The following is a 107,266-nucleotide window of genomic DNA, read 5'->3' as shown; positions in this document are numbered from 1 at the left end:
AAATAAACCATACAGAGAAAGACAGATACCATATGGTTTCACTCTTATGTGGATCCTGAGAAACTTAACAGAAACCCATGGGGGAGGGGAAGGAAAAAAAAAACAAACAAAAAAAGAGGTTAGAGTGGAAGAGAGCCAAAGCATAAGAGACTCTTAAAAACTGAGAACAAACTGAGGGTTGCTGGGGGGTGGGAGGGAGGGGAGGGTGGGTGATGGGTATTGAGGAGGGCACCTGTTGGGATGAGCACTGGGTGTTGTATGGAAACCAATTTGACAATAAACTTCATATATTGAAAAAAAATAAAATAAAAAAATAAAATTTAAATGAATACAATATAGTTATAAAGATTTTGGGGTGGAGTCAGACCTCCATTCATTCCCTGATAATGATTGTTTTTAAAACTATTTTCAGATTTTTCTTTTTAAAAAATCTTTGTGTAAAGAAAAAAGAAAATGTCAAAACTTTAATTCACTTGATTAAAAAAATGTCTGTAGCTAAATGGTGTACAGTAGAGGTGTGTTGGCATAATTGTGACCTGAGAGACTGCTATTCACGAGAGTTCCATTCTAGGGCACTTAAAATAGAGAAAATAGAAATGTCCAACTGTATGTGTAAGTAAGTTTTTTTCTTTTTTAGTCTGTAGCTTATTTGTTGCATTATAATTAGCTTTTTTTGGGTGCTATGGCTAAAGACAGGAGTTGACATGGAATTCATCCAGTTTCTTAGTGTGAAGTACTAGAGTACTATAACAAAATGTATTCTGTTAAAGAATGAATCTCCACAATATCTGACCCTTAATCCATGAACCGTTACTGCACTAATGTTTTCTAGTCTAGGTCCTACGCGAAGAGTTCTGTAGTGCCCATCACCACGTGACTTGGTCATAGAGGGAGCACATTTTCCATCAGGGACTCTGCTCAAAGAAACACGTTATCCAGTTACGTGTAAACTTGTGAATATCGGTTTGACACCATCCCTTTGTTTTCCACTTCTCCATTCCCATTTCTGATTCAGGTTGCCATTGTTGCTGTTGTTTATTATTGTTGTTGTAAAAAATAGACTTAATATTACTGATCTTACTTCAAACACTTGAATCTCTAGTGACATGACCTCATCATTCTGTAGAAAATGATATATTTATGCATGCGTACAAATGGTTTGTATCTATGATAAAATCAGTCATGGTCATTGCAGCTTCATGGAAAACACAGTAGGAAAGAAACCACCAGTGCTTCTAAGACAAAAGGCAAAGTGGTCACATACTAGGGGCAAGTTAAAAAAAAATATCAAGGCCTATCATATCTGTGTAACATAAGGTACCACTTACTTTCTCTCAAGGGATTCATCTAGAGCAAGAGTCAGATTTATTGCTATGAGAAAGCTACTTCTTTGCCCCTGTAAGTAGGCAAGTCATTTTTAAAAAGGCTATTAGAGAATTATAGAGTAGAAATAATTTCTTTATCATTATTCTCCAATCATATATTTTTAACTACAAAAAATCCTAAAAGAATCCTAAAATTTTAGAAAGGGAAGAGAGTTTACAATTTGAGCTCTCTGAGGTTTTCCAAATGTACCGTATTTGAATTCATTTTCCACCTGGACACAAAACTAGTTTGCTTTTTTTTTTTTTTAAATGTAAGGCTAACAATGTGTTTTGTAATGAGTCGCATAATAAAGGCATATTATTAATGGTAACTGAACTATCTAACAGATGGAGTTTACGTGATCTTGTTAAATAACTATATTTTGTGAGACCTAACAGTTACATAAGGCAGGTTTCATCCAGGTAACAAGAAAAAAACAAATGACAAACTAAGCTAAGTTCTCAACAACATTTTTACCACCATCCTGTAGCACCTGTGTGCGGGCACAGAGACATCCTAAAGATATTGGCTCACTCTGAATTTCTTGTATCTGGTTCCTCCACTCTACACCTATGGGAACTCAGCAGGGTTCTCTCTTGAACTCCACGAATGATTGGAAAACCAGAATTTTTGGTAGTGATGAAGAAAGACACGTTGTTTTCTGGTGAGGCACAATGTGAAATGGGAGGCATGAGCTGAAGCAACTGTAAATTGTTGAAAGTCTCACAAGCTGTTTTGTGATTTATTCCCTCAGATGCTTATGTGAATCTCTTTAGAATTAAAGGTTATTTTCTTTCATTTCTCATAATGATGCAAGCTGAAAAGCACCCACGATTTACTAGAGAATAGGTTTAATTTAGATGGTGTTAAACATTTTTAAAAACTTGAGTCCGGAAATGGAGAGGATTTACTGCTAATTGTGGAAATTTAAAAATCAAAGTAAATGGAGTATGGCAAATGTTTCTGTAAATAACAATTTTCAATAGAAGCAATGGCAAAATTGTATATTTTTAATGTGGCATTTTTATAATTGTATTATGTATTTATTTACCTAATCTAGATTTTTTTGCATATTTTTTAGAGGAGGAGATAATAAAATGAAATGGACAAAATGGTGAATATCCATCAGTAGTTACAGAATTAGAAGAAAAAACGTCTACTACCTCCTTCTCAGTCTAATGGCTGCTTACTTAATTGATTTTGTTACGGGCCCTTGTTCCACTAGAGAACTAGATTAGGAAAACAAATAGTTTCAAAAAAATAACTAAAAACTATTTACAAGCATAACATGTAATTGCCCTAACCCTATAAAAACAATAAATCTTTATTTAGGTTGAGGGATAAACGCAAACTAGTTGACTATAATGGATATTGACTGGTTTACTGTCATAAAGAACTTGAGGCAGAAAAATAAACTGAGCACATATATCCTTTCATATCAAGATGTGGGTGTCAATGTTTTAAAAAGTACCGTGCATTTAGGTATATTTACAAAGGATGTTCAGGAGCTCCTAAAAAATGACCTTAACCATAATATTAGATTTCATGGACTCTTAGAAAGAATCTATTCTGAAACATCTTTACTTTACAAATAAGATCAATGAAGTATAGATACATTCACTGCTTTCCCAAAAATGACTCAGCTAGTTAATAGCAGAGAGGAAATCAAAACAGATTTTTGGTTTTAGACCGAGAGTAGCTTGCTTCAGGCCTGACTCTGTTCATGCAATGGATACTTTAAAAGACTCACAGTTTTCCCAGAAATGGTCAGAGCCTATAATATTGGAGGATTTCTTGGAAGCTAAGAGAATGTATACCTTTTAAAGGTGGTAGTAAGAATTATGGTGTCACCGAAAGCAGTTTAGGAGAAATTTAATCACTAATAAGTTAAAAACTATGTCCCTATATTTTATAAGTAAAAGCTTTGAAAACATAGTAGGTACACCAAAACTTCTTATTCTCTTTTTCTCTTTTTCCACATGCAGTTATCAATTTGTGGGGGAAAAGGAACAATTTAGAAATCTGGTTCTAGAAGTTGACAATAGCCAAAGGCTACTGCTTATATCTAATCCAGGTGTACTGAGGAACACTATTCAACCTATTGACTGAACCTACTGACCAAGCAACATTTCTTCAAGCAATGAGCATGCTTCTCTTTGCATTTTACCAGAAGAAAAAGAATGAAAAGAAAAAGAGGCTGCGCTGAAAACAATCTACAAAAACTACTTAATAAATGCTTTACTAGTTAAAAATGGTAGTTGTAGCAAAGCACCCATAAAAATGTAGATCTACTAAATTAGACACTGTTAGTGAAATCATAAAGATGGGGGAAATCAGTCAATCAAGTACAAAATAGCAAATATTTAAAACAATTAATTTGGTATTCAAGCAAAGAAATGGATTGTACATATAGGCTAAGTGTACTCACTTATCTATCAGTAACCATTTATTCAATATTTATATGCCTAGACCTGTGCCAGGTACATCAGGGGATATAAAATAAGCATGAGATATACTTTTGTCACCAAGAAACTTACAATCTGGTAAGAGGCAAGACTAAAATAAATTATGTGATTTGAGAACAATTAAAGGTTAAGCTAATGGGGCCTGACTGCTGATGTTTGAAAGGATTGAAAGAAAGAATCATCTGGGTGGCAGCAGTATATTGTTGGATCAGATTTAGACAGATGAAAGAAAGGGAAGAAGAATGGGATGAACCAGGCAAAAAGAGGGCGATTTTTGTGGGTATGATAAATATGGCCACTCTCGGGAAATCTGTTTTGTGGAGAAATAGGAAATTCTCTATTATAGGTAGAATTATAGAGCTTTGAAAGTCAAATGAAGTTTGGGCTTGATAGAGTAGGCAAGGTGGTCATTTAGGTTTCTGAGCAGATCAGAGCCTTCAAAATAATAATAGTTTAGGAAAATTAGCTTAGAGTGATATGCAGGATGGGTTAGAAAGGACTGGGAGGCACTAGGACCAGAAGAATGGTGAAGGGGCTGTTGCAATGTTAGCCCTGAAACAAATAGGATGTGGACCGAGTTCAGAATGGAGAGAATAAGGCAACCTCAGGAGACACTTTGAAAAAAGGAAATAACAGCATCTGTTTAGATGTAATGGACGAAGGACTATGAATAGTTTAAAATGATTCTAAAGATTCTATCTCAAGAAAGTTAAACAATTATAGTATCACTAACAGCAATTGATTAGTTAAAAAAGGGAATCATTTGATGGAAGGGAAAAGTAATCAGTATAATTGTGTGTGTTGGTGGGAGATGATAAAGCAATGGTGCATCCCTGGTGGAAATATTCTTAGACACCTGGAGGTACATGCAAATCAGACCTGGAGGGTGAAAGATTGGGAAGACACAACACAGAAGAACACAGAGCAAGTGAATGAACCAAGAAAAGATCAGAGACTTGAGGATACCAAAAATTAGGGTATGACAGAGAAACTGGAAATACTAAGAGGAAACCTGGAAGAAATTAGAGTAGAGGATTCGAAAAACCAGAAAGAAAATTTCAAAAGGAAGGCAGTTTAGTATAAATGTCACAGAAAATCAAGGGTGATGAGTACAGTGAGATTGACCTAGAGGTCATTGTTGGCCTTTTTAAGAGAAGTTTCAACAGAATGTTGATATAGGCTAGAATGCAGGAGTCTAAGCATGAAAAGGACGAACAGGAAGCAAAGGTAATGGCGATAAGCCATATAGTCTATGGCTTCTTACTCTATAGGTACTTCTCTATGGTAATAACACATTATATTATGAATGGTAGCAGCAATAAGAGATACCTATGGAAGTTTTACTATGTGCCAGGCACTTCCAAGTGTATAATATGTATTTAGCCATTTACTTCTCATAACAACCCTTGAGGGAGGTATTACTACTATCCTTTTTTTTTATAGACAAGGAAACTGAAGCACAGAGAAGTGAAATAACTTGTCCAAGGTCATGAACTTAGTAAGCAAGAGATTTTCAGCCAGGTAGTTCTGACTCCAGGGCCACATGACTCTTAATTGCTTTGCTATACTTGCTTTCCAAGCAAGGGAGACAAAGATTGACAAAATGAACAGAAGGTTTAAACCAGATAACACTAAAGCGTATCTGAAGGCAGAAGGGAAAGAAAAGGAAAGATAAAAAAATGCTGAGAAATAAAGAGGATACACTGGGACAGGGAGAAGGAGATGGGCTCAGGAGATCAGGAAAAAGGTGTGCTTTGAGCAGTGGAGCCCTCTGGGATGCCAGGGTGGGGGTGGAAGCTGATATTACACACATTACATGGGTGATCATCAGTGTCACTGTGCCAGGGCAGGGAGCAGTCACTTGCCTGCAAGGCTTCGTGGAGGTTGCCATTGTAGTCTATGATCTCAGTGGCTCCTTGATCTCCCTTTTGACCAGGTGGACCCTATGAAGAAAACCAACCAAGGGAAAATCAAGGAAGTTAGGCTAGGTTGTACAAAGGACTGTGGCAAAAACATAAATAGCAACATAGAGCCCTCTCTGACCATCAATTCCTCTGTATGGCCCAATTGCACTTTAGAAAAATCATGTTCAAATTTTGTCCTTATTTCAAAGGAGGCAAATGCTTTTAACTTCCTATAGATGGTAGATTAAAGATATGAAATCTGATTTTAAAAGAAGAGATAGGATTCAATCTCTAAAGCTGTCTTCTGAAAATTATAAAATGTAGGCTAATCTAATTCAATTTGCAACATTTTGATGGCTTTAACAGTATTTATTAAAGCAGTCCCTAATCTCTTTCTACTCATCTACATCTCATAGATTGTTTCCTTATTCTTTAAGAAGATAGAACACTGTTCTGTAGGAAAGGCTTGTCTTTCTCAATAGGAATACAATTCCATTAAAATTTAACCAAATAGGGAACAAATATAAGGCATCTACCCTACTCATCAACTCTGCCCTGAATTTCTATTAGTCATGTCCTAATTCCCTGCCTGTCTTTAAAAAAGACTTTGAAAATATGGGGTATTGCTTTTATTTATAATTGAAAAATGGATAATTCTATTAAATGGATGGTTATGGGCTTGGTCTTGCTCTCTTAGTAGAGAGAAAGTGGAAGGAGTTTTTTAGATCTTCTTGTGGAGCTTATTTTATGTGTTAGAATCTACACACTCATTGGTCCGGTGAGTACAGTAAAAAATAAGAAAAAAAGGGGAAGCAGCAGAAATAATTCAAGTCCACCTCCAGTGCTATTATTGGATATTATTAGTCTAGGTGCTATGTGAAAGGCATATGGACACATGAGTCAAATCTAGGCTTGTAGGGGGCCAAAAGGTTAGATGAGAGATGTACTCACCCTTGGTCCCAGGGCTCCAGAGTCCCCTTTCTCTCCACGATCACCCTTTCCACAGAAAAGACAAAAAAAAAGCTGAATTACTAGTGGGGCCAACAGCCAGAAATACCTCAAATCTAAGGATGTATTTAATACCATGCAGCAGCACCTTTGATATGAACTTCTCAAGTAGAAATAACAATTAGAAGAACAATTACCACTGACACAGCAAATGCTTAAGATGCACCTTAAGTGAGTTAAAATTCTCCTTTCAGATGACAGAGTATCTTGGAACAAAAATATATACAGCAACTCTCTTACTAGGGATCTTCAAAAGCAAAGCAAATGGTTTCTATGATACTCAAAGAAGCTTTTACCTCTCAGATTGAGCCATATTCTTTTTTTTATAAGAAGAGATTTGGGACAAAGAGCCAATCAATTGGGCTGTCTGTTTTCTAAGAAAAAAAATCTAGATAATCTGGACAGGGAAGGAACAGAAAGCTCATTCTAGAGGGGTTTAGAAGGGAAAGGTCACCAGTGAGGCCTCTCTTTGATGATAATGAAGATCTAAGGAAAAGTTTCTCCAGAGGTATAGGCCTTTTAACACTCAGAAGGTGCTGAAGTGGACAGCAGCTGGCTAGAACAGGTTGGCAGGGCTGAAGGTCACGGGTAGGGCAAAGCCAGCTTTGTTTTTCCAAAGCAATATGAAAAATCACTAAAGTCCCATTCATGGTGTTATTACCCAACCTGGAGAGAAACCAGGAACAGTCCAAGCATCAAACCACACATACATCACTCTGAGAGCACTCAAAATTCTTAAAAGTCTAAACAGATTTTGGAGAAGAGATTTGAACTTAGGTAGATTTGAAAGTTCTTTAAGACAGCCTTAAATTTATAGCATCCTTTTCCTAAGTGGAATTCAAAGCATTTTAATGTGTCTTTCTACATATTTCATAAAATGGACAGGGACCAATGAAGGTAAGCAGGAAAAGAGATTTTAATTTTTTTTCCACTCACATTATGCTGATAACATTGACCATAGTAATCAAATTTGCTCTGAATAGAGAATTAATAATTTCTGCTTCCTGTTTTCTTCATTTTTCATCCACTTTTTCATGTTATTAGCTGAAAACATCTTAACATGGTTCTGCTAAGTATGTAGATTATTTCAGATATTATAAAGAGCACGATAAAGGAAAGAATTTCAATTGGTGGTGAAATTTTAATGCCATGGAGGGAGTCAACTAACTTAAAACAAAGTACAATTTGAACGTTTACCACAAAGACAGTCAGGAAATAAAAAATAAGATTATACCCTACATAATGTAAATTAAATAGAGCATTTTTTTTCCCAAAGAAGTTCATCTTGTGTAATAGGAAATACAACTTCTCTTAAAGAATAATCTGAAGCAAAAGAACACACAAAAACAAACAAGATGAAACAAACCAATTGTTTTGAGATATTAGGATGGAAATAATGCAATCCCACTGTCAGTTTAAAATGTGAATCTCTGTGGAAGAAGCAAAAGCCACAACTCTTGAAGGCCTCCTGTGATATTAAAATGGTTACTTGGTTACTGACCTTTGACCCCTTTGGGCCTCTAGTTCCTGATTCACCTTGTTTCCCCTATTATAGGAGAATATGAAGATGGAAAAGAGAAATGACAGAGGAGATAAGAACAGAAAGAAGAAATTAGCAGTGACTCAGAATAATGAAGAAAAATGGAAACACTTTATTTTAACTGCCTAAATATATGGTTCTATATAATGTTGACTATTATAACAACTAAGCATAAGTAGTTAACACCATATCATTAGTTCCTTCCCTGGTCTCTCCACCGCCTTCATTCCATTATAATTCTGAAGACTGCCCACCCACCAGTGGATGGGAAGTGCTCTGTGAATAATCCTCATTAGTCTCAACAGTGTTGGCATACATTTCTTTTTCATCAAAGAGTGATGTGTCTCTGGGATGGGTTATTAGAATAAAGTGTTGCCATATTAGTTTGTAGGAAGTGTAGAGGCATAAAGACTGAACCGTCAAATAAATCCTTAGCTCTGATATTTTCAGGGTGTTACACACCTTCAAGTTACCACAGAAACTAACACAGCATGTATCAACATTTTTCTCAGTAAGCTTTAATACACATTGAGTGATAACATGCTAATACAATAGTACCTCCCCTTTACTTTTGGATGTGTTACTAAATTTGTTCACCGGACAGAACAGAGAAAACTGGAAAAGTTGAATTGTAAAATTCCCTTTGAGAAGAACCAATCAGTGCGCATTTCAATATATTGTGATTTTTGCTGTTTTAGTATCTTTTGAGGAACTGTATTTTAGTTTCATGTTCTAAAGTAAGTAGTGGGGCACCTGGGTGGCTCCATCAGTTGAGTGTCCAACTTGGGATCAGGTCATGATCTCACGGTTTGTGAGTTGGAGCCCCACATTTGGCTCGCTGCTGTCAGCACAGAGCCCCCTTTGGATCCTCTGTCCCTCTCTCTTTCTGCCCCTCCCCGACTTTTCTCTCTATCTCAAAATTAAATAAAACATTAAAAAAAAATAAAGTAAGTAGGACACATTTCCAAACCAAAGAAAGCTATGTTCCAACGCAAGAATAACTGACCTTTGGTCCAGGGGCTCCAGGCTCCCCTCGCTCACCTCTTCCAGGAGGCCCTGCCTCCCCACGTTCACCCTATCACAAAATACAAAACAAGTAAATGGCAATCTCCCTCACACTCAGGCTTGTCCCTGTAGATTAATAAATGAATTGAATTAAATCAAGGAAAGCACAGAGGTACCATTTATTTACTATGTATCCTGCAATGTATTAATCTCAACATAGATTATCTCATTTAATAATCAAAACAATTATTCAGTGTTTGTATTATCATTTCTATTTTATAGACAAGGAAATGGTTTGGTAATGCCTGTCTGATACCTACGTTGGCAAACAGAAGACCTTTAAAGGGAATTGATAAGGGCCATCATCGTATCTCAACACAGACATGGACACAGTTTTCATTCTGTAGCTACTTTTTAAGATCTGCCAGGAAGAAGCACGGCAAAGTGGTTGAGTGCCAGGTAGTATAATCAAACATCCTGGGTCTTAATCCTGGTTTTGTTATCTACCAGTTCCGTGTTTTGGGACAAATTAGTTAAGTTCTGAAAGCCTCAGTTTTCTCTGAAATATGAAGACAATTTGTTGTCCTGATCTGACAACTTATAAATGCAAAATACTTAAAAATTAAAGAGTGATATAAGGCTATATATGAGAGAAGAGGAAATCCCATAGGGTTTTGAATGGTCCAGACTGGATCCCTGGAGGTGAGACTTCAGTCGTGTCCTAAGGATGGGTAGGGTGTATTTTATAATTGTTGTTTATGACGTCCTGTTGTTGATGAATGCAGCAACTGCATAAAACACTTCACATGCATTATCTTATTTAATCCCTGGGACAAATGAGAAAGGTATTAGTTCCCATAATTTACAGATGAGGAAGCTGAAGTTCAGAGAGGTTAAGGAACTTGGCTAAAGTCACAAAGCTTTTAAAGTGGGAGACCTAAGATTTAAAACCGATTGTATTTCAGCAGCAATCCTTAGTTAGCTGGAAGGGAGGTGGGTTGGGGGATGGGCTAAATGGGGGATGGGCATTGAGAAGAGCACTTGTTGGGATGAGCACTGGGTGTTATATGTAAGTTTCAGGGTTCTACTCTTAAAACCAATACTACATGGTATGTTAACTAACTTGAATTTAAATACATAAATCTTAAAAAATAAATAAAACTGTATTCAGTCTTCAGTTTTTACATAAATGTTTGTGTATGTAAATCTTTTGCACATATCTGGTCACTTTCTTAGGTTAAATTCTTAGTTGGGGAATTGCTGGGTCAAAAAGTATGAACATTTGAAAAGCTTGCCAAATTGTTCTCCAGGAAGACCCTGTCGTTTTACATTCCTGAACAGAGTAGAGAGTGTCGGCTTCCTGTATGATGGGTAGAATTTCAATAATCAAACAGGTTTGGAATTCAGGACTGGTGATGGCATGTTTATGGGTGGAAAGGCACCCTCCTCACTGAAGGAACTGGTTCATCTTAGAAAGGAGAACTGAATAGCATTGGATTGATCATGGGTAATGTTGGGCTCTAAATTTCAAGTACTTGTCCGTATCATACCAACTCTGGGAAGTCTTTGGGGTTTTGCAGGGGAGGCGGGATAGATTAGGGCAAGGATTAAAGAAGGTTCTTCAGCATGAACTGAGAAGAGTGTGAACATGGAGAGGCTGGGAGGAAGGCAAGGGACTCGTCTGGATGGAAGAGATGTTCCAGAAGGGATTTTCCAGGGACTAGAGACGGAAGGGCCTCTGTTGGTACATGAAATTTTAGTTTTTAAATAATGTACCCTATTTGGTCTTTCTTTTAATATTTCACAGAAGAATTCCAAAATAGTAACTATAAGCCTATTTTAGAGAAAAGCCCGAGAAAATCAATTTACATATAGTATACTACAGGAATGGAGCCTATATATCTTTACCTAGAATCACATTTTGTCACAATGCCCTTAATCAGCTGCTTATCACTCTATGGAATTATACTATTCATGTGTTTATTTCTTTCATTCTTTCCACCCCTGTCTCACACATACTGGAATGTAAGTGTTAGGAGTGTAGAAACTGTTTTCGTTGTATTTACTCTTCATTCTCAAATATTAGAAAAATATCTGGCAAAAAAATGTGTTGAATTAATGAGTAAACATTTTATTCAAAGTATTCTGAATTATTTGTAATAAAACCCCGTTTCTTTAGACTAATATAGGTCTCTCCCAAACACTGATATAGCAGTACATAAAGCAGATTTTTAGATGCCATCATACATCTTCCTTCCTTACTATCTCTTTTCACTGTGTTAGGGGTAAAATATGCAGGGTTTAATTTTTTAAATCTGAAGTTAGTGGTACAAATCCAGACTTGTTTACACAACTGGAAAAAAGGTCAATGTTCAGCTGAAAGAGATTTGTAAATAAACGTGATTTTTCCATTATGATACCAAATTCATGTTAGACAAGCAATTCAACTAAAAATTGATAATATTGTTAATATAACTGTTAAAATATTATTAACAAAACAAATTTCCTATCCACATTCCTTCATGTGGAAATACAAAACAAATATAGTGCATTCTTTAATTTTATTGCAAGTTCAGAGTAGTATCTATTATAAAAGTATCTGGTCTATAAAATCAGACTGGGTATTTCATGAACAGTAATTAATGTTGATTTTGTGGGTTTACATCAGGAGTTTTTTTTTTCTTTTTAATTTTAAGCTACAGAGTAGTTTAAAGATTTTATTTTTAAGTAATCTCTATACCCAACATGGGGCTCGAACTTACAACCCTGAGATCAAGAGTCTCATGCTCTACTGAGTAAGCCAGCCAAGTGTGCCCCAAAATTGCAAAGTAGTTTTAAATCAGTGAACTGAAGAAAAGATATTTACGGATGAAATCCACTCCCTACTACCTGTTTCTTCTAATCCCCCCCCTTTTTTTAAGCAAACAAAATGCCACAAATATTTAAAGATCTACTTCATGCCTGGTTCTCTCTGGCAGTGACCAAGTTTTCTATTCCTTTGTGCTGATCTATGAGGCTGCCTTCTTTCTTTACCTGGCTCTGAGGCTGCAAGCCTGAATAAATACAACAATTCTCATATGAATACTGAATCCTCATTATTCTCTTGCTTTCTGTCTCTTTATTCCAGAAAGTGCATTTCTTATGTGAATCTGTTCAGGCTAAAACAGGCATTCTTCATATTTTGTTAATAAGCCTGACAGCTCATTATGTGAAAAAGAAATTGCTTGAGAAAACAGTAATTTTGCATAAAATCTACTGAGCTTCAGTCCCCCTTAGGCCACACATAGTTTCCATTTACTAGGATTAGAGTTATTTTCTCTTGATCAGAGGAAATGAAGACCCCTCTGTCAAAACAGACCACGAACATATTTCTCTAGCTCTTAGAAATCATCCTGGCTTATTTCTGGTGAATGCAATACACATTGAGGCAAAGCTTTCTATAGTTTAAAAATAAAAGAATGTAGTTTGATCTAATTTTGCCCCTTTGATTCATGAGTCTGTCATGAGTAAAGTTCCATCCTCAGAGCTGTACCTTTTTATGTCTTACTGGGTAGATAAAAAGAGAACTATGGGTCTGACTATATCCACAGCAACATAATTTTTTATATGGTGGCATATAGATTTTGCTTTTAGGGCCCTCTTTAGGGTTGCCAAGTGGAAGATCATGAAATGGTTTTCATTACAGAATCTTTCTGTAGACATTATTCAGGATAGATCCTTTTGAGATGAGGCACTTAGGAATCTATATGACATCAGCACTTGTCTTTGAAATCTAGGGAGTGAGCGGAGAATAGTAGTAATGCTTGATTTACAAGTATGTCCTAAAATTGGCAATAAGGAGCAGAAGCTAATGAGTTCTATCTCTCTGCCCCAGAATTCTCCCACTTTTTCACATGGTCAGGAGGCAAACTGCATCATATCAATTTAGGAACCATTGGGGGGAAACTGGAGCAACTAATATATTTCACTATCATGCTGTCTTACCTGAGACTTTCTGGAATGAACTTCCTATTACTCTATTTAATATGGCATTCCCATTAAAAGTGTTAGTAATAAATGATAGGTTGTTTTAGTTCTCTCTTAGGAAAAAATATCTGGTCACCTAGACAATAAAGTCACCTCAAACTTCTTTCAACATAATGGACTAAAAATATATGATATAATATTTCAGAAATAAAAGAAGGAAAAAACTCCACTTACCTTTGTTCCTGGTAACCCTGGTAAGCCTGGTTCTCCTTGAGGACCAATGAAACCTGGTTCTCCCTTTAAAAAAGATAGGCACATGAAATTGTTATTCATTTGGCAGTGAATAGGTAAAGTTAAACTGATTTACTTTTACTGGGATTTTACTCCTTTTATTATACACGGCTTTCCTGCTGAGATCCAGCTATTTACTATAAAATTAATCAGAACTGGTTTTGATCAGTGAAAATACTCTGAGCAAAGCTTTGGGGAAACTTTAGAAAGTAAAAGTGATAAAGAAACCAGAGAGATGTCTTTAAAACTTTCTTTCTCATCTGTTTGGCATTTCTTATCATTTACCGTATTAAGATCCACTATGTTAGGATGGATGTGGTAGGTGGCCTCTAAGATAAGCCTCAATGATCCCACCTCCTACGTATTCATGCCCTTGTGTAATCCTCTGCTTTACTGACTCCTATCTAATGAATAGGATGTATTGGCAGAAGTAATGGGATATCACTTCTGAGACTAAATTATAAAAAGACCACGGCTTCCGTCTTGGGGGCCCTTTCTTATTCTCTCTCACTTGGGTCACTTGCTTTGGGGAAATCAAGCTGCCATGCTGTGAGCAGCCTTATGGAGAGGTCCACATGGTGAGGGCCAACTTCTGCCAACAACCACATGTGTGAGCTTGGGAGCAGATGTTCCACCCCAGTAGAGTCTTCAGATGGAGCCACAGCCCTGGATTACAGCTTGACTGCAACCTCATGGGAGACACTGAGCCAGAGACATCCATCTGAGTTGTGCTCAAATTCCTATTCTTCCAAAACTGTGAGGTAATTGTTTGTTTTCAGTTTTGAAGGTAAAATGGTAGGCAGCAATAGATGACTGATACAGTAGGTGTGGCTAGGAAAGAGATTCAGGCATGTTCAGCATGAAGGGAAAATATCTCTCCTTGCTATACCTCCATAACGTCTTCCCCACTACCTGGAGGAAACCAGTTGTGATACAATAAAAAATATATTTGGTCTTGTTCCTGGTTCCTTGCAGAGAACTCCTAAAACCCTTGGAATTTCCTGAGTGATAGAGCATAATAGGAGTATCTTTTGTTATTCATAACAAACCCCTTTCAAACATACCTGAGTTTACGCTAATGAGGTGACTTGTGGGTTCCTAGATAGCTCAGGGGGGCTGATGGGGGCTATGATAAGTTGGAACTTTCAGTTCTTCTCCTCCTCTCACTATCTCCAGAGATGGCAGAGGGACTGGAGATTGAATTCAATCACCAATTGCCAATGATTTAATCAATCGTGTCCATGTAATGGAAACTCTATAAAAATCTTTAAACAGCGGGATTGAAGAGCCTCCAAGTTGGTGAACACTTCAGTGTGCTGGCAGGATGGTACATCTCGACTCCACGGGGACAGAGGCTCCTGTGCTTGAGACTCTTCTGACTTCACCCTATGTATCTCCTCATTTTAATCTTTTATAATAGACTGTAATAGTTGGGCATTTTTCTGAGTTCTGTGAGTTGTGGTGGCAAACTATTAAACTTGAGTGGGGATAAAAGTGGGTTGGTTGTTAAATCCTCAAATTTGTAGCCAAGTCAGAAGGGCAGGTAACCAGGGGACCTCGTATTTGTGATTGGGGTTTCAAGTGATGGCAGCCTTGTGGGAGCCTTGAGGGACTAGGCCCTTGAAACCTGTGGAGTCTTTACGGAGCCTGGGTGGCTCAGTCGGTTGAGTGGCCGACTTCGGCTCAGGTCACGATCTTGCAGTCCGTGAGTTCGAGCCCCGTGTCGGGCTCTGTGCTGACAGCTCGGAGCCTGGAGCCTGTTTCGGATTCTGTGTCTCCCTCCCTCTCTGACCCTCCCCCGTTCATACTCTGTCTCTCTCTGTTTCAAAAATAAATAAACGTTAAAAAAAAAATTAAAAAAAAAAAAAACCCTGTGGAGTCTGATGCTAACCCTAAGTAGTTGGTGTCACAATAGGATGGAATTGTAGGACCCCTGGTTGGTGTCAGAGGATCAGAGAGTTGGAGAACTGGTGTTGGAAAAGACACCACATGTTTGGTGTCAGAAAACACTTGAGACCAGTGTTCACATTTTCTTCAATATCCATAAAGTTTTATTTTCTTTTTAACAATGTGAGCTCAAATGTAAGAGTGTAACTTCCTGATATTTATAAAGAAGTTTTATTTTTTTTTTTTTTTTTTTTTTTTTTTTTTTTAATTTTTTTTTTTCAACGTTTATTTATTTTTTGGGACAGAGAGAGACAGAGCATGAACGGGGGAGGGGCAGAGAGAGAGAGACACAGAATCGGAAACAGGCTCCAGGCTCTGAGCCATCAGCCCAGAGCCCGACGCGGGGCTCGAACTCATGGACCGCGAGATCGTGACCTGGCTGAAGTCGGACGCTTAACCGACTGCGCCACCCAGGCGCCCCTATAAAGAAGTTTTAAAGCAAAAAATGTAATGGCTCTGTTCCATACTTACTGTTTTTCCCCCCATTATTTCTGGAGCAGTTGCTAATGCTATTTAATATATTTGATTTTTTCTAATGTAGCAATATTTCAACATTTGTTTTTTTGATACTTAGGAAGATACAGACAGGATATTTTATAAGAAATGGTAAAACGTCATCAAATATTTTTGAAACAAGTGAGTTTTAAAAGTATGCTATATAAAACCTTGGGTACCAGGTGGGGAACAAAAGGATATCACTACCATAAAATGTATCACATTGATACATAACTCAAATATATTTATCTCTAGCTCTGATGCTCATGGTTCTGGTTTAAGAAAAAAAAAAAAAGGTGGAGGGGAAGTAATGCTTTAAGTTTATTGTTTGTAAATTTTCTGCAACTCTGTTCTACCTATTCCCACACTCTTACACATAATGGAAAGGAGAATCTAAACAAATAATTTTGGATATCTCTTAATGGTCTAAAATGAAAACCCACTATATTCAGAGAAACCAACAATGACCATTCTATTTCTTTAAAAAGAGTTTAACTTGTTATTTTAAATGAAAAAAAATCACATGGAATACATTTATTTACAAGTAACATATTTCTCCCAATAAAATTTTATAGACAAATACAGAAATATTCTCTCGCCACCCTCAGGAAAAAAGTTGTGGTAAAGTCAATGTGTATCATTAGTAATGACTTACTGTCATGAAAATATAATGCAAGTTAATAGGTTGAAAATTCATAGGTAGAAAAGACTCTTACATATCCTCAAGCAGAAATAAACTGACTTCACTATTTAGCAAAGAAAATACAAGCACCAAGAAAGCATACTAATAGAAGAAAAAAAGAGTGAATGTTGAAAACACTTATTTCTGATTCAGGTTAGTGTTTAGTTTATAAAAAGATGAAGCATGCAGTTTCAAAATTCACAAATAAATAAATAAGGCTTTGTGATCTCAGTGGTCAGTGAAAGTGATTTTTCTTCCTTAAAAACAAACAAACAAACAAACAAACAATATATGTTAAGTTCTCCTGAGGAAAGTATAGAAAGTTCCTTTAAATAGAATGTTCAGGGGGAAATTTTTTATTTCAAGATATAAAATTAGCAATGCATTTGACAGTTCAATAATTTTAGCACTACTAATATTGGCTAATTTCCGGACTTTGAGTATGATTAGTTTACCTTATTTCAGTCTAAGAAAGCATCTATCACACTGATGTATTCATTTCTTATTTCAATTTATTTAAGGGGAAAATAGCATACTTAACTTTAAAATCACAATTTTATATTTATTTAATTCCAGAGCTCCCAGCCACTTTGGAGACATTATTTCCATTCTCTCTATATCTTGGCAGTATGAGGAGGAAATAATCATTGATTGGTCTCTTTTCTGTCTCAGGCTTGAAGGACAATTGTTGAAGTAAATGATGCATGAATATGTCTACTCATGGTCTTGAGCTGCTTGGGTTGTTTCTTAACTTCCTAAGCTTATATCAGAGGTTCTCAAAGTGCCTTTTCACTTAACCTTTATTAGTGTACAGAGTAGGAAAATTTCACTGATACAGTTGGGTAGTATCAAAGAAGAATATCCACAATTTTATGAAAAGGCTATTAAAAATAATCTTTCCTTGTCCAATTAGTGAGGCTGTTTTTCTTCATATACTTCAACTAAAACAAACTGCAACAGATTGAATGCGTAAGCAGATATGACAATCCAGCTACCTTCTGTTAAGCCAGACATTAAAGAGATTTGCCAAAAAATAAAAATAAAAAAAGTATAACAATGCACTCTTCTTGCTAATTTTTTGTTTTGTTTTGGAAAATTCAGTTATATTTCATTAAAAATGTTATTTGATTAACACATAATGGGTTTTTTAAATTTCTCAGTTTTAATTTCTAATACATGTAACCTACATAGATGAAAATTCTTTCAATCCTAGTTTTTAAGTGTATAAAGGAGTTCTGAGACCAAAATTTTTGAGAACTGTTGGTACACAGGTACAGAATTGAGTTAAATGCTGGCTTTTCATATTGGAATCCTGAGGTGCCCAATGATGGAAGACTCCGGTGTTGTTAAGGGGTGACTTAATCAAGATTTAATAGATAATGCAAGCAAAGCATTTAGTACTGTCTCTAGAATAAAGTAAGTGAACAGTAAATGTTAGTTATTATTGTTGCCCTTATCTTACAGTCTCAAAAATGCTAGTTATCATCATCATTATTATTGTTAGTAGTAGTATTACAACATCTGTAACTTATTGGTGATATACAAGGTGATTTCTTGTTTCTTTATAACCTGTATGGGGCTATACTCAATACCTCTTCAACTTCTTTCAATAAGTAACCCTAAATTTTCATGTGAATATATCATTTCATGAGACAATATCCATCTGCCAGAGGCTTCAGGACTGCAAAAGCAAACGTGTGTACGGTAGAGAAGTGACAGGTTTACTAAGAATGAGTTTTCTTCTTGTAAGGAAGGAAAAGGAGAAAATGGCCATAACTACTGAATTTCTCTAAGTAAATGTAATCCTTTAAAAAAAAATCTTGCCTCTTTGACAAGGACTGATTAAAGGTTATAATCTCCTAAAATATCTAGGAGAAAGGCCATGACAACCTATGGTTCTGTGACAAAAAAAAAAAAAAAAAAAAAAAAAAAGGCAATTGGTTATTCTAATACTCACAATTGTAGTTAACCAGGATAGAGGAAGGACACTGGGTTAGGGGAAGGTAAGGAAAAGCAGCTGAAATATCCAAACACAGAACATTTCTGGGAAAAAAAATCTTTGGAGAAAATCAAACTATACAGAAATGAAGCTATGTAAGTTTTCAGGGCACTAAACAGGAGAAATAACTCTTTTTATTGGACCATATAATAGTTCTCAGAGCTGTTTTTTTGTTTTTTTTGTTTTTTTTTTTTTTTACACATCTGATCTTATTTAATCACTGGGAAATAAGCCTGCTAAATTGGAAATTATTCACACATATTTGTCTGAGTACACAAGGTGGAGGAGAGATACAATAGAGGAAATTAGAATTATAGTTCAATTACGTTCGTACATTACTTTTAATGAAGAGGCAATTAAATTTAGACTTTAAAAAAATTTTTATTGGGCAATTACTTGAATTAGAAAATCCAAATTATAATTCCTATGAGGCATTTTAGGAATAACATGAAAACATAAGGTGGAGGATCTTTTGAAAAGGGCAGATGCTGACCATCATAATCAAGGAAACATATTTGCACAGGTATGCAGCAAGTAAAAAAGCTCCTCCATTGAAATGAAAACAATACAATATGATAATTTGTAAAAAAAATGCTAATCTTTTCAGTTTACGATGTATTACTGCAAAATATCTAAGAAAAATGGGGGAAAGGCAGAGCTTTAAACATTGGTTTGGGGGTATCTGGGTGGCTCAGTCCATTGAGCGACCAACTCTTTGATTTCAGATCAGGTCATGATCTCAGGGTCCCGGGATTGAGCCCTGCATTGTGCTCTACACTGACAGGATGGAGCCTGCTTAGGATTCTCTCTCTCTCCTTCTCTCTGGAACCCCTTCCCCTCCACTCAACACTCTCTCTCACTCTCTAAATAAATAAATAAATAAATAAATACTAAAAAAATAAACATTGGTTTGTCATGAACACCAATGAATAGCACCAATGAACAGCATAAATATGAGTTAAGAAGATAACTTCAGAGCCTCTTTAATCTGTTCTTCTCTCAAGTTTCATATATATATTTAAATTCTCCTCCACCTCTCTACCTATTCACTCACCATCTCAAGTGAGATAGCATTTTAGGTTTTTGCTTTTGTTCCTGTTGAGAACAAGATTACAAAGTCAATTGGGCGTCCACTCCTTCTGGCGTTGCTGATCCTGTGTGGAAGGGAATCAAAAGAATGAAGGCAACCAACTGGCAGATCTTAAAATGTCATTGCTTGTAAAGTTAGCGCCCAAATATAGGAAAGAGACAAGTAAAAAGAAGAAAGAGGAGGAGGAAAAGGAATCATGGAAGAAAGTAGGGAGAGAACAGGGGAAAAGATGGAAGAAGACAAGAGAGGAGAAGAAGAATGGGGAACAACAAGCATCCTAAAATTTTCTGTTCCTCTACTATGACTGTAACTGTTAAATCCAGGTTTCATCTGTCATTTTTCAGGTTGCATTTTCACTGGTCCTGGAAACATCCAACTAGATCTATGCCTCAGACACAGGAAACTAAAACACTTAAAATAAATAACAGAGCTCTGATTTAACCAAAGCCTGGAGATAAAAAAAAAAAAAAAATACAGGACTATTTAGCAGAACACTAACACAATCCAACATTTTAACTGCTGAAACACAATTAATAGCTGGCACCATATTCTGCTACCCAAGCCACATGCTAGCTGGTGATTAAATGGTTGTCACAGAAACAGAAATCTCAGCTTCGTTAGTGCTACTGTAATGTGGCACTAATGTAGCATCAAATTCCACAATGAAGAAAAATTTGTTAATCTTCTGGTCTTGTCTTAGATGTTGCATATGATCTCCTCCTGAGTTGTTTCATGAATTTTGTCCTTTGTTTATTCTTAAATTAATTAGCTCACAACCAATGAGCTTAAAAATCAAGTCTCAATACGACTGTAATGCATTTCCCTGTGTTAAGCTGGTAGAAAAAAACTGAATAGAGTAGCTGTGGTTTTGGCAACTACGCTGGGATTTGGGTTGGGCAGAAGAAATGCCATTCATTCAGGGTAAAGCACAGGGTAGGTCTAGCAGTAAGAAGACCCATCTGAAAATCTGACACAAGATGCTGATTTGAATGAAAGTTTTAAGTGGCCAGGGCACATAAAGATGCAGAACCAAGTCTATAGAGAATAGCTGTTGCTGAGATCAAAGGTGTATCTTCACATGACCAATTTCAGAGGGCCTAACGGTTTCACATTGATCTTTCCAACTGTAGCTAACCATTTCAGCAGCCACAACTTTGATCCTGTAGTATTAAGGTCAATGAAAATAAGTCACAGTAGCTAATAAGTACTATATTTGAACAATTACCCTGTTTTTGCACCAGACAAAAAGTTCCCTTGCTGATGAGGTCAGCATTAGAGCTCTCTTTCTTCTTCTCCACCCAGCTTTCTTTCATAAATTGGCAATATGTACACAAGCAAGAAGATTTAGCTATAGGTAGGTGGGATCTATTCACTCTATAAGATTTAAAAAAATACAACAAAGATAAGATTTTTGACTGAAGCCATTTTTGCTCAACTCATTTGCTGTTACTTTTAAAAAAATTAGGGGCGCCTGGGTGGCGCAGTCGGTTAAGCGTCCGACTTCAACCAGGTCACGATCTCGCGGTCCGTGAGTTCGAGCCCCGCGTCGGGCTCTGGGCTGATGGCTCAGAGCCTGGAGCCTGTTTCCGATTCTGTGTCTCCCTCTCTCTCTGCCCCTCCCCTGTTCATGCTCTGTCTCTCTCTGTCCCAAAAATAAATAAACGTTGAAAAAAAAAATTAAAAAAAAAAAATTAGTCGACTAAGATAGCTTAGATTCTGTGTATTCTGGCAAAAAAAAAAAGCCACAAAAAACAAAACACCCTAAAATAAAACAAAATACTCTAAAACAATGCAAACAATTACTGTATTCACCAACAAAGAGGACAACAAAAACTGGCCTTCTATATTACAAAAAGGCAAAGGAAAGCTAGAAAATTCCCTAAGAAGATGACCTTTCTGAAATCTTACAATAACCATCAAAAGTCTCATTAGGTTTTAGAATTCCATTACAAAATCTGGATTGATTTGATTTTTCTTCAAGCCCACACTTAATACAGAGCAAGTAAGTATTTGAGATGACCTTCCTTTATCTTCTAAATGGCTATTGGGACAGTTCACTTAACAATCTTTTGTCAAAGTTACATAAAAGCTGTCCTTCATATGGGTGACAAGAGTCAACAAATACATAGATGGGATTACTGGTCAAGGTAAGAAAGGAAGAGACAGCTTCATTCACACTGAAATAGCTCCCCAGGTGTTTCCCTATAAACTTCCAGAATTTACCATCTGTTAAATGGAATGGTGGCCAGAAAGTCCAAACTGATTAGCTTTTACTCACAGAAAAGTCTCTGGTTTTCCATTTATTACCATTTGTTTTATTTTTATAAGTCATTATCAATTAAAGCAGTAAAAGATATTATTTTTTTAACCTGTCTCAAAATCCTCTAACATACCAGCTTAAACCAAGTCATGTTTTCCATGATATTTATTACCCCCAAGCAGATACAATTTTCATTGCCCAAAAAATGGTACAACAGGGCTTGGAAAATATGTGCTGATTTGCCTGGGTGCTAAAGCATCACCAATAATTTTGATTAATGTGTCTTGACACTGAATGCATTAGCCATACAAGATTTGTCTTGCTTAAAGGCTAATTAGAATTCAAGTCAGCATGATACCTGCTTCTGAGGATTATAGCAAGAACATTTGTTGTAATAAGAACCTCTAGGCAGCTAGTTTTTGTAATGATTGATTTGTAAAATTATTGAGGGGAAAAAAAAAGAATGAGAAAGTAGAGTCTGTCTCAAAAACACTATTTCCCTTAAGGATAAAATTTGAGTATAAATTAAAACATCTTGGTGATATGATGAAAATGAACTACAATAGCAGGTTTATTTAAAACTCAGAAAACGTAACTTTCAGCTTTTTTTTTTTTTTTTTGTTAACAGGATTACATCATGAAAGCACATTCAGTATGTTTATTGGAGATTTCGTTATGGCTGCTAAAAATCTCTGATTTCTGGTTGTATGAGTTTCCTAATTGGATTCTAAAATTACTCAACTGCTCAGACACAGTTTGTACAAGCAGGAAATAATTACAAGTAACAATAATAGAATCTTATCCTTTTAACCACTATTTCTTCCTTTTCTTTTTTCTTTTAGGAATGCATTTCATATCCTATGTTACTTTCAAACCTTCCTCTGCTATTTTAAAATGTAATTTGATCTTTCTGAGGAAGGAACCTCATCTCTAGTAGACTTAGATGGTAAATTTCTATAGATTATTGAACATTGTAATTAATCCTAAGAATGCCAAAGTAAATGTTCCTGCCACCTGTAATATTTAGTCTTTATATGATTTAGTGTCAAGGATGATTCCATATAATGAGGTATAAAGAATTAGTTACTGTCTCATAACTCTCCCAATCTTCAAATTCTTAATCTGAATGTCAAATCTTTACTAATGTGGAAGCCAGAACAAAAATATCAAGCTTGAGAGAAAATAGTGTAAATTTTTTTCCATCTAAATGACTTTTTTCATTTGATGTAATTTTAACTGTATTATATTTCCCTACTCTATTAATTTTATTATGTAAAGTTTTCCCAATTTACTTTCTGAATATGATGAGGTAAACTGGTGGTGTCTGTGGAAAGCTGAAAAGCAGACATTGAAAAATCCTTATTTGTAAGAAATGTCTTAGTCTGGGCAACACTATGCCTGGGGGCTAGAGAATTTCCTCCATTACATGTCCAGTTTTTCTTTTGAATAGTGTAGGAAGGAGAATTTTGATAGTACCGTGTCTTATGCCCAGAATGTTGTGTTCCCTCATCCTTTATCCCTGGAATATATTTGAGTTATAGGAAAAGGGAAATAGTGTGATGTTTCAAGAGAAAGTAGGTTACCTTACTGCTCTTAAAGGTGATATTCATCCGTCACTGCAAAGGAGTTTCCAGAATTTATGTCTATTAACCTACAGAATGTAAATGGCTTTACGTTCTCCAAGTTAAAATCACTCATGTTAAGAAACGCTATATGGAATAGGTGCCTAACCAATGCTTCCAATATTCTGAGCTCTGAGAGAAAAAAAGAGTAATAGCTAAAATTTATATAAGATTTACTATATGCTTGGCAACACTTTAGAGTTGCACATATATTAACTAATTTAATCTATACAACAACTCTCTGAGGTATGCACAACAATGATTTTATGAGGAAACCCGAGGACAGGAAGATTATTGTAACTTGCCCAATGTCATGATACAGCTTCATTAACTGGTGGAGGTGGAACCAGGACGCATACACGGGTGGTCTGGTTCTAAAGCTGGGGCTCTTGATCACTGGTCTATACTGCTTCACTACTAGGGCAATACAATCATAAAAGGGGTAAGTAATGTATTTACATTTTTCAAAATACGTGTGGAGAGAAAAATATTATAAAAATGGTAACTTTAAATCTTATCCTTTTATGTGGTATCAGAAAAGCTAGTTAAAATAAGTTTTACCCATGAAAAACATATTAGAAGCCTTGTTTATAAAAATCATTTTCTGAGCTCAAATCTTATTCCAGAAGATCAATGTCAATGCATGGTACATTGTGCATAATTTAATTTTCCCAGTTGAACATCTTGACACTATATGAACCATGAATGCATGAAATAGGAATTCCAAATGTCTTCCACATGGTGAGACAACTTTCCAATACTTGTGCAGGAAGCCTAAGAGTAGTTTGAAATTAAGATATGCCTGTTCTTGGTGACTTTTATTATGTATGCCCAAGGTATTAGCACTTGTCTCTGAGTGGGACTCTGAAGTGATAGATAGATGAGTCTGCTGTCTGTATTTAGGCACTTTGCTCATTTCCTGAGAGCTGTGTGGAAGGCATTTGGGTGCTCATTAAGTTCCCCACCATTCCCCGAGAGCAACAGGTGGCGAATCAAAGCTTCCCTGGTATTTCATGGCTGGTTTCCTCAATGTCTTGGAAATAACGGATGGCATTTGCATGCTTTCTGTAGTACCAGCAGATAAGAAGGGGATGGATAGCAACAGGAAGAAGTATTTCCAAAGCATAAACTAACACACAAGTTCTTGCTACCACACATTCTAAATCCATACATGTGGTTTCATCTTTTAAATATTGTTACTCATTCAAACTATGAAATCATAATTAACTATCCTGTGGTTAGCAACCTAGCAGAAGCAAGGTACAGTAAAGGAATAAAGAACATCTCAAGTTAATGAAGCTATATCATAAAGTTATAAATTTGTAACTCTACATTTATAAATATCCAATGACTACTAATGACTATGTGTTCTTAAATTGTCTCCTTCAGAACATGACTTTATTTTTTAATGTTTTATTTATTTTTTGAAGGAGAGAGAGAGAGAGAGACAGAGCATGAGCAGGGGAGGAGCAGAGAGAGAGGGAAACACAGAATTTGAAGCAGGCTCCAGGCTCTATGCTTTGAGCACAGAGCCCAGTGTGGAGCTTGAACCCATGAACCGTGAGATCATGACCTGAGCCGAAGTTGGACGCTCAACCGACTGAGCCACCCAGGAGCCCCAGAACATGACTTCTTTATACTGAGCACCTACTACCTACATTATAAAGAAAGAATACTGCCCACATCCTGAACTAGAGCAAGAAGTCAAAGCTATTAAACCAAAGCCAGAATCTGTGATTTAAATCAAACAGTGGGTAGTTCCCCAGCAGTACTTGATAATTAAAGAGAAAAGTATCTCTAGTGGAGGATAAAAAGATTTTATCAATTGGTAACTAATTCAGGCTTTAAAACAAAGGAAAATATCAGCTATACAATCTCAATGGCATACATCTGGCAATGTCCTAGGACCCTAGGAATAAAAGCATTTACTGGAGGTGGCAAATCACCAACACTCTTCCCAATCTGAAAAAATTCAAAACATCTGGACTAGTTCACATACGACTAGGGAAATGCCATGGGATGTTTTTCATGGTGGAAGACAGAAAATGAGTAAGAGGTAATGATAACAATAGTGGTAACTAAAATAGTTTTCTGATTATTTTAGGGGGTAAAGCCCCAGTACCTTTACCCTTACATACTCTTTTCTCTCTATGACAGTGCCTCATACTCCGGAGAAGGGACAGCTGGATTTTGGTGCAGCGCTGAGGTTCCTGCCACGTGAGCTGACATTGACAGCACAGCCCTGCTAACTTAGGAGCCAGTGCTGCAGAAAACCCTGCCCCAGACCTTCCCCAATGCCCCTCCTTTCCAACGCCTTTCCCCTTATTTATAACGCAACCAGGTTCTTTTAAACTAATATTGAGTATAGTTTTCTTAAATTTGTTTAAAAATCTATGACCTTCTGATCATTTGTAAAAAGATTTTTTTTTAATGCATAGGAATTACTAAGTAACTGCCATAAATTAACTCTACAGCAGGAAATCACATATTTAATGAAGTTATTTTGCTAAATACACGCTAATCTGAAAAACACAGTTTTCGAGTCTGTTACTTATACCAAATATACTCATAAAATATATGTGATACCATATGATATCTGGGAACTCAATAATTTAACATGTTTATTCTAAAGCCATATTATCTCATGTACCATACTTCAAACACAACCTTCATCAAACAGTATACATGACCCCCACACTGAAACTAGGATTATTAATTTTAGAATGGTCTAATGCACGCTAAAGATTGATTCAAAATCTGTGAAAACAACGTAAGGAAAAATCTTACTTGCATCATGTTACTCTATCAAATGCTTCTAGAATTTAAAAAATACCTAAAACTTTTAATCTTTATTTATGTAATTATGATTATGATTATAATTATGATTATTTTACTTTTAAGCTTTAAAAAGCAGATATTAAAGGAGTAACTACTGCTAAGGCAGTAGAAGTTTAAGCCTTGCCAGTTGCCATGTGAAAAATTTTAAATAATTTAAAAAAATGTATGTTTCTTGACCTTTTTAAGTAGTTTTAAAACATGTAAAACTATGCTTTCAAATTAAGCTTTAAGCAATTATTTCAAAAGATATGTACAAAGTTCATGGAAATAGTATATGGGTCAGAATAGTTTAGTAATCGGATTTGTACTTTGCAGTGAGAGTTATTGACAGGAAGTGGAAGCAGAAAACATATTAAAGTGATTATTATAATGAGTGAATTACAAAAACAGCTGCCTCCATGTTCGATTGATGGGGATGTTAAGACTCTGATTCTAGTCAAAATCTGATAGGGTGTTAAAAATAAAATTAAAATGTGAAAGTAGACATTCTAGACTTAAAAGAATTCCTATTGGCACTTACATTTTTCTAGGGGCGTAGTAGGTTCAACAGTAGAATATACTGTCCAGACATGTTTGCCATATGTCCAGCAATGGCAAATGTTAGCAATACCTGTGTTTAGTTCTCAATTTAAAAAAATTAAGTGAGATGGCTGGAGAGTGTTTAAAGAGAGGCATTATATTTTTAGTTTTCATTTTTTCCTATTTTCCTTTGATTTTTGTGGCTTTCTTAATTACATTTCTATGAAGCTGAGACTGTCAGTGCAGTATTTACCTTTATCCCCGGAAGTCCAGGAAGCCCAGGAAGCCCTGGTTCACCCTACATAGGAAAATCACATAGCATTATAGAACAATAGTCACTCAGTCACAGTATGTGGAGAAAAACATGGTAAATGTTCCTAGCTGAATACTTGCTGCATATATATACATACATAAATGCTGTCTAGTTTCAAGGACTTTGGTGAGATTACAGTTCAGTCAACTCTTGATTCAGGGATTGGTTGACTATTTTGTAGATTTTTCTGGATTTTTCTCTCTTCCTGCCATCTCACTGCTCATTGGCATTTCTACCAGAAGGCAAGCAAGAGAAGTAGAAGGAAAAGGCATTCCTACGTTTTATTATTCCCTGGTAAATGATTTCTTGCGGAAGCTGAGGCTCTTTGCTTAAATGAGGATTATGTACGCATTTGAATAATGCATCCTATTCCAGGGCTCTCTTACCTCAGATAATCAAGAGTTGGCTGTGTGAACAGATGGTCACACCAAAACAATATACATTAAGTCTTGCTCACTTAAAAGTATAGTAAGATTTCTTTTCCATTCCTGAATGATGAGAAGATAAATGCGTGGTTAAGATTATACTTAACTCCAGCCTGTATCTCTAACCATTGTTGAGTCTGGGTAACCCTGCTTAGCAATTTTGGGCTAATGGTACCCTGTGTGCAGCTGTTCCTGAATTCAGGTTTGAGATTAAGTGATACATTTTGTGTGAGCGCACTGGAGTCAAACTAAATCTCATTTTCACAGAATTGTCTACATTATTTTAAGTACAAAGTACAGTGACAAGAGGTTACATTGCTTAGAAAATCTCCTGAATTCCATTAAAGAAGCATAAAGGAAATGCTGGGGAAAATGAAAGTCCATCCTGTATTGGACTGAGATGACTATTATTTGTGGAAACAATATTTGAGGGTAAAAGGCACACACTGTTTCATAATGGTCAGTCAGTGGGATAGACAAAAATACCCAAAGAGATTAGGGCATCAAACTAAGTAAAAGTCGTAAAGAGAGGTACTGCTTTTAATCTAAATGCTTTGACAACCCCATTCCATGGAAAATCTACTAAGAATAACCAGATATTTCATCTTTAACAGTAGTATTTTCATATTACGAAAAGCCATAATGTGCTCTGGTATTATAAAAAAAAATGGCTCCACACACTGTTTATTAAGCTGTATGGTTAGACATAGAGGGGACAATGACTTTCCTGATGGTTTAGTTCACGGGAGCTTCAGGAATGCAAAAGAAAAACTACGCCGTTTGAAACTATATAACTGAAATTTTGCACTGTGAACAGTAAGACTAAGATGAGGTTAAGCCAGAGAAGAAAGAATGGTCATTAAGAATTTGATATTCCATTCAAAGAATACTTGTCCAAGTAGATTAAACTATACACAGAAACATTATACATTGGATTTTCTTTTTCCTTTCCCTTTTGCCTTTCAATCAATAAATTTAAGAAGCTTTAATAAATAGGGCTTGCATCCATATTTTACTGAAGATTCTCTTTTACTTAAAAAAAAAGTACAAGGCCTTTGAATGCACAGTAAACTGCAGTAGAATATACAACCAATAAAAGTAAACATATTGGTGATAAATCTATAGTTTTGTATTGTTTTAGAAAAGTCCCCTCAAACTCAGGACATCCTATTTGAACCATCTGTGAAAATATATAGTTCCTATCACTGTTTCTATACAAGAGAAATGTCCTCTCCACACACTTCCCTTCCACCATATTAAAAGGATTGTATGTTTACTTAAAAAAAGAGTTTTATATACACATGCATACATAGACACACATCTATGTTTTCTAACAGTGAGAAATGTGTATAAGACATTATGGGATATTTTGTAACGTAGATTGAATACTTACAGAGACTCTGAGCATTTAGCTATTCCCTACATCACATGTGTATGTATGTATATATATATATACATATATATATATATATATACTTATATTAGATTATTAAATGAACTTTGTAAAGGACAGATATTTCATGAATTCATATTTCATAGTATTGTATTTTTGTAAATTTGACCTTTCCAAATTTATGTTTATTTAATGTAGCAGTCGACACAATGAAAGATTATAAAATATTTAATGTTGCCCTTTGTGGAACATCTCAACATTTTCAGAAAGACTTCTCTTCCTATATGAGTTCCATGAAGGCTTGTCTTCCAGTTAAGACAATTTTTTGTTACCTTCACTCTTGCCTGCTTCTTAGCTCAGGAGCTTCTCTGGGGTGAGGTCTTGGGCATGCACAGCCCAAGGTCAGATGTGGGTCCTAATTAAGAATTGGTTTGTTCTTCCATTTGAAGAATACTTGTCCGAGTAGATTAAAATTTACCCATTATATTTTGGGTTCTTTTTCTTTCTTTTCTTTTGACTCTTTACCCTCCATTAAAAGAGACCCTTGTCTGCTGTTAAATTTGACTCTGCTTTTGCCCCACATTTCTGTTACAGTATATATTTCTAGATATACATTATATATTTCTAGATATACTTCAACTGGGAGGGTCCCTTCCAATGGGGAATCAAGTATTTTTATCCCTTTAAAGTTAAAAAATATATTTTAAAGAGATGCAGAGAAGGTAGAAAAGTAAGAACTATGTGATGAAACACAATACCTATTTTTATAAATCTACACATTCACTTTACAAATAGAAATACACACTCAACTCATGTATCAATCACACATTTTACTGTTGAATCTCGAAAAGAAAAAAAAAACTATAATGAAACCATTTCTACATTACGAATGTGGATGTAAATAACAAATTTTCATACCGGACAACACCAGACAGTGGAAAGCGAATCAATGGGCTTTTCCTTCTGTCCAGAAACCCTACATTTCTGGGAATGTCCCTAATGCAGGAGGCTAAGTACTGAATCCACAGCACAGTTCTGTACTGATGAGGGAAATGCTATGGAAGATCTCTTGAATTGATTCTGTACTCAGTTCTGTTTGTCATTTTCTAATCTAAGTAAGCAGCAAGCATGGGAATACTCTACTTTTAAAGCAATGTTGGGGTAAGTACTGCCAAATCCTGATATTAGACAAAGGAAGTCATAAATATTGTGGGCAAGTGAGATTGCGTCAAAGGGTAGAATCTGGCTTAAATATTGATGAAAAAGATGCTGTGCATTTCAGGGCACATACTCATTCAAATAGGTTGTAAGCTTTTAATGAATCCACCCCTTCTCTTGATATAATTTAAAGCAGATTTTTAATGAAATACGAAGGAAATCCAATGTTTCCATATGTAAGCCTATAAACTTCCAGGAATGAATCTAAACCTGTATTTCTAAATAATCATGAGAAGGCAATATTTTATTAAAAAATTGAAAATCATTTTAGATCTTCCACTCTGAAAACAGTGGGACCTATACAAGATTATAGCAGATTTGTTTCAGTTTTTGTTAAAAAGACATAATAGTCTTGTAGGCATTTCTTTTAGTATATCAGATTTAGAGAGTAATTTAAATTTAGCCTTTAAATTTTAAATACTAAGGAGTCTAAAATTAGATCATCTGAGAAGATTATTTGCTTTTTCAAACCAAAGCAGACCATAGATTTCTGATGATAGCACTAATTTCAAATTTCTTACATAAAGAATCAGTAGGAAATCTTAGGGATTAAATAGAAAATTTCGCAGAGTTCTGCTGGGCCCTTTGAAAAAGTCTGAACTGTGCTTGAAACTGGGCCTGAGGAATCATTGCTCTTAGAGCCTGTGTTTCAAAGAAAACTCTATTTTTAAAAATTTTAAAAGAACATGAAAGACCTTCTCAAAAATTACTTTCATCGTTAAGTCTTTAAAGCAAAGCAATGATCTTCTTCTCAATGACTTCAAAAGTGTGGGGACATTATTTTTTTCATGTCTTAAGGTTCCAAACTCTTATAATGAGATTTATTCTCTGTTTTCCTTTATACCAATGAGGTAAATTCTATGTCTCTAATCACATTTTTTCTACAACATCAGCTATTGCTAGATAAAGGCAGAGTCGTGATCGTAAGAGCTTTAACCTAATGTGGAATTCACATTTACTTGTTTGCTACAATACATCTGTTATCTAAAATCTAACCACATTGGGCACTGATATCCAGATGCTCAGACAATAAACTGCTAAGAGTTGTTTCCTGCCTCAGACCCAAATGAGAATATGAATGCAAAAAATAATCACTGCATATCCTCTAATTGATCACTGAAGTGAAGCACAAATGATTAAAAAAAAATCACGTATGTATCTGTAGATTGGTTAAAGTACTTGGCTAGTGTCTCCAATTACAATTTAGTTTATTAACAAATCTGGTTTGTATCACATAACATTCATTGCATAGGTAGATATGATTCACATAAAAAATTATCAGTAAGAAAGTATTTGAAATGAAAAGAAAAGGAATATAAGAAACTATCATTCCCTACTGAAACAGTTTAGTAAATATTCATTTCTTCTCATGAATGATAGAAACATGCAGAGTATCTTTAAACATGCAAGATAAGTTGTTGGCATTCCAACCCAACTGATCTTTGTTAGCCTCAAACAGCTGACAATATGTAGACGTTAGTTAATAAAGCATCTTTTTACATGTACACAGTGTTTCATATTTGGCTATGGTCAGCATCAGTCCTTTTAAAATGCAGAACAATCAATAACACTCTGCATGCAAAGCATGAAAATTGTATCATTTTGCAATAATTGCTTTCATTTTACACAGTAGGTAGTAGATATAAAATGGCAAATATGAGACAAAGAACACACTAGAATAAAGATGTTACCTTTTGCCCTGGACGACCAGATTCTCCAGGTTCCCCCTGACCAAAGAAAACCAAAGATGAAAAAAAAAAAACAGTCTTAAGACAATTTTCCAAAACCTCAGGCCTCTGGACACTTTCACAGAGACAGCCTAGTCTCCTTGATCATATGTGTTTCATTCACTTTATTCTATTACTCTATATCTCACTAGAGACAGGAACTTTTTTTTTTCTTTTTTTTTTCTTTTTTTTTCTTTTTTTTTTTTTGCTGCGGACATAACTAAAGCTCACATATGAATCCACATTTCCATAAAAACCAATCACAGAGACAAGTGAAGGCAAGACCTCTTATTTAAGCCTTTACCAGATTTCTAGCAGATACTCCCTGTTGTGTTTGGAAGCTGATTATTGAAGAAGAATAAAAACAGTTATAACCATCAAACTTGGAACAAAAGAAGAGAAAGCAGAGACTTATAAAATTCAACACTGTAACTCCTGGGGTATAAACACTCACAAGGCTATAGTTACCTTAATTCCTGCCGCAGATGATCCAGGGTCACCCTAAAACAAAACCCGTGGGAGATTATTCCACAAGTTATGAGAATAGGAAACATACAAACACACAGAAAACCATCTCGACATGGCACTCAAAGGGAGCCCCATGACTAACGGGCCTGACTATGCTCCATAAAATGATATCAACATATCAGCTGTTAAGATGTAAACAATTTCCAAGGTAAACAATACACTTTCTAAAAACATGGGTTTATTTTGAAAGCAAAATACTTAACGACTATATTCCTTAAAGTAAATATAAATATACAAATATGTATCTCTTCCCTTGATACAGTGCTAAAAGTGTGTTCTAAAGTAGTAAATTATAATTTGGAGACCTGGAACTTTGGTTTTCTCTATTTCTGGAATCTATTAATGTCACGGGCTATCAGTTACTGGGAGTTCCTTGACCCTCTGGGTCTTCAGAAAGTCAGGGTTCAACAGATGAAGTCAAAGGGTTAATGATGTCGAGCTGGAAAAAGCCACGTAGCAGGTCAGTTTGTTTTCCTCATGAAGCATGGTCACAGTTATGACCGGCACATTTTCTCTAGCTTTACATTTATTTCATTGTGATGCAGTCACCAGAAAATTACAGGATGATGGATGACTCATGGGTGGCAGGGACACATGTACGATCTGAGAGAAAATCTTGAGATAGAATCTGGTTTTCTAAAAGGCGATGTATTCCTTTGGGAATTCACAGAGGGTGACTGTGACTACATTTTCAAAGCAAATATGCTATAAAATAAGCAGAGAGATTAGTAGAAAAGAATAGGGAGGTTAGTTAAGAATGTTGCTTATTTCTGAAATGAAGCCAGCAATGGGCCTAGATTTTTAAGCTCCTTCTAGCCCCTTGTCCCTGAACATGCTACAAGGCAAAACAGGGAGAAAACTTAGCCATTTGAGACTGTCAAGAAGATAGGAACAGCCATAAGGAGGAAGGCACATACTTGGATTTCCTCAGCTGTCACATCTGTGCAAGTGCTCAAGGAACTCCAGGGGTCTAGTTCCTTGTTCTGGATTTAGGAAGCTCCTCATCGCTCTCTTTCAGAGACAGAGATGAGGCCTCAGGCCTCTGTGCCTGGAGCACTTGTCCCCCTCTCTGAATCCCTTCCCCCTCTCCAGGCTGGCATCTTCTCTCTCTTGAGGTCTTGCCTTAAGTGGCTCTGCCTCAAAGAACCCTTCACCAACCAAGTTAAGATTTATGCCCCTTACATCCACATCTTACTGTTCACACTGACTCTGTTCATGTCCTGCATAGCTCACTCCATAATTACGTACTTATTGTCTGTCCCTTCATTAGACAATCAGCCACATGGGGGCAGATTCAGTGTCAATTTTTATTCAGTGCCTAGCCCATAGTATATGCTCAATACATATATGATGAATAAATGAACAAATCCCAAAGAGAATGTTTTAAATAAGTCAGCAGTCAAGGATCAAAATGAAAAAGTGGCGCCTGGGTGGCTCAGTAGGTTGAGTGTCCAACTCATGGTCTGTGAGATTAAGCCCTGTGCGGGGCTCTGTGCTGAGTGTGGAGCCTGCTTGGGATTCTTTCTCTCCCTCTCTCTCTGCCCCTCCCCTGCTTGTGCTCTTTATCTCTCTCAAAAAAATAAATAAACAAAAAAAAATGAAAAAAATTTAGGAAGGAAAACAAGCTTAGGAAAAAGAAGGGAATAATAAATTAGCTTACTGAGGAAACTGATATATATGTGATCCTCTGTGATGTCTGTAATTGTTTTAACCCAAGGAAAAATTAAAACATGACAAAACATAAGAAAAGGACCTTAAATACTATATTATACTGATTTCTCTTTCTAATCATTAACATTCGATTGAGTTCCAAATGGGAAGTGAAATAAATGTGGCTAATAAAATAATACTTACTTCTATTTCTACTAAATCAAATCTGAAAGCCATCAACACCAATGAATCAGGTTTGTAATAGTTTGCACAATAAGACCTTTGTATTCCTAAAGGCAATTTTGACTTTGCTAAGTCCCTTCCCTCATCTCATTTATACCTCATAAAACTCTGATGAGATAGGGCAGATATTACTATTTTCATATAATAGATAAGGACATTGAAGCAACAAGAGGATAAGTGAATTTTGGACTTCCTATATTCCATTGCCATGTTCTTTTTATTAGAATAAGAATTATTGGTTTATTTCATTTTGACAACAGGGCATAAAGGTTCCAGTAAACTTGTAAATAAAAGGAAGCTGCTTGTATTAACTGCAGTTTAAAACCTTTTATTTTTCGTGTCTTAGTGGAAAGTGGCTGGATAATCCACAAATGAGAATAAGGACTAGATTTAGTTCTCATAGGAAGTAGATGGAAAGAAAAGGACAGTTTCCTAAAAGGCTGATTTATTTGTGGAAATTGGAGCAGTTTCATTTGATGGGGGACTATGAGTGATATTTTAATTTTCTTTTTAAAAACTTAGACTGTGAAATCTTGAGGAATTTTTCTAACTTTTAAGTGGCAAGACAACTGCTGAAAGCCAGATATAAGTTAAACATTTTAAAGGATAATGCTGCAGGGAGTGGAAATAAAACAGTCAGTGTTCATAATCCTCATTTCTGCAAAAGTGAGAGCAAATGCAGAATTACAGTAGGAAAACCCAACTATGTCTTTTTTTTTCAATATATGAAGTTTATTGTCAAATTGGTTTCCATACAACACCCAGTGCTCATCCCAAAAGGTGCCCTCCGCAATACCCTCCCACCCCCCTCAGTTTGTTCTCAGTTTTTAAGAGTCTCTTATGCTTTGGCTCTCTTCCACTCCCAACTATGTCTTAAGTAGACTCTTAGCTTCATAAGTCAGCTGGTCTGGAAACCCAAGTTTTAACAGGGTAAGTCACAAATGGGAAAATTCTTTGAGGAGACACTTGAGATAAATAGATTGGGCTTTACCATTGATCATTCAAACACAAAGAGCTTCTGGTTTTGGTCATGCTAATTTTCAAATACAATAGTTGGTATATAACTTTATGCATGTGTTAATAAAGTCTATGTGGATAAATGAAGTGAATATGGTGACATTTCTGTCATTCATTAATTCATTCTGTAAATGTTTGTTGAGCACCCATTATGTGCCAGCTGTTTGCAGGGATGCGAGGAGCTGGGTTAGAATAGGAAGCAATGCAGTTACAATCCCTGCCCTTGACCTGTGCTCATGATAATCACATACTAATATATGTACACAAAAATGTTATTGGTTGAAAGCATGAAAAATACTTTCCTTTTTTTTCTTTTTTTTTTAATCTGGGGTAGGAAGAGATTCTCATGTTTAGGATATTCTGTGCCCCTTATATGCCAGAAGACATGATAAACAAATGCTTGTCACAGGAAAGAGATCTACCATTCCACAAAAATAAAAAACAGTTGAAAGGAAAAAAAAATTTTAAAGGTTGTTTATTCAATAAATATTTATTATCTTACAACTATATGCCAGGAACATGGATTGATGCTGGGAATAATTTGGCATCATATAGTTTTTTGTTTATTTGTTTTTCCTTCTCCAATAAGCCGGATGTCCAATGAAAAAGGAATTGTAATAAATCCCAATAACAGTTATGAAAGGTACTTTAAAGAGTGCTATGGGAGCACAGAGTAGGTAGCCTAACCAATCTGGGGGAGACCGAAAGGCTGCCTTAGGGAAATGACTTATAAATTAAGGTCTCAGTGGACTGAAGAATAGAACATGGAGGAGGGAGTGGACAGAGAGTGTTGTAAGGTGAGAGAACCATATGTGCCAAGTTAGAGAGGGCCCTGCATTGACCCAGGATGGTGCAATGTGGAGGTGAGTGGGGATGGGGGCCCTCTGAGACAGGCCTTCACACATGATTTTAAGAAAAGACAATTTGATTGGTAGCTCCAAATATGGGCATGGATTCTGGAAAGGCTCAGAGGATGCAAATCAAAGATGCTATGTGGGCATAAACTAAGAAGACAGTGTGTTTACAGGAATGGAGACTGAGGGAGCAGTGAAAATGAAGGCACAGAGAGGCTGTTGCTAGACAGTGAAGGTAGAGCTTCTGAATCTGCAGACTGAATTGTGAGTAATAGAGTGGCATGGTCAAACCATTCAGCGTGCTGCACAAACACCTACTTTCAAGTTGACCAAAAGAGATAACAAATCCATTTCTGCATTTGTTGGGTGGCATTAACACTCCAAAGAGCAGAACATAACCTTTGCATAGTCACTCCACACATGACTGAAATCATTCTTTGGCATGACACTCTCAAGCCTAGAGTGCACGGCAGTTGCTGGCCACGGACAAAACCCAGCCTAGTGGTTTTTACAGTTCCACAGCATTTCCAGATGACCAGTCTGGAAAGGTTTAGATTGCTTTACCATCCAAAGGCACTGAGTTGGATCAAAAGGAAAAAAAAAAAAAATCCTATTAAAATGAATCAATGACGTAATTTACTACATCAATGGCAAAAAAAAAAAAAAAAAGGCATTTTTTGATTTTACATCTAGAACTTGGTACATGATGAATGAGTTTCACATACTGAACCCAAAGGCCATGAGAAGACTGTTTCCAACATACTGGAAACAAATCATATAACAGAAGCAGGAAATGTTTTAAAAAAACACATCAAAAATTATATTCCAATTACGGCATTCTCGGGATGAATGCTACAGGTCAGATTACATATTATACGTTACACATTCCTATTTACAATCCCCTGTTTAGACCTATTGAAAGTTTATAGAAATGATTTCCGTTTCAACTGAAGGATTTCTTGTACTTAATTTCAGTTGACTAGTAAAACTTCTTGATAAAAAAGAAAACAACCAGTCTAGTTGATTTCAATTTCCATGTGGTAAGAAAGCTAACATTTATTGAGAGTTTACTATGTGTGAGTCAATATGGTAAATGATTTGCATTAATATAAAACAGTATTCCTTTGAGATGAACTTGGAATTTTCAAAGAAAAAGGTTACTTTACTACTGGAAAATTAAATGTTAAAAATGTGTGATTAAAGAAACAATTATTGGTCTACATTCTAAAAATGAAGCTTTAAATGCAACTTCTAAAAGCATAAAATTCTCTACATAAATCCACATAGGTATTGTTCAGACTTGGCATAAACTTTTTTCACTCAAAAAAACTGCTCTCTGTTTAGAAGATTTCCTTTCTTTAAGCAGAGACTCGTAACGAAGGCCTGTGGGCCAGTTCCAGTTTTGTGTGGCCCATGTGCTAAGAATGGTTTTTACATTTTTACATGGTTAAGAAAAAAATGAAAAGAACAATATTTCATGACACATGAAAATTACATGAAATTAAAATTTCAGTGTCCAGAAATAAAGTTTTATGGGAACACAGCCATACTCATTTGTGTACATATTGTTTATGCTTGCTGTCACACTGTAAGGACAGAGTTAAGTAGTTGTGACAGAGACCACAAGGCCCAGAAAACCTAAAATATTTATATTCTGGCCCTTTACAGGAAAGGCTTGATGACCTCTGGTTTTGAGTATAAACAAAAAAGTTAAATATAATATCCAGGTTTATATTTCTGGGGGTTGAAACGCTGACTTTGAGAGTCATCAAGGTATATCATTGGTCTTATTAAGTATTAAACATATTCATGCCATATTTTATTGCCGCATGATAATTAAATTTGACAGGTATATAAAAGGGGTCTATAGCAGTGCTTCTCAACTAGAAGTGATTTTGTCCCTCAGGGGACATTTGGCAATGTCTAGAGATAGGTTTGGTTGCCACAACTACTGGTATCTAGTGGGCACAGGCCAGGAATGCTGTTAAATATCTAACGGCCCCCACGAGAAAGAATTATCTAGCCCAATATGTCAATAATGCTGAAGGTGAGAAACCTTGGTCTATAAGAAACTGAGGGTCGACTCTAATTTCTGGACTGCTCCTTGAACACAAACATAATTGCTACTTGGTGACATTAATTCATTCCTACCATCATCCATGCCATATTTATATTAATATTTATAAGAATGAGAAAGATAAATTTCTCTTTATTTTATGAGTATGTTTTTATGACTAACCATTAACCATCTGCACTGTAATAATTTTCAAAGTGAAATATTTTTATTCTCCAATGTGAGCCTAAATGAATAAATCTTTTTTTAATCATTCAATTACTTTGCTTGATTTTAATTAAAATCTGACCATTTTATTTTCAGTTTCTTAAAAGTTCTTTTCTTAATTCTTAGCATACAGCACAAGTGAAATAAAAGGCCCTTCCTATGTCAGAGATGTCTATAAAGTATGAATCCAAACAAAAGGTATAATGATAGATGGGGAGAGCAGTATGAAAAGAGGATGGAAGATGAACCACAAGACCACTGTAATATAAACACTAATAATGGTTTAAAAGATGAAAAAAGTGAATGAGAAGGCTGACAAAATATCTGAATTTAGTAGATTTCAAGTTGAGGCAAATTTTCAAGACTGCATTAGAGGCTGTAATCAAATGACATTTACTTTCATACTTTTAAATCTCATCCCAATCCTGTGACATGTTCTCTAACCAAATTGCAACAAATGGAATCACTTTAGAAACTTTATTTTATTTAAAAACATTTTTTTTAACGTTTATTTATTATTAAGAAACAGAGACACGGAGCATGAGCATGGGAGGGACAGAGAGAAGGGGAGACACAAAATCCAAAGCAGGCTCCAGGCTCTGAGCTGTCAGCACAGAGCCTGACATGGGGCTCGAACTCACAAACCTTGAGATCATGACCTGAGACAAAGTCAGATGCTTAACCAACTGAGCCACCCAGGCGCCCCTAGAAACTGTATTTTTATATCTCTGAGTATCAAGGGAGTAGTGCCCCATTTACACATGAATAAATGGTTTTATTCCATGGAAGCCATGTTACTAGAAACCTAGCTATACATTATCTAGAATTTGTGACATCCCATTTTATTTTAAAAATATTTATGGGGTGCCTGGGTGACTCAGTCGGTTAAGCATCCGACTTTGGCTCAGGTCATGATCTCAGAGTTTGTGGGTTTGAGCCCCGCATCGGGCTATGGGCTGACAGCTCAGAGCCTGGAGCCTGCTTCCGATTTCATCTCTCCCTCTCTCGCTGCCCCTCCCCTGCTTGCAGTCTGCCTCTCTCTCTTTCTCAAACATAAATAAATATTAAAAAAAATTTTTTTTAATATTTAAATTTGTAGCTAAGAGCTTGTGGAATGATCATCTTTATAAATTGGATATTTAAATGTTTTCCAAACTCATAGAATTATCTCTCATCTTACCATATTAAGCTATCAGTCTCTTTCCTCACTCAAAATCTTCTGTTTTCACATACATGGAATAGATTTCTTGCTCATACACATACCCTTTCATATTTCACAAACTGTACCTTTTCGCCTGTGTCACCTTTGGGGCCACTCTCTCCAGCATCTCCCTAAGGGGGGAAAACGGGATTACACACAGAATAGTTTTCATTATTTTAAGCTTGCTTTCATATGCACTATATATTAAAAGCTCTTGAGGATATTCTGTAGAACTGACACATTTTGACTTAAGCAGTTGCCTGATACCAACTGGCCCACATAAAATTTATTGCAATGAACACAGCTGAACTGTTTCCAACTACTCTATGATATCAACAGAAAGCAGTACTTTCTCTGACTTCTAATAGCTCATGCTGGTACTTAAAGCCTCCTTCACTCTATCTCTTTTCTCCTCTACTCAAAGAGCCACTGTAAGAAAGCCTTTTTCCTGACCATTCCCTCAATATGCCACATGCCTTACCACCTCTGTCTCCTTCCTCCTGCCATTCCTGCCACCTGGGTTCCTGCCCTCCCCTTTCCCTTCTCTCTGTGTAAATCCTACTCTGTCTTCAGGTTCAGCTCAAGTCAAATCTCCAAAGCTTCAAAATGCATGACACAGCCCTCAAGACCTGTGGACAGAAGATTATTTTATCTGCACTTCTGTGTTTTGCATTTGTGAAATGAATGTTTTCGATTTTATTTGAAAACTCTCTCTTTTATAATTACAATAAAATAAATTGGAGACTTTATGTTTTCTTGCTTATTTTTGAGATTTCCTGTGCTTCCTCCCTCACTGACATCTCCTTTCCGCCACAAAGCAATGCATTAGGGAAAAAAAAAAGTCCTTCACTCATTATCCATGCTTTGATTCCTTCAATGCCGAATTCTTTAATTTAAGTCTTACAGCATGTTATAGTGGAAACATCATGGACGTTGGCGCCAGAAAGACTGAGCCCAGCTCCAGCACCTACCGGGCAAATGAAATTCTCCCTACATCACGTTTCACATGTGTAACGTAAGGGCAAGAATGCTTTATGGGATTAGAAGAAATAAACAATATGCTGTGTGTAAAGCAACTAGGACAGTAGGGGACACACCATGAGCTGCTAATGATAGCCGTTAGCAATAACAATGCATTATTGTTGCTAGATTCCACAGGCTGGAATGCCCTTTTGTTTAGCTTCATATTAGGTCACGTTTCCATCATTTAAAAGTTTCCTTTAAGTGAGAGGTAGGTATTGATGATGGTTTCCAAGGGAGAGGGAAGAGATGTAGGGAAGAGAGACTTTTACTTTTTTCTCTCCATTTTCTTTTCTTGTTTCAAATATGTATGAAGCTAACTGCTCAGGCATTTGTCTGTGGTGCCAGACACCCCACACGGGCCCTTGAGCCGGAACCCCTCTATCTGATGAATCCCTGGAACGGCGCTGGCTCTCCTTTTCCCTCCTTAATTTCTACACAACAGAGTCATCTGATGATTAATTAATTTCAAGTTAATTACAATAAACTGGTTGGATGCCAAATAAATGTACTGATAATCTATTATGAGAGACCTTTGATAGTCAGCCTACTAGCATACTTTTAAAAAGATTGCATGGCAATCCCTTTATTAAAAAGCAAAACAGACACAACAAACTTTCTTATTAGGAAGAATGGCTCCAAGTGGTCACGAAATGAAGGGGTCGAGTGAGTTCTCCCCTCTGGTTTGCTCTCCTTCCATTTAAATAAATGTCTTTTTAATTTTTGTTTTACAGTGCCAAATAATACAGTTATAGTCAAGAAGTTTGTTGGATCTTTAGATGTACTAACTACTTTGGTGATTAGAGGTGATAGTATTAATTTGTCAGAAATATCGGATCAGATGTAGTATCTTGGTAGCTTCCTACGCAGACAGCACATTTCTCAAACACTATTAAAGTAAATAGCATGAAAACCAGGAAAATTAGCACCACAATATGCATGGGGAGTCTAAAAATAATCAGGACGCCCGCAAAAGTAGTCAGGAAGGACGACTGTGAGAAATTTAACATATGGCATTCTTCTCCTTTTGTTTCTCTTTTTTATTTTTTATAGGAATTCTTTGTGGGGCAATTCCCAGTATATTTGTTGCAGGTAAACATCTGTATCCCCTTAACTTAGTGACCTAAGAAGCAGTAGGGAGAGATGTGGATGCTTAGAAAAGTATTGGAGTGGTGTTAGCAAGTAGGCAAAACAAATTTTGCAGGCCTAGGGATTTTTGAAAACCATTTAAAAGCTTGACATAGAATGTTTAAATTTGCTCCCTTTCCTTCCATTTCTTTAAACGATTTTACCCAAATCTCTGTCCAAACATAAGAACTACACTATTCTCTCCTTCTACTAATTAACAGTTTGACAAGAACAGTGGTTGTTATGTCTATCTTTATCTATGTATCTATATCTATTGCTATCTAGCCATCCATACTTAAATAAGTTCGGTTTAGTCTCTCTTTAGGGAGGAAAAAAGATAATTACAGGCAGAATCATTCTTACCTTTTCTCCTCGATCTCCAGGTTCTCCCTGAGCAAAAGAACAAAGATTGAGTGACACATTAAATTATAAAACACCCAATTAAACAACACCAAACAAATTGAGATATTGAATATACTAAGCAAATTATATGTGACATTTTCTATTTTGGCAATATAGAATTGCTGTATTGAAAACAAATAGTAAGATGAGTTTCTTGAAGAATTGGGCATGGATATCAATATCAAATGTAATCTTAATTCTTTGTTTTTAAAGGACTAAAGAAAGATATTTAAGATTATCTTCCAGAAGCCAGCTTTGGGGGCATTAAGACCAGTGTGGTGGCAATTTAATGTCTTGAGCGGCTTCTTCGTTTTCAAGTTTTAACCTGCCCAAACTCAGAATCAATAAGGGGAGCCAACACATCCTTTCGTGGTCTTCTGCTCAAAGGAGCCCCCAGTGTCTGGATTATTGCAGGGGTCTAGGGTCTGTGTAGTTCCCCAATCTATCTTCTTCAAACATGATCATAAACACAGTCCTAAACTTGGACCTCCTCACGGTGTCATGAACTCCCTTCAACCTGCTGGTAACTAGCATGATCCAAATCAGGAGTATTTTAGGAGGAGTTGGTACCTTCAGGAAAAATACTAGAATGGAGCAGAGTTGAAGTGAGTTCAGGAGAATGTCTTTATTCAAAATTATTTCCTGGACAGTATGAGGACTAAAATGCTAAATTGTGCTTTGAAGAGAATCCTTATTTTTACTTTACCCAGGAAGGCATAGGTGATGGAGTGGGAAAATTCTAAAATAAATCATACACATTATGATAATATTCCTCTTATGAAAAAAGCATCAGTAAATTTTGCCATCAGATAAAACTGCATTAAAAAATGGTTTCAGGTGATTATTGTGTATTTTCTAAACTAAAAGCCACTCAAAATCAATTTAGAGGCAAGACTCTTCTCATTTGCTGGGACTCAGCCTGACCCTTTGGCTTTCCAGATTTCTGGCCACCTTTCACTGCTCAACATCCATCCTGATGGTTGCTAGGCAACAGAAGAACAGTACTGAGAACGTGCATTAAGCATTAACTCTTATCATTTGGCTTTTTAGTATGAAGCAAGAAAGAGGAGAAGACAGGAGAATGGCTGTAGTCCCAGAAGGAATATTTGCTGCAAGACAAAGGACAGGTCTATAAATTTTAGGTCTGTCCTAGGCGCCTGTCAATAGCAATGTGATCTGTAAAATCAGCTGACAGGCATCTGTGGGTATGGATACACACCAGCACAGCTGACGGGATTAGACATTAGTTATGTACTTCAAGGGATGCTCACTCATCAAAGGATTTGGGATTTGTCTGCCTGTTTGGTTTAAACTGAACTGTCACCAATCGTTTTATATTTAACAGATTCATTTGTTCTTCAAAAAACAAAGAAAATTTTCAACCCCCCAAAATCCTCATTACATTTTTTCCCCATTTAGTAATTCAGACTGCATCCATTTTAAAATTTCAAACGTGTCACATCGTGGGGTGCCTGGCTGGCTCAGTCAGTGGAGCGTGTGACTCTTGATCTCAGGATTGTTGAGTTTGAGCCCCATGTCGGGTGTAGAGATTACTTAAAAAAAAATAAAAATCTCAAAAAACTCTCACACATGCCACATCTTTATTCTACTTTTTGTTTGATTAACTGGTTATGTTGTGTAAGTGTTGGAGATGACCAAATATTGAAGAAAGGCCACAGTATCACTGTGAAATCATCTTTAGTAAGCCTTGTAAATATTATACACACTTTAGGCAGTATGGACATGGCCTACATTTTAATATGCTCACTAAATAGCAAAATGACAACAGGCATATTTGAAACACGGGCTTCTTCTCATGTTATTGACGTATCTCAGAATAAAGATTCTGACAATCTTATTCTATTTGTTTTTCTGCATTTTTAATGGTAATGAGAGTCACAAACATAATTTAGTCACTAGTCACAAAGTTCTATACTGCAGCATATTTTACTATTGACAAATATTCCATCCAAGTAAAATCAGTGGGATATTAAAAAAAAAAGTTCCAGTTTACAGTTGAATGAAAACTCATGTCTCAAATGATTCTGCTTGGTTTTATTTGTACTAACCTTTGGCCCTGGTATTCCGTTTTGTCCTACTGTTCCAGGCAACCCAGGCTCACCCTCATAATAAAAAATAGATACTATTAAATAAAATAGACAAAATCCATACATTATATAGATCAGTAAAGGATATAGCTATCCAGCAGTGCTCTAGAAGTAGGAAGAAAAAAAAGTGACTACTAATGTAAATACAAGTTAGCTCATTTGGTCCAAAATTCTCTGTGCTCAGGACCAAGAATAAAACATGTTAATTTCCTTGGTTCAGTCTTTTCTTCATTAAGAAAGCTGAAGCAACCTACCAACGGAAATGAGTATCTAGCATGATGTTGGGTACCTTGTAGGCAATAAATAAACATTTGTGGAATGAGTTAAAGATATATGAAAACATAATCTCTCCTGATGGAGAACTTTTAAGTGGTTCATCAGCTCAGAAACATAAAAACGAAATTATTATGAGACTTAATCAGTCTAAAGCTGAATGCACACACACATCTTTGAACACCTGCAAAATTAGACACATTTGACACAGAGTGAAAAGTAAAAATGGTTTTGGTTTCTCAATTTCACTGTAAAAAATAATTAGAATAAAACATTTAGAACTGTGGTTCTCATTGTCATCTTGAGTAATAAATAGGCATTTGGGAAAAAGATGGTGGTTACTAGGTCAGAAAAGTTTCCCCTTTTAGAAAGAAGAGGTTGTAGGGGTGCCTGCATGGCTCAGTTGGTTGAGCATTTGACTTTGGCTCAGGTCGTGATCTTGGCAGTTTGTGAGTTCAAGCCCTGCATCAGGCTCCACACTGTCAGCTGACAGTGCGAAGCCTGCTTGGGATTCTCTTCCTCTCTCCAAATAAATAAACAAACTTAAAAGAAATTTTTTTAAATAAAAAAAAGAAAAAGAAAGAAGAGGTTGTCTACCAGTTTCATAGGCTCTGAACCAGCAACTGCTTTCTAAAGAGGACAAGTCCATAAAGTGCCCAGAAGCAAAGGTAAGATACTCTGGCTCTCAATGCTTCCATGTGGCTCAAAGTAAGATCAACTAGAATTTCATTTTCACTTACAAACATTCCCAAAGCTCTTTACTGTGTGCGCCAACAATGGGATAGCTTTCTTCTTTCCACTGAAGGTAGTAAAGTTGTTACTTGATTTAAAAACAACAACAACAACACTATTTTTAGAGCAGTTTTAGGTTCCCTGCAGACTTAGTTGATTTTTAAGTGAGTTTTCTATGACACCTGGAGAGCAGAATTTGTGCCATTTTTGTATTTGTGCTCTCAGCTTCACAAACATGTACATTAGTAATAATAGTACCATTTTAAGTGCCAGGAATTTTACATTTATCAACTTATTCTCACAAATTTCTATGAGGTAAGTACTACCTTATCTCTATGAAACAGATGAAGAAACTAAGGCACAGAGAGGTTAAGTAACTTCTAGATTTACACGACTGCAGCCAAGATTTGAACTCTCATGATCTAGCTTAAGAGGTTGTGCTCTTAATACGATGCATTCCTGAATGAATGAAAGTATTTAGAAATTGGGAGAGGATGCAAAGGAGTATTTCTATCCTCATGATCATTGGTTTATATTCCTCAGTTATAAATGTTCTTACAGAATGTATAGAAACCTGACTTAACTATAACTTCTATAAAGATGAGTTGTGTAAACCTCCCAGATAAACTAATAATAGGAAGCCTATTTATCCTTTTAGAAGAGAAAAAAATATTTTACTAAAGTCATAACTTCCTGGAAGAACTTCTGCTTTGTATATAAAGTTACAGTATAATTGTAACTCTTGCACTTTCCTTGGATAAATGGCAAAAATGTTGACAGAAGAGCAATGACCATTATAGGAAAATCTTGACTGGTTATTTGTATGTGGCAAAGAGTAAGAACTTGGAAATAAAATACACCCTGAAAGAGGACTATCATTTACTATGTAACAGAAGATGAGTTATCAAGTCTGCTTTCTTCAAAGAATTGACAACAGGATGCACTAATATCATAACTCATGGTTTAATGCAAATAAGAGAAGCTGCCAGGAAACAATATGAACTTTGTTTAGCCTTTCAAAGAATAACCATGGTAGCCAGAATAATAATAAAAAAAAGTAGTTAAGCCCCTGGAACTGAACAAAACACATGCTGAGATTTTTGAAGCAAGGAAGAGAGACGTTGCTTAGGTATCTGCTTAACATCCTCCTTAACATATGAACACTGAGGGACTAAAACTTGATCTCTTTTTAAAAATTTTATATATTGTTAAAATAATAATGCACCTATAATTCCATCACCCTATGCACCCAATTCTATCAAAATTGTTTTCATTTTGTCCTGTTTCCTTCCAGTCTTTTTTATTTATGCTTACATATTTTCAAGCATTTGTAAGCTTATTACATGGTTTGATGTTCTTATTTTTTTTTATTATTTAATACCACATATTTGTTTTCACATAGTAGTCATGATTGTCTTATGAACAGTTTATCATCCATCAAAGTCAGGTGCGATCATATGTTTGATCTGTCCCAAATAGTTGAATACTTAGGTTGTTTCTAATTTTCGCCATTAAAGATAAACTAAAACAAACACCTCTATAAATATGTCTGAGCTGTCAGCAAAGAGCTGGATGTGAGGCTCGAGCCCGCAAACCATGAGATCATGACTGGAGCTGAAGTCAGACAATTAACCGACTGAGCCACCTAGGCACCCCTGTATCTCTCTATTTCTGAATGCATTTCACAAATACTGAAGGACATTCCAAAGAGAGTAATAACAAAAACCAGAAGCTAACATCTTAACTTCAGGTAGAATGATAAAGTTTTCTCTATTATATTTTAAATTCTAAAGCTATTCCCAATGTATTACTCCCAAATGACAACATGTGTATTTGAGCTAAAAGTTGGGTTCAACTTTTATGAAAGTTTTATAAAACTTTTATGAAAGCTGCCTTGCTACTTTTTCTTTCTTTCTTCCTTCCTTCCCTTCTCTCTCTCACTCTCTCTCAAACCAATGCTCTTTATAACCCTAATGTAAGACATCACTCAAGACTCCTACGATTATTTCAGGTGCTGCTAATCAGGGTCAACTTGAAAGAATACTGAAAGAAAGGAATGCAGTTGTCTTACGAGACTGAGTGTTAAAGGGAAGTAGGTCATTTAGTGATAATATTGCTTACCTGATGGCAATTGTTTTCTATTCTGGCAATGGGAATTTACAATGAGCTGTAGCTTAAAATTTTCAGCATAATAAAATTTTACATTCACTTGTCAAAACTGATTTTAAGTACTGCATTTTCAAAAAGAACTCATCCAAACAGGAGAGGAAAATAACTACAAGGAATGTGGACCAGTAATGGGTGGAAAGAATTATTCTGATCAGAACATGGCATTGGTCTTTTTTTTTTCCCCCCCCTCTGGGATTTTTAGCTCTTCCTCAGGTTTATTTTTTTTATTTATTTTTTGACTTTTTTATTTGAATACAGTCAACACACAACATCATATTAGTTTCAGATGTACAACATAGTCATTCAACTTCTCTATAGGTCATGCTATGCTCACATAAGTGTAGCTACGATCTGTCAGCATACAACAGTCACAGTGATATAATATCACTGACTCTCCTTATGCTGCGAACATAGCATCAGTCTTAAGGCCGTTCTCCTACTTCTGAGGTTGGGGTGTTGGTGTGCACAGGCAGTAAAATAAAGACTAATGGTCACTGATAACCCATATGAAACACTGATGTGTACTGGACCTTTTTTCTTGACTGTCACAGTGCATAGAGAGATCTCAAAGGCTTGAGGAGTGAGCAGAACAGACATTTAGTCCCCTTCTGCAGGCAGTCATGGTGCGAAGTGGCTGTCCCTTATATAAGGCTTCAGGGTCTCAATGGCTTTGGCAGCAATTGGGTACATAGCACTCGGTAGAGGAGGATTCTTTGAAAGTAGTGAGACACCCAACAGGGACTTTTAGATACAACTGTTTGGGGAAGGGGTGCCTGGGTGGCGCAGTCCATTAAGTGTCCAACTCTTGATCTCAGCTCAGGTCATGATGTCATGGTTCAGGAGTTTGAGCCCCACATCGGGCTCTGCACTGATAGTGCAGAGCACCTTTGGGTTCTGTCTCTCAGTCTCTCTGCCCTCCCCTGCTTGTGCTCTCTCTCTTTCTTTCAAAGTAAATAAATTTAGATATAACCGTTTGGGGAAAAGTCAAGAAAATGGGGTTTCTGCTCTCCACTCCTATTTTTTTTTAATTTTTTAAAAATGTTTTTATTTATTTTTGAGACAGAGCATGAGCAGGGGAGGGGCAGAGAGAGAGGGAGACACAGAATCTGAAGCAGGCTGCAGGCTCTGAGCTGTCAGCACAGAGCCCGACGTGGGGCTCAAACTCACAAACTGCGAGATCATGACCTGAGCTGAAGTCAGGTGCTTACCCGACTGAGCCACCCAGGCGCCCCTCTCCACTCCTATTTTTTTCTCTCTAGTTTACTCTAGTTTAGATTTCTACTCTAGTTTCCTAATGACAAATGAGTATGAACACCAACTTGGGCGAAGGTGGATACAAAATGACCTACAGATTTTGAAATTTATAGAAATGTAGCATTTTACAGCACGATACTATAGCATAAAAGTTCTAGCCCCGATCTTTAAATGTTTTTAATGTTCTAGAAAAGTCATGTGTCATTCTGTACACCTGTCACGTCCTTCAGCCTCGCCTCAAATATCTCCCATCACAGGGGTTGCCTGGATACCTCAACACCATGGCACCACCGCTTCCTAGGCCCACTGTCTGACTTTATTCTCTTTGTTGCAGTAATTATCACACCAGGTATACTCGTTCGGTTTCAAATCTGTCTCCCCTACTAGGAATGCCGCGTTTCAGAAAGAAAATACAGGACGTCTACTCAAATTTCAATTTCAGATAAACACCACAATTTTCAAGTTATGCATATTCCAAACACCGAACGGGACATAGTCATATTAGAAATTAGGGGTTGTTTATCTGAAAGTCAAATTTAACTGGGCATCCTGTATACTATTCGGTGACCCTATTTCCTGCCCCACCCCCTCACCACCCTAAAATATGAACTTGCTCTATTTTGTTCATTCCTCTTTCTACACTGCTTGGAAATGGTACCTTAAACATAATAATTGTTCAGTACATATATGTTGGAGAAAGGAATGAATACAGGAGAAGCAAACTCATTAAGCCCACATTAAGATGTGCAGCTTATAGGCCTGGGGAGAGAGTGAGACAGCAAGACTTCTCTTCTAGGAAACTGGAAAAACCTGTAAGCATGGTGGCAAGACATGGCTCTTTGTCTCAGCTACAGCAAGGCAGGCAATGGTGGGAAAAGAGAAGGGGGCCCAGGAAAAAGATGGGAGAGATGTTAACCCAACAGTGACCTCTCCAGTCACGTAGGTTAGTCTGAAACATCAGAATTGAAGGGCAAAGGAACAGCTTGGGGTAAGTGAAGGGTGGGGTGCATTGGCGGAAGGAGTCCTGTGAGGGGCAGGATGCCTTGAATGAGCAGAACTTTCACGGCTTCCAAGGGGCTCATGCTCCTGAGCTCTTCCAGTACTCTGTCAGAGGAAAGGTGCCTAGAGCACCAAAGGCTGCCACAGTTCTGCCTGTGGGTACAGAGACTGGCCCTTCTATGTATTTCCATATATTCTTCTCTCTGCTCCTTCGTGCACCCCTGTGCCTCAAATGGAGGGTGAGCAGTAGCTGGTGCAGTGCTGGTTCCATGAATTATCATGTCGTCCAAAGTTCCCACGAGACTCTTTCGGAGCTTGTATGTGTGGTCATTTACCTCTGGTAAACGAGGTACCTCATTTACTTAGAAAATTTTCTTGGGGCGCCTGGGTGGCTCAGTCGGTTAAGCGTCCGACTTCGGCTCAGGTCGTGATCTCGCAGTCCGTGAGTTCGAGCCCCATGTCGGGCTCTGTGCTGACAGCTCAGAGCCTGGAGCCTGTTTCAGATTCTGTGTCTCCCTCTCTCTGACCCTCCCCCATTCATGCTCTGTCTCCCTCTGTCTCAAAAATAAATAAAGGTTAAAAAATTTAAAAAAAAAAAAAGAAAATTTTCTTGAAATCATGATACCCACATATTATTATTATTATTATTATTTGTTGTTGTTGTTGGACTACAGATGTCACCTAGTGATTCCTTATTCCACAGACGCCTGATTAAACTTTGCTCCAGGCCCGATTTCACAGATGGAGGAAGTCGTGATATGCTCCCCATGACCCTTCTGCTGGGGTTCATCTCTGTTTTGCCCCAGACCAGTTCAGATGGATTTAGTCAGTTTTCCTCACCAGTTCCCTCCAGAACCCTACTCTCCCCAGGCCTTTTGTGAGTTCAGGATTGAATATCTGGTGTTCCTGGGAAGGTGTCACATCACAGAGCAGGTGGTTTTCCTCATCTGGCTGGCTTCTTCATCTCCCCTTTCCATCTCACCTTCCTCCTTCCTTTCCTCCTTCCTAGACCACCCTGTGCATTCAGCTTCACTCTCTCTAATGTAAAATGATTTAGAAGTTTCTAAAAGGCTTCTGCTTGCATGCTCAATCTCTAATTCTTTTCCTCCTTCTTGCGTAAAGGCAGAGGAAGCTTTGTAACTTGGTCAAAGAACACCCAGAAAATCTGGGTGGGTTTGGTTATATGTCCTGTAGAGGGCTCTGTCTTGTTTATCTAATCAGCAAAATCACTTCCTAAAATTAGAATCTGTCTTGTCCACATTGGTAATACGAATACTAATGAGTAGTAAGTTGACAGGTCTATCAGCTAGCAGCTTAATAAAAACATTCTATTTCAGAAAATTTCCTGAAATGGGTCTTAAAGTGATTAAAGTCATAACTAAACTAAACCTAGTAACCAAACATCCACTATGCTTTTTAAAAATAGTACAGATGTCTATGGGGCACCTGGGTGGCTTAGTCCATTAAGCATCTGACTCTTGATTTTGGCTCAGGTCATGATCTCAGGGTTCTGGGGATGGAGCCCCACGTTGGGCTGTGTGCTGACAGTGTGGAGCCTGCTTGGGATTCTCTCTCTCCCTCTCTCTCTCTGCCCCTCCTCTGTTTGTGTTTTCTCTCTCTCTCTCTCTCTCTCAAAATAAGTAAATAAACGTTATTAAAAAATAAATAAATACAAATGTCTAAAGCTGTAAAATAAGTAAACATGGCAATTGTATCAATAATATTATGGTATGGACTATTTCAGAAATAAGTCTGCTAGTGAAGACTTTTTAGTTTTTGTACTGCTAATGTAGACATAAACGTACAAAATACAATTTGAACAGAGAAATTTGGATGCAAAGAGATAGCTAAGAATTAAGTGCTCACAGAACACAGCTAAGTTGTGTTATTTTGGGTGAAATTTACATAAATGAAAATCATGTGCCTTGAGCACACCCCTAAGATTTGAAGGTCAGGTTTGGGCAGAAGTACACATGGATGACCCCACAGGGCTAATATCCTCCCTTCTTTTCTCAACCCTATTCCTATTATTCACCAGCAAGGGCCTGGGGGGTTGTGTGTGAATATCACAGCCTGCAAGCTTTGCCCACAGCTCCCTATCGATAGCTGCTCCAAGGTCACACACAGGTTCAGGTGTGCACATGCCAGTTTGTGGTTACTCATGGGAATATGGACCTGGAGAAGAGACCAATACAGGCATTGAAAGTAGAATCAGGACAGTTGGGGCAGGAATTCCTAGGTCGTAGGTGCCTAGGACAGGATTCAGAAGTGGGGAGATTGGGCTTTGAGTAGGCATGCCTCCTTGGCCCTCTGGACTCCTCACACTGTGGGGAGGGTCACACAGGAAGAACAGAGCAGGCAAGATGAGAATCACTGCTTGCCTGGGTCTAAAGGAAACACTATCCAGCATTTCATTTTGAAATAACTTATAAAAGGTACCAAAATGAGCAAACACCAGCCAGAGAGCACGGTGCCACATAGGGTTGTCTTTTCCATATATATAAAATTATTCACCGTGTGTATTTTCATGGGGACAAAAAAGATTAAGAACAAAGTCTTCTGTTGGGGGAAGAAATAATCAAAATAGGATAAAGGGGGTTGTGTGAAGTGGAAGAGTTTCTTAGCACTGGGATAAATCAGATATAGTATAGCTGTTCCGCTTCCTTGTGTTAACACAAATCTCTTCTAGCTTAGAAAATTAGTGACAATTCTTGCAACTTCCCATGGAACTGGGACGGCTAGAAAAGAAATCGCAGTGGTAGTAGCTAATCAGCGTCTGGCATTTTCATAGGCAGGGAAGGAGGGAGAGGCCATGACCTCTGTGTGCCCACTTACACAGAAACTCCAAAGTTTTGTGGGATGTTTGGGGGAAAACACTCATTCACGCTCTGCATGTTGGTAGGAAAGAATGAATCCCCAGGCGTGACTAGCAGCCACCCAGCAACCAAGGGGAGAGCAGGCGCTAGGGTGAAGGCCGCAGCCAGGAGGCCGGGGCGAAGACAGGAAAGAATCTGGATTCTCAGTGATAAGGTTTAGTTGCCAGAGCAAAGCAAAGCTGAATCCCTCATCAGTGCCAGACTCTCAAGTTCTCTGACCAAGGAACACCTTTATTTTTCAAAAGTAGTTCTGTTAAGTATTCTAGGACTTGCAACATAATGTGCCTTCAATGATATATCCGTTTTTTAAAGTTTTAAAACCCAGCTAATTTCTTCTTTCCTAAAGCATAGTTCTTAATGATCTATGTATAGTTTGAGTGATAAGTTCCCTTTTTTTCTTGGGAAGAGAATGTGTCTAATTATTAATAGAAATATTAAGTGGTTATGTCCAACTGGAAAAATTCTAAAGACCTTTGAAGAGTCGTAGAAAGAAATAATAGTTCTTACTAACATTTGCTTATACACCCAAGAGACTTCTGAGTCATGGAGTTATTAATGCCCCTAAAACAGAGAAGAACATAGTCTGTCCTTATTTAATATTTTATTTAAAAATATTTAACATATTTTAAAAAGTTACATTGATTACTTTTTTTTCTGATTAAATTTTGAGGTAAATATTATAATCTTCATTTGATAAACGAAGACACTAAGGTTCAGAGAAGGTAGGTAACTTGCCCAAGGTCATACAAATACTGAATGGCAGAGCTGAGATATTCTGAATTTAAGATCCTCATTCTCAATGGTGGAACCAGAGTCTTGTGCAGTCAGATCAGACTGTCTGGTTTTGATGCTGAACTCCATCACAAACACCTTGGTAACTCTGGACAAAATATTTATCCTTTCTGTGCTCCCATTTACTCATTAATAAAGAGTAGAAAATGCTAGTTCTCCCTTCATAGTATTGCTTTGAGGAATAAGTGAGCTATTCTGCACACAACACCAGGGACAGTGCCTGACAGTAAATGCTGAATACATGTTAGTATTTACTATAAACTGCACGCATGTGTTGTCTGCATTAGGCGAGAAGGCAGAGAAGGGAATCCTGAAAGAAATTCGGTTTCTCATAAATTAATCCCACTGATGCTATCTCACAGTTGGAAAATGGTTACTATCCATTTCACAATGTGGGCTTGTATCAAATAGATGGAATTGGGTAGATGCTAACCTGTTAGGATTGTCACAATACGTTATTTCATTGCAGCCTTATTCTTAATACAAGTTTCCAAAATCCAGAGTATCATTTAGAGGTCAGAGCTTATGACACAAGAACAGGCTTTGTGGCTTACATTGATTTAATATTTTAAAGGTCATAAGCTTGGAGAGAAGGTAGACCATGATGAACACAAAAGCCCCACAGTAGTTGATCATACAGTGTTTTAGAAACCAAATTCTAAGACCAAGGTGGTCTGCAATTTAATTTGTAAGTACTGCACCATAGAGGTAGTTTCTCTCCCCTTGCCAAACGCCGCTCACCTGTTAGGTCTCACTTATAGTCACTTACCTATTCAGAGAAGCATTAGTTGGCCCTATGCACTAGGCCGGGCTGCCCTATGTTACTATGCCACATTCATACTGCAATGTAACCGTTTTTTAGTATAACTGTTCATTCAATGTCCCCATCCCCAGTTAGGTGCAAATTCCATGATGGCAGAGACAGCTTTAATGTCAGTGCTCAGATGGTGCCTGGCACTTAGGAGTAAGGGCTGAACGGATGATTGAAAAAATCAGCAAGTGAATCTGTAGATACATTTATGGGAAGTTTAAAAAAAAAAAAAGCTTTCCCAGATTATGTATGCAAGTGAATCAGATCTAGTAAATCAGCATTTTTGTGATCCTTTCTACAAAACATACTCTTTTCAATTAAAATGGAAAATAAGTGGACTTGATGATATCATAATTCAAACACGTTTGCTTTATTGTTTGTTTTGCAACAGCCTGTGAGCAGCTTGCCTTCCCTTACACCCCTTTTCCTAGGAATCCCATCCCTCACGTTTTGTTCCTCCCCTCTCCCAATATTTTAGTGGAATAACAGAATTTAGTAGAATGATAATTATTATCAAATTCTAAAGTAACATGCCGAAAAGAAGTCAGGGGGAAAGTAGTTTTAAAAAATCTTTACTACACTTGATTATTTCAAGTCAACATTAAACTACCTCTTATAACTAACTTATCACTCCTCTTTAAAGGAACTCAAAGTTAATTACATAAAGAATAGAAACACTGTTTGTTCCACTTAACAAGTAAAATTGAATGAAAAGTCTCTTTAAGAGTAAGCTTATATATAAAAATGCCTGAGAATGTACGAACCATATTCAGGGATGAAGTGATTTGACTACTTGGGATGTCCTGTAATAGGAAAATGATGATATTTCTTTAAGAAGAAAGGATGCATCCTATTGTTATAATTACTAGAGACAAAAGTCATGCGTTCTTAGAATTCTAAGGTACATAATTGCTAACTGTAGGAAATAGAAAAATTAATAAAAATAATTTGTCTCAACTTTAACCTGCAACATGATTGAATTGCTGTAAGATACTTTCCCTGAATTATTCATTAATCTGGAATCAGAAATCACTTATTTCATTTACTCTGAATATCTTTTCTTAAAGTCTAAATTGGAAAGTCACAACTGTATTGGATAATGGATAACTGAGTAAATTCTGTGATAGAAAAATCTTAAGCTAACCAACCAGAAAACAAACAGAACATAATATATTCAAATTCTTCAGGAATTTAATTCAGACTATTTAATGTTAGATCCAAGGCAACCAAAGAAAAGAGTGTATTTAGTTGTTAAAGTAAGTGAATCAAGAATAAAAAATACTGAGTTCATTGAATAGCCCACTTAATAGACTTGAATAAATGACTTGACCTTTGGAAGTCTGAGAGCTTCAATTTATCTGCTCTCTAAATATACTTACAATAAAAATGCCATTAGAAGTATGCTGTGAGGATTAATGTCAGTGAAGAACTGTGAGACCCATGGATAAGAGATGAAAAGGAACTCTAAATACCATAACTATAAACTAATTAAAATTTAATGTTCCTTAAAAATCACATAGCTATCTGAGATAGATTCATAGATGATACGCTAACATCATTTTTTATTTATATTATGTTTTGAAGTTTCAAAAATAATAAATTCTAGAAAATATTTGAAAAATACGTGAACAAGATCTTCTGATGTTTGTCTTTTGTTTTGGAAACAATCTCTAGGAATCTGGGGCCTGAGAAAAATTCTAGCTTGCTTAAACAAAACCATTGGTTTTTAATCCTGAAAATCTTTATCATTATTTTCATAGTAACAAACAGACAAGGGTGTTAACTGCACCAATTAGACTTTTAAAGTACTCTGTCTTTGTCTCTAGATCTCCTCTTTGATGGCATTTGCACAGTGCTGGGCACTGATTGTTATGCAAGTAAACTGTCATTATGATGATTTATTTTTATGAGTGCCAATTAATGTGAAAATATGGAAAGGGTAAAAAATATAGGGTTATAATAACACCTAATAAAAGCTGAGATTTAAAAAGTTCTGATACACACACACATATATATACAAAAATTATAGACAGCAATTTATTTTGTCAAAGGATTCTTCAGTTTAAAAGACAGTTCTACCACCAAATTATTTTTAAAATCTCCCACTCCTCCAGTATATCTGAGGAGTAGGGTTTAATTTGGAAATGTTCAGATATACATGTCTTCATATATGCATGTGGGTGTGTGTATGTATGAGAGAGAGAGAGACAGAGACAGAGAGACAGGGATAATGAATATTGGACCACAAACAAAATGTTAATTATACCTTTAAACCAACAAGATCTATTCTTGAGAATTACAAAATTTTTGTGTCCAATACGATTAGCTGAGAAGAAGAGGATAACATTTCATGTTTTTAGGTGAGACTTAGTATTAACTGTGCCCCAACTACTTTGGCTGCTGGCAACAAATCTAAATTATGGAAACAACAGCTTGCAGAATTGGGAACAGAGAACGCTAGAAGCTGGTTGAATTGGAAATGAGACACGGGTGACTTTATCTCTTAGAGACTTAGAAACAAATTAGTACAGCTCTCATTTTACAAATGAAACTGCCTTGAGCCCCGACAGGAAAAGGGTCTTTCAAGGCTGCACATGAGGTGAACGCACAGGGCACCCTGCTGCCAGGACAGCGCTCCTGGGCAGGTGAGTGGAGAGAGAGCCGGGGGACAGAGGAAGATTTTACCTTCCTGGGTCTGTTTGCATATTCATATTCTTGCTATCATGATTCAGCTGGCTTCTGCTCCCTGCTGGAGGATAAACCTAGGACTCATTTGCTGAAATTCTTATAGCACAATCCTACTCCTACTACTGCTACTGCTACTATAGATACTTGATAACATGCACTGAGCATCTATAACATCACGTTCACTTTAGGGACATTATCTGGTTAATACTGCAAGGTCTGTGTTTACATTTTACATCCAAGCCTTAGAAACATTATGTAACTTGTCCAAATGAGGATGAGGATCTGAAGCATTCTCTCTCTGACTACAGAGTCCACACTTTTTCCTACCACACATTTCACAGAAGGATACTTGGGAGCCCTTTGTGGATTGTGATGCCAGAAAGAGCTAGATTAGGGTTTAATGCCATGTTCCTGCTTATGTAATTCCTTTCTTCTAATACAATCTGAATAACTGGAAGACATTACAAAAATAGGAAATATTTAGATTAGCAGTTACAGTGCCAATATTTGAAGGAAAATAGTGTAAAAAAAAAAAAAAAACTCACTACCAAGTTTATTGGCCAAAGCCAATCACCAGTTTTGTCAATCTGAATGGATGGAAAACAAACAAAATATATTCTTAAAACAGTTACTTTTCTTTCTTTTCTATAAGGAAAAAATCTTTCTATCTTATAGTTGTTATTTGTTGTATTTCTGATGGCTTAGAAATCAGATCTTCATTAATCATCTGAAAACTATTTTCTGAGCAACAAAAGTACTTCTTTGGAAAAGTGAAATTGTGATGTAGGAAAAAATATTTTCTTAAGACAGTTTGAGAACATTTAGGTGCTTTAAAAAATTATATCATTGTAAGCTCTTTTCTTGGAAAAACAAATTATAGAGATCCAAAACACATTTCATATGCTTAAGTACAGAATTATTACTCTATTTCCAGCTTTTTTTTTACTGTCTCAATGATCTGCTATTTCAGTGAAAGGGGCTCATAGTTTTTGCACTTTATTTTCCTAAAGATGATATAGCAAATATTAGATAATGACTAGCATTAACAGAAATTTCATTCGCAAAGTTTTAGGTTAAATCCCATGGAGTAAGAAAAAACAATCTTAAGCTACATTTTGCTAATACCTTAATAAAAGTGTGAAATTATTTAACTTCCCTAGGCCTTATAGAAAACACTTTAAAATGCCACAAAGATGTATAACAAGACATAAAACTGCAAATATTAACTGTCTATTTCCTTGAAATATAATTTAAACTTGGTGACTAGGACAAGAAAATGTCACATTCCTTTCTCTTGCTAAGGAAATTGCATATTTCCTCTGCAAAAATAAAGAATACGTGGTCTTCATAAACATATATGTGACAGTTTTAAAGTTGTTTTGTTTCAGGTTAAAGGTTTCTATAAATTTTCATGATTGCCTCAAAGTTGAAAAAAAAGAAAAGCAGAGAAAGCAAAACATTAGGTGTACAAGCTTTGTTTTTTAAAATTTAAAATACATTTCTGTTATATCTATATTTTGTCCTCTGTAAATATTATCTTGACTTAAGTAATTTTAAAATCCATCTGAGAGTGAATATACTTTCAAATTTTTATGTTTCCTTCCATGATCTGCAATGTTCTAAATAGAAAGTTAATCTTTGCTCTTCACCAGGATTTGTGAAGCAAACAGACATACATTTTATTAAGTGGAAAATAGAGCAGTGAACTGGGCAGTTCAGTGCTGATAGCTGCACAGTGCTTGGCTGTGGACTAAAGGATACCATAAGCTTTGTTTGAGGACATTAATTTCACTAGGAACTGAGTAATTCTGGAAGCAGCAAGCCTCTTTTAAGACACAGGTCAGTCAAATTTCCAGGATTTCGTTAAAATAAAATGAAGGAAAAGTTTAATTATAAAATCAAACACTGTCATAAGGGTTTCATGTCTACTTACCATTTAATCCTCATATTGACCCTAAGAGGTAGAAACTGTTATTGTCTCCCTTTTATAGATGAGGAAACTGAGGCCAAAGAATTCAAGGACTTGGCCAAAATTCATGTGGCCTCTACGTGGCAGACTCATGCCTTTTGCTAGCCACTCAATAGGTTTTAAATAGTGATTGTTAATGTCTTATTAGAGAAGAAAAGATGGACAAAATGGGAAAGGTCACTAATAGGACTATTCTGTCTGTAAGGATTGGGCTCACTATGTTTTCAGAATTTAATCCGGAGTGCATGGATTTAAAATTCTCTGTTGAACACAGCTTATGGGTCATAAGATTTCACAGGGCCAGTGCAAAAACTCTGAGGGAGGCAAGAAAGTCCCTAGTTCAGCTCCCTGGCTCCTGGTAGACTGGCTTTGTTAGTCGCCATTATGGCTTTCCTGGTCTCTGTAGAGATTTTAGATTGAAAAGCCAGTCAGAACTGTTGGGGAGCAAGACCCACCTGTGGGATGATGCTAGATGCTCTCTGTCCAACCGGTAAGTATGTTGCAGGAATAGATACACACACACACACACACACACACACACACACACACACACACGTCTATGTAGAGTTGCAGGGTTTTCTTATTTTATTTTCCCCTCATTATTAACAGAACAATAAAAGTGTACTACCAGAGCTTGGCAAATCTATTTAAATCCTAATTTTTCTTAACAGTAAAAAGAGGTTGCTCCGAGATTCAGAATATTCCAATAGGCTCCTTCTGTAAGAATAACTTTTGTTAATGAAGGAAATAATACATGTTACTTTTGTCATGAGAAGAATAACCTGGGCATATTTTATCACAATTAATGTTAAACAAAAAGTTTTTCCTATTCCATGTATATTTATAAGAGAGACATAGTTGTATCTCCTACAAAACTTATCAAAGTAAAATGGAAAATTTTCTAAGACTTTCTATTTACTGTATCATTAGAAATTAAATTAGTTTGATCTTTTGCACCATAACGTCCCCATATTTCAAAAGCATATGTCATGTTTTTATAAGTATGTAAACTTTTTACTAACATTACAGACTAGAATAATTCTGTGATTTGAATCCCCCTAAAATCATCAAAAATATTCTATAGAACTTACCTTTTGACCATTTACCCCTGGAATTCCAGGCATTCCAACAGAACCCTAAGAAGAGACATGATTGAATTAAGTAGATGTAATCACAAAATATTTCAAGTCTAAATTTATATTCTATTAGTTATGTCAGCCATAACTTTACCTTGCTAAAACATGTGTGGGAGGCTAAGTTTTTCAGATCTTATCCACTGTATTCAAATATATAATGTAAGCAGACTATCAAGCATACATTCCCAGAAAGTATGCAGTTAAATTTAACCATGTTTCCAAATATCCACTTAACCCTAATATGATTTTAAAGAAATTCACATCACAAATTGAGATCTACAGTGATCAGAAGGACATCTGGCTCTAAATTTGGGTGCATTTAAGAAACAGATTGGTTTAGTTCCATCTGGAAAAACCTAGCAGTAACAGTAACTCTTGAATTTCATGAGTTTAAATACCATAACACAAAAGGTAATTAAAATAATAATCACTTGTTCCATAATTAGTCAAAAAGGAGATCCATACTGTAAACTCAAGTTTGTTGTATTTGAAGCATTTTCTCCCGGACTTTCAGGGAGTACATTTAAGCCATGTGAGTGTGAATATGTCGCCTAAATACTAGAAAAGGTGTTACAAATGTTAAACAGGGAGTAGGAATAACACAACAGTACATCAAATATTGTTAAGTGTGTGTATGTGCATGCCCACTGGGACATGGACGCACATGTGTATGGATGATTATGAATGGTTGGACATAGGTGGGATGAACTGAGGATAAGAAACCTAATGTCACCTGAAAAAATCTATGACGTTTACCTGGATATAGAAACATTAACAAATGTTTTTATTTTTATTTTTTACTTTATTTTTAAAGTTTATTTATTTTGAGAGAGAGTGCATGCACAGGGAGGGGCAGACAGAGAGGGAGAGAATCTCAAGCAGGTTCTGCACTGTCAGCTCAAAGCTCGATGTGGGGCTCAATCCCACGAACCATGAGATCGTGACCTGAGCCAAAACCAAAATTTGGATGCTTAATCAACTAAGCCACTCAGGCGCCCCAACAAGTGTTTTAAAATAGTGATGTCATTTCCCTTTCAGGCTCTGGAGAAACCATTTTTAAATAAAATGTGTTTATTCTTTGTCTCACACTAGATTTTCCTAAGTTGATGTACAATATTAAATTTCTTTAGTAATAATGGGAAAAGTTTTTTTTTTTAAAAAAGAGTAAATATAAACCTGAAACTGCTCTGAGAGAGAAAGTCTATTAAAAACATAGTCATGAAAAAATATGTATAGTTATTATTTGCAAAACAAATTGAGATAGCAAGTTCCTTAGTGCTTTTGGTAATTATATCGAGTGGGTCATTAAAAGACTTCCTGAAGCCTCAGGCAGTAATTTTATCCTGGTTGCATGTGGATTAGGGTAGCTTTACAATTTCACACCATGCTTAATAGAGACATTACTGCGCAGGACAAAGTGTTCTTATACACAAGTTGTCTCACAACTCATTGGCTTTTACTTGGTTTGTAGGATTATGTTTCAACAGATGCCACATGCCCAGCACTTGGGGGATAAGAAGTCTCTATCTTTGATGGATTCCAAAGATAAAGAATAATCACTTTTCCACCTGTTGTAACACAATTGTTTTCTTTAGTTTTCTGCAGGTTAAATATCCCTGTTCCCCCCATTGTGAGGTGGGAGTTGTAACAGGGAATGGAGACTTAGCGATATTTTGTTGGCAGCGGGCCATCTACCTGCTATTGATATATTTACTACTGTAGTACTGATGTTATTTTAGAAGCACTAGACCCTTTCCATCAGAATGTAATGGTGAATTCTGATGACTGAGAAATGACAATCAGGAAGTCACCTAAGCAAAGGAAAACACTAGTGGGCCAATCGAATACAGTCACCAAACGAGTAAATCTTTTGTTCTGGTCAGTGCTAACGTCATTTGGTAATAATATATTTGAGCAGGACGATGCATTCAATCTGCAATGTCATTTGACCCTTCAAATTCTAAGTTTTGTCACAATGCTTTACCACTATTTTAATTAAAAGTTCAATAACCTACAAAATCGGGGCAGACAGCTTAAAAAGAATTTACTCTGGATATATTGGATTTTCTATAATGGAGTTGATTAGAAATCTAATGGCTCACATTATATGATTGTATTTTTAGAAAGCAAAATGCACAAACCAGATTGCTTCGGCATGGCTTACAGTAGCTAATTCTATTCACCTCTCATGCTAGCCATTAGGCAATGTGAACATAATTACTTCCCCAGTACTGTTTATACTCTACCTTTTGTCCTGGAGGCCCCAGAGGACCCTAAAAAAAGAAAAACTATTCAATTAACATAATAATGTAACCATTTAAACTTAAACGACCAATTAAAACTGTCGTAGTCTGCAAAGGATCCCTTTGCTGTGCAGAAATATGCTGATGTTTTGTACATTGAGGAAAACGAAAATTATTGGTTGGAAGTACACAATAGGTCTTTTCTTCTCTCTTGTTCTCTTTTGAAGAACATTAAACATATGCAATAAGATTCTGATTTTTCCTTTAAAAAAAAGAACCTTTGCTGTTACAAGCATCTGTTTCTTCAAATACCTGAAAATCTATCACATCAATCTCATTTAGAAGGCTGGAGATGTAGCTGCCAGAAGCAGTTAAAATGCAGTGCGGTTCCCCAACAAACAGGCACGTTGTTTGACTTCTGCATCTGCAAAACTTCGGTAAGCAGATTTGCAAAGGAAATAATTGAATAGCATCACAAAGAAACATGTTTTACTCCATTCTTCCTCTTATGAAATGTGGCCAATTGACCTACACAAAAACTGGTTTACAAACTAGGGGATGCCAAGATCAATTGTAGCACCTAGGGTGTACCAGAAAAGGAACAAAAGATGTGGTCAGCTGTTGATAACCTACGATACAGGGGGTTGAGGGGGGGGGGTGGAGAATATGATATTTAGGAAGATGAATGGGGAAATTTACATACAAACTGAAAATATGGCAGTTCTCAGATTTGGCAGTTTTTCAACCACAAAGTCAGCATTGGAATCCTTTTCACTTAATGTAGAACAAGGCACAATTTTGGGATGGTGGAAAAGAGCACAAAGATACACAGTTATAACTCTATTTATGTCTATTTTTAAATAAAAAAAATATTAAGCATTTTTCTAATTCTTTCAAAAACACTTTTAATTTTAGTATACTTTAACAGTTATACTTTTTATAATGCTAGCTTACTCTATCATTTCATGTTAACAAGCTCTGTATTCCATTATACCTTACCAATTACTAGCCTATTTTCAATGTGTGACATTTCAGACAATCAGCATCTTAAGTCATATTCTGTAACATTAAAGAAAGCACGAGAGTGCACATTAGAGGGAGAATTAGTCATTCATAAGTTTTTATGAAAAATACACAATGTTTAGGAACATTCAGAGAATCTGTTCCTCATAAATTATTTCGTAATCCTCACAGGAAGAATAAGAATTTCCTCATAAAATCAGCTGTAGGTTATTGAAAGTGCACTGTGCAATATCACCTTTGTATGTTCCTTTTTTATTTACTCAACCAACCAGCCTCTTAATGAGCTTGTTATCCGGCATATCTGTGCGGTCAGACATACTCCTTCCCTATCTCACTCCTTGTATTTAAAACTTTCCCTGTTTCAGATTTTGCAGAGAAAACAGAGGCTATCAGGTGTAAATTCCCTCAACATCATGTCTCTCATCAATCCAAACCCACGTGGACCTGCTTCCTATGTCAGAGGGAAAAGAGACACTCCTCTGCGGGAAGATTCATCCAGTAGACTCTGGAATCCATCCTTGCCTCTGTCCTAGGGGATCTTTCTCCATCAATTATCCCTGCATCTGTATCAGGGCCTCCTGCTTCAAACCAGTTCCTTCCCCTTAGTACATAAACAGGTTTAATCATCCCTCACTTGGGTAAATTGTTTGGGAAGTGAATGCTAATGCTAAGTAAAGGCAGAATTTGGAAGTTGTAGTGATGGGAGATGTGACAGTCGAAGACGATTTGGGTTTTATCATGGTCTATGATTCCATTTTCCCAAGCGTCTCCAGGGCATTTCACTTCTTAAAATGTTGACGTTAGAAAGGAAATCATATAACAAAAGGTGCATTAATTCAGTGTTTAGACTGAGAATGTATATGTTCAATTCAAAAAGGTTTGTTTCCCATTTAAACTTAACTTTGCCACTTGAAAAAATATTGTTCAGTACAGCTGACAATTTGGTACATTGACGGACAACCCAGGAAAGGAAATCAGAGCAATTCCGAAATCAAGTGTTTTAACTAGAGACTAACATATCTGGTATTTTCGCATATTGTCTCTGTTGCATGATCACATTAAATCAAAGATTTAGAAAGACTACCCATAACTGTGAAATCCATAAAATTAAATTGTCTATTTCAACACAGTATTTCATGAAAATCAAAGGATAGCTATAGAGAAAATAAATAAAAACTTTTTCTTCACAGTTAGGAAATTATTTCTATTTTTGCTAAACTCTAAAAAAAAAAGCAGTTTTAAAAATGTAACATTGACTTTGAATTGTGAATACATGTCTTGTGGATTATTCATAACTACGTTGCCAAGGGTATACTCTCAGCTACCAAAAATGTGCATATATTCCTTTGAATTCACTGGCAGGAAAAATGGTAGCAAGCCAAGGAGAGTGTCATCTGTTACTAGCAGGGGAGTGGGAATAAAGTGGAACTGGATATAACGCACAGACGTACATTTGAGTAAGTATAGACACACACACGTACACGGGCACGAGCGCACCCCAAAGAGTTATTTTGCTGAACAAGATTTTGCTTATATGTATGTGTTTTGAGTTTCCTTAGTTAATTATCTCATTATATATCTGTGACATTGTGGTCATTAAATTTAACTTTACCAATGAAAGCTTCACTGATCAAAATTGATTTTGAAGTTAGAATATGTTGCTACCAGTTGATTAAGATATTCACATTTAAATAATCTTCTGGTTTTGACTATAAATATAAATTAATAAGGTTATGGGAAAATCCCATAGAACCATTCACTAACCATCTAACCTTCTTAAACTTATTTATATTTTCAGTGTGCTCAAAAGTCATTGGAATAATGGCTCAGATAAAAATTTATAAGTTCATTACTTACTAGTCAAACTAGTGCTTTTATGATTCCTAAATTAAAGACAATTATTCTAGTGTTTTAAGATTTTAAAAATAATTCCATTATTATTATCTCCATGACTTGTGTTTGGATCAAATCAATTTTTCTAAACTAAAGGGTCAATATTTTTAATTCTACTTTTATTAATCAATAAAGTGTTGCTTTCTAGATATTTTCTTGGTGGGCACCTTTATATTTGCATATGCTTTGTAAGGAACCAATTTAAGTGGGAATAATTTCATCTCTTCTATTTTTCAAAGTAATTTCTGTGTCTATGTCTCAAGATTAAAAACTGTACAACATATAGAATCTCTACATATTAAACTGTATTTCTTTAACTCCAAACGTGTTAAACTGTAATTTAAACCTTAAAATACACTCGTTTAGGTACAGGTTCTAGGTGATGTATTTGAAAGATAAAAACCCAGTGAGCCATTGAAAAATTCTAAGTGTGGAGTAATAACATCACTCATCTAGATGCAGAAAAAAATTTAAACCAAGGTTTTTGTGATCTTATGGAAGAGACGATGGAGAGCTATGCAAAACTTATAAACAAGAAATAAATTAGCGCACTTGATATTCTTTCCTGTTTACCTTCACCCCTGCTAGATTCCATATATAAAGATCATGTAAAATAGGTAGACTATGGTGAACAAGTAAGTCAAAGAAATATGATAGTCCTCATTTGGTGATTGCCTTCACCAGTAAGTGTGTGATTCAGGTCTGGGAGTGATCTTTTCGTCTTCCTGCTCCTAGCCCATCAGATAATTACTCAAGAATCACTCCATCCTGCCCTTTGCATCAGCTGTATTACTATGCCCTTGTTCAAACCCTCTTCTCTCCCACATAGTTGATGGGCGTCTACCTGAGGGCCATTCAGCCTTTCGTCTCCTTCCACCTCTCTCTATAGTGCTGCCTGAGTGAGTTTTCTAGAAGACTAATCGGTTCATACCTTTCCTCTGCTGAAAACCCTTCAATGGCTTTCCATAGCTTTTGAGAAAGGTCAGAGCTTTTGTAATAGTGGTGGTTCACCACATGAGCCATGCTTTCACATCTCTGCAACTCTGTACCACTGGCTGTCTGTTCCTAATGGACTTCCTTCTGTTGGTCCTCTCTTCTTTACCCATTCCATCATTCAGAGCTCATTGCCCCCATGCATGGGCTTAGGTTCCCTTCTTTTGTTTTCCAAAGCACCCTTATGACAGCACTTCCTTCATAGAATTTACCAACAGTATTGTAATTGTCTGGTTACTTCTTTCTTCACACTAAATGTCTTCTGTCATGCACTGTAGCTGGCATATGGTAATTGCTCAGTGAATCCTTTTGCATTCATTAATTCATCCACTTAATAGTTTTCTAGTACCCACTGAGTGTCAGGCAATTTTCTTGGTGCTGAGGAAATAGCAGAGAACAAAATAAACAAAACTGCATGCTCTCCTAGACTTCGTACTCTAGTGAATGGAGAAAGACAATAAACAAATAAACAAGTAAAATATAAAGTGTGTCAAGTGGTTAAGTGCTAAAGCAAACGGGATTAAGGATTAGAAGAAGTAGATGTGGTAGTATTGTAAAGTGTGGGGGGTACTTAGTGAAGTCCTCAGGGATAAAGTGTCTCTTGGATAGTGCTCTGGAGGAGGTCAGGCAGAGGCATGCATCTAGAAGGGAAAAGAATGTTCTAGGCAAGGGTATAGCAAGCACAAAAGCCAAGAGATGGGCACAGGCTAAGTGTGTTTAAAGAACACTGAGCAGGCTACAGGTAGGTAGTTGAAGGTGGCAATATGGATAGGGAAGGGAGATCATATTTGTATGGCCTTATAGGTTTTTGTAAGCACAACAGTGTTTACTTTGAGAATAATAAAAATGATAGGAATAAATAAATACATAAAATAAGACAAATTTTTCGTGTACCATAGACAACAGTGTCTCAAGATGTTCATGAGAAGATTTTTCACCCTGGTATTTACCCAAGTCATTCTAACACTACTGGCATACTCTAATAGCCTCGAGATTACTTCTAAATGCAAGAATGAGTGGAGGAATTCAGTTCATGGCTTCTACATTAACACAACCAAGCAAAAATCATCTTAGTTATACAGTCTCATTAATACGGCAAGTGTTGTGGATGTGGATGTGGATGTAGGTCCAAGGCCTCTAATGTACTTCAGAGAGCCATTATGCAAATCATAGCTAGAATTATCAACTTAAGTTAATCTTCAAAGCACACAGTGAAGAAATGGATGTATCTATAACCATTATGCATTGGCTGCACTTTCCAGTTTGTAAAAATTAAAAAAAAACCACTTTTTAATTAAAAAAAGTTTTTTAATTAAAAAAAAAAAGCTTGATCGTGGAATGGAAATGAAATGAAATGAAATGGAATGGAAAAAAATTAACGAATTCTTCTGACACCACCGACGTTAGTACAAATTTGATTGAGGTATTAATTACTTAAACAGGATGCAGAGTTTCTAAATGATGTGCTTTGGGTTGCCTCTTGGGAGGTGTTTCAAGGCAAGTTCTGGTTGCCTGCTATTAGGAAATGATGTTCTGTGTGAGCAGGGGGCGGACACAGTTCCTGTTGTGTCCCTGATGGCTAACAGTAAAATTTGAAGCTTTGAAAGCTGCTGGTCATTTCTGGATACAAGAATATACAACCAGCTTCTGTAATAAAAAACACAGGGAACAAGAAAGAGGTGGTCCATCTGTGAAGGGGAGGATAGAAGCCCTAAACTATTAAGCCATTTAAAATTATTTCCTTTTTGAGTTAAGAATTTTTCCATGATTTAATAAAAGTTAGGCGAAATGAAGAAAATACATTAAAGTCAGGTTCTATAGGGAAGAATGATAACACATATCATCTAACTTCTGGAGTCATAAAATGTTGGTATCAGAATTTCTCAGGGACGCGGTATAAAAGACTGTAATTATAACTTTTTGAAAAATATTAACCTGGTCAAATGCATCACAAGATCAGAAAACACATTAGCCTGGTTTATAAGGAGTAGGAGGAAATTTGAAATAAACAATGAAAATTTGTCTTAGGAAGAATTCATTTAAGATATATAAAATTCCATTTTCTATCTGGATGCTTGATGAGGGGCGGTCACGAAGCATAAACTCTAGCCACTATTATATGTATGTCTGGAGTATAATTCAAGTCATGTTTTACCAGATTCAGATTTCATAGCTTAAGTGTGTGGAAATGCCAAACTAGGAACTATTGGGAAATGTTTAGAATATAAGAGAGTGTGCTGAAATGTTTTCAGTGTAAAAGCCAATGATTTAGTTGAACTGGGTATGAAGGAACACAGCATAAACAAGGAAGAGGGGGATAGTGCTGAGATGGGAGAGCCTCATATCTTGTTTTGAGTCTTTCATGGACTCTGTCTTCAGTCACACTTAATCATGTATATTTTCCCAAGCAGTCTCCTATTAGTCTTCACGTGAAGTTCTTAATAATTCTTCGAGGCTCAGCAGTCATAACTCACTTCCTTTGTGAGACTTCTCCAAGGCACCCAGACAGAGCTGGTTTTTATCCTCTTTGCTTCTCTAGCACATTTCAACTGGCTATATCTTAATATTTCACATATTTATAAAATCTATCTGACTAGGCAGCAAATTCTTCAGGTCATATATTTTACATCCTCAGTACCTAGGTCAGGGCCTAGCAAGTAAATATTGATTAAATTGAAAGAGTGCATTAATGAATATAAAAATTATTAAATTGCATTTACTGGATTTCCTCCACCATTTTACCACTCAAACCACCATACCTCTATCATCGAAAGGAGTTCCCAGTTTTGAGGCAGTGGTTTCTCTTTAAGTATCTGGGATTTTTGTGTCAATTATATATATAATTCCATAATTTCTATTATATTTCAAATTCTTATTATTAAACAATTTCCATTATTTCCTCTAAAAACGGGTCTACTTTGGAGACTATCAATAACATGGCATGTCTTTAGAGAAATTTGTGAATATTTGATTTAAAAGTTTTAAATGGAGTCATTATTTTTTAAAAAGGATAAATTCTTTCTGACTTATTCATCTCATGTGCTGAGTTTTGGGGGTAAAAGGGATGAGTCATTTATTGGTGTTTCTCAAGATTATGAAGCCATGACCTCTGTAAGGAAGGTCTCTTAAAGCTCAGGAAATTAAAGAAGTAATACATTTTTTTCAGTAGTTAACAAAACCAGGACCCAAGACTAAATATTGAGCATTAACTACCACCTCAGATTAAAGACAAAGCTAGGTATTTGAGAATCTGTGTTCTGATTAGGTCCCAAAACAGAGACTCTATCACCTCTCACCAGATATCCAGAGCTGAAATTAGCTCATTCCATCCCTTCTAAATATTTAATAAATTGTTTCTTGTTGCTGAACTCAAAATGGAAATGACCCGGAAAGAAGGAAAAATTAACAGGCTTCCTCTGCCCTCTGTGATTAAGCACACTTCCCTAGCGTGCCATAAAGGAAACAAATTTATGGTTCACAAAGGCCTATCACTGTACACTACACTCAGTAAAAAAATATTTCTATTGAGTAAAGTGTAAGTGCTTTTCCTATTTTAAATCAACAATGCTGAGAAACACTAGCTGCTAACATTTAAATATCCCATGATCAGCAGAAGGAGGACATAAATTTAGGATGATAATATATACTCATCTACTATTCAGGCTTATTTTCTATCTAGACCAACACTGTCCATCAGAACTTTCTGGAATGATGGCAGTGGTCTATTTTGCTAGATCCAGTATAGTAACCACTAAGGCAAGAGGCCACTAAACACTTGAATTGTGGCTAGTGCAATTATTAGGAATTGGATTTAAAATTTTATTTAATTTAAATTTAAATTTAAATGGCCACACATATTACAAACTACAAATCTAGACTGTATAAAACACAGTCAGGTGAACTGAATTCCATCCTCGTTCTGCCACTGACTGCTTTGTGATCTTGGTCAAGTTATTTAACCACTCTGATGTTATCCCTTTATCTGTGAAGTGAAATATTAGATGATTCCTAAGATTTCTTCTCTTTTACACTGTACTTTACAAATAGCCACATAGCGTGACTAGAAATTGATACAATTACTTTTCCACTATCTTCATGAAAATCAGTCTTTTAGTTATACCACACATATGAACACAGACATACAAATAATCTATAACACACAAATGAATTTATGAAGATGAAGGAGAAAAAGAAGTTTTATAGTGATTCTGTTGGATTTATCCCACCTACTCCTACTCCTGGTATGCAATGACACCTGTTAGGAGAAAAATATAAAGGTGACTCCTTTGTATTAGTACTTGAGTTATCGATTCATTGACTCATATCATTTGGTCATTCAGTTTATGCACAGTTGCCTCTTCTTCGGGTCTGTTCTTCCAAAGGTGAACCACACCACCGGTGTGCACAATAAACTGGAAGAAGAAAAAGTATTTTGAGGCATGTGGATATAGTTCGATCCTGTGAACATCCCAGAATGTCCTCAGGTGAAAGCCCCAGTCTCATAAAGCTGAAGGATGAGGTAGGTGTAGGATGGAAAGGGAGCAGGCCAGGTTCAGAGGCCAGAGCTGGGGCACAGCTCTCTGCATGCTACCACACTCTGCCTTGGATCTCTAAGGAGTGCAACAGTTCCGCATTTGAACTTTTCAAGTCACTATGAGGACATACCTGTGAAGGTCACAGGACAACATATTTTACTTGCCAGTTTATTAATTTGGTTTATACCTGTTAAATATTTCAACACATTGTATAAGGGCTTCCATGTGTACTCTTGCCCTAAAATTTGCACATTTGCCCTTAATCTGCAGATGTTAGGCACAGGACTTATATGGACGCAAGTTTATTTGAGAAATTTCTTCTTAATCTAACAGAGAGATTTGGTAATCTAACAGAATTTGGTAAAGAGATTTGAATTTCATTAATCTCTTCATACAAGAACGACATTTTGCGTTCGTATAGCTCTACAGTATGTTGGATCCTAAGTTAAAAGAAATGATAACTAGAGAGGTTGATTATAAATTGAAGGAGACCATTTTTAAGGCTTTCTTGCACTAAAACTTAATACATGACTGTTGTTTACTGTATCTAGTTATTTATAGAGTATATAGATGTGCATATATAATATGGCTAAATGGCTATAAAATATTTATCTGTGCATTTATAATGAAAACAGAATAGAATGATGGACTTCAAATATGGAAGAGGACTCAGATATCATTTAGTCTCACCACTTTTACAGATGAGGCATCTAAAACCTAGATATCTTAATTTGTCTAATATGATATAGCTTACTAGACCTTTATCTGGAACCAGTGTAAAATAGTTAAAAATAGAGCTGATGCACATCCTAGAGGTTGTTTAAAAAAGGAAATGAGATAGAGAAGAATACAGACAGTAATGTATTCAGCCTTGGAGACTATCTTTTCATATTTATGTTACTTGATTGTGTTCTTTTTAAAAAAAATTTCTTAATGTTTATTTGTAAGAGAGAGGGGGGGAGGGGCAGCGAGAGAGGGAGACACAGAATCTGAAGCAGGCTCCAGGCTCAGAGCCGTCAGCAAAGAGTGATGCAGGGCTCAAACTCACAAACTGTGAGATCGTGACCTGAGCCAAAGTCGGATGCTTAACTAACTGAGTCACCCAGGCGCCCCTTGATTGTGTTCTTAAACCACTACCGAAAATGCTCCTTCAAAAGTCAATTTTTTGTTTCTAAAACACTGAGCCAGCTTTAAAGACAAGTCAAACGTCACTCTCTATTACCACACCAACGTGACTTTTTGACACTTCTGTAGAAGTCCAGGGCACAGGAATTCACAGTGAGTTCCTCTGAGTCGGGCAACTGGACAGGGCTGTGCAACAGCACTGGGAGGAGGAGGTATTACTTGTCTACTTTATCTTGGTCCATTTGGAAAACCAAACATTACAGGCTCTAGACAAAAACACCATGGAGATGGGAAGGACTCTGTTAGAGTGGCATTTACTTGTACTTCACGGACAATCAGATTAAGTGAGGATAATAAAGCATTAGAACGGTTGCTAAGGCATCCCAGCAGGGCAGTGTGCACAATGGAATTAAACGCAGTTTTACTGAACAAGATTCCATTGTTAAAATCTAGTCTAGTAGCTAACTATCCTAAGGATGGTTTTGGTCATTTTTGTTATTTGTCATTTGAAGGTCTGGGGTTTTGCTTTCTCTGCGAGATTATAATCACAAAGAGAAGTCTGCTGTTGTCTCTCATGTCTGCCATCCTGCTGATCAAGACAGCTGGCAGAGCAAAGTAAAATGATGAGTTTTAGATGGGGGAGAGCAATGCATTACAACTAAATATATTTAAAGCAAATCTTCACATATTAGTTATTTCAATTTTATTTTAATTGAAGCAGAAGCAATTATTTATGCTTATGTAATTAGTTAACATAAAATGCATTATATTCACTTGAGCCAAATGAATTAAATGTGTTTTCAGGCAAAATTAAAATACGCTGAAAATATCGATAACCTCTTCAGAACATAAGTCCAAATTTCACTTTAAGGAACAATAACCGCAAAATTTTTTCTGACTTTTGAACTCTCTGACACTACCAGGAACCAATGAGTGACATTTTAAGTACTCTCATAATTCAGAAAGAGACAAATGGATATGCTAAGGAATTTGCATATATTTGGGAGGAGAGTGAGGGAGGAGGAAAGGGTTTTAGAGTAAGAAAAGTGATTTGGTCTATAAAGCCTTGGATGTAGACACTTTGGACCAAAAAATAATTTCCAGGAAATTGGGATGAGTTGGCATATCTATCTTTTATGCTTTTGAGAACTCCTACCACTATTTACCAAAGAAGGAAACAGTAAGAATGTCAGAAGAAAAGATAATTTCAAAAATAAGATTTTAACAGCTATTTAAACCTCTGAAAAACTTGAAAAATAAAGATCACTTGTGCTAGGGTTCACAACTTTGCAGCTTCCAACTGTGGTCAGTCCTCGCTTTGATTCTAGGGTCTAGTTTGATGACCTAGAATGGTTTTCTTCTTATTTAAATGGAGTCCAATTTATTTTAACTCAAGAGTCTGTGTTTGAAAACCTCATCCTGAACTTCTCAGAAAACCCGAAGGTCATGTTTACAGAATAGATGCACAGCAGGATTAAATAAATGTGGAACTGCTGCAGGCCCTTTTTATTCTATCAGAGATGCTGTTAATCTTCAGATGATTATTTTTGCCATATAAAATATATATCCTGGATTATGAAAACTAATTCCCCACCTGACACACTCATAAACGGTTTTGTAAGAGCTAATTTTAGAACACTCCTAGTTTTTTTCATTTCATCATCAGAGACATTTTACATTTTGAGAAATTCTCCAGTGCCTCTCAAGACCCTCTCCTCCACTACCCACACTGATAAACGTAGTGAGTTTTGCATACTGTGGAAAAGATGAGAGCCATGCTGTTTGTTACCTTTCCTTGTTTTAACTTGTGGATGAGAAGGCGATTGTTATGAAAAATTGATAATGTAAGACGATAGGAGAAGGCCAAAAATAAAAACTGGTAACCGCAAATAGGACCCAAGGAATAAGTTGCACTATCGATCACAGTATCTAATACGCTGCAATGTAACTGATAGCTGTAATCACACGGTTCTTAGCCCTTATATTTCATAGAGTGGCCTTTCTGTATGCTAAGTTATGTCACCAGGGATTCATCTTAACAGTGATACTTCTTATTTATGGAACTCTTTGTAGTTCATAAAGCATTTCCATATTATTGCTCTTTCATTTGCTTCTCACCAGAACCCAGTGAGATAGATGAATTAGGAATGACTGCCTACACGTTACAGATCAGTAAAAGAGATCACAGTCTATAGTCATTCACTCCCCTAAGCAGTTTTGAGTCCAGAACTACTCAGGCAATGTATTTTTCTCCCTACCAGACTTCTAGTCAACACACACACACACACACACACACACACACACACACGTGTGTGTGTGCACACGAACGTAATATTTAAAAGGAAAAACAAAGAAAATTTCCAGTGAAAATTTTCTCCCATGAAAACTATTATTTTTTCAGTATCATCTTCTTTCTTTGATACAGGTTAAAATATATAAGTGCTATTTACGTTAACAAATATAACTGTTTTTTTAAAAAACGATAGCTTTTTAAACCATAGAAATATTTCACTTTAAGAGGGGAAGAGGAATTAGAGGATTATATTGCTTCACAAAAAGAGTCTGAATAGGATTGCTTGAAATAGCAAAATTCCCCAGAACATTTAAGATATGTTGATTTATGAAAATCTGATTCATACAGAACTTTACAGGAATACATCTGTTATATAAATCCATGTTCACCTGTAATTTACTCTAGGGGGAACAACTGAGTGATAATAATAATAACACACTCATATAGTTCTTCGTTATGTATTTTAAAGTGCTTTCCCCTAATTTATTGCATTTGTCTTTGGCAACCTTATAAGGGAGGCAGAGAGGGTATTATTATCCTTTCTTTACGGATGAGAAATTAGAGGTTAAGTGACTTGCCCAAGGTCAGACAGACTATTCATTCATTTACTGCTATTTGAGTGATGTAGTTTTAACGGGGTAGGTCAAGGAAGTAAGGTTCTTCCTCCTAATTTTTTTTAAGCAGCTGTGAAGGCTATTAAAATAGAGGTGGATGATCTCACAAATGTAATGTTGAACGAAAGAAGCCAGACACAAAAGTGTATATACTGTAAGATTCTATTAATATAAAATTCAAATGCAAGCAGAATTAATCTATGGTGGCAGAATCAGGATGGTGGTGACCTTTGGTAAGAGGCAGATGGTGACTGGAGGGTAGAGAGGGGTTTGCTAACATTGTACTTCTTGCTCTGGTTTGTGGTTGTATAGTTGTGTTCACTGTGAAAATTCACTGAGATATATACTTGCGATTTGTTTATATGTATATATTTGATTTGTTTATATATATGTATATATATATATACACATTATATATATGTATCCCAATACATATATATACATTATGTATATAATGGAAGTTTTCTTTTAAAAAAGTTTTGTATCTTTAAAAACAGTACAGCACTTTAGAAGATCATTACATTACACATATCCTTTGAACATTTGTGATTTCAATCAAGTTTCTTAGCTGCATTCTAAAAATGAGAATATGAACTAAATCTGAAGAGTTTAAAAAGAAGAAAAAATTTATTTAAAAAATGTCTGGGATCATCTTCGTCTGAAAAGTTGCTATATGAAATGGGAAACTGAAGCAAACTAAGATAATAACATAATTCATTTAGGGCCAGTGGAACATTTATATTTAATGACATTAAGCTAGGAACTGTAGGGAAATGACATTAAACTGTGATTCACATAGTATATTCTAGAATATATCTTAAGGAAGATAAGATTATAATTTTTAAAATATCCATTTTATTTTAGAATTTTGTGTATTAGGACGATGCATTGGGCATCAAGGTAGAAAGCCAGTGGCAATGATAAAAATCCGAGTGGAATGTGCAAACCTGGGGACAAACATGGGCTCCTGAGAATCCCAAGGAGCCTTCAATGTAACAATGTTTGGGAGGAATATGTTTTGAGCATCATCCAGGATAGAAATTACAGTTGCATTCAGTTGCTTAAAGCAGTTTCAAAATTTATATTATAGTTTTCTAAGAATCCTTCACTCCCGTGACCCTGTAACCCTGAGAACCAATGCTGTACTTGTACTCAAAGTTGCCACTTATGACATATGTTTTGTTTAATTTTTACACATTATCTTTTTTGTTGTGTTTCTTTCATTTTATTTTTTTCAAGAAGCCATGATAGTTCGTCCACTTTCAAGTCATCTGTATCCGTTCACTATCTTGATATTATATGTTGGGAACAAAGAATTTCCGGGGGCAGGGGGGTGGGGTGGATCAGACTCCATTCCAGGGTGCTTTCATCTCACCAGCGATGTTTCAAAGCCACCTCCACCACAGCTAGGACTACAGCTCGGTGACGTTTCTCCCCAGGAGGGCTGTTGAAGGCATCCTGTTCAGGGAGAAGTCTTGAACCTTTAACCCATTCGCACATTTGTTTTAATTCCTGACCGACTGCTGTATTCTTGTGTGTTAGTTGCATTAGGACCTAGCTAACTCATTTTGTAAAATAAACGTTACACCCTAAACACCTGCGTCTGTGTGCCACAAATTGTGTAGAATACACACGATCAAGTCAATTGTGATCACTGCATCCAGGACGAATGTGAGACATAGCTGTCCTCTGGAATTTGGGTTATTAGAATGTCAACCTGTGTTCCCCAATGTTGCTCATGTCATAAAATAGGTCAGAAAGGTGGCTCCAGAGATAGCAGGGAAGAGACAGGGAGAGGTAGGTTGAAGGAATTCTACTCTTCAAGGCTCAGCAAGCTGCTCCAATTACTCTTTCCCTGGCAAAGGCTAAACAAATCATCAAGAACGGGACCTGCATGTCTCCGGGTAAGTCCATGTGGAATCATTTCATAATCTTTTTTAATGACAGGGATCAAGAAGGCACAACTGTTTCTCTCTCTGGGTGGAGCCCTTCAACAACAAAAACTCCTTGAATCCCTGTGGAAGTTTCACTATACTAATTCATGATCAGCAACACCTGAACCCTTTGAAAATTCATTCCTATTTAAGCTAATAGGCATATCCCTGAACTTAATCTTCCTTTATAGCGGCTGAACAAAGCATATTCTGTCCTTTGACCTTCCTTGCTGTCATTCCTCCCACCTGGAATCTCCTACTTTTTCCTCTCGGTCAGTTCTGTGGATGTGCTGCTTTGTGATCTTCATAAAAGACAGGCCACATTCTTTTTCCATTTTTACTAATTTTCACTCTTTTCCTTATAGGTCATATGATGATAACATTTGTTACATATAATCTTGACCACACTTTTGAATAATTTGGACTTCCATTATTTTTAGTATAGAAAAATAAATTAAGATACTTGCCATCAAGCCTTGTTCTCCTGGTTTCCCTGATTCACCCTTAAAAAAGAACAGTGATAATATTTATTAATGCTATAAACATTAAAAAGCCATTTTAATCGTTTTTTTTTTCTTTTTCACAATACCCACAGGGACGCATGAATGTCAAATATACTTTGCAGGCTACATAGAGGAATGCAAACACAATGCAATGAAAAGAAAGCCAGTGTTCTTCCTTCAAATTCATTTTATAAACATTTTAGGATTTAATAAAGTGAGTCTAGATTACAGCAGAGATTTAAGAATTATGCCAAGAACGTATTCTAAATAAAACTAGTAGGAATGGTTATACTGTAAGTCAATAAAGGGTCCTAGAAAAATATTTAATTGTAATTCCAGTAACATTTATTATGTTCTGTTCATGATGACATAAAGATGATGATCTGGCCTCTTTATGAGAACTCAGAACTTCCATATATAGGATAGAGAGATAATTGCTCTTAGTACAGGCGTTAAATAATAAAATGTGCAGAGATTGATTTTGAATTTGTTTTCCTGGATTAATGATGGCTGAAGTGATATGTTTTATTAAAATTAATAGCATATGTTAAAATACATAGAATTTGTGCTATATCATACCACTATCATAGTTTTCTAATACTCAGATTCCTACCAAATTCCTTATTATGTTTTATTGTCATATTATTATATTGATAGTCATTGGCAACAGATATTTTTTGGAAAAACCAGTCTTGTCATATCCAATATATATAAAAGTTGTTGGACTTTAAAAATGAGTACTATCAGTTTGTTTTCGTAAAACCTTTTTTTTTTTAATTTTCTTTTTTTGAACGTTTATTTATTTTTGGGACAGAGAGAGACAGAGCATGAACGGGGGAGGGGCAGAGAGAGAGGGAGACACAGAATCGGAAACAGGCTCCAGGCTCTGAGCCATCAGCACAGAGCCTGACGCGGGGCTCGAACTCCCGGACCGCGAGGTCGTGACCTGGCTGAAGTCGGACGCTTAACCGACTGCGCCACCCAGGCACCCCCGTAAAACCTTTTTCTAGTGGTTATCAACGTATATAAAAATTAACTCTGAGACTATACATCCAGTTCAATTTACCTTTGTGGAATTAAAAACCTTGCTCATACCTTTGTGTAAAAAGATCTTATTTCTTACTCAGATGAATGAATTATGTTCATTTAAAGGATGACATAGTTTTTCAATTATTTACAGTTTGTCATACCTTACCTTTATCTTATTTCTTAAAAGTAATCTATACCTTGAGGAATATACAAGATCCAATGATCTAATTTTGTACCATCAAAATGATTTCAACTACTCTTCTTAGTGGAAGAAACACTCAAGGTATCTTTGTCAGCAACCAGCAATTCTTTGGGGAGCTTTAACTATCCCTAGAGGTGTGCTTTCTCTATCTTTTGGGATATCATTCCAAAAAAAGGTGAGAACTGTGAAGACAATTTCAGGATGGAATCACTAACTTTGATGGTTCGGTGAAAGCCGTCCTAAAGACCAGGAAATAATAGGTTGGGAGTCAATCCTACATTTCATATGACAAATTTACAGCCATGTTCAGAAAGGGAAACAGGGCTTTCAAGAAAGCTGTCTCAGAAAAGTCATAAAGTACTCTATATTCTTACAAAGAGAACCACTTATTAAAAAAATACATAAACATATGAATATAAAAATGAAATACACCAAAACATTAATTGCTATGGCTGACTTTTTTTCTTTTTGGTTGTCTTCAGTTTTAAAAACTTTCTACGTTGTGGATAAATGTTTTCATGATTTGTACTATGAAAACACTCAGGAAAATAATTTAAGTCAAAGCAATAGATAAATAGATTAATTAGTTCAGCAATAAATTTGAAATTCAAGTCCTAAAGCCATAATATAAATGTAAAAATGTTTAACCTTGCCATATATTTCTTTAAACTATTGGGTTATGTCTACTGAATCAAACCATTTATGTAGTGTCCTATACTACTGTATTATTGACACTTAATCAATCTTAGTAACTAAGTACTTAGATCTAAGTATTGAGATTGTTTTTAAATCATTTCTATTAATAAGGACAAATGATATTCAAACCATGCCTATTGATGTTTTAACCATTAATATTACTGTTTTATTAACATTTTTTCTTTTCTTTCTTCCTTTCTTTCTTTTTTTTTTTTTTTTGGTCGATGATTTACAAGGCAGTAAACATTAAAAAGATTTACCTCCTTTGCCTTCCATAAATCATATGGGACTTTATTTTCTCTATCACTGATCCTTTGGAGAATTCCCGATCTCTCACCTATATTTTCAAGCTATTCTCCCATGTAAGCCAAAGACATTCATGTGTTCTAAAGTAGTCAGGACACAAGTGAGATCAGGAATCATGGACTTCTTGAGGCTTACCTGAAAGCCAGTTTAGTTTCCATCTCCAGGTCTCTCTGTGGTTCATGTGGGTTCCCCGTGGATTGAGTGGTAAAGAAGAATCCTGCTGGCAGCACCCTCTCTGCTTGGGGACTTTCCTATCACCCCACTTCCTGCAACCCCCTACTCCCATGGCCCCTCCTTTTCCCATTCCATCCCAGTGCTGACCCTTAAAACGAATGGATCCAAAATGCAACTCACAGGCACTCCTGGCATTCCACGAGGGCCATCTTTCCCTGTGTCCCCAGGAGGCCCTCTTGGGCCGGGAGGGCCTGGAGGTCCTGGAGGCCCAGCCTGCCCTTGGTCACCCTACAATGGAGAAGCGAACAGACCAACAGTGACCATGAAAGATAAAGATCCAGGTCTTCTTTTCAACACTTTAAATTTGTATTATCTAACCCACATTTACACTATGAAAAGAACCAGAACAATCAGAAACATGAAGCCTGTAGGCAATTTGCCTGCCAGCAGGGAGCAAATAAATATTCATGCTGGGTGAGCTGAGTAGATGCTATTAAAATCAAAGCAGCTCAGGAACCAGCACTCACAGCTCTTGGAAATAGTGTGTATGTTATCATGATATTCAGAGCTGTTAGAAAAGTTCTGCATAACTTAATTCGTGACAATGCTGCATCAGTTATATTCACCTTGTTTAATAAAATGACTGCATTTGTAGCTGGACAAATGTGTTTACTCTTTCATAACCTACAAAATTAAACATACAGGCTCTTGTCAAACTGTATAATAATTTATAAATTACCAAAGCCAGAGAGCTTGGAAACTGGATCTATTACTGGATATAACTTAAGCTTTTTTTTTTTTTAATTAAGAAAAAATTAGGCATTCTATACCTTTTTACTTTGGTACTTTCATATACATTTCAAACAGATGCAGCTCACGAGACATAATTTTGTTCTAGGATATTTCCAAATAAATACTCCCACCCCACCCCCACCCATGAGAGATGAATGGTAAAGCAACAGTAAATGGAGTAATCACTGAATGTAAAGAAGAAATCAGACTTGAGCAAGAATAAGCACTACCTTAATGAGGCGGCGTTTAATGAGCTGCTGATCAGCAGAGAGAAACCCATGATTGATTTTAGGAAACACCATCTGATCAGTCAGGTGAGGTCAAAGGTTGAAGTTCAGAGGTGAGAGAGTTGGAGAATAGACATCAGAAGGCCCCAAGAAAGAAATAAAGATATTCACATTAGGCTTATAATGACCATTAAACAAAACGGAACTGGTGCTTGTGTCTGACATCAGACTATCTGGCTCTTCTTGAAGGAAATATAACCCTAAGATAGGATGGCAAGAACAGATTTTTAGTGAGGGAGGAATCTTTTGGATCCCATCATTCCACTGTGGCTGTTAGGCCTCTTTCATGTAGTATGTTAAAGAAGCAGGAAAGCTCCCAGCACCCACATCCTGCCCTCTGAGCAGAGAGTCTAGAGACCAAGCACCAGTTCAAATTCCGTCAGACTTGTCAACCAGCATAACGTGGCAGGAACGCGACTGCCATTTTGTAAATGCCCTAAGTCCATAATAGTTAGGATCATTTGACCGAAAAACATCACAGAGTGTTGGCATGCGTGCAAATTAAACCATCAAGGTGTGGCTCGGTCCTAGATAGCCACGTCTGCCTCTCTTCATTACCCTTGCTCAACTTCAATATCCTTCCCTCTTTTCTGTTCAAGATTCTCCTCAATAGATATTTGACCTCGTTGATGTAGGCGAGGTCCCAAGGATCCAATAACTCAATGCATATGGTGAAAAGAGCAAGTGGACTTGGCAAGCCAATTTAGCTGTTCTCGCTCACTCTTATGCTGATTGCGGGCTCTGACTGAGCAGCATGGGTGCCAACCACAAACCTTGACGGTGAGGATCTGATTACTGTGCAGAGCAGCAACTGTGGGGAAGCCTGGCAGACCCTATGGACGTGGGACAGCACCAAAACAACACGACACAAAACGTCACACAGACATTCTACTGATGGACAAACAAAACAAGCGTGTATCTAATGCCACCCTGTCCCAGCTCTAAGTCTTGTCTTGTTTGACACACTGTAAAGGAAATCAGACACACAAGGTCCCCAGGCAACACATTCCTTAAATGGAAAGGCCAGATTGAGAACTCATTGTAACTTCTCTTGTGGCAGTTACACTGGGATCCGTGTATATACTCTTAGCACTTCTAGAATCTTACATACAAAATGTTAGCACAATATAGAGATAACTGCAGACACTGTTATGAAAGCAACACCGTAATTTCCCTCCATTGGATATTCTGTTTACAACTCAGGACATACATGTATTAATTCTATTAAATCTTTTTTTTTTTTTTTTGGACAATACTGAACAGAATTTTGCAGTCTGATTAGAAGTATTTCTCAGAATAAATGCAGTTTGCCTCACAAAAGATAGTCTTACCACCCACATATCAAAATTTCTCTCTCCAATCATATGATGATTCTCAGATCTTTCCTGTTTCAGGAATTCCTGCAGAGATGGCGGGTAGAAATCTGTCTCCTATAACATGTGTATTTCATGTCAGAGGGATTTATGGTCACACTCTGCAGTAATCACTTCTGTCATGTAACTTTTCCAAAAGAACTTGACAGTTCACACAACCCCTTGAAGCAGAAAAGTGGTTTTGAATTCCTTAACCAAGGAGAACAGGGGAGAGATATTTTAGAGACTTGTACTTCACTAACTTGTACTAACCTGTCTTCATAGGTGCTATCAATTGGGTGGGTCTGAGAGAGAACTTTGGCCTGTGCTCTGTGTCTTTTCCGACATGAGATATTGCAGCCTTTTATTCCATTTTTTTCTCCACACAGAACATGTTTACCATACAAATAAAATAAACAGCAACCACAGCTTACATGGACTCAAGTGTCTGCAGCCTTCCCAGACGCTCCTTCTTGCTCACTGCCCTTCCCCTCTTCTGCCCAAATCTATTATGAGGATATCCTTAGTAAAAGCCCGTAAATTTCTAGTTTTTGAAATTTTGTGAGTCTTGGCATAGTCCTCTGCCTTATTTCCGCCTTATTTGGGATATACTTTTCTTTTTTTAAAAGAACCAATAAAATTATGTTTGCAGCATGAAGACATCTCTTCAGCCCTAATGACTTTGACTTTCATTCTTTGGAGCTGGGACTTCTCAGGAAGCAAAAGCAGAGGACATCTTATCTGTTTTAGCAAATCCTTTCTGATAAGGCTATTAAGTGTCTGGGTAATTTTGAGGTGACCTGTATCCTCTTTTTTCTTCTCCCTAAGTAAAAGCCCTTGAAACATAGATGCTACCCAAATTCAGAAATGCTACAAGTTGGAAAACAGATGTGTACAATTTGCTTTTGTTTTACTATGGAATATGAGTTTAAAATGTTATTAGATGGTAATGTGCCAGCATCTTTCCATCTGTGACTCATTAGCCCTATATTACACAGTCAGAATTTTATATATAAACTTCGTCTTTATGTAACAAAGAACAAAAACAGATACAAACAAGAAGTGTATGAGGGATCAGAATCTTGACTAGTGGCAATAAATCATAATGTCACTTTGAACAGGATTATCTAACAAAAATAATTTAAAATTAAAAGCCTTTAACAGCACACATGGTAGGACTTACAGAAGTTTTGAAATTTGAATGTATAAATAAGTCACTTCTTGTACTCATATCTGAGCATGACCAGCTTGCTGTTTGATCATATTTTCTAAATGCTCACAAAAAGCATTAGCTTCATAACTTCTTAGTTTGGTTTCCAGTGTCAGCGAGATCTAAAGAGGGAAGTGGATAGGTAATTCTCATCTCAGATAGATCCTTTTCACTAAACAGAAAAACCTCTATTTGAGGAAGCTGATTTTATATTCCTCAATCATCTTAACTGTAGAAAATGCTACCGATTAGGTGCTTAGAGCTACATTGTAAAGATTTTATTAATGAGCTAGGCAACAGGATTTCAGAAGTTTATACGTAACAAAGTAGAAAGGGACATGTGGAAGAATTCTCTTAAATTCTAACAAAAATCCCATGGCTTAGGCTGCAATTTCCTAGGACCTGGTGCTCTTCAAAACTGTGGTAATGCTTGAAGGGTACATGCCAGTGTCGGGGGTGGGATAGGGTGGAGGCAGTAGATAGGGGTTATGTAAAGGCAATAATAAATATGGCACATCTTCCTTAAGAGTCAAGTTTGATAAATGTTAAATAATTTTAAATATTTTTATGTAAAGCAATGTCATATTATGAGGTAGAGTGCAAAATTTGCACAAATTTTTAAAACTTTTACCATTTGATCATGGTGGAGAACCTCATCTCACAGGGGATACCTCTACATTACAGGTAATACTGAACTAACCCTCTTCTTCCCACAGGAGGTCTTTGGTGGATAAGTTTGGAAAGTACTGGTGGTGAATACTTATCTGTAAGTCATGGCTTTACGTGGCCATAAGAGTTAGTCCTCCCTGGCCATTCACACAGAGTGCACTTTTTCATTAACTACGCCATTTTTTTCCATGATATCATTAGTCATAGTCCTTTCTAAATAAATGGAATGGACATATTTCACTTGGTTTTACATCTTGGAAAACTTGCCTGGTACACAGATGGTTCAAGTGGGTGTGGGAAAAAACTGTCTCTCCAGAAAAACATGGAGAAAGAGTCCGGGAATAAGGTAAAATGTTAAAATAATGTGTACAATTTTCACTCCCAAGTATTTTGAATTTTTAAGAAATTGGATGTATAAGAGTGTAAAATATTCAACCCATTTTCCTCTTGAGAGCATACTCAAGCAACTTCACAAATCCTGTGACATCCTGTGAAGTAGGTTACTATCTTGGACCAGTGTTTTGACACCATGTTAGGAGAAAGTCTATATCCCTTCATTACCTTCTAGAAGCAAAGAGGCAAGCCTACCCCAAAGAAATGTTGAACAAAGACATATTACATAAGAGATGCTTCTAACTACTTACAGAGCCATAATTTAAGATGCTATTGTGTATTGTATACTCAGTAATGGTGTTATATGATTACATTATAGTGAGAAAACTTTGTGTTTGGTCAAAAGTATTCAATAAGGCAACTATAGAGCCAAGAATTTAATCCAGGACTTTTAATTCCAGACTTTCTCATCAGGCAATTTATATGTCTTTAATTTCTTTCTACTTTTATAGTTGGAATATTAGAAGTTGACTAACACCACCAATATTTAAGAAGTATTTATTGACTGTCTTCCATGCAGTATTCACTGCCTAGGCATGGGAATCGAGTGGTGAGCATGACCCCAGGCTTACAGGGGTCAACATCTAGTGGGGAAACAGGAAAAAATAAGCAAGCAGTAATCATATGGAGGGATGACCATTTTGGTGGGGAAGGAGAGGGGCCACAGAGTAAATAAAAGTGTGCCTGATGGTAGGTTTGAGGATCTCTGGGAAACTTCCCAAGCCACACGAATGAGGGGAAGAGGGTTGGTAGAGCAAGAGAACTAAAGACAGAGATATCATTTAGGAAAATGTTATAATAGTCTAGTTGAGAGACGATACCCTAGGACTAGAGAAGGGACAAATCCATAGTTTCAAGTGATATTAAGGAGGTGGAATACGCAGCACTTGCAGCTTGGCTGAGAACATAAGGGAGAAGGAGGAGCAGTGAGTGGTCCTACATGTCTAGCCTGAATGCTGGAGGATGATAGAGGAAACACTAGTAATGAATGGGTTTTCTGGGGCAGGTAGGTGTTCATGGATGGTGAATTCAGCTAGGGACTTGCTGAATTTGAGGCATCTAAGAACAGCCAAGGCATGGCAACTAGATATGCATATAAAATCGTCAGGAGAGAAGTGAGAATGACAAGTCATAGGGCTGCCTGAAGTCATGTAGAGAGGTTGGAGAGAGAACAGACCTAGAAAACAGCTCTTGGAAAGACTTCGATTTTAGGGATGAGCAGAGGAAGAGGCAACCACAAAGAGAAATAATAAAATGTGGTTGTAAAAGTAGGAGAAACACTAACTCACCTCACAAATTTCGACACAGGCAAATGACTCAGAATGACTCATTAATGAAAACCGCATCATTCGTTGTGTTGTATAAATGCACATGAACTGAATTCCTCCGCTCACTGTTGCACGTAGAGGTAATCTAGAAACTAACAATGGGCAATGCCACTGACAGTGGATGCTCACTGATATGCACAGGGGAGTATAACTGAGATTGTAGAGCTACAGAGGAAAAATTAAACTATTATTTTAATTATAAAGGTGGACCCCCAATAGCAAATCATATTGGAAGAAAAAATATGTGTTATGCTAAGAAATGAAAATCCCTGAGTTTCTCCGTAATGTAAATAGTATCATGATTCTGTTAGCCCCCAATATATCATGCATAACAACACAACCATTACAGTAGGTATGTGTGCAGCATAAAGATGAATATTCCGAGACATTGATAAAATGATTTCTAGCTAAGAAAGACCAGATGGGAAAACATTGTATAGGATGCAGAAATATTTAGGTAAAAGAATAACTTGAGTTTAACAGCAGGAACTGTTAGAAAACAAAATAGGCAAAGAAAAGAAATTAAGAGAAAGGAATTTGCTGCTAAATCATTTCATTCTGCAGTAGATGGTAAAATCTGTCTTAATAGAAAAATTAAGTACATGAAGCTAAATAGCAATGGAATCCTTTGAATAGTCAAATGCCATGAGCCTGAGAAAATCAGAATTTCTAACGGACTGAAAAGGATTGGCTTATAGAAATATTAATTATGGGGAAGAACTAGCTTTCTGGGCTGAATATGATGTTGATTCAAAAAGTTAATTTTTCTTTTTAATAGATATTCTAAGTTCCATCCTATTGTGTTAACCCTAGTCACTCCAAAAATTATCTTTTTATATGTAAATGATACCTGTGAATTTGAAAATTATTTAGAAGAGAAAGAGAACAATACAGTCCCTACATTGGCAAATGTCATTAAATACTACTGCCACTAAAATGCTAAGTAAACTGTACTGTAAAAGATCCGTGAATAAGCAGAAAAATGGCAGATACCCTCCAACACTGGCAAGTGTAAAGTATATGAAAAACTTCCTATGCCACACGTACTGAAATAGGCTCCATTTGTTATGTACAATCTAATAAGGATTCCAGGGGGGTGTTGTAATGTTTCCTAAAGATATATGGCTAAGAAAGAGCCACAGAAGATGAGACCCCGTGAATAAAGGTAAGATTCCTGAAGAAGCTTTGCCCTACCCTGAGGCAATCAGAGAAGCAGAGACACAGGATAGGGGTGGGGTGGGGGGGGGTGGTAAACAGCTTCAGAGTCTGGGAGAAAACAAAGTAAAATTGTGTCAGTTTTATTTATATAAACTGTGCTATCATTGAATTGGAGCTATCCTCTTTAAGAGAACATCAAGAGAACAGTCTTGTTTTAGGGTTTCTTCATAATAAAGAAAAAATAATGATGACAATGGTAATGATGACAGTGGTCACCATTCACATGATATGTACTATGTGCTAGGTATTATTGTAAGAGCTTTATAAATGTTAACTGTTTTAATTCCCATAACAACTATTTGACAGATGAGGAATTTCAGGCATGAAGAGGTTTTGCCCACTTTACTGTAAGTAGAAGAGCCAAGACTCACACCCTGGCCATCATCTATGCTCTTAGCCATTATACTTTCCATACATCCTTCATAGTCTCTGAATTTCATTCCCATTTATTCATTCATTTATCAAGGAGAATTTAATAAGATCCTACTAGAAAGAAGGCAATAGTTGGACATTGAGATCAGAAAGCCGTATCCCAGGCTTCAGGGAACTTAGAATATAACCAAGAAAGGCAGATGTTAAATATGCAATTACAAATGTGGCTGGGAGATCATATATATATATATATATATATATATATATGTATATATTCTTTTTCTCATATTTTTTCCAATTCCTTTGTCCCTCAGTCAGGCTCTTAGTTGGCCATCTGCTATTGCCTCAGAAGAGGTATAAGGAGGCAGGGTGGAAAACAAAACTGGTCTACCAACATTTCTAGAAACTGAAAATATCTAGGAAGACACTACCCCAAACTGGAAGAGAGGAAATAGGTCTGTGGTCCCCAAGAGCAGAGGGAGAGCCTAAGCCCTGCTTCCCAGCAGCAGTTTCAGAAAACAACAACACCTCAAACAAAAAAGCCACATGACATGTCTAGATGCATGAGACCATGCACAACCTTGCAAAACATTCCCTTGCATTAACCATGGCACAGAAGTAGCAGAAATTTTCCCATGCCCTATAGATGCAGCAACAACACACTACATGTGAAGGGCCATGCAGGTCAGTCAAGCCACGCTGCCTCTCAGCAGCAAACTTGAACTGATGGCCAAAGACCAGGTACCTCTCAATTTCCACTCCAAATCTTTTGATACTATAAGACCTCAGAAGTGTGAATCAGTCCAAAAGGGGGAGGAAAGTGTGGACATCCCAAGAAAAGTGATGTTTTGTTTTTTGTCAGCTGAGAAGAATGGAGGATTCAGTTTCAGAAATCACATCAGATTCAGAAATCAAACTGTTATGGAAAATGAAGTCATATTTTTTACTCACTTGAGTTTTTGGATTGAAAATCACACCCCAAAAGTGAATAGGATGACTGTTAACAAAACAAAAACTATGAGAGTACAAAGAAAATGACCTAACAAGGTCAGCTAGTCAGGCAGGACTGCCCCCAAAAAGTGGTATTTAAGTTGAGACCTGCAGAATGTGGGGGCATACAGACCCGTGGTGCCTGGCTACTCTCAAAGGGCACTGATACCTTCCCTTCCTGATAGTATCATCAAGGTGAATACTAAAACCAAGGAGAAAAATATATTTTCCTTTACCGAAGAAATACTGAATCTACACTTGGAATACAAAGATTGGGTCCTATTTTAGGTATTCCCCTGAGATGTAGGCAGCATTCTCCATTTGGGCAAGGTTAAGATAAAAGCAATGGTAATGGCTATCAGGTATAGGATTCCTGTGGGAGGTCAGATTGATGAGAATGAGAGAGAGATTAACTAAATATCCATTCCTTCCTATAATAAATGTCTCTTAAGTACATTCTACATGCCAATTACAGTGAGAAAAGCTGTGGGGGTTTAAATCTAGTGAAGAATGGAGGCTATCATAAGAATACCAATTTAAGTGGAAAATATGCTGAATTACTGCTGTAATTAGAGGGGCAGGCAGTAGGCTATTTAAGCACATTGTGGTTGGGAAATGGAGTAAGTCTCCTAAAAGATGGGATTTGAGCCAGGGGAGGAAGGATGGATAGGACAATGGTATTTGAGGTGGGGTATAGACTTGGGCTTAGGGAAGAAGGTATTTCAGTCTGACATCCAGTGAGCAAAGAGGTGGGAAATAAGTTGAGTTTGGTTGGGGGGAAGCACATACTTTTTTAGGGAAGAGCTGGAATGGTTGACAGAGTATAGATGTGCAAGGTCTTCCAAGAAGCTCAAAGGCGAAGTAGTGGAAAGCCACAGAAATATTTACATAATGAAAGTGCCATGGCATATGCAGGTTTGAGGAAGACAATCCTGGCAAAACTATGAAGAAAAGGTTAAAAATCAAAATATAGTTCATGATCATTTATCTGCAATTTCAAAATCCAAAGTCCCTGAAAATAACATTTCTTTATAAGTTTAACTAAAGGTTTTCTAAGTTTGCAGCAAACTCCTCTGGTACCAAAACCTTATTTGAACAGATGTGAGGTTACTTATGATCACTAATATTTCTTCTTAGTGTGAACATGCATGTGTTTTGCTGAAGAAATTGATGGTTTGATTACAGGGCGCCTCAGGCCTCTGTAAGAGTGTCAAACAATACGTGATGTATGAGTAATATTAACTTTATAATGCCTAAAAACTAAATCCTGAAACACATTTGGCTCTGAGAATTTCAAAGAAGAATTGTGAGCTTGTTTCAAAGTTGATGACAAAGATCCCTTCAACAGAATTAAAGGTTATAGAAAGAGTAGTAAGATTTGAAGTTAAGGCAATGAATTTAGTTTTGAACAATAAAATTTGTTAATATAGGCTTGTCTGGCAAATGCCCTGTCTAAACATGTGGCAATCTAAATTATATATTATAATTTAAACCAGTTTATAGAAATTAAAGATAAATTTACTTTTATAATTTCAATTTATATATTAATCAGAACTATCCATATCAATTGCTATCTAGCATATATATTTTAATCAATTGTAATGAATAAATAAGTACATTATAATTAGCACATTTTTTGCAAGTAATTGTAAGAAAAAATGGACCTGTGAAAATTTTTTGTTCAGGAAATTAAAAACAAAACAAAACAAAAAAACCCTTCCAGAGGTCTTGTTTAGAACATCATTTGATTACCAAACACTGCACAATGATTTGCTTAAAACTTCCACTTGAAAAATATAATACTGGGGGAGCCTGGGTGGCTCAGTTGGTTAAGCGTCCGACTTCGGCTCAGGTCATGATCTCGTAGTTTGTGAGTTTGAGCCCCGCGTCAGGCTCTGTGCTGACAGCTTGCTCAGAGCCTGGAGTCTGCTTCAGATTCTGTTTCCCTTTCTCTCTGCCCCTCCCCCACTCACACTCTGTCTCTTTCTCTCTCAAAAATAAACATTAAAAAAAAAAATAATGCAAAAGCAAGCTTAAATTCCACCCCATCTGAATTTCATACAATTTGCATTTGAAATACAAATTCTGAATTATGGAGCCCAAACTATTAATCTTTTAATTCTCAAGGAAACTTTCCTCTAGGATGGCACAGCATCATGATGATGTGCAATACAATATTATTTTGCATCTATGCTTCTATAAAACCAAGGGTGCTTTGTAGTTGAAGTTGGCAGGTCAAGGGCTCAACTCAACTTGAATATACTCTATTCATTTTCTGAAAGGGCTACATCAGGGCAAGGAGGCACAGTATGCATCAGGAAAGGACAGTACCAAGAAAACAGAGGATTCAATAGCTGACAGGGTACCTTATACTGAAGGGAAAATAACTATTTGTCCAGTAGCCTGTGAGAAAAATTCAACTTTTTTGCATTCTTCATTCTGGGAGAAAAATCAAAAGTGCCCTGTTATTCCCTAAAAACTCTAGGGTCTGGGCTAATAGTATTTGCTAAACTTCCTTTGTATGATATTAGATTGAGTTGACTCTAAAATTCCTTTGATATGCTCCCTGGATGGTAGCCTCTCTTCTCCTTCCCAAGAAAGAGGTAGATGTCTGGAAGCCAGCCTGTGAAAGCTGGTGAGAGTCCCATGGGGCTCAGCTATATGGGTGGAGAGTTACCCTTGTATTTTCTACTCTACCTCTGAAGGTCACCATCTTCCATAAATAAATTTGAGCCCACAGCAAATGTCTGATAGCCCTCTGAGATAATGGGGCTCTTCAAAATGACCTTAGTACCAAAAAAGGCAATAGAGTACTTGTGCAAATTCACCAGAGAGTAATGTTACTTGGAGTAATACTACTCTAGATATCTTTCTCCACTAATCCTACTCTAGATACTTTGTAATTGGTCCTGTTCTCTAATGTCCCTCTTTGGTCTGCATCCTACATTTTTAGTGTTTTCCCAAAGGGCTATTCAATTACATAAAATTAGTCTGTGGCTTGAAAGCATTCCTGAAATTTGCAGGTTCCCATACTGGGCTAAAATATTGATTGCAATTTAGAACATGTTTGAATGCCCTATAGTTATCTTTATATTTGATGTCCCTTGTGCATATGGACTAAACTCAAATGACTATAAGCACTAGGCCAATAATATAGATAAAATAACAAGTTTATCACAAAAGGAAGCGGGCAGGCTTGGCTGCACAGGAGCCAAGTCAGGGCTAAAAGTAAACAATGAGGACACCACTTATTTTGCCTTAGGGGAAAGCAGACAGGGCTGTTACATCTTCATGTGCTTCAAGGGAAGCAAGAAATCCAAGGATTTTTTTGAAAGAATGTTTCAGATACTAAATGTTCATAACCAATTCAAATTTACTTAAAACAAAAATTATAGTCCAAACAAAAATACATTTGGAAGGGAGGATTTGGCCCATAGACCACCAGTCAAAGGTCTCCGATCTAGTGCTTTTGAATGTTGAATTGGAAACAAGACAGATGTCGAAAAGCTTTGCTTCAGAAAAGAGATAATACAGTTAGTCCATTCGAGGAACTTTATCTTGTTGTATTAGCATTTAAAGAAAGAGTTACAAGTTCTCAGTGCCTCCATCACATGTTGTAATTCAGAGCACTGTTCTTAAATCATAAAACCTTCCAAAGGTGATTGCTATTCACGACCTCTATGAGGAAGAACAGAAGAAGGTGTGATTCCTTGTTGAAAAGAAAGTACTGCATCCCACAGTGATGGATCCATCTGGGAGGAGTCCCATGATTTGAGCTCCTAATGAAAGAAGCGGTCGTAATCCGTGTAAGAGTTATGGGTCTTTGGGAATCTCGGAATAGAATTTCCTGACTTCTGTGAAATTAAATCTAAACTTTATAATGATATGGATACTGGCAATCATAATACAAACTTTCTACTTTTTGGTTTTAATTTCCTGGTTGTGGTTGATGATATTGTTATTTAATGGAAGGCAGTACACTTTTGATATGAAGTTGTAACATACTATAATGCTTATCATTTAATTTTGTAAAGTAGTATTTATTTGCATATATAATTAACTTGAAACATCTACACTGATCATATTCAAACTCCTTTTTTACCTCAAATTTCTTTTTAGATCTCCTAATTTCAAATATTTCAATAATAATAAGTCAGCCCAAAATGTTAAGAGTAAAGACTAACTTGTCTCAGAAAGTTACTGAAAATGAGGGCTCAAAATAAGCTGTTAGCTGAAATTTCTGATAGTGTCGATCCTCTCATTATTTAAATGTACTTAATATTCCAGTTATCAAAGAAATTTGGCATATAGAACAGAAGCAACATTTTTCTTCCTATGATTACAAGACCTAATTCAAAGTGTAACATGGTCTTTTAACGTAATAAACACTAAATGAAATGTTTGCCTTATTTGCCAGTAAAGAAAAAAGAAGAAAGAACTGGGTTCTGTTTTTGAGCACATGAAGTGATGATATCACACATAAGTAAGACCAAGGAAAAATATTTCTCTGATGTCTTAGAAGATCTGAAAGCAACAGCCCAGACTCCAAAATACACCCATATTTCATAGGCCTTGTTTTTTCCCTCAATGGGTCTCCAATGTCAGCACCCACAAGGAACAAAGTTTATGTTTTAAAAACCAGGGAGCATCTGGTTTACTCAGATAAGTAACCAGTTCCGCCACTTCATCAGCTACAACTTTTATGATTCCCATATGTGGCTAAAAAAATTACAAGATGTATGCTTACCATATCATTATTAAAACTAAATTACTTATTTACACAGAAAGCACCGTCAGCCCTTCTTCTTATGTGATAAGGGATATTAGTAATTATGGAACGCAAAAGTGAGGAAGAATAATTTATCATTTTCCAGGACTGGGATGAAGCCTCATAGCACATTAATACTACAATTATCCATATTTCTTGACTTATAAAATGGGGAAATTGTTTAATGTTTAGAAAATGGCACAAAAAAAGTGACTAAGAAAAAAAATATTTTCAAAGGAACTACCGGAATCAGCTTTTCCAAGGCATCATTATCCAATTTGTGAATTATCAGGCCCTTAATTTCCCTTCCAGTCTCCTATCCTTTGTATGATTTCCTTTGTTATGATGAACATAATTAAATGTAAGGAAAGAAAGGAAAAAAGAAGTAGAAGTAAAAGGATTAATACAGGAAAGTGGCATGGAGCATTTAAATTTGTGTCAGGAGCACTAAGGTCCCACTGAGTTTGGGGAAAAAAATACTAAGGGCTAGAGGAGGATTTTTTTTTTTTTTTAAAGAAAGTCCCTTTTATTTTATTTTTTTTTCAACGTTTATTTATTTTTTTTGGGACAGAGACAGACAGAGCATGAACGGGGGAGGGGCAGAGAGAGGGAGACACAGAATCGGAAACAGGCTCCAGGCTCTGAGCTGTCAGCCCAGAGCCTGACTCGGGGCTCGAACTCACGGACCTCGAGATCGTGACCTGGCTGAAGTCGGACGCTTAACCGACTGCGCCACCCAGGCGCCCCTAGAAGAGGATTTTTAGTTAGAATCAAAAGAAGAATAATAAAAGAATAGACCTTTTATCCCCCACTTTGGTCAACTGAGAGTAAAATGTTAATAGTTGACACAAGAAAGCAATAGCAGTCAATTCCTATTTAGCTTCTAATTCTCTATCAAACAGAAAAAAAAAATATATATATATAGAGAGAGTAAATGTTATATATATATATATATCAAACAGAAAAAAAATATAAAATATATAGACTAAAATGTTAATAGGTGATACAAGAAAGCAATAGCAGTCAATTCCTATTTAGCTTCTAATTCTCTATCAAACAGAAATATATATATATATATATATATATAGAGAGAGAGAGAGAGAGAGAGAGTAAATGATATATATATATCATACAGAAAATATATATATATAAAATATATAGGGTAAAATGTTAATAGTTGATACAAGAAAACAATAGCAGTCAATTCGTATTTAGCTTCTAATTGTCTATCAAACTGAATATATATATATATATATATATATCAATTAAAAATTGGCATACATGTTGGTAGTATAAAACACCAAGAAAAGTGAAGAGACTAGACGTGAAAACTTTGAGAATCTAAATCTATCTGAAGAAATGACTTTCTTAGACTGTAGAGCTTGAAGAAATGACTTTCAAAATACTGAGCATTTGCCACAATAATTATCAAACCATTCAGATAATTTTTTTTAGGAACTGTGAAAAAAAATAGAAGTAATAGAAGAAAAAAAAGGAGGAAGATAAATTCTGCAAAATATAGACAGACTGGTAAAATTTTATTGAGTTAAGTCAAGACTAGATTGTTGGAGAAATTTTGCAAAAAAAGCCCAAAAAGGTGATATTTAAAAATATTTTCTTTAGGGGAGCCTGGTGGCTCAGTCAGTTAAGCATCCGACTTCGACTCAGGTCATGATCTCGCAGTTTGTGAGTTTGAGTCCCCTGTCGGGCTTGGTCTGGACAGCTGAGAGCCTGGAGCCTGCTTTGGATTCTGTGTCTCCTCTCTCTGTCCTCCCCAACTCGTGCTCTGTCTCTGTCTCTCATAAATAAACATTAAAAAACATTAAAAATATTTTCTTTATTTCCTTTTTAAAATGTTTATTTATTTATTTTTGAGAGAGACAGAGAGGCAGAGAGAGAGAGGAAAGAGAGAATCCCAAGCAGGCCCCACACTGACAGCACAGAACCTGAAGCTGGGCTTGAAGTCAGGAACTATGAGATCATGACCTGAGCTGAAATCAAGAGTCAGTCGCTTAACCAACTGAACCACCCAGGTGCCCCTTCTTTATTTCCTTTTTAAAAACAGTTGTTAATAGATGATGCACATCTATAACCAGATTACAGCAAGAGATTTGTCTGGGTCTCTTACATTATCCTTACATACTAAATTGAGAAACCTAAACTGAAAGCCAATAAAAATAGTGGATTTATAACCAATTGAACAATTTACTTACATAATAGTGCTTAATTGGTCATGTAGTTCACGTTCTCAGTCCTGATCCATTCAACATTTAACATCTGTATCAGCGAATTAGATTAGTCTTCTCCAACTTTGGATCTGAGAATAATTTCTCTCTATCTATGTATATCTGTTTTTACACTTATGTCTTAGATCTCCAGAAAATGGGACAGAAGAAGAAATATAATATTTGTTGGATGGCAGAATTAGAGTGTACTAATAATGTGGAAATAAAAGTAAGGACTAGTATTTGGATCCAACAAATAAACTACATAAAAACACAATTGAGGAGCTAAGGGTTACACAGTGAGAAAAAACACTTTAGAATTTAAGTTGATAATAAACGTATGCATCAGTATATGATATGACAGCTAATGTTGTTTAAAGCCAGTCTAATTCCGGGCTATAACATAAACAGAAGAAGGGAGGCTATCTCCCATTTAGTCCAGCTGCATTAATGTGTTTAATTTCCGGACATTACCCTTTAAGGAGAACAGAGACAGGAGCATACGCAGAGAACAACCAAAATAGTAAGAAAGCACACAATTCTCACATGAGGAATGGATGACTGGAGCAGGGGAAGATGAGATGGCATGTAAGAGCACGTTATTTATTTATTTATTTATTTATTTATTTATTTATTTAATGTTTATTTTTGAGAGAGAGAGAGAGAGAGAGAGAGAGAGAGAGAGAGAGAGAGAAAGCTCGCAAGTGTTACAAGTAGGAAAGGGGCAGAGAAAGAGGGAAGCACGGGATCTGAAGTGGGCTCTGTGCTGACAGCAGAGAGCCTGAACAGGGCTTGATCTGAGATCATGACCTGAGCTGAAGATGGACGCTTAACCAACTGAGCCACCCAGGTGTCCCTAATAAGAGCTACTTTAAAGTTTATTCATTTTGAGAGCGCGCGCGAGAGAGAGAAAGGAGAGAGAGAGAAAAAAATGAGCAGAGAGAGAGGGTACCAAGCAGGCTCCATGTTGTCAGCACTGAGCCAGATGTGGGGCTCCATCCCAGGAACTGTGAGATCATGACCTTAGCCAAAACCAAAAGTTGGACACTTAACCTACTGAGCCACCCAGGTGCCCCTAAGAGCTACTTTAAATGGATTCAGAACTGCATGTGGAACATAACCGCCTCCACCACCGCAAGGCATATTCAAACTTATGCTGGACCATTACTTGGTGAGGGATGTAGCAAATGAAGTTTGGATGAGAAGGGCTTTGGGGTTCATTTTAACCTTATTCACTGTTTCTATAAGATCACTGAACGGGGGCGCCTGGGTGGCGCAGTCGGTTAAGCGTCCGACTTCAGCCAGGTCACGATCTCGCGGTCCGTGAGTTCGAGCCCCGCGTCGGGCTCTGGGCTGATGGCTCAGAGCCTGGAGCCTGTTTCCGATTCTGTGTCTCCCTCTCTCTCTGCTCCTCCCCCATTCATGCTCTGTCTCTCTCTGTCCCAAAAATAAATAAACGTTGAAAAAAAAAAAATCACTGAACGGCTGTCATGTGGAAGAGGAATTAGTTCAGAAGGCAGGATTAAAACAAAAGGTAGAGGATGTAGAGAAAAGCAGATGTCAATTCAAAAAAAGGAAAAATAAACACTTATTGAATAAAGGATTTAATTACTTTGTGTTATTTAGAACTGTCTATAATATTAGTCTGCCTTCTAATATTCAGCATTGTCTGTAATTATTAATCTGCTTTGTAAGAGTGAGTGAGCTCCTTGCCACTTGAGGTGTTAGAATAAAACTCAAAAACCATGCATTGAGCATTACCCTATGAGAGTTTTTAGGCAATTGGCTGGCTATGAAATGGGTTTATTTTGTATTTATAAGAGAAAGTTTGACGCAGCAGCAAGTGAAATCTGCGACCCATACAGTCTTCCTCCTCAGCACCTTTTTAAAATAGAACAACCAAGATTTATCTAGAAACCCTTTCTGGCACTGCCAAAAGATATTTAATTCTAACAAAAAATGAATTTTTCGTTCTTGTTTGTCCAACAGTTAAAAACACTATAAGAAACCAATGTTTCAAATGTGTACAACTCTTTTCTATAAAAGGAAATATAATCTACCTTATAGGACCCTTTAATGGCATTTTAAAAAAATCCTTTGGGCCACACCCTCAAATTGTATATTTGTTGCACTCAGAAAAAATCAGATTTAAATTTAATTTTATATCAAGGAAGACACAGAAAAAAAATCAGATAATACTATCCCAAATTAGTTCTTTTTCTTAAGATTTGTTAGTATAGTTATAAAGGGCAATTCCAAACAAACGTGCCTTTTATTGGTGATCCATCTAGACTGTTTTGTTAGAAATTCTATAAGGGGAGATGTTTCCATTAAACTAATTCTGCAACCACAACAACAAAGACCTAGAAAACATATAAAGTGCATTAAAATAAGAATATTTTTAGAAGTTTACTGACTAGTATTATAAAGGAAATTACTTGGGTCCAATAAAAAAAATATGAAGCTAAGTTTATATTATTTTAAATATCCACAAATTTTAGCTACAAGCTATATAGATGTCTACGCTGTATCATCTTAAGTAATAAACCAACATGTATACTTTTGAAATTCTGAAATTTGGGGCCAGATTTTTCCTTAAAGGAGTGACTAAAGTGCAAGTCTTCAAAGTCTGTGTTGTTTCTAATTTTAAACATAAAAAACTAAAGGCCTAAAATTTATCTCTTTACTATTACTTGCATATTATTTAATTACTATTCTATTCTATATACAACTGGGGTAACTCACAAAAACTTCTGTTACTCAGTTCTTATTTCAACAAAAATGTTTTTAATTTTTAATTTTATTTTTTAATGTTTATTTACTTTTGAGAGAAAGACAGAGCATGAGCCAGGGAGGGGCAGAGAGAGAGGAAGGCACAGAATCCAAAACAGGCTCCAGGCTCCCAGCTGTCAGCACAGATCCCAAGGCAGGGCTCGAACTCACTAACCACGAGATCATGACCTGAGCGGAAGTTGGATGCTTAACCGACTGAGCCACCCAGGTGCCCCTAAAATTCCTTTTTAAAAATGTTTTATTTGGGGCGCCTGGGTGGCGCAGTCGGTTAAGCGTCCGACTTCAGCCAGGTCACGATCTCACGGTCTGTGAGTTCGAGCCCCGCGTCAGGCTCTGGGCTGATGGCTCAGAGCCTGGAGCCTGTTTCCGATTCTGTGTCTCCCTCTCTCTGCCCCTCCCCCGTTCATGCTCTGTCTCTCTCTGTCCCAAAAATAAATAAACATTGAAAAAAAAAATTTTTTTTTAATGTTTTATTTATTTTGGGGAGGGAGGGAGAGAGAGAGAGAGAGAGAGAGAGAGAGAGAGAATCCCAAATAGACACTATGCTGTCAGTGCAGAGTCCGACACGGGGCTTGATCCCATGACTCTGGGATCACGACCTGGGCCAAAATCAAGAGTCAGATGCTCTTGGGCCACCCAGGTGCCCCAATAATCTTAATATCTAATTCAGGTATTGCAAACTCCAGTGCCAACAGGGACAATGTATATATGTAAATAAATGAAGTAGGCTGAGTGTCACTGTGTGTAATGAGGGACACGTGCTCCATCTAAAGCAAGACAGACTCAATTCAGCTCCAGCCAACAGAAATTATAAAGGGATGTGTACCTATTAGTTATAGATCTTCCAATTTTCCAAGAGGAATAAAAAAATAATATTGTAATCATTTTGTACAGGGACAGGTGGCAACTACACTTATTGTGGTGGGTATTTCATAATGTATACAAATGTCAAGTCATTAGGTTGTACACTTGCAACTCATATAACATGTCAACTATACTTCAATTAAAAATAATTAATTGAACAATTTTATATTAAATTGCCTAATACTAAAATGTCAGCAACCAATTTGGGAAAAACAAAATTTCTCTCTCTCAGAATCTGGTCCACAAGCTACCAGTTTGTAGCCTCTCCTCTGCCTCATGAGAATTATTAATTCAAAACGTAGATGGAAGGTTGCACAAAATACTGTATATATTTCAAAAACAAGGAAAAATAAAGACATTGAATTCCTTTCCCCTGCTATAACCAAGGGTGTTACGCTCTACCTTAAAAAGAAATCCTGTATAAATTGTGACAGTTTCTCAAACTACAACCCTGTTGGCACATGCCATTTGATTTGACACATTCTAAAAATCCTGAGTTATTATAACAGTTACTATATAAAATTCTGGGTAGATACCATGACTCAAACTTTGCATTCTTCTCTGACACATTTTATTAGAAAGACAGGGCTCCAAAGTGGAAGTAACACCAGAGACCAGTATAGAGTTACAACATTAACGTTCGACATTGTGCTGGTGACATAGCAAAAGCTTTCTCTATTTCGATTTTGTCTGACTTTTCTGCCTAAAAGTGTAAGTGTGAAGGGTGAAGTTGTAAATCTCTACATTAATTTTCTGAACAAATCCAAAATGTCTAATAGATCTCCAGATATTCCCCTCTTCCTGTACTCCTCAAAATTAATTTCCTTTTATAGTATTATTGAATAATTATGAATAACTTACTAAACAAAAGTTTATAAGACTGAAAAGTAATTTTGTACTAAGCAAAAAAAAAAAAAAAAAAAAAAAAAAAAAAGAGGCAATAAAATGGCCTTATAAAGAAATGGCTTTATAATGTTATATTCTGGAATTTCCCAACATCGGAGTTTCTTTGGAAACTTCACTTTGTCAAAGTCGAAATAATGTATGTTTATCCATATCAGAAAATGAAAGTGGTGAGTGTAGTGAGTTTAGGGCGTGAAGTTCTCAATTTAAACATAGTAATTACACACTTGGCAGTGAAAGAATAACATCCAATTAAAAGGTAAAATACTATTCACTATTGTGTTCATCATCAAAGTTATACTGTTACATAGATTATAAATTCTTTAACCAACAAAGACATGATATCAAAGAAATGTTTTAAAAAATCAATAGAAATGGTTAAGTTGTAGCTAGCAGCTTTTTACCATATGATGGCTAACAGCTATGCTAATAAAAAGAAAATAGTTTCCGATTTTCAAACATCTGATAAAACTATACTAATGATTTACAATCTTTCCAATGTTTACTTTCTCAAAAAATAGTTCAGTTGGATAAAAAATAAATTCAGCAAGGAAGAATCAGGACTGAAAAATTACAAGGTGCTACAATAACTTATTTTAAATGCAAAGAATATGTATGAGTCCCTTTCATATAAAAAAAAGTTGATATCCCTAAGAAGGAATTATGGTGCTGGCATTCTAGAACCCTATGACTTCTTCAACTACTAAGAAACATAAAGAAGTAAAACAGCTAAGAAAAGGCAACTGAGTTCTGAACTAGGTTTCAAACTTTTCTCTGCTATTCAAGTCTAGGCAAGTATTTGTCGAAAAATTAATTAATTAATTAGTATTAAGTGAAAAAGCTTAATCAGTAGATTCTACTACAATGTTAGAGCCAAATTTTGATGTGATAGTCAAGAACAGTTACCATGATGGTTTCCATCTTACTTTGTAAAGAAACATTGAGAACAGTTTTCCTGGCAGGCTAAAACATGCAGGAAGAAAAAGTAAGCATTAAATTATGAAAAGTTAATTTATATTTTCTTTAAGCAATTTGGCAATGGCACACTGAATAGAAAGGTAAACTAGAAAGATATATCAATTTAATCCAATAAAACTTCACAGATTGCTTTGAATGTTTGCCTGTCTTTTCTTTCCTTTGTCTTTCTCCTTCCTCCCTCCCTCCCTCCCCTTTCTTTTCTTTCTTCTTTCTCTTTCTTTCTTTCTTCCTTTCTTCCTTTCTTTCTTTCTTCCTTTCTTCCTTTCTTCCTTTCTTTCTCTCTTTCTTATTTCTCTCTTTCTACAAGATTATTGACTATCTTCTTGATGTTATACTTTTCATCTCTGTGACTAATTTATTTTATAACTGGAAGTCTGTACCTCTTAATCCTCTTTATCTATTTTTCCCATCCCCTCAGTGCCTCCCTTTACTCTGGCCAGTTTGTTCTCTGTATTTAAGAGCCTACTTGTTTTTATTGTTATTTGCTTATTTATCTTGTTTTTTAGATTCCATGTATAAATGTCATCATATGGTATTTGTCTTTCTCTGACTTATTCACTTAGTATGAGACCCTCTAGGCCTATCGATGTTGTCAACGATGGTAAGATTTCATTGTTTCTTAGGGCTGAGTAATACATTATGTATATATATCATATCTTCTTTATCCATTCATCTATTGACGGACACTTAGGTTGCTTCCATATCTCAGCTAGTTTAAATAATGCCACAATAAACATAGGGGTGCTTAAATCCTTTTGATTTACTGTTTTTGTTTTCTTTGAATAAATACCCAGTAGTAGAATTACTGAATCATCTGGTATTTTTATTTTTAATTTTTTGAGGAACCTCCATACTATTTTCCACAGTGTTTGCACCAATTAACGTTCCCACCAACACTGTGCAAGGGTTATATTTTGTCAACATCCTCACCAATACCTGTTATTTCTTGTCTTTTTTATACTAGCCATTCTAACTGGTGTGAGGTGATTATCTCATTTTGGTTTTGATTTGCATTTCCCCGAGGATTAATGATGTTGAACATCTTTTCATGTGTCTGTTGGCCATTACCTACCTTTTCTTAATAAGAATTAGAGTATAAAAAAGAGTAGGTTCACATTTGAATGTATTTAGATCTTATATGTGAATAATAATCTATACTTCATAAAGACAGTATAGGCAACTGCAATTTTAAGTGAATATTCACACATGCTATATATGTATATAAAATATCTCTATAGACAGAACAATTCTTAAATGAAAATTGATATATAAACACCTACATACAGAGTGATATGCAGTGTGATATTTTTAATCAATTGGCTGTGTAAAAGGCGAGTGTTTGATAATTCTTTTTTTTTTTTTTCAACGTTTATTTATTTTTGGGACAGAGACAGACAGAGCATGAACGGGGGAGGGGCAGAGAGAGGGAGACACAGAATCGGAAACAGGCTCCAGGCTCTGAGCCATCAGTCCAGAGCCTGACATGGGGCTCGAACTCACGGACCGCGAGATCGTGACCTGGCTGAAGTCGGACGCTTAACCGACTGCGCCACCCAGGCGCCCAAGTGTTTGAGAATTCTTAATAAGAGAAACAACTTATAAACCTTGACAAGGACAAAATAACACAGCCTATGCAACTTAGTAACTAGGCATATTTTAGAAGGTTCTCTGGTGTGCCCTGCATTTGGGCCTGGCTCCCTGAGTCACACGCCTCATTCCGTACTTCCTACCTCACCAGCAGGAGAATTTTCCTTCAGCCATCCCGGAAATCTCATACCATGATGACTTCCTCTAAGTCACAATGGGCTCAAGAGTTGGGTGAGATATTTCGAGGTTGAGCCACAATTTTAACAGTCTAGATAAACAGATTAACTCAGCTTCTGAAAATAAGCCTGATGAAAGGTCCAAGGAATGAAGAAATTTTTAAAAAATAACCCACAATGGAATGTCATCTTAGTTAAAAATTTGGTGGTGTCTCATCCAGCCTTTTTTCTTACTTGCCAATACACTCAGAATGTTCAAACTGATAAGTTCTTCTGAAGACATGGGAACAAGGCAGGAATTACCACCTGTTGCTCGCCTGCACTTCCTAGGGTTGTAGTGAGTTTCTTCTTTATTTCACGTCCCATCACAGTACGCAGGCTTCACACCAGAACCGCACTGACACTGTACCACATCAATTTCCCTCTCCTATTGCTTACTTACCATAATTTCTCTATCTTCATTCTTAATTCTAATGCATTCTTTCAGGTCTGCAGCTAACTAAACTTCCTGTCCTGGAAAGAATGTCCTATGTTACCATTTCTTTGGTGTTCTGAACGCTACATGAGAGGGTTTGGATACCACGTTTTCCACCACTGAAGTCCCTTGACTAACAGATTCATGCTAGACTCACAAACGAATAAAGCATGATAAGACTGCCCAGTTTTCTTGGTATACGGAACTACAAAAACAGCAATGTTACATTATTACTATTGCTATTCTTACTACTATTTTTATTATTCATGTGTGTGAAATCATTCAAAAGCTTACTTGGGAAAAATATGTAAAAAACTAGTGATCAGTAAAGGTTTCTCTGAATATCAACATTTTTTAAAACAAAACTTAACCGACTTCTAAGAGATGAAAATCAAAGCTTCCTGACTCCCTCCAAAGTCACTATACTGACTTATTTTTCTACAAAGCCAGTCCTGTTTGCCACTTGTGATTTACAGGCTATGTCTGGTACAAGGAGCTGCTGGACACATTAGTGCAAGTATGCTTATGAAAGGATGCTGCTGTCTGGCACTAAATGACTTTCCAGAGGCTCATCTCATTCAGACCTACAGGACCTGTTCTCCCTACACATGATCTGTCAGTGCATAAGCCATTATTCCCCCCCCCCCCCATTCTGAAGGGAAGAATCAAAAATAATGTCCTATATTCTAGTCCCTTCTGCAAATCCTTATGCACCATTAAAAACCTGCTGTTTCATACTTTCTTGATTTCTATTTGGTGAATCCACTTCATTAACATTTTTGTTGCAACTATAATTCTGCATTTGGAAGTGATGGAAAAAGAAGGGTGGGAATTGTGTTGGATTTTGTTAGTGTAAATTGCTCATCAGTTTCTGTATTTCCTATTTGCAATATGCTCGTTATTCATAGATATTACCAACAGCAGTTGGTTCAATTTTTTTGTCCATTTCAAATATAGATTTTAATACATTCACCTAAAGGCTTACTTCCTCTTCCTTATATAATATTGAAAGTCATCAACCACAAATCTATTTCACCCTCCATATTTTATTATATGCTTCACTTGCAGGCATAAATGCAAACCATTGCTCCCTATTATGTGGATTAATAAACATAAGACTCTTACATTTGAATTCAAGTGAAAATTAACTTGTAAGACAAAAATAATAAAACATGTTTAATTTTGTATTTGAGAGGTCATTAATGTATCAAGGAATTCTTTATTTAGAAAATATCTGCAAGCACTTATAAAAATACAAACAAAAATATAAATGGAATGTTAAATATATATGCATGTATTCTCTTTTATCTAAAATCTTTCATTGCACCCATTTTTTTTTGTTTATTTCTTTTTGAGAGACAGAGAGGGAGAGAGAGAGAGAGAGAGAGAGAGAGAAGCAGAGGGAGAAGAAGACACAGAATCTGAGGCAGTCTCCAGCTTCTGAGCTGTCAGCACAGAGCCCGATGCAGGGCTCGAACTCATGAACTGCGAGATCATAACCTGAGCTGAAGTTGGACACTTAACTGACTGAGCCACCCAGGCAGCCCTTCACTCATTTTTAAGAAAAATGTGAAATGGTGTACATTGACCTGAAAAGATTGAAAGGTATATATCCAGATAAATAAATCATGTGCAAAAGTAAACAGGAGGCTACTGCAGTTGATATAAGCAATGAGTACAAGACTGTGGGCAAATGAAATCTTTCTTTTACTTCATAAAATGGAATGAATAATTATTTTATTGTGAAGGTCACTCTGCATTAAAAACACTGAAAGAAAATCCATGGGTGTTTAAACTGGTTGGCATCATTCCCCAGAAATCCTTGTCAGAGGATATGCCTCGGGTTGGATTTTTATTTTATTTTAATATGTTTGTGGTCATTAATAGAATTTTCAGTTAAAGGCTCAACTCTCAAGCTTTACACTATTATGTTATTGTTGTTTTAATATACGGGTTTGCAAATTGTTCACTTTTAGTTCCAAATATTTTGTATAAAAGTCTACCCCACTGGATTACTCTATTTATAGGTTTGCTTACATAATTTTTTACATTAGACAAAAATGTACAAGACCTAAAGTGTTTTCTTTTTCTTATTTGATGGGCTCAGCCACATAAGCAATAATGGAGGTATAATTCACAACACTGAATTCCAAGGGAAATATTGTCTACATATCAACAATTGTTTGCAAAAATAATTTATTTTTTTAAATTGACCCACATCAGGACACATTTACAAATGTTTCTAGGTTTAATTCAATACTAACTCTTAGTGGTTTGAAGTATGACAGAGAAACCTGAAAAGAGAACTCTGATTATAAAAAATACAAGAACATTTGCAAATTTTAATGAGCTTTCTGTTTCCATGCCAACTTCTGCTGAATCTGGAAAGCATTAAAACAATTTTCTCACAATTTATTTCTTTCCATTGTGTTATATCCCTTCCCTTTTCACAGGCAATACATTCAGTACCAAATGAGTAGTGTATTCATTAGGGCTGAAGAGAAAGGCAAGGGTTAAGTAAATAAGGACATCAAATTAATATCCAGGCCTAAATGTTTTAGCAGAGCCAAAGAATCTGTTTAATCATTCAAGTCAACAAAGGTTAAGATAATAAAATAAACTTCTAAATGCTTTCCTTTTCTGGAACTTAATCTGTCTTGCTGAAGATGTTTTTAAGATGCTATCAGTTTTGTGTAGTCCCAGCTGTTATGAAAATTTACTCGAATACACTGGGAAGAGAACGAATTTTATGAAAATAGTTAAACGGAGCTCTTGGGTGGCTTACTGAAACTGTGAGAGCTCAGGACTCATTTAAAACCAGCTGTTGGCTGATGATATTGAGACCAATAACCACTAAATCTTTACTTATCAGGGCTCTGTGTTATTTGGCAAGGTGATGGTAGCCAACTGATTAGAAGATTAATACATAGTCAAAAGATAACATCATGATGTTTGTTCATCTTATTGCCTAAGTTTGATTAGTAAATTTGCCACAATTTCAGAGCAGCATAGTACCCTAATGTAGAAAGACAGTATTACACACTAAAACAGTTTTGCTTATTTTTAAAAATATGTTTTTAAGTCACTAAGATAGAGAAAAGAAATATGAGCCATTAACATCAAAGCCTTGAGTACCACTGTGATTCCCACGGCTGTGGTTCATGACAAGGGCAGCAGCCCTTAAGAACTGGGCAAACAAGAAGTCTTCTTTGAAGAGTGATGGTGGTGGTAGTAATGGGTGAAGACAACAATGGGAAAAGCCTTGAAAGTCTTAAGTCTTTCACACTTGACATTCAGGTTCTGTGACTGATGAAGAAATACAATGCAATCTTTTGCAAAAAGAGGGTCAGAATAAAAGCAGAATCAACAAAATACCTTGTACAACATGTGAACACAGCATTATGAAGAGAAGAAAACAGACTTCATTGATCTGATTATTTATCCTAAAGAAAAAAATCAATAACAAATATACCAGGATCTTGATACAATTTTCAAATTGGTGCCATTGAGTTGCGAAGAAAAATCATATTACACGAAGGTAACTGGGTGTTTTGATGTCATTTGCCTGGAGATCAGCATTGCCCTGCTCCCTTATATTGCATGGGGTTCTAGGGTATGGATATGGGGCAGTCACTCATTCATTTGTTTTTTGGAGGGCCAACAGTGCATGAATTGTAAAGACTGATTGCAAAGAAAAAATGCTCCTTTTTGCATTTGTGTTCCCCAGATTTTTCACTCTCATTCACAAGTTGAAAGTTGAAAAGGTCCTAGCAGCCATGTGAAGGCAGCTTGCTATCATGGATAGCAAGCAGAACTTAAAATCTGGATTTGACTCTCAGCATCATCTTTTGGTCGATGTGTGTAAAAATGACTTGCACAAGTCATTTAACCTCCTTGAGCTCAATCCTCATCAGAAAAAAAAAGTAACTCACAGAATTACTTTTGAGGATAAATGAGAAAATATATGGAAAATGTAAACTGTAAGCACTTAGCCTCAAATCCTAGCTGTGCCACTGACTGACTCCGTTATCTTGGACAAAATATTTAAACTTTCTAAATCTTGGTTTCCTCACCTATTAAATGGAAAAAATGAAAGCAGCTATTTCATAGGGTCATTGAA

At 36.4% G+C, this 107,266-nt stretch overlaps 1 protein-coding gene and 1 long non-coding RNA gene across 2 annotated transcripts; both read right to left on the bottom strand.

Annotated features, from left to right (window-relative positions):
• Positions 1-5,566: 5,566 nt before the first annotated feature.
• On the bottom strand, positions 5,567-77,191 carry LOC116738055 (collagen alpha-1(XXV) chain-like). The gene is made up of 16 exons (XM_032593070.1): positions 77,117-77,191; positions 76,298-76,380; positions 73,805-73,970; positions 62,450-62,476; positions 60,159-60,203; positions 44,466-44,519; positions 42,358-42,384; positions 39,933-39,977; positions 32,541-32,573; positions 32,037-32,072; positions 27,250-27,294; positions 13,488-13,550; positions 9,289-9,357; positions 8,244-8,288; positions 6,686-6,730; positions 5,567-5,773 (listed from the first exon to the last, which is right to left on the bottom strand). The coding sequence occupies exons 1-16, from the start codon at positions 77,189-77,191 to the stop codon at positions 5,567-5,569; spliced, it is 1,065 nt and encodes a 354-aa protein (XP_032448961.1).
• Positions 77,192-77,324: 133 nt separating this feature from the next.
• Positions 77,325-80,852, bottom strand: LOC116738025. The gene is made up of 3 exons (XR_004343531.1): positions 80,789-80,852; positions 79,947-80,054; positions 77,325-77,359 (listed from the first exon to the last, which is right to left on the bottom strand). It is a non-coding gene; the product is annotated as an uncharacterized LOC116738025 (long non-coding RNA).
• Between the last annotated feature and the right edge of the window lie 26,414 nt (positions 80,853-107,266).

This window comes from Lynx canadensis, chromosome B1 (assembly GCF_007474595.2).
Source record: "Lynx canadensis isolate LIC74 chromosome B1, mLynCan4.pri.v2, whole genome shotgun sequence".
Taxonomy (NCBI): Eukaryota; Metazoa; Chordata; class Mammalia; order Carnivora; family Felidae; genus Lynx; species Lynx canadensis.
This window is presented reverse-complemented; position numbering and strand designations above follow the sequence as displayed.

Bases quoted from the DNA above. Each gene is read 5' to 3' on its own strand.
- LOC116738055 (XM_032593070.1), bottom strand. From the start codon at position 77,191: ATGGAAAAAGAATGTGGCCTGTCTTTTATGAAGATCACAAAGCAGCAC. The intron at 60,204-62,449 runs GTAGAGTATAAA...GTCTCTTCTTAG, and splicing joins TGGGGCCTCCAGGACAAAAG to GGTTCTGTTGGAATGCCTGG. The intron at 6,731-8,243 runs GTCAGTAACCAA...TTCTGTGGAAAG, and splicing joins GAGGCCCAAAGGGGTCAAAG to GGTGATCGTGGAGAGAAAGG.